This window comes from Carya illinoinensis, chromosome 8, assembly GCF_018687715.1.
Source record: "Carya illinoinensis cultivar Pawnee chromosome 8, C.illinoinensisPawnee_v1, whole genome shotgun sequence".
In the NCBI taxonomy this organism is placed as follows: Eukaryota; Viridiplantae; Streptophyta; class Magnoliopsida; order Fagales; family Juglandaceae; genus Carya; species Carya illinoinensis.
The window spans coordinates 3,852,720-3,976,043 of record NC_056759.1 but is presented as its reverse complement, the minus strand read 5'-3'; the positions used below and the strand labels follow the sequence as shown (position 1 = coordinate 3,976,043).

At 35.2% G+C, this 123,324-nt stretch overlaps 9 protein-coding genes and 1 pseudogene across 13 annotated transcripts; 4 read left to right on the top strand and 6 right to left on the bottom strand.

The window, feature by feature from the left end:
- Nucleotides 1-9,082: 9,082 nt before the first annotated feature.
- Nucleotides 9,083-13,455, bottom strand: LOC122274301 (glutamate receptor 2.1-like). 3 transcript variants are annotated; one of them, XM_043083340.1, is made up of 5 exons: nt 13,010-13,452; nt 11,121-12,430; nt 10,569-10,881; nt 10,052-10,461; nt 9,083-9,811 (listed from the first exon to the last, which is right to left on the bottom strand). In XM_043083340.1, exons 1-5 carry the CDS (start codon nt 13,263-13,265, stop codon nt 9,260-9,262), a joined length of 2,841 nt encoding a protein of 946 aa, XP_042939274.1. In that variant the 5' UTR covers nt 13,266-13,452; the 3' UTR covers nt 9,083-9,259. The 3 variants fall into 3 exon arrangements, with proteins under 3 accessions (XP_042939274.1, XP_042939275.1, XP_042939276.1); XM_043083341.1 differs by having other exon boundaries at nt 9,610-9,833; nt 13,010-13,455; XM_043083342.1 differs by having other exon boundaries at nt 9,690-10,000; nt 10,035-10,461; nt 13,010-13,455.
- A 21,089-nt stretch (nt 13,456-34,544) lies between these two features.
- On the bottom strand, nt 34,545-39,364 carry LOC122318213 (glutamate receptor 2.1-like). The gene is made up of 5 exons (XM_043135411.1): nt 38,924-39,364; nt 36,505-37,814; nt 35,958-36,270; nt 35,441-35,850; nt 34,545-35,229 (listed from the first exon to the last, which is right to left on the bottom strand). Exons 1-5 carry the CDS (start codon nt 39,177-39,179, stop codon nt 34,672-34,674), a joined length of 2,847 nt encoding a protein of 948 aa, XP_042991345.1. The 5' UTR covers nt 39,180-39,364; the 3' UTR covers nt 34,545-34,671.
- Nucleotides 39,365-45,094: 5,730 nt separating this feature from the next.
- Nucleotides 45,095-52,925, top strand: LOC122318820 (small nuclear ribonucleoprotein E-like). 2 transcript variants are annotated; one of them, XM_043136465.1, is made up of 7 exons: nt 45,095-45,318; nt 45,441-45,611; nt 45,744-45,770; nt 45,955-46,017; nt 52,398-52,476; nt 52,569-52,614; nt 52,701-52,925. In XM_043136465.1, the coding sequence occupies exons 2-7, from the start codon at nt 45,570-45,572 to the stop codon at nt 52,708-52,710; spliced, it is 267 nt and encodes an 88-aa protein (XP_042992399.1). In that variant the 5' UTR covers nt 45,095-45,318; nt 45,441-45,569; the 3' UTR covers nt 52,711-52,925. The 2 variants fall into 2 exon arrangements, with proteins under 2 accessions (XP_042992399.1, XP_042992398.1); XM_043136464.1 differs by having other exon boundaries at nt 45,095-45,611.
- Nucleotides 52,926-58,753: 5,828 nt separating this feature from the next.
- Nucleotides 58,754-59,615, top strand: LOC122318043 (protein GLUTAMINE DUMPER 3-like). Its single transcript, XM_043135171.1, has one exon. The coding sequence runs from the start codon at nt 58,864-58,866 to the stop codon at nt 59,365-59,367; it is 504 nt and encodes a 167-aa protein (XP_042991105.1). The 5' UTR covers nt 58,754-58,863; the 3' UTR covers nt 59,368-59,615.
- Nucleotides 59,616-71,036: 11,421 nt separating this feature from the next.
- Nucleotides 71,037-72,496, top strand: LOC122318724 (annotated as a pseudogene).
- Nucleotides 72,497-76,514: 4,018 nt separating this feature from the next.
- On the bottom strand, nt 76,515-79,394 carry LOC122274162. 2 transcript variants are annotated; one of them, XR_006228237.1, is made up of 3 exons: nt 78,889-79,394; nt 77,053-78,716; nt 76,515-76,955 (listed from the first exon to the last, which is right to left on the bottom strand). XR_006228237.1 is itself a non-coding variant. In XM_043083137.1 (2 exons), exons 1-2 carry the CDS (start codon nt 77,221-77,223, stop codon nt 76,614-76,616), a joined length of 513 nt encoding a protein of 170 aa, XP_042939071.1. In that variant the 5' UTR covers nt 77,224-79,394; the 3' UTR covers nt 76,515-76,613. The 2 variants fall into 2 exon arrangements, 1 of the variants encoding a protein (XP_042939071.1); XM_043083137.1 differs by having other exon boundaries at nt 77,053-79,394.
- An 829-nt stretch (nt 79,395-80,223) lies between these two features.
- On the top strand, nt 80,224-84,121 carry LOC122318327 (probable receptor-like serine/threonine-protein kinase At5g57670). Its single transcript, XM_043135576.1, has 10 exons — nt 80,224-81,031; nt 81,216-81,331; nt 81,425-81,543; nt 81,634-81,731; nt 81,840-82,229; nt 82,327-82,581; nt 82,679-82,836; nt 82,941-83,156; nt 83,244-83,393; nt 83,682-84,121. The coding sequence occupies exons 1-10, from the start codon at nt 80,893-80,895 to the stop codon at nt 83,826-83,828; spliced, it is 1,788 nt and encodes a 595-aa protein (XP_042991510.1). The 5' UTR covers nt 80,224-80,892; the 3' UTR covers nt 83,829-84,121.
- A 970-nt stretch (nt 84,122-85,091) lies between these two features.
- On the bottom strand, nt 85,092-92,109 carry LOC122318328 (ADP-ribosylation factor 1). The gene is made up of 8 exons (XM_043135577.1): nt 91,674-92,109; nt 91,529-91,567; nt 91,289-91,351; nt 90,740-90,758; nt 88,629-88,740; nt 87,553-87,600; nt 87,148-87,278; nt 85,092-85,460 (listed from the first exon to the last, which is right to left on the bottom strand). Exons 1-8 carry the CDS (start codon nt 91,774-91,776, stop codon nt 85,427-85,429), a joined length of 549 nt encoding a protein of 182 aa, XP_042991511.1. The 5' UTR covers nt 91,777-92,109; the 3' UTR covers nt 85,092-85,426.
- Nucleotides 92,110-93,257: 1,148 nt separating this feature from the next.
- LOC122318326 (xylose isomerase-like) lies at nt 93,258-98,603 on the bottom strand. The gene is made up of 21 exons (XM_043135575.1): nt 98,465-98,603; nt 98,064-98,150; nt 97,848-97,952; nt 97,502-97,576; nt 97,298-97,427; nt 97,109-97,200; nt 96,909-96,959; nt 96,536-96,612; nt 96,391-96,445; nt 96,166-96,267; nt 95,941-95,992; nt 95,691-95,736; nt 95,556-95,611; nt 95,197-95,248; nt 95,036-95,115; nt 94,830-94,900; nt 94,659-94,699; nt 94,431-94,530; nt 94,269-94,340; nt 94,080-94,157; nt 93,258-93,649 (listed from the first exon to the last, which is right to left on the bottom strand). Exons 2-21 carry the CDS (start codon nt 98,124-98,126, stop codon nt 93,614-93,616), a joined length of 1,434 nt encoding a protein of 477 aa, XP_042991509.1. The 5' UTR covers nt 98,127-98,150; nt 98,465-98,603; the 3' UTR covers nt 93,258-93,613.
- A 7,700-nt stretch (nt 98,604-106,303) lies between these two features.
- On the bottom strand, nt 106,304-109,494 carry LOC122318723 (protein FAR1-RELATED SEQUENCE 5-like). The gene is made up of 6 exons (XM_043136308.1): nt 109,432-109,494; nt 109,212-109,334; nt 106,771-109,092; nt 106,578-106,682; nt 106,424-106,504; nt 106,304-106,342 (listed from the first exon to the last, which is right to left on the bottom strand). Exons 1-6 carry the CDS (start codon nt 109,492-109,494, stop codon nt 106,304-106,306), a joined length of 2,733 nt encoding a protein of 910 aa, XP_042992242.1.
- Nucleotides 109,495-123,324: the final 13,830 nt, after the last annotated feature.

Here is a 123,324-nt window from a genome sequence, read left to right as displayed (position 1 = left end):
TGCTACTGATCTGAAATTAAAGTGCTGAAGAATTATATTACAAAATTAATATGATGATGAGGTGTTGGACCAGACGCGCAAAAGTATCCATGCAATTGGACTTATTTAGTTGGCCCCATTGTAAAAGAAGCCTGATAGAAAACAAAGTGTGCAACCGAAGAACGGAATGCAAAAAAAAAAAAAAAAAGAACCGAGAAGTGAATTAATACGCAAAACAAAAAGAAACGTGAACTAGTCAAAGATAGATTAAAAAAAAAAGGCAAGCATGAAACGTGAAGAGAAAAGATGAATACACGGCATGGGAGAGGGCACTCCGAAGGGTGTGAAATGAGTAATGAAAGAAGACGACTCAGCGCCGCAGCGTCTCGTACGGATTGAAGAAAAATACAGTTATGTTTACATACGAGTTTAATTTTTATTTTTTATTTTTAGCTTCTTTTAAATATTATCTTGATGTTTATTTACGTTAAAAGTTTAGAATTTATTTTCACGAACATATCTAATTAAATATTCAAGTAAGGTTGAGGATGAAACCTCATTGACGATTAGTAAAATTATTTATGAGATTGATTTTTTTTTCAATTATTTATGTGTTCAACAATATATTATTTTTGCTCCATATCAATTGAGAAATATAAAGTTCTTGATATGAATTCAATCATATTTTTCTCATAATTTAGAATAATCTTAATCAATTAGAGCTTGATTTATAATTTTATCAAAAATAATATCATATATCTTTTGTTATTTGTTTTAAGATATACAAGTGATTATTTGATTTTATATTTTCTAGCGAAGAAGAACATACTTCAGATATTTTCATAAAAAAGGGTTTTAACAATACAATTTTCAATGATAAAAAGATTGATTTCTAGATTATCATATAGATGTTCAGGAAGAATCAATTTTCATAAATATATTATTATGAATTAATGAGGTAGATTCCAAAACCTTAATTCATTCTCTATTGATAGGTTATTCGTTGTTTAGATTAGTTTGCATCTTTAGAATTTGTTTTAGTTCTTTTATTGTAATTAGTTTATTAAATTAATTATTTATTGCTTTGGTTAATTGATTGTTTAGTACATAATTTCTTGTTTTATTTTACAATTCATCTTTCTAAACTAGATTAGAATTGATTTGGTATATAATTAATTTGTTTCCTATGTTTTTACAAGTTCCTTTGGGTTCAACCTCGTTCATGTTAAAACTATACCTTGGTACTGTTGGTGCACTTGCGAGTATAATTAAAATTTTACAACAAATTTTTGGCACCGTTGCTTGGGACTTGGTCAGGAAAACATATTGAATCTTGACTAAATTTATTCTTCTCCTAGTTGTAGTTAGTTTCTTTTATGTAAAAAAATGAAAAAAATTCAAAAACTTAGAAAACAAATTGCAATATTGACTAGTTTATGAAAACGTGTGAAATTTCCCAAGTACCCTCGTAAAATCACGAAATTGTCTACCAATTTTCTTGAACAATTTGGTTAGATCTCAATATTATGATTATTAAACGAATCAAATACTTAAAAAAAATAATCAAACTTGCAAGATATAACGATTGGTTACGAAGGGAAACCCTTTAAAGAAATCTTTAAAGGTAAAACCTTACGGGGCAGCCAAACTTAGGAAAGTCAATCTTATTATTTAAAAATCAATTACAAGTAATTCTCAATTACAAAACCTTTGTAACTTGATTCTCTTACTTGTCCAAACAAATGACTCATTTGTCTTTTACCGTAGTAGGAGCAGAACCTCTGGCAATTTTCAAACTATTAACTTCCCTCCTGGAACTTTAGTGGCTGAAATCTAATCAATAATCATTCACACTCGAAACACGATCACACTCAAAAAGAGATCACAAATATGAAAATTTAGTAAGAAATTTTCTCACCAAAATATGCACTAGAAACTGCTTTAGAAAATATGTAGATATGAATCTTTACAGATCCTAACCAATAAGATATCTTAAATAAATAATGTAGAAAGAGTTCTAGTTGAAGTAGGATTATGCTGACGGATAGAATCTGTCGCAAGAACGTCTCCTGACGAATTGCTGATATTTCCCGATAACTCTCTTTTGCAGTGACTAATTTATGTTCAGCTTCTGTTCTGGATAAATGCAGATTCTCATGGACTCGATTTTTACCTCAATGACTTATCTAAACAATCTCTAAGACTTCTACATAAACTCAATATTGTTTAAAGATAAAGTTGATAATTATTTTACATTTATCCAAAAATTACAAATATAATGATAAGATAAACCTTATCATTTAGTTATCTAATTCTAACCAACTTTTGCCTTTACAATCTCCCCCTTTGGCGGATTGGTGACAAAACCAACTTGATGAATGTAATATAAAACCTTTCAAAAGCACAAATAACAAACCGAGTAGAAATTCCAAACAAATAATCAAGAATAAAACTTATGTCTAACAAAAATAAACAAATATAATCCAACTCCCCCTCAACAAATTCATTTCAGCAAATCCATTAAACTTCCACTTACTCATATTCATTTAAGCAAGTTCATTAAACTCCCCTCAACAACACACTTACTGAAACTCCCCATAAATTTCACAACACCAAAATATTTCAACATGTTTCAATTTGCTCTTCCAATACTCCCCCTTTTTTAATCTGACAAAACTTATAAGAAAATAAATACCACTTATATGTGCCGAGATGAAAACACTAAAAAAGACATGATAAAAAAAAAAAAAAAAAAAAGCACATGTGCCTCAACTTTTCATGGATTAAATGCACATGATGTATGAGCATGAATGTATGTAAAATCATGACAAAATAAATGAAGTAGTTTGGTTGAGACATAAAAACAAACACTTGGTGTGCACTTGTAAGAAACCGAATGCAAGAATCTCACAACCCACAAAAAACTTCTCCTAAATACATGCAAACAAGATTCGGAAAGAGCAATCCAGTCACTATCTAGGCAACCCAAACTCAAATCCAAGCCAGCACTTTGCATAATCAAACTTTCCATAAAAAATTGAGCCCTAGTCTTTGAAAAGGAAACAAACAAGTCAAAAACTTACTTGTTGGATTAGTGATTCAAACCGCTCGGAACCAAGGCCTTAACAAGTAATGCGAAAAAAAATAGAATGGCTACGGCTTGCGGTTGAGATTAGCGAGAAGCTTTGTCTTAAGAAGTTTTTGGAGAAGAGAATATGGGTTATTGCATATGACATTCCCGTGGGTGAGTCTTCCTAGAGTACAACTTAAGACTCTTAAGTGGCCCACGTGCTAGGCACGGACGGGCCTTTCTTTCTTATGCTTAAAGACTTACTTCAAGAATCCCACTGGGACTTATGCCACTCATTCTGGAAATAAGTGTCAGACTTAGACTCATACCAAATATTGACCCAAAAAAAAAACTTTATATTTATATTTTTGTATTTATTTTATAAAAGAAGATAGAAATAAAATATCACAAAATATTACAAGGATACAACAAACAAATTCAATTTTTTTTTTAAATAAATAAGAATATTGAATAATGTGACAAGTAACATGCTTCACATTATCTCAATTCAACCATAGTGGATTTCACAAAAAATAAAAAATAAAAAAATAAATCTAATCATAAACACACTCTCAATTGCAACAATCTCTTTGAATGTTCACTCATAAGATCATCAATATCAAAATTCATATGACTATGTGAGTGAGTACACTTATACCATAACATTTATTATTTTTATTCTTCAATATATTTCTGGTACTATTGTTTAGAGCATTTTCTTCTTATGAATGCTCACAAGAGTTTGTTATACATCATAAAAGTCAAACTTTATGTTAGGCCTAGATACATAAGCATCTCCTCCAAACACTATTTTGCACAACTCCTTTTTTTTTTTTTTATGACCATTTTTATTGCTTATCTTTTTCCACAATGATTAGAGTAATGATCTTTCTATAAGGACTTAAGGAGATAAATCCGTGTAGGGTGTTAGTCTTTTTCGCAATGATTTAACACTGACTTTTTCTATATAGATCAACTCTTTGTGTTTGGCAAGGGAAGAACTCTTTATTAATATACTAGGTTCAACTAGTATTAGTTAATTCAAGGCATGGACTCCATCTACGGTGAGCATCTCATTAAACAATGTAAACTTTAATTATAATATGTATACATATAAGTTCCTCACAGTGTTTTGTAAATGAATTTTTTCAAGATGACCTATAGGGTTAGTATGCACAAAGTGAATTGCACAAAGTATAGAGATGCATAGATTTAAGAATTTATTAAGTGAGAACACAAATGTTGAAACTTTGACATATCAAGCATGCACTTTCCTTAAAGAAAAAATTTGAACCAAACCAGAAAAAAAATTTATATAATATTTTTCTTATTTAAAACTGAAAAACAGAAACATAAAAGTAAAACAGAAAAATAAAATGCATATCCTAGACTAATGCTATAATATAAAGAATGCAAGAATATACAAATAATCCTATCAATTAATGTGACATGGCATCTTCTTTGACCATCCACTTTATTTTAAATTTTGGCCTATTCTTTTCATCAACACCACTTTGTATGATCTTTTCTTTATTTTGAAGGTAAAAATCTGTTAGTTCACCAAATTTGAGACTTATGGAGGTTATTTGATGATTCAACTCTTCAACCTTATTTTTTAAATTCTTTTCCTTCTTTGTATATTTTATTTTTCCTTATTTTTTGTGTATTTTTCTCAAGTTAAAACAATGTGGCTTTATATGGCCAAAAATACTACAAAAAATGACAAGTAGGATTAAACTTACATTCGGACTTACCTTGGTTGGGTTTCTTTGTCATTGATCTATCATGTGAGACTCTTGGAACATGAGTTTTAGACACGGCCTTCTTGGGAGCATATCTTTTGATGAAGTGGCAGTGAATGATAAGCCTTTAAGTTTCATACCTTGGAAAGTCACGTACCCAAAACCCGTGCGATTATAACTAGATTTTTGAAAACTCAACATCTCTTCTAATTTCTATATTGCGGTTTTTTTCTTGCACTCATAAAACTTTTCCAATTCTTTTTCTAGTACAGCCTTTTGATCTTTTAATATTGATACTTCAACATCAGAAATTTTTAATGCCTCAGAAATATTTTTTTTTTCTCATTCTCCACAGCAGTAAATCTATTGTACAGCTTCTTGTTGAGTTTCTTTAATTTGATCACTTCTTCATACCCATCATTGTTTGCTTCCTGTAAAATTAATTCTTGGTCAACATTAATAAGTGATACATCTGAATCACTGTAATCACAACTACTTTCAGATTTTATTAGTACAATATCAGAAAAATCATTCACAATAGTAGGAAAAGCTATAAAAGATTTTTCATCATTAGATGATGAGGTTGAACTTTCAAATCTGAACTGTCATTAAGTGTAACATTCAATACTTTTCTTTTATTTTTCTTAAAGTTTGGACATTCAACTCATATGTGACCATATCCTAACCATTCATGGCACTTAACTTTGTCATTTTTCTCAAATTTATCTTTATTCCAATTTTTAGACTCATTTATCTTTGCAGAAAATTCCTTACCTCGCTTTTATTTTCCATTAGCTTTCTTGTAAAACAAGAATTTTTAATTTGAATTTCCTTACAATGAGATTTATATCATCATCGAAATGTGGCGGGACATACAATGACATCGACATGATCTACAAGGGCATGGATCACACTCGAATGAGTGAACCACGCTCTGATGCCAATTGAAATTCTCCAAGTACCCCTGTAAAATCACGAAATTGTCTACCAATTTTCTTAAATAATTTGGTTAGATCTCAATATTATGATTATTAAACGAATCAAATATTTAAAGAAAATAATCAAACTTGCAAAACACAACGATTGGTTACGAAGGGAAACCCTTTAAAGAACTCTTTAAAAGTAAAACCCTACGGGGCAGCCAAATCCAAGAAAGTCAATCTTATTGTTTAAAAATCAATTACAAATACTTTTCAATTACAAAATCTTTGTAACTTTACTCTCTTACTTGTATAAATAAATAATCAATTTGTCTTCTATCGCAGTAGAAGCCAAGATCTCTGACAATTTTCAAACTATTAACTTCCATCTTGGAACTTCAGTAACTAAAATCTAATTAATGATCCTTCATACTTGAAGCACGATCACACTCAAAAAGAGATTACAAATATGAAAATTCATTAAGGAATTTTCTCACCAAATATGCACTAGAAACTGCTCTAGAAAATATGTAGATCTGAATCTCTATAAATCTTAACCAATATGATCTCTTAAATAAACAATCTAGAAAGAGTTCCAGTTGAAGTAGGATTCTACTAACGGATAGAATCTGTCGAGAGAACGTCTCCTGACGAATTGCTGACATTTCGCGATAACTCTCTTCTGCATTGACTGATTTATGTTCAACTTCTGTTCTGGATAAATGCAGATCATCATGGACTCAATTTTTACCTCAATGACTTATCTAAACAACCTCTAAAACTGCTAGATAAACTCAATGTTGTTTAAAGATAAAGTCGATAATTATTTTACATTCATCCAAATATTACAAATATAATGATAAGACCATGATAATGATAATTATTTTACATTCATCCAAAAATTACAAAGGTTTTACATTTATCTTATCATTTAGTCATCCAATCCTAACCAAATTTTGCCTTTACAATCTCTTCCTTCAGTGGATTAGTGACAAAACCAACTTAATGAATATAATATAAGACCTGTCAAAAGCACAAACAACCAACCAAGAAACCAAGTAGAAATTCCAAACAAATAATCAAGAATAAAAACTTATGTCTAGCAAAAATAAACAAATATAATCCAACTCCCCCCGTCAACAAATTCATTTCAGCGATTTTAGTACTTGGAAAAAATGTTAAATGCAACAAAAGAAGTAAGCGCTACTTCTGATATGGGGTATTTGCAGCGCTATTGTGAACTTTTGCAAGGATTAAAATCATTGGAATTGCTCAAAAGCAGTGATCCTAATTCAAATTTCATAACCCATTTCCAACGTGTTGCGATATAATTTGCAACGAAAAGATATCGCTGCAATTGACCCTATTTGCAACCTTTTTTTGATATCACTGCAATTGATCAGAAATGAAAGGTTTATATCATCGAACATGCAAGGAACTAAAAAATACTGCTTTGATCAATTGCAGCGTTTATTTATAGTATTTGCAACGATTTTGTGCACTGCAAAATGTTAGATTCCTTATAGTGATGCATGCATGGGCCTATCTACGGGGGAGGCAACGTACAGAGTTTATTAGCTACAAACTGATACTGTTACTAGTGTGCTTATGTGAATTGATGCAGAAGGCAAAAACATGAGCTCATGATCATGCAAAAGACATAAACCTGATCAACATCATCAGCTTCTGATTTCTAGTTTTGAACTAAAGCAAATGATATTCAGAAACTTGTATATCGGTAGGAGAAGCAAATATCTATTGGTGGCAATATGGCTACTAAAAGTTCATCTTCTTGTGCCCACCACAAACAATGTTCCTGGTGGTCGAAGCTCGTCTTCATTACGGTGGTGGGAACAGAGGAAGGGGACATGGCGCACTTGACATCAGAAACTAGTTTGTCAAGTTTGCTTTTTAAAACTGCCTATCGCTTGCTACCATGGTTGAAACCATGCCTACGGATGACTGATTCAATACAATAAAACAATCCTATGTTCAGGGAGTTGAAGAAGAGAATAAAAGCTTACTGTATGTTCCATTGCGTCGTAATTGGCTAGATTGGTAGCAAGCACATTACTTTCTCTGTAGACATGATTGATAATAAAAGGGAATTAGATCTTGAAATGTAAAACATCACAACAAATATTAAAGTTAATTGGATGATTGTCTTGTTAAAAATAAAATTAAAAAAAACAACAACAACAACAAGAGAATCGATCTCAACAATCAAATCAGAAATAATCAATTTATAGCATAAAGTTAAATAAATTTTCGGAACTAACAATTCAGCAAAACTAGAACTGTAATCGAGCCGAGTCGAGCCTTTTTTGGCTTGCCGAGCTCAGCTTGACTCAAAATACTCGAGCCTGAACTCGATATTTTTTTTAATTCTTTGTTCAATCTCAACTCAATAAGCTAAACTCTCAACTCGAGTTCGAGCTCAAGCTCGTCCCACAAATGAGTTCGAGTCAAGCCGAGCTCAAGCTTCAATTGTTTTTTTTTTTTTTCGAATAAGATTTAATAATTAAACTAATATTGAATATATACAATTAACAAGTAGAACCTCTATTAAATTATAAAATTTATAAATAATTAATATCTAACTAGTTGATATTTATTCAAAATAATAATATATTATATGTCTATATATATTATTAATACATACACTTAATATGATAGCATATATCTATTTCATATATGGTTTCCACGTACTAGTATATGAAATTATTAAATTTTATTGACTAATTATTATATAAATTATAAAATATACCTATGAAGTCTATTCACTATATAGACATAAGTAATTAGAATACATATTATATATTTAATTATAAAAGTGGTATGCCTATATTATTAGTTAATACATATATACATGCATAGGTGTATGTATATATTTATCAATATATGAATGATTTTTAATCGAGTCGAGTATAAACGAGCCTTAGCCAAATCGAGTCGAGTTTTGTTGGGTATGTGTCATTTACAAATCGAGCGGGTATCTACTTTCACAAATGAGCTTTTTTTTTTTCACAAGTCTAGTTCAATTCGAGTTTAACCGAACAGGCTATTGAACAGACTAGTTCATTTACAGCCCTAAGCAAAAGTATTAGTATACTATTTGTACTAAAAAAAAAAAAAGATAAACCTATAATAATATAATAATTATGAGTACATAAAATACACCACAATCAGCATTTTCAAAGTTACATTTGGAAGCATTGTCAATGTCCAACTTGGTATTTCTTAGAAGTATGAAAAACAGTTCTTTTTCTTTCTTATGCAATAAAAGAGGTAGAAAATGGATTAGAAGCTAAAGAGAAGGCCGAAGCGAACACACGAAATCTTAAATGTATCATGTAACAAGTGTGACAGAGTTAACAAAATTGAAAATATATAAAAGAACACATTTTTCAAATTACATGATAAAAATTTTGGGGAACAAAGGAGTGGTAGCTAATAAACAACAAAACAATCTTAGTGGAAAAACTTCGTCTCTTTAAATTTCTTTTTTCACATCTTTACATTAAAAGTTAAAAAACCAAGACCTATTTTTAATTTGGTACATCCTCATGCAAAGATGTAATATCACTGTGCCGAGAAGGAAAACTCGTAGGAGGACTTTCATCCCGGTCGCTTACAACATCGAAATTCCTGGAGTGGTTCTCCATATTATGAGGAAATTCTATTACGTCAGGACTTGATACAGCATGTACCCTAGATGTATGTCTTTCAATATTGGGATGTGAAGAGGGATCTTCTTTACGGTCAAAATACATGGCCATTTCAATCAACTTGGACGAAAAGGAGCTTTCAGGATGTGTGATACTCAAAGCAGGCCAATGTGTGCGAAGGAACTTCAACACATAAACCAATAGTGAGAACAAGGACACAGCTCCGGTGATGATGAAGAGGCCTCCGAAGCTGTCAAGGCCGAGACTAGGGCTATTTGAAGTGATTGAGGCACTTGAATCTTCACAAGACTTAGTACTTCCACTACTTGAAAAGTACTTCTTCTCAATTGCTCCAAATTTGTCTGTGTCTTGAGTCACATTAAGGATTGCCCTTGAAATGTGTGGGACTAAAGAAGATCCTTGAGGGAAGGCCTGAAGAAATACGTGAGCAATCCTACAGCATTTTAGAATGAGAAAAAAACAAGCGAAGATAAATTGAAGAAAGTCAGTAATTCAAGATACCAAATTGTTGGTTTCTGTATTTTGAGGTGGAATTTATACAAAATAAGTAGTAGTTTTGAAATCTATGTTGTAAGTTCAAAAATAAATAAAAGGGGGAGATGGGGAGAGAGAGAGAGAGAGAGAGAGAGAGAGAGAGAGAGAGAGACTCACAAAGCCAAATCCATCGGTTTTGTAGGTCGGTCCAACCATAGTGTACTTGGAGCAGTACTTTGCAAGGAAGAGCTTAATGTAGGGAATTTCATCAAAAATAGCTGCAACCCCACCATTGTTGATTCCTTTTAATAGTGCCTCGTGATACTCCTCAGGGGTGCTGTAAGGCTTCAACTTGGACTCATTGAAATTAAACTGTTTTATCAAAAGCCCTTTCACAAAGGAATTACTTTGATATCCAACAAAATAACCGTTACTTCTTATCTCTTTTACATCAACAAACGTAGGCTGCAATCGTTGTACTGTCAACATTGAGGCCAAACTTGCAGTATAACTTTGTGTGAGGATGAGCACCACAAAAAACCAAATGATCATCACGAATCTTGACCAATTGCTTACCATTCTCTCCCCTGGATTCATTATAATGATGTCAATATAAACAATCAATTATGTTAAACTTTGGCGGGGAGGGGAGGAAGGGAAAGAAAATCTTTTTATGGGGTTAAAGGATATTTACTGTGAGCAAAGACCATTGTTGAGAAGGAGAACCAGAAAATCATGCCAAGTTGTTGATCTGGCGGGCCTCTGAACTCACTGTTTATTCGGTGTTCAAGAACCCAAATCACCAATCCTGTAATGACAAATGCTGCACCTGTTGTTAACCACATATCCAAGCTTAGTGGCTTTAAAAAAATCCAAAAGTTGTTCTTCTCTTCTTCTTTCACCAGAACCACCATTGACACGCCCGATTCTGAGTAAGGCAAAGTGAAATCAACGTATAAGGAGCGATTAGCAACAATTGTTGTGTCTCCCACCACAGCATCGTACTTCTGCATTTAGGGAAAAATATGCATGGTTATTAATCCATGAGATTGTAAAGAAAAACAACAAAAACTTTGTTGAAGTGCTCTACCGAGTTCTTAATCATAACCTTGGGAGAAATATTCTCCCTCTCACATGACAATGATATCCCCACCATTCATGTGGGGAAAGGGAGTATATTGCTTTCAATGTATTGAAAAAAATAAGTTTTTACAAGTTAATACAAATACTTAGGCTCAAAATTCACCTTAAGTTTGATTTGGTAAATAAGTTCATCGTATGTTCCAGCACTCTGCCTATCTTTATTCATGAAGGGAATAAACTCATAATGAAGGGGGAATGGTAATGCCTTGAGTACAGCAAGAAACACATCATGGGAGAGCCCTGATATGATAGGCTTATCAGTATAAGGATCCCATTCCACTTTCAGAAATTCACCAGAACCTTTTCTCACTGGAACCCCAATCCTCAACTTTGCAGGCTGGTTTGTTGTGTCTCCTGGCCAGATTGGTTGCTTGAGTCTGACCTTTGAAATTGAGTATGCTACTTCACCAGTGTCATCCAATTCTTGTGAAAGTCCTGTCTGTCTGGTCCAATATCCAATAATTCTCTTTGTTTCGCCAATCACATTGAGTATTTCAAAGGCTAAAGGTTCCAACTGTCCTTTAATCAAATGAAATTTCCCACTCATGCCTTGAAACTCAGTAGTTAGAATCGTATCAAGAAGTGTTTGACCCGTTTTAGAAATGCCTAAAGCTGCAAGATCTACGTTACTTTTGCTAGCATTTTTCTTTAAGAATCCAGAATGCATTGTGCCAGCCTTCTCTACTGCCATAGCCAAAGCCCAAGCTGTATCATATGCCCATAATCCAAAGAGGTTTAATCCAGTAACCTTAACGTTTGGTTTGCTTAAGGTTAAATTTCTTTTCCATCTTCTTTTGAAGTCTTCCAACTGTTTTGATCTGGGTATGTATGGTCGCAATCCCAGCACACCTTGCATTGACTCCTTCACCTTTGGGCCCAAAGGATCAACCAAAGCTGATAACCCTTCTGTGATAATCCATGCATACCCTTCCCTCATCATTCCTGCATTATTTGCAAGTACAAAGAGCTTCGAGCCAAGTGAAGTAGTCGTGTGCACAAGGAAAATCCTAGCATTAGTTTCCTTCAACCTTTTAATCTCCTTAGCGATTTCAATATTATTGGAAGATGGAGGGATTGCACTTCTGTAAGGCACTCGAGTTTCAATCTCTTCAAAAGCGTCCATCAAGTATGGAATTAAACCATTTCCATAATCTGTGTCTTCATAAATAAGGACAATTTCCCGCCAACCGTAGGCCTTAACAATGGCTGCTATGGCTTTCACCTCAGCGGAATCATCTAGTGCTGTGCGTATGAAAAAGGGGTTTTGAGCAGGCGAAAGAGAGGGGCTTGTGGCTGAAAAGGAAATGATGGGAACCTGAGCTTTTCGTCCAAGTTCAATAACGAACTTAGCTTGTGCTGACCTTTGAGGTCCTATGATGGCGTGCACTTCTTCATTCTTCATTAAATCCAGTGCTGGATTTCAGTAAATGGTGAATGGTGAATGATGAATTAGAAGACAGAAAATTTCACTGAAGATGCTCAATAAGTACAGCAGCAACGAGGATATTAATCTTTATCGTGTTGATCATTAACAATTGTTGGTACAGATGGCACAAAGCTAAGACCAATTCTGAAATTGAACTAAACCAGATGGTATTCTGAAAGTTATGTGTTAGTTCGATGAGGAGTAAATTCTAATGGGGGCGTCCATGAAGTTTGGTGGAATAAAGAAATCAAAGAGACAGAGCCATAGAGGAAGAGGAAGAGAAGGGAGGCGGAGCGGTGAAGAGGCAGAGGAAGAGGGAGAAGCATAAAGATCATGTAGAATGATGCAAGCCGTTAATTTCATGGAAAAAGAGCATGCCTCCCTAGATAATATCCTATTTTTTAGAGCTTTTTATTGATTGAAGTTGATCGCTTTAGGCGTAACTACATAAAGAGTTTATTTTCCTCTCTTTTGGAAAAATTTCTTTTCGTCATTAAGAAAGAGACATTCACAACTTTATCTTGATTTTGTCCACGATAATAATGTGGAACTTTAACTTAACATACCTGCAGATGCTGCGGCAATGACATCATTCCCAGAATCCATAGTCAAAAGAGCGAGCCTGGTGTTATAATCATCATTGACAGCGTAAAAATCGGAGAGTGCCATGGACATGCAACGCTCTGCAACTCCTCCCACCGGGGAGTTCAAATCAAGAACAACGCCCACTGGTACCACCTCCTTTGCCATCGAGTGCTCGCCGTGGAGGTTCAGGAGCAAGAGAAAGCCGACGAAACAGAGGGGGTGTTTCTGGTCCGCCATTGTCGACCCAGCTAAGGCTTGCTACTGATTGCAGAAATAAATAAAAGGTTTGATGCGCGCTGTAGTTATGGACAGAAGGCAATGCTGTCGCTAAAGTCCTCTTTTGCAAGCGATCATGCGAGCCACAGCCTGGCTGAGCGTTGACTGGGCTATACGACTTCCCCATCTAGAACGCAAAATGAACGTCGGTTGGATGAGGTGTACGTATTTTTGTATCTTACTCTGTCAAAATAACGTGTAAAGGACGTTTATCTTATAACTAATAATATATTTTTTTATAAAATTTATAAAAATAATTGATGGCAGATATAGTTTAAAAGATATTGCTTCAACAATAAAACAAATAATATAATAAATAGAATATTATACAAAAAAAGAAAAAACTTTAACAAATAAATTAACTATTACAATGCTAATTTCAAGCTATAGAATGTGATTTTTAAAATTTCGAAACTAATTTCAACAAATCCAACTCTGTGACTCTCTTTAAGAAAATTCAAACTCCAAAAATTTGAAAAAAAAAAAAAAAAAAACTTTTTCTCTTAGAACTCAAAATGCTGATTCTAAACTTGTGGGACAACATGATTTAACAAGTAACGTGTTGCTTAACAAAACCAACCGACTTAATTAATTGATTGAGAGAGAGAGAGAGAGAGAGAGAGAGAGAGAGATATCAGATGTTGAGCAGAACCAAAATGGAGAAATAGCCAGAAAATGACTTCTTATTTGGATATCTGACTTCCGTCTTCTTCCTCTTCTTTTTCTACTTCTTCAACTTAAGCTGTTTCAGAAATAGAAAAGCCCACTTTGATGGCACTGATCCGGAATCCGATGCCATCCAACGTAGAAAATGAAGGTAGACCATTATTATCTCTCTCTAAAATTCACATTCCAAAGCTTTCTTCGATTTTTTTTTCTTGTTTTTTGTACAAAGTGTTCTTGGTTTTAGCAGTCAAGAACACGGCTTTGCCTCTATGAATCTGAAGCTCCATTTTTCAGATCTGAGATTTTTTTTATTATTTTGTTCTCCTTGTTTGGAAATCTCGGCGAAGCACAATTCTTTGATGGAGTCCGAGGAGGCGAACAGTATTCTCTCACCAGTGAAGAGCGTCCTCGTGGATATTCACTGCGTCTAACCAGTTCTTGATTTTAGCTCTTTGTTTGGAATCTCGGTGAAGCAAGATTCTTTGATAAAATCCGAAGAGGAGAACAGTATTCTCTCACCAGTGAAGAGCGTCCTCATGGATATTCACTGCGTCCAACCAGTTCTTAACTTTCAACTTGGCACTTCCCAGTCCATCTCGTTGATATACGTTAACTTTAATGGGAAATAATAAAAACCGTTAAAACAATAATTTTCGTTTGATAGGCACTTTATTAGCTCCTTGTTTGAAAATCTCGGTGAAGCAAGATCTTTTGATGGAATCCGAGGAGGCGAACAGTATTCTCTCACTAGTGAAGTGCGTCCTCATGGATATTCACTGTGTCCAACCAGTTCTTGACTTTCAACTCAGCACTTTCCAGTCCATCTCGTTGATATACGTTAACTTTAATAGGAAACAACAAAAAGCATTAAAACATCTGTTAAAACAACAATTCCATTTGATAGGCACTTTATTAGCTCCTTGTTTGGAAATTTCGGTGAAGCAAGATTCTTTGATGGAATCCGAGGAGGCGAACAGGATTCTCTCACCAGTGAAGAGCGTCCTCATGGATATTCACTACGTCCAATCAGTTCTTGACTTTCAACTCAACACTTCCATGTCCATCTCGTTGATATACGTTAACTTTAACGGGAAACAACAAAAAGCGTTAAAACATCCGTTAAAACAATAATTTCTGTTTGATAGGCACTTTATTAGCTCCTTGTTTGGAAATTTCGATGAAGCAAGATTCTTTGATGGAATCCGAGGAGGCGAACAGGATTCTCTCACCAGTGAAGAGCGTCCTCATGGATATTCACTGCATCCAATCAGTTCTTGACTTTCAACTCAGTACTTTCCAGTCCATCGCGTTGATATACATTAACTTTAACGAGAAACAATAAAAAGATTTAAAACATCTGTTAAAATAACAATTCTTGTTTGATAACCGTTTGATAGGCGCTTTATATATATAAAGATGTAAGATTTGTTTTTTAATTTAAGGGATTGAATTTCAACCGGAAGTAGACCAAACCTCTCCATAATATTAATATTGATTTTGATGGCACGAGATCCTTTGAGACCCACATGGGACCAATTAATATCCTTTGCAATGTTATTATTTCTAATGTTTAAAAGAGGTCCAAAATATATCGGGGTCCTACTTTAAAAATTTTACTAAGCAGTATAATTAGAGTCTAAATTATTATTAAAATTAATAATATTATTTGAAAAATATAAGATATCATATACCACTTACACTTATTATCAATACGACATATCACACGTCTAATTTAATCCTTAGACAAGTTGTATGGAAGTTTAAAGGGTGTACCATAAAGGATCCCTTGGTTTGTAACGGTCGTATATTTTAATTAGGATTCTACTTTTTGGTATGTGTATTCTATTAACTGAATATTAATTAGATCATGATCCGGTTACGTTTTCTGGTACAAAATATGAAAACAAAAAGGAAAGTCACATTGATGAGGCTGTGTTTGTTTCAACAAGCATGTGGCCATTATCACTTTCCTGGTCGTGTTGTCAGCAGCAGAATGGTCCGTAAATTCGGTGAATTGGACTAAGTCGGGTCAGCCTGACTCAGCCACAAAATATAAAATAAGGAAAAAAAATGAATTAGACTATTTTTTATTTTTATAAATGAATTGAGATCAATTAAAATATGTGTAAATAATATTGAGATATATTAAATGTAGATGAAATAAAATAAAGTATGTATTTGTTTAGAGGAATGAGATGTGATTATTTTAATGGAAAAATCTATTTTAATTTTTTTATAGTGGTTAATGTAGTGGGACCCACAAAGAAATTGATTAATTTTTTATACTATATTTTTTGCTAACTACCGTTGAAAGGGCCCACTAACTGTGCGCAGCGGAAAGGAGCCGCTGATGGGATCGAGAGGAGGAGGATGGAGAAAGATTCGCACGGAAAGTTGATCTGTGAAAATGGGGCTTTTTGTCGAACCGCTGATGCATTTTGTCCCTTTTTTTTTCTTTACTTTTTTTTACATGATTTTTTTAATATCTTTAAACATTTTGTAAAATTAAAAAAGAAAATTACAATATCATTAAAAAATATTTACATAATCATAAAATTAAAAATAAAAAACGTAAAATAAAAAATTTCCCAACGGGAGCTCCCAGAGCCCCAGCGGGAAGCAAGCTTTTTCCTTCGTGGAAAAGGCAACACGAGAAAGATGTGAGTGAAAATTCGATCGGTAGGTATCAAAATCTGTGAACAGTATTGAAGTAAAGAAGAGATCTAGTGAGATGAAAACAGTGCTCCAAGTATGTTTGTTTTTAAAGTTTTCTGTTTGAAAAATTTTATTCATAAGTTTCATATGACATATATCACATATCATTTTTTTTTATTTTTTTATTTTTTATTAAATATGTGATATATAAATAATGAATACAAGAATTTAATTATTTTAAAAAAAATAAAATTAAAAAAAAATAAAAATAAAAAAATTAAAGAATATGAGGTGTGTGGTGTATAAGACTTATGAATATCATAATTCTTTGTATTTTATCCTTCAAAGCAAACTTAGGGTCTTGTTTGGTTTCATAGTTAAGATGAGATGAGATATTTTATTAAAAATTAAATAAAATATTATTATAATATAATTTTTTAATATATATTATAATTTAAAATTTAAAAATATTGAATTTTTTATTATATTTTATATAAAAATTTTAAAAAAATTATAATAATTATATAAGAGAAAATCAAACGAGAAGATTTGTCATGAGCTAGGTTTTGTTCCTTCGGCTCTTAGATCGGTACCGTTCGTATGCAATTCCATTTGTGGTCCAATCCCTCAACTTGTATCGCACGGAAAGGACCCCGCTAGCTAGCTAGGTTCAGCCACATTGGAAAGTCTAGCTTCTAGCTGCCTAACCAGTGAGCTTGAAAACAAGGTTGTCAACTTGTCGATCGCCAAATCAAGGAAAGCCGGATGAATGGAGTTTTCCTCAAACACGTGCTGACTCCTGAGAAGTAAGACCACATGAGATCTGAATTCCAAGGTTTTGTCTTGGATTAGAAAATTTGGTAATTCTGGTCCTGTAATTAATTGGATGTGGACATGAAATAAACCAGTTCATGAATGTGAACATGCGTAGACTCTAAATCCCTTACAGGTTCGGTGGACTGACTCGCAGACGTGTACAAATTATTAAGTCAGTCAAGGACCTTGCATGGCCGGTATGGCAAGATTACTATTGTTTTACTTCAATTTTGGACTAGGCTGTGACTTTTATATGCTTCAAAGTCTATAAATAGACGTATACACGGCATGAGAGAGGACACGCCGAACGGTTTGAAATCAGAAAAAGAAAGAACTAATCAGCGCCAGAGCATCTCGTACAGATTGGAGAAAAATACAGTTATGTTTACATAGAAGTTTAATTTTTATTTTTAATTTTTAGTTTCTTTTAAATATTACCTTATGTTTATTTACGTTCAAATTTTTAAATTTATTTTCGTAAACATGTCTAGTTAAGTATTCAATTAAGGTTGAAGATAAAACCACATTGATGATTAGTAAAATTATTTATGAGTTTGATTTTTTTTCCTTAGTTATTTATGTGTTTAACGATATATTATTCTTACTTCATATCAATTATGAAAGATATAGTTCTTTATATGAGTTCAATCATATTTTTCTTATGATCTAAAATAATCTTAATCAATTGAGAGCTTAATTTATAATTTTGTCAAAAATAAAATCTTATATCTTTTGTTATTTGTTTTAACATATACAAGTGATTATTTGATTTTATATTTTTGAGTTAAGAAGAACATATTTTATATATTTTCATAAAAAATGGATTTCAACAATACTATTTTTCATGATAACAAGATTGATTTCTAGATTATCCTATAAATATTTGAAAAGAATCAATTTTCATAAATATATTATTATGAATTAATGAGGGATTCCAAAACCTTAGTTCATTCTTTATTGATAGTTTATTCGTTGTTTAAATTAGTTTGCATCTTTAGAATTTATTTTAGTTTTTTTTATTGTGATTAGTTTATCAAATTAATTATTTATTGCTTTGGTTAATTGATTGTTTAGTGCATAATTCCTTATTTTATTTTACAACTCATCTTTCTGAACTAGATTATGATTTTTTTGGTTTATAATTAATTTGTTTACTACGTTTTCACAAGTCCCTATGGGTTCAACCTCGTTCTTACTAAAACTATACTCTGGTACGGTTCATGCACTTGTGAGTACAATTAAAATTTCATAATAAATTTTTGGCGCCATTACCGAAGACTTGATCGATTAGAAAAACACATTGAATATTGACCAAATGTATTCTTCTATTAGTTGTAGTTAGTTTTTTTATATAAGAAAAATCAAAAAATTAGAAAAATTAGAAAAAAAAAATTACAATATTGTGTAGTGTATGAAAATGTGGATACGTGATCATATACATCGCCTCGTTAGTCTAGATTCTGATTCTATATCTACAATGAGGGAAAACTTTGAGGATAATAAAACTTTTAAAGAGTTGTTTTCACCCATTAGCACCAACCCTCCATCATGTATAGCGTTGCCTATAACTAATGTAGCACACTTTGAGTTGAGACTCCAAATAATTCAACTACTTCCTGCTTTTCATGGTTTTCAGAGAGAAGATCCTTACATGCATGTACAGGGTCTTCTTGAGATTTGTGCTATTTTTAGGTTCCAGAACTTCACTAATGAGTCAATTCGCCTAAACTTATTTCTTTTTTCTTTAAAGTATAAGGCACAAGTTTGACTTAACTCTCTATTTTCTAGATCTATCACTTCTTGGGATTTTTTTGCCAAGAAACTTCTTTATAAATTTTTTCCAATGTCAAAAACCAATGCTTTTAGAAGAGAGATTATTGATTTTTTTCCAAAAGACAATAAAAAAATAAGTGAATTCAGATAAATTAGTCATGCATAGCATAAGCATTGATATTATCAAGAATGATTTTAAGCTTTTAGCATGAAGATTTTTATGAAAAATTTCTACGTATATTATGTTTACATTATGATGAGTTTCTTACCAAATTTTCAACTCATTTTAGTTTTATTTCATGTTTTTAACCAACCAGGTATTTAATGATGATCAGTACGAGCTAACGGGCCAAACTTAGATGAAGCAATTGGATTTAATTCCAAGCCTTAATTATTTATTTAGTTGATTTATTAAATTATGAAATCCCTTACCGGTTTATATTTTATGAAAATTACATGACAATCCTAAACCTTAGAAAGGCGGTGTTACAATTTGGTATCAAAACCAGGTCGAGAGATTCTACAGACTTTAAAAAAAATATAGAGTTTAGAACTATTTGTAGGATAAGGTCACTTAGGATGCTCATAGCCTACTTGAGAGTTACTAAGACATTTCTGTTTATGATAGGATTTTATAGCTCTTATTAGTTAGCACTATTGATGTCAATGGTTAGGAAGCTTACACTGTTAAGACTGATGATACATCTTGTGCGTGAGAAAATAGTCTTATATTTTATGGTAAACATGTGACACTCCTAGCCCTAGGAAAGGGGGTGTTACAACACCTCCAAAATTAGTTAATGGGACTTTGTTCTCGGATACCCGGGGTCAATTAAAAAAAAGATCATTGCATTTCTTAGAATATTATCTTTTATGTATTGTTTATCTATGCAACCTTTTTACTTTGAATTGAATTAACTTCGGTAATCCCATTTCTTCAACAAGTATCAACTAGATTCAATTATTTTCAGTAATGTGCTCAAAAGAAAATTCTTGGTATGTTGAGAGTCGTTATATAATATATAGAGTTTGACTTCCTTTAGTAACATTATTTTTTTTAGTAAGTAAAAGTTCCTTTAGTAACATTAATAACAATCCCTTTCTCTCATTCTTTAGAATCTTCTTACATACGTACTTTTCTGTTTTGCACTCGTCAGTGACTAGCTTGTTCTTGCTTTAGTTCGTAGGATCGATATTCTTTTCGACTGCATTGATTGAGTCCTCATCTGAGTTGACCAATTTGGGTGGTTGAACCAAGTTTATGGTTGGGATCGTGCGATATTGGCCAGTTGGCCATGCGTATCTAGTTGTGCATTTCAAGTTTTAAAGAATGGAGAGATAATGACTGATATGGTGCAACAAAGGGCCATGGAAACGCATGAAACTCATAAATGGAATTAAATGGAAAGGGCCGTCTTGACTTTTGAAATTTGGTTCAAAGGCTGAGATCAACCTAAGTTGTTAGGGGTTCTACTCGGAACACCATTGTGTGGTGGCCCTACTTGTCAGGTGTACACTTTGTGGTTTGCCCTGACAGTTTGCCCTGACAAGAGGCTTGCAAATGAATGTTGAGAAAACTAACCTATAAAAATAAATAAAACAAAGATAGTTGAGAAAACTAAAAGGTTTTCATTGGAAACTGAGGTATAGATATGCTATAAAGCCACCATTAGGGTGCAGCTTGTGATGAGCCGTAGACTCAAATTAACATCCCTGGTTCAATTATGGGGTTTACTCCCCGGGGTATGTTTGAAGAGGTTCTGCGTCATGACAGAAAAAAAGATATGCTTTAAAGCCAATGCCTTGAATTGGCTGTGTCTGTGTAAAGGATTACTATTTTAATCATAGAAATATTGTTGTCTATACGTTCCGATACTGTATGTTTTCCCCCACTAAAGTTTGTTGAGCCAGTATGATCTTAAAGATGTAGCTGATATTACATTCCTGCATCCTGTTGAGATATATTTGTACACAATTGGATATTTTCTGAGTCGTGCCCTTTAATTTATCTCCTTGGCGATTTCACCATCATTGGAAAATGGAGGAATTACACTTCTGTAAGGCACCCGAGTGTCAATCTCTAGAAAAGCGTCCATTAAATATGGAATCAAACCATTTCCATAATCTGTATCTTCATAAATAAGGACAATTTCCCGCCAGCCATACGCCTGAACAATGGCTGCTATGGCTTTCACTTGTGGGTTGTCATCTTGGGCTGTGCGTATGAGAAAGAGGTTTTGGACAGGAGAAAGAGAGGGACTTGTGGCTGAGAAGGGAAGGATGGGAACCTGAGCTTTCCGTTCAATAACAAACCTAGCTTGTGCTGAGCTTTGAGGTCCTATGATGGCCTGCACTTCATCATTCTTCATTAATTCCAGTGCTGTATTTCAGTATTGGAGTTAATATATTAGAGAGTAAAGCGTTTTTATGAAGATGTTTAATAAGCATAAGAACAAAGCGACAGCAATAAACTTTATCACTATCATTAACATTACTCCATTCACGTATTAAAAAAAACGAGTCCATCTATGGGGTTTCTCAGTTACAAACTGACACTATTACAGTATGCTTAGAATTATTCCTTAATGTGAATTGAAGCTGAAGGCTAGGGGTGCTACCCACACTATACATTGTGGGGTAGACCCCTCCCCGCCCCCCACCCGCACATGGAGAGGATGGGAAATTCCCTCCCCGTCCCCCGTCCTACATAACAAGGTGCAGATTGGGGGGGCAATATGTCTGCCCCCTTCACCCCTACTGGGCCTTGGGTCCAAAATCAGTTTCTAGGCAAAAAATAAAGGCTTAGAAACCACTGAAATGGGCCTAAAATGGCCCACAAGCTTTTCTTTTAGGCCCAAAAAAACTTCTAGGCCATTTTCAGCCCATAAAATTATAAGTAAAAAAAATTAAAAATTAAAAACTAGATTAAAAAAAAGTTACATGAATAAAAATTGATTTTATGGCTAATAATTACTAGTCAATCTAGTCTACTAAAAAAAAAGTTACATGAATAAAAGTTACTTGTCTAATACTTAATAAACTAATAATAATAACTAAGCTATTAAAAAATTGAAAGGATAAACAATTACAAAATTACAAACATAAAAGTGTCTAAAGGACATTATATCAACATTACAAATCATTAAATACAAAATATGAACAAATGATTCAAATTTTGAATATCTAAAAAGAGAGCTATGACTTGTCTTTGACTATGACTCTTGGGACAGCCCGAGTTTAAGCACATATTCATATTGCTGCGGAGCTAGACGTCGTCTCATGTGTTGCTACAAGAATTAATACTAAAGTTAATACCGATGAAATCGAAATGACTATAAATAAATCAAAATAATAAAATAAATACAATTACCAAGTGGTCCAAATCCAGACTGATCACCACCCTCCTCCTCATCGCTCTCCTTAAAATCTAAAACATCCGGAATATGAATATATTTTCCTATCATCTAACTCTGTGTGCATATCAATGTCTCCACAGTTATAGAAGACAATGAACTATGCAAGGATCCAATATGCAACCTCCGATACTAAAGGCTGATTCTGAATCAACGGTGTTAATAGGAATGGCCAAAATACAACCGGCAATCTCAGAAAGGATGAGATATTTCTTTGCGAATAAATCTGGGCATCAGCCACTATTTGGCTGAAGCCGGAGTACACGTGACGTGGCTTGGGAGTGTATTTACAATTTTATCCTCGTTCTCGTTCCCCCTCCCGTTCCCCCCTCTCATTCTCACTTAATTTCAAATCTAAGTATCCTCTCTCTCTCCTCTCTCCCCCCTCCCCGGTCGATTTCATTCCTCTCCCGAACCCTATCTTGAACTCCCCTCTCCCCCCTCCCCGTGCCCCTCCCCAACTGGCGGACAGACTCAGGTTCATTCTTCGGCTCTGGCGAGATTCAGGTTGGGTGGCGCTGTGGGTGCTGAGCGCCGACTACGTGGGCTGACGAGGATTCGTGGGTGTTGGGCGAGGATGATCCTGTTGGGCAACGCGGGATGCTTCCAGTGAAAATGCCGTCATGGCTGCAAACAGAGGACGTCGCCGGATGCTTTCAACCGGTGACAATGGCTGGACGGCTTTAAACAGACGGCGTCGCCGGTGGGGGTGGGGAGATCAGGTTCGACGCGGGCGGGGACTACATTTGACGCGGGCTCGATTTCTACACTGGGGGGGGGGGTTTCAATTCGAAATGAATTTCACATCTCACTACACTACCGAACGGTGCGTTTCGGATAATTAAAAAAAAAAACATTTGCCACATTTTGCACACCGCTACAGTGGCTGATGCCAATCAAAACTCTTTCTTTGCCGCATTCTTCCACCATCTTAATATATCAAAATTATCATCATCATCTTGGATCATATCCGCTAACAAATAGTTGTCTAACTCCGAAACCACCTCTGTAGATTAATGGACTAGTGTGGGATTCTGTGCAAGGGTCTTAGTCCACAGCATTTTATGCTTCTTTGTAGGAGGCCTGGTCATGGTGTCTGTAAAAGGCGTTGGGGTAAGTGTATATGTCTTGGATGTAGTATCACCCTTAATTGCATTAAACTCATCATACAATTTAGCCAGGGTATCTCGGGACATTTCACCAATAAGATCAGCCCATACCTGATCGTGAGCAAGTCTCAAACCATATAACATGCTTGAAACTTTCAGACATGGATCAAGAATAACAGCCACATATAACAAAATATCTATTCTACTCAAATCTCCCCAATACTTGTCATATTTTAGTACCATGGTCACTGTCATCCCTCTCATCTTTTCATTGGAACCCCTACGCATATATTCTAATTCTTCTTTCACCCTACATATTTGTTGACAAAATCCATGGGATGAATGGTACAAAGAACCAAATATATTCAATGTGACATCGTAAAAAAGTCTGAGAAAATTAACAAAAGTAGAAACTACCACCCAATCATCATCATTAGACTTTCCTAATCCCCCGTGCTCATCAAAGTATTTGACATATTGGATGTCTTCATCACCCAATAATTGAAAGGTTGCCTTATATTCTTGGGCATCCTCCAACATCAAGAAGGTCGAGTTCTATCTGGTAGGAACATCAGTATAAAGACCCTTCTTTGATGTTATGCCTGCAGCCTTTGCAGCAACTTTGAATTTCTCCAATCTAGAAGGAGAAGACCTCAAATTTCACAGCCATTCTAACTCATGCAACCGATTCATCAACATTTTTCAATCCCTTAGTCACAATTAAATTCAAAATATGTGCAGCACATCTAACATGCAAATATTCACTACCCAAGAATGTCTTATTTGCCTCTTTAAGATAATTTTTTAGATATCTCAAGGCAACATCATTAGATGATACATTATCAACCGAAACAGTCAAAACATGTGTCAACCCCCACTCCTTTATTACGGCCTCCAAGGTCTTGCCAATCGTGTCACCCTTATGATCAGTTATTTGACAAAATTTAATAATCTTTTTGTGAATAACCCAATCAGAATCAACAAAATGCACAGTCAACGATATGTAATTCATATTTTGGATAGAAGTCCAAGTATCAGTAGTGAGGCAAACTACCAAACCCGACAATTGGCCCCTCAAAACATCTTTATCTTTTTTGTACATCTTTTTAATATCTTTTGCCACAGTATGGCGAGAAGGAAGTGTAAATCTCGGTTCCAACTCTTGGACAAATTCCTGGAACCCTTTACCCTCCACAAATTGAAAATGCAGCTCGTCCATGACAATCATACGAGCTAACTTCCTTCTATACTCATCGGGATTATACTTCGTAAACCCCTTCAATGTTGGACCCCCAGCCCCACTACTCCCATCCGTCATTTGTCTTAATCCAATATCTAGTCTAGACTTATCCTTCTCTACTAAGGATTTTAATATTTGACTCTTCTTGTATTGTTCCTTTAAATGGACATTCAGCTGAGTTGTACCATGTTTCCTATAGTGACATCCATTTATTTTTCCATAGTGATTACATTTAACTTGTGGGTTGTTAGGATCACCACCCTCTAGTTTGGTAAAATGAGACCAAACTATGGACACAGGTTTCTTGTCCTGTGTGGGCTTGGGGACAAGGTAAGGTGTACTCCCTGTAAGGGTAGAAGTAGGGTTAGGTTCTGGTGTAGGGGTATTGGCTAGGGCAAGAGAGCTATCACTCAAATCCGAATCCATTTGAGAAGACATTCATGATTCCCCAACACAATAAAAAAATTTCAAAGTGCAATCAAACACAACACATAAAAAAATAAAAAATAAAATGGCATAGTGCAATCAAACACAACACATAAAAAAAATGTAATAGTACACCAAACAATAAACAAGACAAAGTGCAATGATTGAAACCAATTTAAAAAAGTTCACAATATTATTAAGCAACATTTTCTTAATCACTAAATAAAACAAAAACAAAAAAAATAATTGTAACTGTTAGTATTATGAATTAAAAGAGTAAAATTAAAAATGCATAAATATTTGTTTATTTAAATCGTGCAGTTTTTTTATTTATTTAAATATTAGAATCATTGATTTAAGCACATGACACTCAGCATAATTGTGCTAATATAAACTTTCAATAAAAGGGCTAACGCATTAAACTGTAGGATGACAAAAAAAAAAAAAAAAGGTAGTGTCATGAGACTTGGACATTTAAAATGCAATTTAGGGTTTCCACTCCAAAAAAAAAATTAGGGTTTCGGATTGGAACCCCTAAATAAATAAATAAAATAAAATAAAATAAAAAACAATGGAGAAACTAAAACTAGGTTGCGGAGTGGCTTACCTCTGTGACGGCGAGAGTGGAACTACGGAAGTTGGATATCGTGCATCCGGCGTCGTGCGAGTCTGAGAGAGAGAGAGAGAGAGAGAGAGAGAGAGAGAGAGAGAGAGAGAGGAGAGTGTTCGAGAAGAAACTAGAAAGGGGAAGGGGGCGCAGGGGGAACTAGAAGGGAATTAAAAACTTGATGAAATGACATCATTTTGTCATGTACAAAACGATGTTGTTTCATCTAAAAAATAATATATATTATATTATTATATAATATGTATTATATATACCGAGGCAGGGCAGGGGAAATGCGGAGCGGGAGCTAAGCCCCTCCGTCCCCCGCCTCTGCTAGGGAACTCCTATATGGGCAGGGGCCCCCGTCCCCCACCCTTGCGATGCAGATACCCCACCTTGCATATGCGGGGGCAGGGCGAACAGTGCGATGCAACGGGGTGCGGGGCCCCGCTACCCACCCATAATTGTCAAGCCAAGACTGGTTACTAGATTATTACATGAATGGTTTGATGCCGTCGTCTTGGACAATGCAGCAAAGTTGTAGAGATGATTAATTAACTAGGACCCAATAATCACCTTCTTTTATTAATTATCTCTATCTGTAGATTGTCATGGTTTTTCCGAGCAATTATAATGCATACTTTTTCAGGAGGAATGCTCTTATTTGCACCGAATAATGTCAAGTATATTTAAAAAAAAAAAAAAAAAAAAACAGAGAGAGAATAATATCGAGTAATATTTTTTTTTTCTTTTTTTTCCTAATCAAGCATGAGATGGGGAGGAATCCAGGTCCAGGTCTATCATAGATGGAAGTAGTTTTGGCAATCCAGGTCTAGCAGGAGGGGGAGGAATCCTACGAGATGAGATGAGGAAAATGGTATTCAGGTTTTCAAAATTCTTTGGGTCATGCTCTAACTACGAAGTTGAACTAAGGGTGTTGCTTGAAGGAATTAAATTATGCAAGCAGATGGGTTTTTCAAATGTTGAAGTAGAATGTGATTCGGAGGTGGTCGTTAATTTGGTTTTGAAGAATAAATGTACAGTGTGGTCTTTGTGGGATTTCTGGGATCAGTTAAAAATCTTGATTGTGGGATGGGTCTTTTCAATTCATCATTTTTATAGAGAAGGAAATAAGGTAGCGGATTCGTTAGCTCAAAGAGGATCTTTGGGTGAGAATAAGTTTTGTGAGGAAAGTTCTCAATTGCCTCTTCTTACAAAGGGTTGGTACAGATTAGACAAAATGGGTATTGCCTATATTCGAAGCTTATGAGGTTGATTAGTTTGATTGGTTTTTTTGGTATTGTTATAGGCCCGTTTAGAATGGTCGGTTTTTTTTTTTTTTTTTTGTTCTGATTTGTAATCCTCCCAAATGCTTGGCTTCTTTTACGGTTTTCTCTGCTATAAGTAAGGGTTATTTTCAATAAATTTGGGACGGAGTCTTTATGTGTGAGGCTTCCAGCTCTTTAAAAAATAAAAAACCATGATATATATACATATATATAGCATGATATATATAATAATAGAGGTACAACTAGATAAATATTCAATGGGTATGCTTCTAAAAAGAAAATTGGTAACTGCCCATTGCACTGCTGAATACATAGATTGATTTGCAGATTGATGAATCTTGGCTAATTTCCAATGCCGATAGAGATGAAAAAGATGTTAGATGTCACCAATGATGGAAGTTATGAGTGAGTTAGGGGAAGAATCTAAGTCTTCGATGGCTGAGATAACTAATTGTGAGTCTCCTTCAAAGATAACCCGAGATAGCTTACTAGAATTGGCCATTTTAGTTGCAATAAGAGTTGCCGATGCTTCCACCACCAGAGGATTTTGAGAGAGAATTTTTTCAGTTTGAATTTCAAGGATGACTCCAAAGTGATTTCTACATATGATCAAAATAGTTGAAAATATATCTCTTGTTGCAGTATCAAAAGGGTAACTTAAATAGTTTGATGGGGGGACACCATTATTCAATTTTTTTTTTCTTCCTTTCCCTTTCAAGCTTCTTTGTAATTTTGGTAGATACAACCGAGTTGAAGTTTTGCCTCTTCAATGGAAAGAGAAGAATAGTTATAGACTATTTTGTTTCTCTGCTTCCAGATGTAATCAATGATTATAACTGCAAAGAGCTAAAATAGGTATTTTTCATGATCTTCCATACCCAAATCCTTCTATGGAAGCTTATTAGCATTACTCTTTTTCTTTTCAAAACAAAGATTCAAATTAAAAATTGAATTTGAATGAGTGGAAAAATTAAGGATCTATTTGGAAACATAATTGTTCTTATATATTCTCAAACTACGTCACTATTATTTATACATTATTTTACTACTATTTATAAATTATTTTATTATTATTTATAAATACTCTGAAATAGTTTTAGTCTACGTTTGGATATTGAGATGAGCTGAGCTGAGCTAAGTTAGCTAAGTTTTTTATAAATAGTAGTTAGTTGAGTGGGTAGAGTGAGTAATGGGAGGGCACATCTAAAATGAGTTTAAATATGTTTGGATGTTAAGATATGTTTAGTACTATTTATGAGACATTGAAAAAAGTTGTGAGTCTCACGTATAAAGATGTGTTGACTTAAAAAAAATTATAAATCCCATATATAAGATAGTTTTGAGTTAAGATGAGTTTAGTAATTTGAAATTTTGGTATTTTGATATTACATTCAGCTTAAAATTATATTAAACTGAATTGATCTACCAATTGAGTTACGATACCAAACCAACCTTAAAACAATCTCGTGTAACTGTAGCGTGTCTTTGAAACCCATTGAATTATTTTGACATTGACCTATCAATAAATTCAAGCTTATAATGATTTTTAAATTTGGAGTTAAATGCATTATTTATTATATCTTAAATAGTTTTATATATCAATCTAAAATAAATGTCACTTAAAATGCATTATTACAAATATGACTGAGATAAAAAAAAAAAAATCTAAAATAATAAACTACAACCAGTCTCATAGAAATAACTACATCCAAACGGGGTCTAAACCCCTCTTCTAAGCAAGTAAGTATTTTATAGATAAATTAAACAGTTACAAGATACAAGATTCAATAAGATGAGAATCCCCAACAATTATGCCAAAACCAACAAATACAACACAAGAGAAGTAAAACATAGGGATTTGGAGCCAAAGATTTTGCTCCCACCCATTTTCCACAAAGAGGAAGCTACTTGAAGCGGGTTTTATATAGTTTGATAAACAAAGTATAAAACTACAATTAGAAATTACAGTGGATTGTTGTGTGCTGCATTTTGCTGGTTTAGACTAGCTGAATGAGACTTTCATAACCACTTTATCTTAATTCTTGGTTAAGAAAAGTGAGAACATAGGAAAGTAGCAATCGGAGATGAGTCGATTCGCTGACAAATGACCTACACTGGTTGTTGAGGTGTGTGTAGGTCACGTGCCACTCTTGAAAAAAAGGTGAAAGTCAGATTTAAGAGATCCGAAGCCGCTGATCTGGATGATGCCACACGTGGCGGTGGCAAACTTGTTAGACCATTTAGAAAAATTGCCTTGGGACAAGTCTCGACACACTCATTGACATGCCTAGTCGGCCTTCATGGTGAGCCATCAGCATGCCATGGCCCATGCCATGGCAAGCCCATGGACCAGCCAGCCAACAGCTCGGCCAACATGTTTCAGCACGCTGGTGAGGCTGTTGGCCTCCCCTTGGTGCCGCACAGCATGCACCAGCATGCTGGCGAGGTTAGTGGGCTGGTCTACCAGCTCGGCCCGGCCAGCACACCCAGTAGGCAGGCCAGCACGCCAGCCAGCCAGCCCAGCGTGCATGGCCAGGCAGGTCGCCCAGCCAACCAGCCAGGCCACTAGCCTGGCCAGCACACCCAGCAGACCAGCTAGCCAGCAGCATGACTAGCATGCAGGCCATGTATGCTGGCTATCAGCACCAGCCATGCAGCAGGACTAGACCAGCCGGCCAGCAACCATGGCACCAGCCATGCGGCTAGACCATGGCTAACCAGCCAGCACCCATGGCCCATGCCATGGGCCATTTTCAGCACCGGCCAGCACCGGTCAGGACACATGGGCCCCACGGCCAAAATTTTATCAACATTTTATTATTTTAATAAAATCATCTAATATTTATATATTTCATTATTTCCTTGTTTAATTACAATTAGGAATTAATTCCTTAGGCTGGTGTTACTAGGAATTAATTTCTTTATAGGATTTGTTTCCTTGTTCAAGTACCATTAGGACTCTCCCCTTGTAAGCCTATATAAAGGCCACCCTAGTCCCATTTTTCATTATCTTTTGACAAATTTCCTTTGTGGTTGGCTTATTTGTTCTTGAGATCTCCTTCGGTGCTTGGCACTTGGGCTATTTGGGTGCAACCCGTGTGAATCCCAAATAGAGATTCAACACCTTGACGTTTGTGGACGGGTGTTGTTTCATCTATCAATCTATGAGCAAGTTTGTTTCTCTTTTCCATTATTGAGTTTCAATCTTGTTATTTACTTGTTATTTGCATTACTCTTTTTGCACTTAACATTATATATCACGCCCCATATCATCCCAATACACTAGATCTGCTTTGCCAAGTAGATCTAGTCATATTGGATTATTCCCTTCATATTTCTTTCACTTCCATATCATTCCATCACCATATTATCATCCATATACCTTATATAATCGTAGATCTAAACCCCTTTCATCATAAAGCCCTAGATCTACACTAGATCTAGTGCCTCCATATTTCCTACCATAAAGTCTCGCCTCCATAAGGATTTCCTATATTTTAGGAAACCTTAAAACCCTAGCCTCACTTCCATATTTACTGTAACAGCCCGCTAGAAATTCAATTATGAAATTTCTATTGGCTTTAGGAATCTCGTGAAGATCCCATAAGTTTTCACGAATCCATTAATCGTATAGGTTTTAGTCTAACTATATAGTTAGTGTTATTACTCACTATGGTATCAGAAGTATGTTTTTTATTATTGGAGATAGTTAGAAGTGTCAAAATGTATTATGGTTTGTGCCATTAGACTCGATGGGTTATTTAAGGTCTTATGGCGCAATAACTCTTTTTCATATTTTCGGACGAAACGTTTGTTCAAAACTGTGGATATTATTGGATAAAAATATCTTGAACTAATTTTTGTGGATATTATTGGATAAAAATATCTTAAACTGATTTTTGTGTATATTATTGGGTAAAATTATCTTGAGTTGATTTTTGTAGATATTATTGGGTAAGAAAGACCTACACTCAACTCTCACTCTGGGTAAGAGAGACCTACACTCAACTCTAACTCCGGGTAGAAAAGACCTACACTTAACTCTCACTCCGGATAAGAGAGACCTACACTCAACTCTCACTCCAGCCTCATCTTCTTTCATATTTTATCCATAAATACATCCAACCACTCCCCACGAAATTTTCCTTTACACCTTTCATTGAAAGAACACCAAATACTCTTTCGGACAGCTTTTAAGTATTCTTTTGCGTGCCCATTTCGAAACTTTTGTAAGTATTTTATCATAAAGTCTCATTCATACAAGTTGTTCATTTTTTAGTCTAATTTACGTGGATATCTTATTTGTTCCATTTGAAGATTATTTGGTCAGTCAAATATTGTTTAACCTTAAAAAATGTCATTCTGGGAGATAAACTGGAGAATATGTTGTATTTTAGAGTTTTTGACCAAGCTAATGGATAGATCTTGGTCCGAAATTTTTTATGGAGTATTGTTAACATGTGTATATGATTAGTGGTTTAGGATTTGTTACATGATTAAAGGTTTTGATGAAATATTTTCTTAGATCTAGAAACTTAGAAACTGGAAGATGAAAAATAGTTTCTGTTTTGAGAAAATTTAAATCTTTGGTAGTTTAAACCTATTCCAATGGCTTTGATAATTTTATTAGAAGATCTTAAGCCTCTTATATACATATTATAATATTATTTTGAAGATATTTTATGTTAGTTTCAAAGATATGAAATATTATGCAAAAAGATGTTTGGATAGGCCAAAGTGTGGATGTTCTTAGCTCAATTTATGTTTTGGTTAATGTTTAACCATGTGATCTTGAATTAGAAGCTTATATATGTTTTAGGACATCTTTTTAAATCATTTGATGGTTTGGTTTGAAGATCACATATTTATAAGTCATAGATCAAAAGGTTAATCAAAACAAATTAGAAACAAAAAATCAATGGAAATAGCATATGGGAATTTCGGCCCTATGGAGTTTTAATAGTTGTGATTAGTTTTAAATTTTTCTAAATTGATATTTGAGTTTAGGATAAAATTTATATGAGGCATGTAAATTTTGGTGACTTTTGGAATTAGCATGCAAAATCCTTAAGTTAGGGGTAAAACGGCCATTTTCCTACATGTAGAAGGTAAAATGAAAATTTTACTCTTTAAGCTAGTATTTTCCATATTTTAAATTATTAGTGATTTAGTTCTAACTTTTAGAAGCACTAATTACAGTTCCCCATGATCCCGCTTGAAGTTTTATAAGAAACGCAGAGATAGAGGTAAGTTAGCTTTTAACTTACTAGCAGTTTACTTTGTATGTGTGCTAAGTAAAGGAACTACAATGCATGTATGTATGTATGTTATCATATATGTCATGTCATGTTCACTGTTGGAAGTATGTCATGTTAAGTATGTTTCCGTTACATGTGATATCATATATGAAATATTGTGTGTTACGTGTTTAAGTCATGTCACGATATAACCTTATCTCAAGTTGGTCATATCTTTCAAGTTATGTTCAAGTTACGTTATGTTACGTCTGGACTTCTATCATTTCGTATTCCAGTCACGTTTCATCTTGAGTTACATTCAGTTTCATAGGGTCCACAACAACTGTGGCACACGAAGTATGTGGTCACAGTAATTGTGACGCATACACTACGTGAGACACAGCAATTGTGACACGTAGAATACATGGGGCTACAATAACTGTGGAGTATGTATTTAACTGCATTGTGACACATAAAATACATGGGGCCACAACAACTGTGGAGTATGTATTTAAGCAGTTAAAGTCAAGTTTCAGATCAGGTTCATGTTAAGTCAAGTGTCAGATCAAGTTTATGTTATGTCATGTTATGTTCATGTACATATTATGTTCATGTCAAGTCAAGTTCAGTTCATGTTGCAATTTAATTTATGTCAATTTTGCTATGTCGTACGTCAAGTTATGCTTTGATTACTTATGTATGAGGTCACAGCAATTGTGACGCATACACTACGTGAGACACAGCAATTGTGACACGTAGAATACATGGAGCCACAACAACTGTGGAGTATGTATTTAAGCAGTTAAAGAATAAGTTTCAGATCACATTCATGTTAAGTCAAGTTTCAGAGCAAGTTCATGTTAAGTCAAGTTTTAGAACAAATTCATGTCAAGTCAAGTTCAGTTCACGTTTCAATTTAAGTTATGTCAGTTATGCTATGTTGTACGTCAAGTTATACTTTAATTACTTATGAATTTGATTATGCATTCATGTTTTTACTGTCATCCATGCATCATTAGCCTGTATGGAAGTTTTTTTGTTAACTTACTGAGATTTGTAATCAAATCTCACTTTGATAGTCCCAACTACCATTCCCCCCGAATGGTAGATCTTGTTATAGGACCTGAAGGAGAATCAGGAGCTGACCAACTAGACACAGTTGACTGAGCGACAATGCGACGTCAATGTTAATATAGTAGTTAACGTAAATTACTACTTGTACGATGGAGTTGCATCTCTAGTACTTTTTGGATCATAACCATTTTGGACTAGTGTTGTAATCTTAGTTGTTCAATGGGTCTTTATGTATGAAGTATGTTTTAAGCATTTTGGATATTTTCAATTTGGTAGATAGTATTGCTAAAGAAAAAAAGTATTCGTTGCTAATATTGCATAATGTTAGATGCAGGTTACGAATATTGTATCTTATATGTCATGAATGGGGGCAGGTAACCTTGTGTTGCATGTCTCGATACTTCAAATGTCCGTCTGATCCCAAACGGAATTTGGGGGCGTCACATTTACTATAATACCACCCAAGGGGCACCTACCATAGCCTAATCACACCATTTGGCCATCATCATACCATACCATACCATCATCATCTCATACACCATACCATCATCATCTCATACACCATACCATCCCACCAAGATCCAATTCACAAACCAATTCACCAATCATCCATATTCACCAAATCTCATCACTCAAGTCTAAGACTCAAGTAAAAGGGCAAGCAAGAAGGATAGGCTCATTGGTCATAGTTGGGTGAAGCGGATCTAGAGAACCATAGTGTTTAGGGACTAGACCGAGGTCCCTAACAAAACTTCACATGACGCGGTAGCGCGTGAAACTCACGCATAGTGTGAGCCACGCGTGAGACATACGTGTCGCTCTTTTGGTCAATTTTATTCTACCATTTGATAGATCAGAGGTTAGAGAATCTAGTGGAGGGACACATCATGGTTATAGGAGGCCGATAGGCAGTAGATCAACGTCTGTCGGTGCTATGAACGGAAAATAAAATATACTTTTCATTACTTTTTATTACTATTTAATATTTTATCATTATTTTTATTGTTTTACAGAATATATGAGATCACCTAATAAATCTAAAACAACACAAACAGTTGGTGTTTAATTTGGTACGTCCTGCAAAGATGCAGTATCACTGCGCCGAGAAGGAGAACCCGTTGAAGAAAGACTTTCATCCCTATCGCCTCTAGAGTCGAAATTCCTGGAGTGGTTCTCCATATTATAAGGAAATTCAATATCGCCAGGACTTGATACAACATTTGTCCTACATGTGTATCTTTCATGAATACTGGGATGTGAGGAGGGATCTTCTCTCTGGTCAAAACGATTGGCCATTTCAATCAACATGGACAAAAAGGAGCTCTCAGGCCGATTGATGGTGCTTAAAGCAGGCCAATGTGTGCGAAGGAAATTCAACACATAAACGAACAGGGAGAACAAGGACACAACTCCGGTGATGATGAACAGGCCTCCAAAGCTGTATAGGCCGAGACTAGGGCTATTTGACGAGATTGAGGAACTTGAATCTTCACAAATACTAGTACTTCCGCTACGTGAGAAGTACTTTTGCTCAATTGCTCCGAATTTGTCTGTGTCTTGAGTCACATTAAGGATTGCCCTTGAAATGTGTGGGACTAAAGAAGATCCTTGTGGGAAGGCCTGAAGAAACACATAAGCAATCCTATAGCATTTTAGAATGAGAAAAAAAAAAGTGAAGATAAATTGAAGAAAATCAGTAGTTTGAGATACCAAATTGTGGGTTTTTGAAGTTTGAGGTGGAATTTATACAAAATAAGTAAGAGTTTTCAAATCTATGTTGTAAGTTCAAAAACAAAAAGGGGGAGAGGTGGAGAGAGAGAAAGAGATTCACAAAGCCAAATCCATCAGTTTTGTAGGTCGGTCCAACCATAGTGTACTTGGAGCAGTACTTTGCAAGGAAGAGCTTGATGTAGGGAATTTCATCAAAAATAGCTGCAACCCCACCATTGTTGATTCCTTTTAACAGTGCCTCGTGATACTCCTCAGGGGTGCTGTAAGGCTTCAACTTGGACTCATTGAAATTCAACTGTTTTATTAGAAGCCCTTTCACAAAGGAATGATTTTGATATCCAACAAAATAACCGTTCCTTTTTATTTCTTTTACATCAACAAACATAGGCTGCAATCTCTGTACTGTCAATATCGAGGCCAAACTTGCAGTATAACTTTGTGTGAGGACGAGTACCGCGAAAAACCAAATGATCATCACGAATCTTGACCAGTTGCTTACCATTCTCTCCCCTGGATCCATTATAATGATGTCAATATACACAATCAATTATGTTAAACTTTGGGGGACCGGGGGGGATGGGAAAGGAAATCTTTTTATGGGGTTGAAGGATATTTACTGTGAGCAAAGACCAGTGTTGAGAAGGAGAACCAGAAAATCATGCCAAGTTGTTGATCTGGCGTGCCTCTGAACTCACTGTTTATTCGGTGTTCAAGAACCCAAATCACCAAACCTGTAAAGACAAATGCTGCACATGTTGTGAACCACAGTTCCAAGCTTAGTGGCTTTAAGAAAATCCAAAAGTTGTTCTTCTCATCATCTTTCACTAGAACCAGCATTGACACGCCCGATTCTGAATAAGGCAAAGTGAAATCAACATATAAGGAGCGATTAGCAACAATTGTTGTATCTGCCACCACAGCATCATACTTCTGCATTTAGAGAAAAATATGCATGGTTATTAATCCAAGAGATTGAAAGTAAAACAGCAAAAACTTTGTTGAAGTACTTTACCGAGTTCTTAATCTTTAAGTTGGGAGAAATATTCTCCCTCTCACATGACAATGATATCCCACCATTCATGCGAGTAAATGGAGCATATTGCTTTCAATGTATTAAAAAAAAATGTTTTACAAGTTAACACCAATGCTTAGGGCCAAAATCACCTTAAGTTTGATTTGGTAAGTAAGGTCATCGTATGTTCCAGCACTCTGCCTATCTTTATTCATGAAGGGAATAAACTCATAAGAAAGGGGGAATGGTAATGCCTGGAGTACAGCAAGGAACACATCATGGGAGAACCCTGATATGATAGGCTTATCAGTACGAGGATCCCATTCCACTTTTAGAAATGCATCAAAACCTTCTGTCACCGGAACACCAATCCTCAATTTTGCAGGCTGGTTTGTTGTGTCTCCTGGCCAGATTGGTTGCTTGAGCCTGTCCTTTGAAATTGAGTATGCTACTTCACCAATGTCATTGAATTCTTGTGAAAGTCCTGTCTGTCTGGTCCAATATCCAATAATTCTCTTTGTTTTTCCAATCACATTGAGTATTTCAAAGGCTGAAGGTTCCAACTGTCCTTTACTCAAATGAAATTTCCCGCTCAGGCCTTGAAACTCAGTAGTTAGAATCGTATCAAGAAGTGTTTGACCCGTTTCAGAAATGCCTAGAGTTGCAAGATCCACGTTACTTTTGCTAGCATTTTTCTTTAAGAATCCAGAATGCATTATGCCAGCCTTCTCTACTGCCATAGCCAAAGCCCAAGCTGTATCATATGCCCATAATCCAAAGAGGTTTAATCCAGTAATCTTAATGTTTGGTTTGCTTGAGGTTAAATTTCTTTTCCATCTTCTTTTGAAGTCTTCCAATTGTTTTGATCTGGGTATGTATGGTCGCAATCCCAGCACCCCTTGCATTGACTCCTTCACCTTTGGGCCCAAAGGATTAACCAAAGCTGATAGCCCTTCTGTGATAATCCATGCATACCCTTCCCTCATCATTCCTGCATTATTTGCAAGTACAAAGAGCTTCGAGCCGAGTGAAGCAGTCGTGTGCACAAGGAATACCCTAGCATTAGTTTCGTTCAACTTTTTAATCTCCTTAGCGATTTCATTATTATTGGAAGCTGGAGGGATTACACTTCTGTGAGGCACTCGAGTTTCAATCTCTTCAAAAGCATCCATCAAGTATGGAATTAAACCATTTCCATAATCTGTGTCTTCATAAATAAGGACAATTTCCCGCCAACCGTAGGCCTCAACAATGGCTGATATGGCTTTCACCTCAGCGGAATCATCTAGCGCCGTGCGTATGAAATAGGGGTTTTGAGCAGGGGAAAGAGAGGGGCTTGTGCCTGAGAAGGAAATGATGGGAACCTGAGCTTTTCGTCCAAGTTCAATAACGAATTTAGCTTGTGCTGAGCTTTGAGGTCCTATGATGGCGTGCACTTCTTCATTCTTCATTAAATCCAGTGCTGGATTTCAGTAAAAAATGAATGATTAATTAGAAGATAGAAAATTTCACTGAAGATTTCAGTGTCGTGTTGATCAATAAGAATTGTTAGTACAGATAGCACAGAGCTAAGACCAATTCTGAAATTGAACTAAACCAGATGGTATTCTGAAAATTATGTGTTAGTTCGATGAGGAGTAAATTCTAATGGGGGAGTCCATGAAGTTTGGTGGAATAAAGAAATCAGAGAGAGAGAGAGAGAGAGAGAGAGAGAGAAGAGAAAAGAAGAGAGGGGGGGGGGGGGGGGGGGGGGGGGGGGGGGGGCGAAGAGTGAAAAGCATATAGAATGATGCAAGCCGTGAATATCGTGGAAAAAGTGCATGCCTGCCTAGACAACATCCTATTTTAGAGAGCTTTTTATCGATTGAAGTTGAACGCTTTGGGCGTAACTACATAAAGAGTTCATTTTCCTTGCTTCTGGGAAAAGTTATTTTCGTCATCTAGAAAGAGACATTCACACTTTATCGTGATTTGTTCCACGATGTTAATTGTGGGGAAAAATCTTCTCATCAGCGGCTGTTCGGATCACCAAACACACACCATACGTTGCGTGGGCAAAATTATCAATTTCTCCCCACTCGCAAGTCCCTCTCTCAGACCGATTATTTCACCCATTTGATTTTGAAAGACCTCGAGCTCCTCTACCCAACTGATGAGACAGAGAGAGAGCTTGATGAGGCAGAGAGACTTGGGAGATAGAGAGCTGATGAGTGAGAGCTTGATGAGAGAGAGGGACCCGAAGAAGGAGAGAGATGATGAGTGAGAGAGCTTGATGAGAGAGAGAGACCCAAGGAGGGAGAGAGAGAGAGCTGATGAGTGAGAGAGAGATCCGAGGAGGGAGAGAGGGAGCTGATGAGACATCATGAGAGAGAAATTGATGAGAGAGAGTCGCAGACGAGACGAGAGATAGAGCTGATGAGAGAGAGAGGGGAGTAGATGAGGCCTTTGAGAGAGGAAATGGGTGGGGGAGGAGAAAACGGGATTTATAAAAAATAAAAAATAAAAACCGTAACGTGCGCTACAGATCAACCGTGAACAAAACTCAAATTGTGAAACTTTAATTTAACGTACCTGCAGATGCTGCGGCGATGACATCATTTCCAGAATCCATAGTTAAAAGAGCGAGCCTGGTATTATAATCAGCATTGACAGCGTAAAAATCAGAGAGTGCCATGGACATGCAACGCTCTGCAACTCCTCCCACCGGGGAGTTCAAATCAAGAACAACGCCCACTGGTATGACCTCCTTTGCCATCGAGTGCTCGCCATGGAGGTTCACGAGCAAGAGAAAGGCGACGAAAGAGAGAGGGTGTTTCTGGTCCACCATTGTCGACCGAGCTAAGGTTTGCTACTGATTGCAAAAATAAATGGTTTGCTGCGCGCCGTAGTTATGGACAGATGACAATGCTGTCGCTAGAAGTCCTCTTATGCAAGAAATCATGCGAGCCATAGCCTAGCTGAGCGTTGACTGGCGATTCGACTTTCGCCGCTAGAATGCAAAATAAACGTCGGTTGGAGAAGGTGCACGTATTTAAAAGGGTGTACCATTAAGGATCCCATGGTTTGTAACGGTCGTATATTTTAATTAGATTTCTACTTTTTGAACGTAAAAGACTCTTATGTATATGTGTATTCTATTAATTAGATCATGTTCCAGTTACGTTTTCTGGTACAAAATATGAAAATAGAAAGGAAAAGTCAGATTTATGAGGCTGTGTTTGGTTTCAACAAGTATCTGTCCATTACCACTTTCTTGTCAAGATGTCATCCAGGTTGAATGGTCCGTCAATTCGGTGACTTGGACTAAGTCTTGTCAGCCAAAAAAAAAATGAAAAAAGAAAAAAATGAATTAGACTAAATCCATTCTAAATCTTGATCAACGGCACGGTCAAGTTCATTTAATTTTATTGATTCACTTATAGAAGTAATAAATTGTGCATAATTTTATTATTTTAAATAAAATATTATCATAATTATTCTGTGTTAATAATTATATTTTTATTATTTTAATTTTTTTACTTAACTTTAAATTTCTTCTCGATCTGAATTTAAAGTAGTGAAGAATTATATTTCAAAATTAATATGATGTTGAGGTATTGCATATTAAAGACTATACGTGTAAAAGAATTCATGCAATTGGACTTATATAATGGGCCCCATTGTAAAAGAAGCCCAATAGGGAACAAGTGTGCAACCGAAGAAGGGAATGCGGAAACAAAGAAAAGAACCGAGAAGTAAAGACGCAAAACAAAAAGAAACGTTCAAACGTGAACTAGTCAAAGATTAAAAAAAGAGGCAAGCATGAAACGTAAAAGGATAAGAAAACAAACCTAGCTTCAAAGTCTATAAATAAATAAAAAAAATAAAAAAGTCTATAAATAGATGTATACACGAGAGAGGACACGCCGAACGGTGTGATATCAGAAAAGGAAAGAAGACTACTGCCGCAGCATCTCGTACGGATTGAAGAAAAATACAGTTACGTTTACATAGGAGTTTAATTTTTATTCTTCTTTAGTTTTTTTTTTTTAAAATATTACCTTAATGTTTATTTAGTTCAAATTTTAATGAACATGTCTATTTAGCTAAATATTCAGTCCAGGTTGAGAATAAAACCTCATTGATGATTAGTAATATTATTTATGAGATTAATTTTTTTTTTCAATTATTTATGTATTTAACGATATATTATCCTTACTTCATATCAATTGAAAGATATAAAGTTCTTTATATCAATGATATGAGTTCAATCATATTTTTTTCATGATTTAGAATAATCTTAATCAAATAAGATCCTGATTTATAATTTTATTAAAATAAAATATTATATCTTTTGTGATTTCTTTTAGAAAAATATTCTAACTAACAATTGATTACATAAAAGTAATTTCACAAACAGACATGATTTAATGTGGTTCATCATATTGTAAATTTATTTTTATTATAAAACAAATCTAACAGATCAGATGAAACTACATCAGTTTGTATGATTATTTTTATGTTATTCTTTTGTAAATATAACAATACTCTTTGTTTTAACAGATATAAGTATTGATTTGATTTTATACTTTTGCATGAAGAAGAACATACTTTAAATATTTTCATAAAAAATGGTTTCAAACGATACTATTTTCCATGATAATAAAATTGATTTCTATATTACCATGTAAATGTTTACGAAAAATCAATTTTCATAAATATATTATTATGAATTAATGAGGTGGATTCCAAAACTCTAGTTCATTCTCTATTGATAGTTAATTCATTGTTTAGATTAGTTTGCATCTTTAGGATTTATTTTAGTTCTTTTTGTAGTGATTAATTTATTAAATTAATTATTTATTGCTTTGGTTAATTGATTGTTTAGTGCATAATTTATTGTTTTATTTTACAAGTCATATTTCTAAACTAGATTAGAATTTATTTGATTTATATTTAATTAGTTTTCTCCTTTTTTATAAGTCATTGTGGGTTTGACCTTGTTCTTGTTAAAACTTACTTCGGTATGGTTCATACACTTCTAAGTAGAATTAAAACTTTACAACACCCAATGAGCTAAGCCTAACAGGAAATAAGAAACTCCCCAAGCATCTATTTGGCACAGAGCCTCATAGAAAACAAGAGGCTCATCTCATGGCCCAAGGATCAAGCCAGCTCGGCCTAAGGACCCTCGAAGTGATAAAAACAAAGATCGAGTAAAAATCATGAAGTTTTGACAAAGAGTTGACAAAGGTGAGCGCTGTCTACGTAGGCTAAGAAGTTGCTGGCAAAATTGTTAGAGGCTCATGCCACATTATTTACCTTTCTTTGGTATGCAACGTCAAAGTGATTGCCTCCAACACGCCCTAAGCACTTATGGGTTGTGGCAGTTGAAGGATATGCAAGAGAAGTAACCATCACTCATGCCCGGAGAGTGGAAAAAGTAGGCACCGTCGACACAGGCTGACAGGGCATCAACGTATTTGTCAGATACCCACATCGCATTAATTACCTTTCTCCAATATGCTACATCACATTAAACGCCCTAGGTGGTCGAAGCACGAATGTGATAAGACCGTTCCCTGACAACAAATGAAAGATGTTCCCCTATACCTAGTATAAAAGTAAATCACCAGGCACATACAAATTCAAGCGAAAAAACTACTATCAAAATTTCAATAGAGAAAACTAATTTAGGTATTGGAGGATCCTTTGACCACCTCCGAACTTTCCTTTGAATTTGTATGGGCACAAATCAAGTAATTCATTTCCTAATTATTCGAGGAGACTTCGTAATACGTACAAAACACATCCAAAATAACCTAAATTATCAAGATTAAGAATTTAGCATCTTGCTGATTCAACTTATATAATCATGGGTTAGAGAAAAAAAATGGAACTAATTTAGTGAATTTTAGTAATACTGTCTATTTGTTTTTTAAATAGTACGTGTTCAATAAAATTTTAAACAGAAAATCAAGTAGTTAGTTTTAACTAATTAATATGTTATTAAAAAAACTAATTAATATGTTAATTACTTAATTATTAATTGACGCAAATTTTAATCAAATTTAAGGTGAATTTTTATTTTTGAAAGTAAATTTAAGGTGAATTGAATACAAAGAAATATGCTTGGAAATTACATAATTAAAAAATTTAAACTTGCAAAGTATTTTTTACTTTTTGGATTATAATATATATCTTCTATAAATAAAAAGTGTGTATGAAACAGAATTTCTTGTTTTAATAGAAAATGTTGTTTTACCGTTAGTTTTGTCCTTCCCGTTAAGCAGTAGTTAAGCCACCGTTTTGTGGCTATTTGTGTAATTTCATTATCTAATTATAACTTAAAACAAGATATAATAGAAATTGAAAGAGGAAGAAGAAGCAGCAACAACGAAACAAATGCGATTCCATCCCCCTAATAAAAAAAGCACATCCTCAGAAAATCTCCAGCCGCAAGATTCATCTCTACTTTGCAAAACCACAAGCCCCGAATCCAAACGTTCAAGAACGAAATGAAGTGCTTGGTGGTGTTGTTGCGCTCCTCCTCGAATACAATGCAGTTAATCAAGAAACTGACCATCCATGAAATCGTCGATACTTATGCCGGGCATCTCAATCACTTCGCGTTTGAATCTCACCGATAAGAAGCTGCTCTCTTTGACTAGATTGACCTTAATTCCCGAGCGGAGGAGCTTTGAGATGCAAGGAATAATTCGGAGGTCTCGTCCGCTACCCTTATCCTGTTGCTGCTCTTGTTCGCGTGGGAGATAACTTAACCGAACCAAGTCCAGTAAATGCAAGCAGCTCTCTTTATAATTGCAATATCCATCTATAACTTCCTGAGGCCAACACATTACATTGTTGAAGAATCGCATAGCGAGAAAGGGCAACGGCTCGCGGTACTTGCTATAAACAGAAGTGTTGTACAACTTCTCTAGAACGAAGAAGGGGATCTGATTGTGGAGCAGAAGAAGATCCCTGTAGAGATCTGGAGATGTCCATAACATCCTGGAAAGAGGGCCATCGGCTTTGAATTGTTTCAAAGAATTAACCCTGAGAAACAATTCTATTATAAAACATCAGATTAGAAAAATGGGGTCGCAAAAGGACACATATTTGTAAGGATAGGGAGAGAATAAAAGAAAACAGAGGAAGAAGAAGAAGAAGAAAGAGGAAGCAGTGGCGCCAGCACAAGGAAAGAAAGAAAAAACAAAGCCCTAAGGGTTGGAGAGCAAATGGCGTTGTTTTGGGGGAGAAAGGGGCTGGGCTTAAGCACACGGGTTGGGCCCGAAAACTGAAGGAATTTAGCCCAAAAACAAAGAAAAATCCACTAGAACAAAGCTTATCTGCAATTAGAAATCCAATAAGGTAAAAATGCACAATAAAAATCAAGAAAAATAAAATAAAAATATTATAATTAAATATTAATAAAATAAAATAATCAAAACCTTCTAACAATAAAATAATTTAAACTAGAGTATAATTCAAATGTAAAAATAATTATTAATATCAAGAAAATATATTATTTAAATTTTATAATTTAAAAATTATAAAATAATATTGTAAAAATCATATTTAATTTACCTAAATAAACGTATTTTGTACGTTACTTTGACTTAGTATATATGTATGTATATATATTGCAAAGTATTTGATCGGTCGGGTTCTATACACTCGTCGATTAACCGGAGTGCTAAACTCAATCCATCCTCAGCGACGCAAAACGGCGCGTCGGTCTTTCAATTAGGAAAAATACTTGTTGCAGTCGGATGGGGAAAGCGTCGTGCAGTCGGTGTCCACGTGTAAAATTGAAACAGTTCATTTCATTTGTTTTTGGGTTTCCCGTCCCCTTCGTTTGCCCTTTCCCAAATCATTCCCTTATTTCATTCTTCTGCATCATCCCCTTCATTTTCTCCTCTCTGAATCCTTTCTTTCCTTCATTTTTTTCTTTTCCGAATCTTCTCCATCTGGCTCCCGATTGTGCCCCTTCATGTTTCCATCTTCTTTTTCCCTTTTCCAAACCATTCCCTTAGTTCCTGCTTCTCCATCCTTCCCTTCGTTTTCTCCTTCTCTGAATCCTCTTCTTCCCTTCATTTTTTTTTCTTTTTCGAATCTTCTTCGTCTCACTCCCGATTGTGCCCCTTCGTGTTTCCATATTCCCAAATTTCACTACATATCTAAAAACAATTACAAATAAAGACCGCAGGCACCAACCCGGAGGCTTTGGAATGAGCATGGACCTTCTTGCCCTCTTCAAGAGCACGGTGCTGGAGACAAAGCTGAATAAGGTTTGAGTATACCGAAATAGGGGGCCGATCAATCTGGTCAAGCAACTGCACTGCTTCCCTTAAGCGCTTTTATTCGCAGAGAATGTCAATGGCTTCTTTGAAATTCTTGTTTTTGCATAATCGGGACATGCGAGTCTTTGTTCTTGGACTTAAAGAAAGTATTTTGAGAAATAGTTTGTTGATTCAGCTGGGTTTTTAGAAAAGAAGAAATAATTCTCTTGAAATATAACCGAGAGAAAGAATACGAAATTTTAAGATTCAGAAAAAATCACAAATTGAGATCAGAAGGTAGCCGCCGTAACCCCTAGCCAATTACAGACAAAGTAAGGTCACATATGGTCAGGAAGCATGAAAGCTTTTGAGGGCGAAAATTCAATCGGCGTTTATTGTTTCGAATAAATAGGTTAACAAGTACCATGCCATGAGTTATGAACCCAAACAGAGGGGGGGGGGGGGGGGGGGGGGGGACAAAAATGAAGGGGGAGGATTGAAAGTGAAGGTTGTGAACTCAGATGCAAGAACTTTTCGTCGATCTGTAGAAGAACCCACGGTAAATAGATCGATTTTTGCGAACCCATGAAGAGAAGCTCGGTTTCGCAGGAAGAGAAGCTTGGTTTCACACAAAGAGAAGCTCGGCACGAAGAGAAGCTCCGTTATGCATGAAGAGGAGCTCTGCGAAGACGAAGAGAAGTTGTCTGTATTGTTTTTATCTTTCCGTATTTTCTCCTTTCAATATCTGTTTAAAAAAATAAAGAAATCGGCTAACGTGGCATGCGGATTGCGCCGCGACTACATATGCCGACTGTCCGTAGCAGAATTGTTCAATTAGAGAGACACTCAGGAGCCAGGGTAGAGGGAAGGGGAAAAAAAGCTCTCTGCTTAGGGTTTTGCACGTCTTCGACTCCATTTCTCTGTGACCCGAGCAACCATCAAATTCAGCAGCCATGGCAAGCACCAAAGTTCAGAGGATCATGACCCAACCCATTGTACATTCTTTCGCTCATATTCTCTTCTTAACATGTTTATAGGGTTGCTTACACTTCATATGTTCTCAGACTCTTCTTCTTCTTCGTTTTAACTAATTCTTGGCTGGTTTCCGGCGATTCGTGCTGCTTCAGAACCTGATTTTCAGGTTTCTTCAGAGTGTAAGCCCTAATTTGTGTTCATTTCTCTTTTATTACTTATCCAAAAAAAAAAAAATTTGTGTTCATTTTTCGAACGATTTTGTCTTCTGCGTTTTTTTTTTTTTTTTTTCTTGATGGCATTTCGAATTTTGGCTGATTTTTTTTTTTTTTTTTTCCCTCCCTCTCTGGGTTGGAATTTGTACAGAAAGCTCGTATTCAAATATGGCTTTTTGAGCAGCGGGACCTGAGGATTGAGGGCAGAATTATTGTAAGTGTTATATATAAGCTCATATGTTTGTCTTGAAAGCTTAGTGCTGGGTATTACGTTGTTTTTGTATTTTTCTTCGATTAGATTTTGTACCCTTTTCTTTTGGTGGAAAGATACTGCGAGTGAAGATGAGCAGAAGTTTAATTTTTACCTTGAATTTTAACGATAGGAAAAACAGATTAACGGAAATTTAATTGATTGTTCATTTGTCATTAATGCCCACTTAAGTTATAATCACTATAATATGTGTACTATCTCCTTTTTATGCATGTGCAAGTTTTTTTAAAATTTTCAAGCATCACTTGTCTAGGATGGCATTTCTTAGAAACCCCTTTGGGTTGCCTCAAGTGATGAAGGCCTTGGTCTCGGTGGTATGCACCTGTGTGTGTGTGCGCGCTATCTCCTTTTCATGCATGTGTGAGTTTTTTTAAAAATTTCAAGCATCACTCATCTAAGATCGCATTTCTTAGAAACCCCTAGGGGTTGTCTCAAGTGGTAAAGGCCTTGGTTTTGGTGGTATATACCTGAAGTTTGAGTCCTCTTGGGTGCAAAAAATTTCTAGAAGCCATCGGATTGAGGAACTTTCCATTGAATTACTTGAGGTGCACTGGGGGAAAACTTATTGCCAAGAACCTGTGCACCTGTAACTCTCCATTCCCAAGGGTTAGGAGTATCACTTAATTTTCATAAAATATAACTCGGCCAAAGATTTCATAATTTAATAAATCAACTGAATAAATAATTAAGGCCTAAAATTAAATCGAACTGCTCCATCTAAGCCTGGCCCGTTAGCTCGTATTGATCATCATTAAATACTTGGGTGGTTAAAAATATGAAATAAAACTAAAATGAGTCGAAAGATCCAGTAAGAAACTTATCACAATATAAACATAATAAATGTAGGAATTTTCCATAAAAATTTTCATTTCATGCTGAGAGTTTAAAATTATGCTTGATCATACTGATGCTTATGCTATGCATGACTGCTTTATCTTAATTAACTGACTGATTTGATTAACTGATTAATCTGACTGGCCAACACACTTAACACTGTGTGCAAGATTGTGCACTAGCCCCACGTCCTATGGCCGCAAGGGGAGCCGCTGATAGTATTCTGGCATACAATGGTGGACCACGCTTGAGTCCATGGCTTACACATCCACCCTGAAACTACATTGGTACCATGCATTTGAATGGCCATTTGATTTACTGATAATTGATCTGATCTTATCTTGCACTTGAACTTAAGATAGCTTATGTGTCTTATGCAAGGTGAGATGCATAATATACATACTAATATAAATAACTATAAATTTTTGAATCTGAACATGATGTGGAAGAACATGATCGTGTGATGTGCTGGGTGACATACTTGCATATGACATGAGCGGTATATAAAAAAATGGCTATTAAAGAACTAGCTCTAATAACAATTTCTTAATTTGTGATCAAATTACTTACCTCGCAATATTGGGTTAAGTGTGTCAGCCAATTAGTTAATTAGATCAATCAGTTAATTCAGATAAATCAGTTATGCGTAGCATAAACATCAGTATAATGAAGCATGATTTTAAGCTCTCAGCATGAAGATTTTTATGGAAAATTCTTACGTTGATTATGTTTACATTGTTATGAGTTTCTTACTGAGTCTTCAACTCATTTTAGTTTTATTTCATGTTTTTAACCACCTAGGTATTTAATGATGATTAGTACAAGCTAACGGGCTAGGCTTAGATGGAGCAATTGGATTTACTTCTAGGCCTTAATTAATTTATTTAGTTGATTTATTAAATAATGAAATCTCTTGCCGCATTATATTTTATGAAAATTACGTGACACTCCTAACCCTTGGGAAGGGGGTGTTACAATTTGGTATCAAAACCAGGTCGAGAGATTCTGCAGACTTCAAAAAAAATATAGTTTAGAAATATTTATAGGATAAGGTCACCTAGGATGCTCCTAGCCTGCTTGAGAGTTACTAAGACGTTTCTGTTTATGATAGGATTTTATAGCTCTTATTGGTTAGTGCTATTGATGTTAATGGTTAGGAAGCTTATACTGTTAAGATTGATGATACATCTTGTGTGTTGGAAAATAGTCATATATTTTTTGGTAAGCATGTGACACCCTTAGCCCTAGGTAAGGGAGCGTGTGTTACAACACCCCTAGTATTAGTTGAGACTTTGTTCTCAGACACCCGGTGCCAATAAAAAAAAAGATCATCGCATTTCTTCAAATATTATCTATTATGTATTGTTTATCGAGACCCTTAGTTCTCATTTGAGACCAATCTTGGTGGTTGAACCAAGTTTATGGTTGGGATTGTGCGATATTGGCCATGCGTAAAGAGTTGTGCATTTCAAGTTTTAAAGAATGGAGAGATATATGACTGATGTGGTGCAACAAAGGGGCATGGAAACGTATGAAACTCTTGAATGGAAATGGAAAGGGACGCATTGACTTTTGAAATTTGGTTCAAATGCTGAGATCAACCTAGGTTGTTGGGGGTTCTACTAGGAACACCATTGTGTGGTGGCCCTACTTGTCAGGTGTACACTTTGTGGTTTGCCTTGACAAGAGGCTTGCAAATGAATGTTGAGAAAACTAAAAGGTTTTCATTGAAAACTGAGGTATAGATATGCTATACAGTCACCATTAGGGTGCAGCTAGTGGTCAGCAGGCTTGGGATGAGCGGTAGAATCAAACATCCCTGGTTCAATTATGGGGTTCACTTCCAGGGGTAGGTTTAAAGAGGTTCTGCATCATGACAGAAAAAAAGATATGCTTTAAAGCCAATGCCTTGAATTGGCTTTGTGTCTGTGTAAAGGATTACTATTTTAATCATAGAAATATTGTTGTCTATATGTTCTAATAATATATGTTTTCCCCAACTAAAGTTTGTTGAGCGAGTATGATCTTAAAGATGTAACTGATATTACATTTCTGCTTTCTGTTGAGATATATTTGTTTTGGCACACAATTGGATATGTGCTAGAGCTATTTGCCTGTGGCTTTATTTCATATAGCCTGGTGGATTTGGAAATTTCCTACAACTTCCCACCCACACCCACGCCAACCTCCCCTCCCACCCTGCTCTCATCTTAAATAATTGGGATAGGGCCTTTGCTGAGTCATGCCCTTTAGAGTAGAAAAGCTTTATTTATTTATTTATTTTTATTTCAAGGAGCTTAAGTTTGTTATGCAAAGGACCTTATTTATACAGGAATCTTGATCCCTTTGTAACCTTTCTAAACTCACCTGTTGGCCATTATCATATACAGAATGTCTGATATAGACTATATAACATCATCTACCTGATTACTAATCAGTGCATATGGTTAGATATGCATGCAGCCATCTGTTTACAACTATTGAAATGGCTACAAGACCTAAGTATTTTCACTTTTGCCACCATTTTTCTTCTTTATGTTGAATTGTTGACATCTTAGTCAAGTAGCTGCCTTTAGTTATTGCCATGACAGTCTCGTATAGGGTAACTCACGTGATGTCGTGCAATCCACCTTTAAATGCTGCTTGCTAATGCAATTAAGAAATTTGGATTTGGTAGAAGATCTGGTAACCTCCACCAATTTCCTTGTGCCATTGGGCTAATTGTAACGCCTCATTCCTGGAGGTCCGAAGAGTTGGTTCCTGTTACCTAATAATCAACTTTAACAATGCTAATATATTCTCCAAATAAAAACAAATATTTCCGAAGGCTCCAATTCAAACATAAAATCCCTCTAATTTGATTAACTCACATACTAATCTATAAGATCCTCAATACAATAAACCAAATAAAATAGATCAACTATTCCACATATCTCAAGTAACATAATAAAATGAATAAGAGTTTACATAACTCTCCATAAAGCATCAAAACCTATTGAAATACAATTACTGAATAAAATCAATCCCCCAGTATCAATAGTACCTTGAGGTACTCAACTCATATCCTTAGCTAATCTTTCCCATGCACTCTAATTATTGATTCTCGACTAAACCATCAAAGGCATCTGAAATATTGTGAATATAAAGGGGTGAGTTATCAACAAATCAGTAAGCAGAGAACATATACTAGCATGTAAATATGAGCATTTACAGAGTTTATAATACAAAGCAAAACATTTACTTTCAGAATGCTGATCAAAACATGTGATCGAAATATCAGAGCGAAACTTTCAGAGATATCTTTGTTTAAAAAGTCCTTTGGCATATTATAATATGAGACATCATCTTCATATCATATCAGAGCATCACATCAGAACAATGGCTATGTTTAACCCCCGTGGTAGGGTTGTATACCACCATTATACCCGTGGCAAGGCCATATACCATTATACCCATAGCATGGCCTTAACAGAACAAATCAGAAACAGAATAAAAACCAGAACAGAATCAGAAAGTCATGCCAAAGGTTTCTAGATGTTACATCATATCAAAACAGAGTGTTGAATAGATTCAGATTATTTCCCATATTCAAATCATTTTCACTTGGGCTCCATTTGGGTAGTTCAGAACAATCTACTACAAGTCATTATTTTATCATTATTTTTCACCTACTTTTCATTACTTTTTATTACTATTCACTACTATTCAATATTTTATCATTAATTTTTTACTACAAATTACAGAATATCCGAGATCACCTCACTTCCCAAACATAACCTTAACCAATGCAAAAACTTTTGAGATCTCATATTTGCTCTTTTTGCATAGTTTGGAAATAGAATGCTATAATAAGCTCATGTTTACACAAGTCATGATAGAAAATACTTTTTTCTTATACAAAGTTTCATGAGTAATGCAGAACACATGATTGAGATTGTTTTCACATCTCTTTTCAAAACATATAATGCACATTATTCAAAAAATCAACCTCAATTATTTCTTTTATGCAAAGTCTAGCATAGGAATCTTGCCTACCTGACTCTTGGACTTTTTTGAAAATTCTCACAATTGTGATAGGCGAAATTGATCATCACCTAAACATAATTAATACAAACTATTAACCCAAATAAACTGAGACCTATAAAATAAATTTTTTTTTGATATCCTTGGGTGTCCGGGCCAGCTTACGCGCACCTCGACTAATCCCACGGGGCCCTGAAGTTAACGACCAGGTAAACCTCCAGTGGCGCTGAGAGGACTCGAACTAGTGACCATTGGGGAGCAAACCCAAGGCTTGACCAATTGAGCTATAAAATAAATGACACATTTAAATGACTCCATGACCACAACCTCATGTTTCTTGATCTCTTAACTATAAATCAACATACTCAATCTATAATTCATGCCTTTGTTACTGACCATGGCATAAACTCAACCTTTCCAATTTTCAGCACACCAATACTTTAACCCAAATTCTGAAATTCCACTTTACCAAACACTAACATATGTCAACAAAAGAGCCTACACTTACTCCCGCCACGACAAGCAGATATACAACCACGCACATCAACCCACTATATATTCTCAATTTCCACAATTTCAAACACACCAACAGAGATAGTAAAACCTTCAGTTTCCAACATTTCATTCAAAAGGACCTCCACACACTAACCCACTATGTGTTCATAATCTTCACAATATCAAACACCCAAACAGTCCCACAACTCCCAACCTATACAACACAATCAGCCCACCATCACAATTTCATTCAAAAGTACTTTATTCACCTAAAACAGCTGAAAGTCTACTTTTTTAAAAAACACCAAATTGAAGCTCTTATCGAAAAGCCCCTACAGATAACTAGATATTTTTAAAAAAATTAATGTAACTAATTTTAAAAGTGCTTTAGATACATGTTTATCAAACAATAAACAGCTTTTGAAGTATAGAGCTTATTATTTAAGTTATAAGCTATAAGCTCTAAAGCTATAAACTATATTTCCCACCGCAACCCAAACATGCACTTAATCTAAAATTATGTTCTCCTTGGTCTATCAAGTTCCATTAGTTTGATATTTTGTATGAAACTTCTCTCTGTGTATCAGGGATCTTGCTTCCTTATTCACTTGTCTGTCAATTTTTCCTTATCGAAAGACCTTTCTGTACCAGATGTTCTAAGCCCTTCCATTGAAGAGATTGTGAGATAATATATATATATTTTTATCCTAGCAAACTGCCCCTCAAGTTACATGCTTGATGCTGCTAGTGTAAAATGTGCACCTTGGCAACCCGTGGAACATGGAAGAATGCAATAGCATCCTATGAATGATATCATCTTTTTTGTGTTTGATAAATCCCATTCTGTTAATATGCTATTCATGTGAGGTGATGATTGCACTTTCCTTGCCATCTAGGGATGGTATATGTCATATGTAACATAGCAAGCGTTTCTATCACCTTGTTCGGGTGTTAATTTCTGTTTTTCACAGGGTTTTGATGAGTACATGAATTTGGTTCTGGATGATGCTGAGGAAGTCAATGTCAAGAAGAAGAGTAGAAAATCTCTAGGCAAGTTCTCTTTCTCACCTTTTTTTTTTAATTGATCTTTCATCACCTAAATGTGCATTTTCCAAAGCAGTTCATATATACCTTTTGTTCAGGGCGCATTCTTCTTAAGGGAGACAACATAACTCTGATGATGAACACGTAAGTTAGGCTGAAACAGACTCTGCCTCTTGGTTCTCTCTCTATCTGCTTTATTAATCTTGCGCCTTTTCTTTTTCAAAATACAGGGGAAAATGATGATTCCAGCATCCTTTTCAATTACATGGAAGGTTAGCTGCTTTCAGTTTACTGCTATTTTAGATCCCGGTTGATGATCATGTATGATTATGATTAATCAGCTTACTAATGAACTTTTCCGTCGGAGATCATGTATGATCAATCCACTTATTAATGATTCTCGAGATCCTTATGCTAGACTCATGAAACTATTTGTTGCTCTTTTACATGGTTTATCCTGCTCGACTATGCTTGTATTCGCATTTTGAGAGACTGGTCCGTGGAATGCCCAAGCATGAAAGCTTAGAAGTCTCATATATATATATATATATATATATATATATTTTCCGTTTTTATTTTTTGTCTACGAATCCTATTTAAATGTGTATCACGGGAACCAAAACAGCGGATAAACGGGTTTCAAATTCTCCTGCGCATTTATTTTGAAGAACCCCGAGTGAATGATTAAAAGAGGGGAAAAAAAGGCGGTAGAAAAGGACAGATACACGGGCGGGACTAGATGGTTGGATAGCTTTTTATGGTGATTGAAACTAGTCTGATGGCCAGGGTGTAGGAAGACTGGTGGGAGAAATGTAAGGGCCCAGTTCGGATGAGGATTGGAGTGGTGGCGGGGCCAAGAATCTCGGCGCGGAGCACCCTTGGTCCAATGCTAAGATTTTTGTATACCACCTGTCCGCTCATGGGGAAGCAAAGGGCTCTGACTCCTTTTTGTTCTCTTTTTCAGTCACTACCCCCTACACTCCTGATTACTGACTCATCCTCCACACATATCATATCTGCGTTCCATCACCCAGACTTAATACAACATAGCAAGGCTGGTATTTTTTGTCCATCTGTTTGTGCTTTTTGCCTTATTTCATAACTTTTGACCGCTTTTTTATTTTTTCTCCTTTTGTTGGGTTGGAGGGGAATGAACCATCTTGTCTATTGTCGTGTGTGTGTGTGTGTGAGAGAGAGAGAGAGAGAGAGAGAGAGAGAGAGAGAGAGAGAGAGAGAGAGAGAGGTAAACTTGGTTGGTGGAATGAGTAATTGGGTGCACCGATATTCACAAGTCACAGAATTTTAATGTAGTGGGATTTACATGCTAAAAGGACACAGATCCGGTAATCAAAGACACATACTAAAAGGACACAGACAGATACTAATCGGTGGAATCCTTGTAGGAGTCGTTCGAGATTCTGTGTTCCAATAAAGTGAAGAACTCGCAATTGGAAAATCCAAAATTTTTAGCAGAACCCATCACCCATTTGGGCCATTTCCTTGTAGGCCGGTTGCCCCCGCCGACAAGCAGTTTTAAGCTTTATGTTTTTATTTTTGTTTTTTAAAAGAACGTGGTGTCTTGTCTTGGTGCCTTTTCCGCTCCGCTCCATTCGATCTACTTGGTCACGCTCGCCGATCGAAGTTTACTACCGAATTCCTGTATAGGATTCAGTTTTAAGCCACTATTTCATATTTGAACAGAGACAACTTGCAATTATTTGCACGGGGACCCTACACTTAGATACACTTGCGATATTATACTCAAAACTTTATATTTCGATAATGTGTCATAGATCATGACGTCTAAACATGGAATCGTGACGAATACCAACTAGCTCACCGCCTAGGTGCTAATTAACTGTCGACGAGCTGTTTATAAGTACTCACAAGCTAGGTTAAAAGATTGGGAATAACATAGAAGATCAGGGCTTACGTGCATACACAAAAACTGGTTTGGCAACCTTATCGTATACATCCTGGATAGGCTGGACCCTTCCTACTTATTATTGGTTCAGTCAGTTTTATTCGTGTGCGCATTTTTAAGCCGAAATGCCTTTTAGGTTGTTGCTTCTTTTCAGGGCAAAGCACATGAAATTTGTGATCATTAATTTGGACCACATCACAATTTCACCTTACCATGCAATTTGGGGATCAGATGAGGATTGAGAGGTGAAATCGTATATATAAGTCCTCGATCTCTTTCATGATTAATTGGTCTTATTAATTTATTCAACTTTGGTTCCAGCTTGAGATCAAGCAGACAAGCACATGATCAGTAAAAGAGAGAGAGAGCTTTTCACAAAACAAAAAATGAGTTACTGTCCTCTTTTTTTTTTTTTTTTTTTTAAATGTAGTACTTCTCGTACAAAAATCTCCTATCTTTACGATATGTCAAACTTTAACTCATTGTCACGAATTCAATGAACTCATTATGAATTTAAAGATTAGAACAAGGTATATATAATGTATGTATAATGTTTTCATGCTTTCCATTCAGTATCAGCATATATACGTCAATCTCAGTTTCTTCACATGATCTTAAGCAGTTCCAATTAATATTGACTTTTTTGGTTGGTTTGTCTAGTACTATATATAGCCTTTGAGTAATTAATTACAGCGAAAAAATGGGTTAAATTCATAAACATTACTCAAGTACGTACCTCATTTACTTATCTTCTGGCTAGTATATATATTATGTCAAACTTTTTTGATTTATTAGATCATGATCAGTACTAGCTGTTCTATTTAGACTATCATGATCGTCAGATTAATTAATTAATTTTTTTAGTCTTTGAAAACATTCAACGTCGTCTGTGATTATGATCAATAGCAAATTAAAGAGATCGAAGAAGTGATTGGCAAATTATAAGAGCAGTCAAAAAGCATTCGCGGTGGTAGTGGTGGTAACCCCACTTCTAAATATTACTGAATGATAGATCCTAAATCAAACAAAAAACAAAGCCTGAGAAAAAAAATAAAATAAAATGTTAAGGGTGGTGGCAATCCCACTTCAATAAAGTAATAAATATATTAATTATCATCATGCATACTGCATCTAGCAGCTTCCATCCATATATCGATACATAGTTTGAATTTTTCTGCTTACTTTCTTAGATAATTATTCTTCTGGCAATATTTTTTTAACATTGTTTGGACACCTTCCAAATGGGATTAATTCCCGGTGCATGCATTAATTATCTTATCAATACCAGCTAGCTAGCCTGGCAAATTACGGGATATTGGGGATAAGACGACGTTGCTATATATTATTTATATATATATATATATTATATATATCATTTGGTTGCCTAGTCATTTCGCCTGCAAATTGCACATTCTTTCAACTTTTGATCCTCAAGTTGCAAGCATATACATATGGCCATGATCATGTCAGGGTTGCCGGTATAAACTAACATACATGTTGGGTTTAGCCTCTCGTACGTACGTGTTGCATCTTAATTCGCAACTGATCCATGATCAAGGCCTAATTTTCTATATTTACTTAATTAAGCATCATGCATGTTCTAGATCGCGATGATCTATGAAATGAAAGAAATTGTACGTATTATATATATATCGTATATACAGACCCGAAGCTTGATGGGTTCGTTCGTTGGATCTATGATCACCTTGTCACCAAAAGCCTAAAGAAAGATCATAAGATAAGAGGAAATTAGTGGCGTAGTTTTTGGTTTCTATAGGCCACTCATGAAGACTAATACTTCACATATTATGATTACTTACAGAGACCAACATCATCAATCATGCCAAATGTGCCATAAAAGTAACACAGAATTACAATAATTGGGCAAAGTAAAAGAAGTTGTAACCTATGAAGAGGAAGGTAGATACGTTTAACTAACTAATTGGATAAAACTAAACACACTAGTACTGCATCTTCCCCCTCTGCTACTACTGTTGGTGTAGTACTTGAGCTAGATAGAGTGGGTGGAGGTTTGGAAGTGTCGTATGGGAAGGGATCTCCAAAATGTACGTCGGGCCAGCTTGACGTGTACGTACTGGGGCCGGGTACACTGGTGGAAACTGACGAGGAATGCGCCTTCCTAGTTGAATGGGACCCCTTCAGCACTACTACTCAATTTGGGACGAAGCAGAGAGGGGTTGAGAATGATGAAGCTAGCTAGCTTTTTTGCATGGGACCCTCTCCCCACCTCCAGGCTCCATTGCCTGGACTGGACGTTAATACTTCACAAGGAATTTGCACGAGAGAAATGATTTGTGCAGTCGGGAAATGCAATCGGCGTGCAGTCGGCTGTAAAAAAAAAATTAATACAGGACCTACGTGAAAAAAAAAAATTATTTTTATAGCTTTTTATAATTCATGCAGGTCCCCCTGAATATAAAATAATTTTTTTATAATTTTTTTTTATTCATTCCGTACAGCCGACTGCACGCCGACTGCGTTTCCCGACTGCGTGTAGCAAAGCCCTGATTTCCTCGTCACCTTTGCAACATTAATATTGTGGGCCGGGGATCAATTTGCATGCCCCAGTTGCCAATGCACACATGAAGTGAAGTACTACTTGGATGCAGCATGTAAAGGGTGGCAGGCAAATTAAAGCATATTATACACAAGTGGTGGGTCCATTTTTATAATATGTCCTGCTAATACAGTACTGGGTCCCACAGTCCACCATTTTTTGTTTACAAGTGACTTACAGTACTTTTAATTCCAATTAATCTTACTCTTTCATGTTTGAACACCATCATGATCTAATTCCTAGCTAGCTAGCTAGGGTAATTTATAGAAATTAGTCTCGATCGGTAATTTAGTGATTTATGTTTTTTCTATTGGTCTCTAAATATTGTAATATTGATTAGTTATAAATTAAGACATGATCCCATGAGTAACGTCCCAGTCCCTTTAAAAAAAAAAAAAAAACGTCCCAGTGCATGTTGTGAGTCCTGACGTGCCCCCACCATCTTGCCCAAGAAAAAAGAGCAGACTACCAGTATATATATATAGGTTGTTATATATATATATATATATATATATATATCTATCTAAAATTAATATTTTTTATCCAATTAACTTACATGTCTCTTGTTCTAAATATTAAAATTTAAACAAAAATTATAGATAATATTTACGGTCCTAATAAGGTGTGCAAGCTCTACACATTCTTTTTAAAAAATTGAATAAATTTAAAACACACATAAAATAAATAAATGATAAACCCTAGTTTTTATTTTAATAAAAAAAAGTACATAAAGATTACACACTCTAAGATTATATTTAATGTTACCATATGAGACATTATAAACACAATTTTGATTTGGTTACACAAAATCAAACTATCTCATCTTATACAATCATTATAATTTTTTTTAAATTATTCCATAAAATATAATAAACAATTCAAAATTTTTAAATTCTAAAATAAAAATCATATTAAAAAAATTATATTATAATAATATTTATTTAATTTTTAACAAAACATCTCATCTCATTTCATCTAAACAGTGTAACCAAACAATGCAAATTGCTGGTGTTTGAATGCAATATTGGAGCTAGTTGGTTTATCCAAACACAAAAATTTATAGGGAACTACCTTCCTTATCATTATTATTGATGAAATCATGTTGATGGAACATTCATAATTACACATATAGTCGTCATATAGCATAGCCCAATTAATTTAGATCATATCACGAAGTAATGATGGAATGAGAGAAAGCATGCATTATAGTAACCTTGTGGCTGAGATTTCTTTTATTCTACTCTCAACAGCTCTATCATACTTTATCGATCTAAGTTGAGTCTTGTAGGTACATATAACTTGAAGTCAAAACATATTCCATTAACCATGCTACGTACCCCACAACGACCCAAACACACACATTCTTATGATCTCCTTAATTAGGCTTCGTTTAAGACTAAAATCTAAAATTACAGAAACCTAAATGACCGACTTCCTGTAGGAGTCGGACCCCAGGTTTGAAGGAGTGATGATTTCTATCACATTTCTATTTGTATGGTAGGAAAATGTCAGATGTCCTAGCACTGGCAATCAGATGTTCCTAAAACGTAGTTCTTTTTCTTCTTTTTAATCTTTTTTTCTCCTATTCTTTTTCTATATGCCATTACTAACCTGCTCCTGAGTGCCTTTTGCTGTTCATTTAGATGTCCCATTTAGCTAGCGGGTCCCCAATCCGGCCCGGCCACTTCATGCAAAATGACGACATTAATCACCAAAAACAAATCCACCCCTCAAACGAAACAAAAACCATTCTATTCCATCTCTTTCCTTTCCCTTCTTCATCTCTATAAATACCTTTCCCCCCGATCTCCCAGTTCTTACCCCATCACCGTTTCCTCCTCCTCCTCCCCTCCACCGCGCATTTGCCAACCCACTCATCCGTCAATCTTCAATGGCATCCAACCAGATTTTTAACATAACCGCCAAGTCTCCCTCCGCTGCGCAGCCGCACTCGCCGTGGCATTCCCCGGTTCCCTACTTGTTTGGTGGGTTGGCAGCCATGTTGGGTCTCATTGCTTTTGCTCTACTAATCCTTGCATGCTCTTATTGGAGACTTTCCGGGTACCTCGAGGGAGACGCCGCCGCGGAGAGAGACCTCGAGGCGGGCGAGGGGAAGAGTGATGACACCCAGAAGCCCCCACCTGTGTTTGAAGAGAAAATATTGGTGATTATGGCGGGTGAAGTGAAGCCAACGTTCTTGGCTACGCCCATGTCCAGTCGGTCGTCTTCTTTCGGGGATAGTAGTTGCAGCAGTTGTGGTAGCGAAAAGAGCGAGAAGGCGGTGGAAATGTCCGAGAAGGCGAAACAGCTAGATGGTGGCGGTCAGGATGTTCAAGAACCACAGAGTGAGAACAGCGAGGTCCATCATGAGACTTCAGCTGTCCAGACCCATTGATTTCTTTCTTTTTGCATCCTGTACTGGGTTTGGATAATAGATGGGTTTAGTCCTTGTGGGAGCTCATGATCGATGTTGCAAGTTTTTGTTCGGGCTCATTGTCGGAGTAATGTCTGTGTAAGAGCTTGCACGTTAGATCGGTGTGGGTTATTCTTGGACATGTACTTCCTTTTTCTACCCCTTCTTTTCTCTTCGGGAAATGTAAATTTATTTGAGATAGAATGGAAGCAGCACCTCTTCTTCACAAATTTAATATCAGTAGTTTCTGCTCTGAATTTTGTAGTTGAGGGTTTTATTCCTCTGAAGCTGGTTTTGAGAAAAACCTAGAAAACAGGCCATAAAGAAATCATCAAGGTGACTGAAATTTGACCCTAACCGGAGTCTGGTGGCCGGGAAAGCTCAGAAGGAACAACTAAGGCACGTGGGGGGATGGGATTGTGTATCGAAGAAGGGAGAAGCACTTGTGTAACGGTGCAGCAAAGACAGTGTAGCTGAGCCTGATGCGGCGAGGCGAAGCGACAAGTCCTTGAATAGAAATACTTTTTGCAGTCGATAAAGTTGGCGTGTAGTCGGCTGTAAAAAAAAAAATTAATATGGGACCTACATAAAAAAAAAATTATTTTTATAACTTTTTATAATTCATGTAGTCCCCTTAATATAAAAAAAATTTTTTATAATTTTTTTTATTCATTCTGTACAGCCGACTACACATCGACTGTATCTAATGATCGTACTTAGCAAAACCCTTAATAATTTGCTGATAAAGTTTTCATGTTATCGGTGACTACCTATTCATTTAATTAATGTTTCGGATTGTTCTGTCGCGACTATTGTGAGTTAATGCCATTCTCTGTTTCTACAGTAGTATTTGTGGCTTTGTGTAGAAGAATAATCAAATTACAACGTCATGACTGTTTGCTTTGTTTCTCCTAGCTAGTTTGTTGCCATGTCAAAGGAATCATTCACTTTGGTTTTTGCCTATTTTTGTTGCCACATCTTTTGTAAAACGTGTGGTAATTGTTAATGAATTATACAGAATAATCAAAAAGAGAATAATAAAAATCGACACAGAAATTTAATGTAATTTGACGATGTGCTTACATTCACAAAAAGTGAGTGGCATGAAATTTACTTTTAGTTAATTAGGGTTACATAATGTGTATTTATACTAACTCTAGACATACGGACGTATTTATATATAATCTGCCTACTTTCAGTGTATGAGCCATATACTTCAACTTTCTCTCTCTTTGGTTTTTTTTTTTTTTAAATAGAAAGTAAATGCTTCTTCTATCTGTTTTGGGATGGGATGAGTGGTACACCGCAATGCGCATTTCTATATATTTTCAGTTGCATATATAGCTGATGGCACACACATCGTGATGATATCTACAGCCACCACAAAACGTCTTTGCATGCTTGGATAGGAAATATAATATATATAAGGAAAATTTTATACACCATACTATCATCCTATTTGCATCCCACTAAATAAGATGTGACACATTTATCACCAAGTAACCATTTATTACATGTTTTTTTATCATTAAATAGCGATAAATGTGCCAAATGGACCTCAAATATATTCATTCATGTTGAAAATGATGTTATTCAAGTATAATGATTGGAAACAGCGTCGACTAGACGTTATTATTGCTTCAAATAGGGAGCCACCCGGCCAAGAAGTTAGTGATTTGATGAATTAGTCTCCAATATTTATGGCTCTATATAAATGTGAATATATATATACTAGGTTGAAACAACGTGCAAAGCATGTTTGCCTAATTAGGTGACTAAGTTTTTAATAAAAAAAAATATGATTTTTGACAAAAGCAATCCATCTATGCCAACATTATATCGAATTCAAAGCATAACACATATTTTTGTGTTGAAGTAGGGTCAAAGCATTACACATGAAAACATGTGGCACTATACGATAAATGATTTTTAATATCAAAAGTCTAGAATATTTATTTTCTAGGTCTTGAATAGGTAGTTTCTATTTTCTTCATTAAAAAAATTACAAAATTATGCTTTTCTGCACTTTAAGATCACTCAAAATTGTGTTTTAAGTAAATATTTGTAAATTCGCTTTGCTTTGTCCTTGGGGTTTTGCACTTTTACCAACACTAAAATAACCCAACACATATGAGGCAAACAATATTTGATACGAGTGCAATTAAAAATTAGACAAATAAAAGGAAAGAAGGAAACATGATAGTTAATTTCTACTTCAAAAATTCTAATATCTACTTTTCACTAGATGAAACGCACAAAACTATCTAACGTATATACAACCTAGGTTAAAACCTACTCAAATGCACACCAGAATGAAAAATAGTTCAAATTTCAGTGCCATTTTTTGGGTAAGTATCTAAATAGGCATTTCAATGAGAAATATTGAAGTGTGTGAAATGGAAGTACAGTCTTTCCAACCTTCATTCAATAAAGTTCAGACTATAACTCCTCAAAATGAATATCACCTAATTTTAATTAACTAAACTTAACCGAACTAAGCCACATTCATAACTAAGAACTTTAATGGGCATTGAGAATCGATACACATTGGTGTATAGCCAAGAATATAACATGAGTGCGTACTAAACACAGGCAATTCCTGGAAATTCTTCCGACTCATTGCTCTTCTCTTGACTCATACTCCAGTTATTTCAATTGATTCAAATGGGCTTGCATCCATGAGATCTCCAACCAAAAATGATGAAACTGAAATAAAGCACATTTGTCTAGTTAGTTGATTCATGGAACCAAAAATGACTCACAGATCAAAATCAAATAAAAAGATAACTCAACCAATAAATATATTAAGCCCATCTGAAACTATTTTGTAAACATTGAAGAATTTGCAATCCACCGTGTGAAACTTATCATCCAAAACACCTTCTACTAACACTTTTAAATAAAAGGGTATAATTGTAATTTAATACAACTAAAATGTAAACCTAAAAGCAAACCTAAGCAACTCAAAATGCAAAATTGTCTACAGAATGTTTGAACGGTAACAGCCATACCCAAAGCAAAACCACGCAGAGGTCTCAAGAAGAAGATGAGACGCGATTGCCATTCCAGTTGTTCAAAACAAAGCCAACGACTGCAACCTCCGTGAGTGGTGATGAAGCTGAGATAGATAAGAGTGAGAGAGAAATTGTGCCATTAAGAGAGAGAGAGAGAGAGAGAGAGAGAGAGAGAGAGAGAGAGAGAGAGAGAGAGAGAGAGAGAGAGAGAGAGAACAGAGAGGGAGTTGTCCAAGAAAGGAAGAGCTGACGAGTTTACTCAAGGAGGAGAGAACATTTGACGATGAAACACGGGTGGTGTGAGACTGACGTGAAGCGTCCCACGATACCTTCTATGTTGTCTAGAGGTCTCAAACAAGGAAGTTTATGGTTGTCTTGCATTCGAGCAGGTGGGTTCTCATTTGGTGGTCATTCAGCATGATGGATGGAAGAGCATCATGCGGTGGAGAAAGATGAGTGACGGTTGTTGGTGAGACGTGAACAGAGGCAAGGTGTTACGACTGAGTTGTTGGTCAGTGAGAGTCTTGCTAGTATGTTTTTTGAGTGACAAAATAGAGTTTTTCCTCTTCTTGCAGGTGGTCTTTCCGTGGATGGTGGTTCTAGGCTGGGGTGATGGTGATGATGTCATGAAACAGTCGACATCTCTAGGCTGCCAGTGTAAATCCGTGGTGCTTCTCGTGATGGCTTTGGGACTATGGTGGCTCAAAGCGATTCCGTCCTAATTTTGGCCTAAGGGCACAACTGTGTGACTAAGCTAATGGTTGCCATGTGTGGAGCTGAAAAGTGGCTTTGGTGGTAACATTGTGAAAGGGCTCAGGGTGAGCTTGCACTGCACCTCCTTGTTATGTTTTCACTTCTTAAAACAGAGGACATGATGGTATTTTGAACAGTGGGCTGTTGGTGTGGATGATGCCAAGGCTGATGTGAATGTCTTGATGGTTCTCAGTTGTTGAATGTGGACGAGCATGGACGCAAATGAGGTAGTTGAGCTTGCAGATGTGATGGTTCATCGTTGCTATGGGAAAAACGTGGGTTGCTTGGTGCGAAGCCATGTCTCTTAATGAAAAAATAAAAGTTAACGAAAAAAACAAAGAAAATAATGTAAAAACCAATAATAATAATAATAATAATAATAATGTACAATTAGATAGCCACTTATATAATAGAATAGAAATATATATATGAATAATGCTAGTCCCACAGTTGGGAGACACCGATGAATTTTATTTTTATTTTTTGTGATTAAGTAAATATTAATGATTTTATGATTTTTTAAAAATATTTTAAAAAATACATATAAAAAAAAAAACACACATCAAAATAACTAGTGCAGCAGCTACCAGCTCTGGTAGTAGTGCCACCCTATATATATTAATATACTGACCTTCAACAGTTAATGCTAGCTAGCTTAAGGAGATATCAGGGCAGAAATTATTGTGACAGATGGAGCACGATTACCAATAGTATATTTACACGTAGGATGATTTGTAGTACTACTTCAAGTTAAATCGCATAAAAATAAAAAGCAAGAATAAATTAATTAATGTTTATTAATCTCGACATTTTGGAAGAATCATGCATGAAGACGTAAGGCCCTCCTCGATCGATCTGAGATCAAAAGAAATAAATATGAGATGTTTTTGCATCAGTAGTGAACATATAATATAATTATTATATGGTGATCAAGTAATATTATTAATGCATGAGCCTTACAAAATCAAATAGAACAAATCAGAACGGAGGTCGAAGAACTACTTACATTAATATGAACGAACAGCCACTGCATACATATTCATGTCCCAACAAAAGAGAAGAAAAAAAATAAAATAAAAACCAGAATGCAATCATGAGATCATGTATGCTCTATCTATATATCATTCAAGCGTTTAGGAGCAGTACTAGCGCTATAGAGAATCTGATGATCTTGAAAATAAGAATCAATCCCTTAAAAGAATAACAACAAATAGGTAAAGGCTAAAGAGAGACGCGGCAGACAGATAAGATCGCTTTTCTTTATATTATCTCCAGATAAATTATTTAAATTTGTACGACTTTTTAGGATTAGTATGCATATAAAGATTTTTTTTTTGTTAAAAAAAGTTACTTATTTAATTATTAAAAATAAATAAAAAGAAATAATATTTTATTAATAATCACTTTTTTGATTATTAAATAAAAATAAAAATATTAAAATATGAGCATAATATTGGGGAAATCTCTTAACATTTTCCATTAATATATGCCAAGACATAAAGAATCAACCTTGTACTTTCTCGGGATCTACGAGCCCATGCATTTGTTTCTTCTTGACTTCTTCTCCTTTTTATGACCAATCATGGAATGCCAAGCGTACTGATCTGTGATTTCCTTCCTTGCATACGCGGCCTCAAATCCATCCGCTTCTCGACATTCGAGGTTTTCGTCCCAAAGGAAGAAGATAAAGAGATGCTCTTCCTTACTGTCTTTCACTCTTTCTTTATTATTTTTATTGTTTTTTTTTTAAATAACGCTTTCTTTAATTGCTTTATGTTTATGTTTACTTTTTTGTCGATTCGTCCCTCCAAGTTCCTTTGTTTTAATTAGGACTCACAAACCCATATACACGGCTATGTACATTGGTTCACAACTCTCTCTCTCTCTCTCTCTCTCTCTCTCTCTCTCTCCCCATATAACTATTTATTATATTGCATAAATTGAGAGGGATTTATTTACTTATATTATTATCAAATGAGTTCTTCTACTCACTATTCTTATATTATATACTTATTAAGAAAAAAGATAAAATAAATATAAAAATAAATATATAATATAAAAATAATAAATAAAATCTAGACTTGTCTATTAGAATTTGTACAAATCACTTATATATATATATGGTTTTTTATTTTTTGATTAGTAATGTATATGGCCTGAAATGGACCGCGTGTATCAATAAGATTAATTTACTATTAGTTCGGTTTGCCAAAAGAAAGTTGTACTTCATCCACTCAGATCAGCACCGACATTATTTTACTCTCAACCGATGCATGCTTAGTTTCGAGATCATCCGCGCCAAAGATTGGGCTCTGTGGATAAAGCAAACTCAGTGGGCCGATAACCTCGCATCTTGGACCTTGATCTATCAGGAGGATTGGGCTGTAGACTTTTTGTTGATTGGTTCATTGGATCCGTGGCTTTCTGGGCGTCTAACGTATATTTTCCTTGTGGGCTACGAGCCCGCATCCATCACGCCGTTAGTGTTTCACAATTTCCTGGCTAGGAACACGACGGTTGAATCTGGTGGCGTTCTTATTATTTTTCTTTAATTGAAACCATGTCGACAAAATCCTTCACAAGTTGTACGTTATTCAAATTTGAAGATTTAAGTGTGAGAGAGAGAGAGAGATAAATTAAGTGGACCCTAAACTATTTAATACTTATTTAATGCTACTTGAAATATTTAAATTGGCATAAATAAATATCGTAGGATTAACTTGATATATTCTTTTTAGAAATTCTATTACAACATTAATGCCTGATCAATTGGAAATATTAATATTAATTAGGAGACAGAAGGCTCCCACATGTAGGCATATACGTACGTGCGACAAATGGTGATCAAAGACCATAGCATTTTAATATTGTTTTGTATTTGTCTCCCCAATTTTCTTTTATTTGCTATTCGATCGAATCAATTAGAGGCAGAGGCAGAGGCAGTTTGTTCTAATTAATTAATTAACCCATGTATATATGCAAGCAATTAGTCCAACTGGAGCTAATCCGTCGATTTCGTATGTAGTTTTTCAGAGAATTGAACGAGTCATGAGTGATAATGACTGAATTAATTAAGATGATTTTGGGCTACCAAAAACGAAGTGCCTAGATGCATGAGATTACCACTTGGATTAATAAGAAAAAAAAAAATTAATCTTTTATATATATAATTATTAGGTGCTTAATTCTTATATTCAAGTCAAATGAAAAAAAAAAATTCAAATGAAAGGAAGACCAGGTGGCGGAGTTTAGACGTACTATAGTTATAAGGAAAATTTAATATTTCGTATCGGGTAATAAAAATGCTTAAGGTCAATAAAAATGATAATTAATAATAATGGGGTGTGCATCCGGATCCAAATCCGGAGATCCGGCCATAACTGGTTTCCGGATCCGGATTTCAAAATCCGAGTAGTTATCCGCCCGGATTGAACCCGGACTCAATCCGGGCGGATAACCGGATTCAATCCGGATATCCGGATTTTTTTTTTTTTTTTGGCTTTTAATCTCGGATATCCGGGTTATACCCGGGTTCAATCCGGGTTTTGGAAGAAGAAGAAAAAAAAAAGTCTAAAAAAATATTTATAACTTAAAAAGAAATTATATCACTTTAAAAAAAAAAATCTGATCTCATATTTAAATTGCCCAGATTTTTTTTTTTAAAAATAATCAAAACACTTTAAAAGAATTTTCTAAAAAAATTAATCAAAGAAAAAAATAAATAAAAATACAAACTAGATAATATTGTTGTTACATCACAATGCAAAATATAAATTTACAAAGAATAAAATAAATAATAATACATCATAGCAACTTATTAAACTAATACAATATCATAACTTTTCACATCTTGAATCTTGAATTTGGAGAAAAATTTGATTTCTTTCACCTTGATCTGATAAATGGATGGCCTGTAATCAACAAATTAATCAGACCCAAATTAGCACAGTCCTTTCCTTTTCTTGTTTAACAGTTTAACAAAGCAAATGACTTATCTAGGATTTTGTCTGACCTTATCATAAGTCATGGCATCATTCAATGCCAAAGTTAATAGCGGTGAGATGAGGTCTGGATTTCCTTGAAACAATATATGGAAATGTGACAAGATCTATTAGGGTTATCATTGTTTTTGGCAATTCTCTAAATTTCTAAAAAGTCCTAGAAACAGCTATACTGGCTTCCTTTAGCAAAGTGAGTAATTGTTAGAGCTTAATAAGTAGATGTGAAGGTAAAGTGGTCTCAGACCCAGATTTATGGAATAATGGTCAGTATAACAATTCTGGCCAGTTAGCATGCATAGTGCACAAATCATGCAATTCATAATCCACAAAAATATGTCATAAATAATTCTCATTCTTTCCAAGATCTCATTCGAATATACTGCTAAGTTCAAAACAGGAAACATTTGTAAGTGGAAAAAAGGCAAATTTGAAGTCTCTATTTGAAATAGGTAAACATTTGAAATAGGAAAAAAGGCAAATAGGTAATGAAGTATTGGCAAGTTTGAAGTCTCTATTTCCAGCAAACATTTGTAAGTGGAAAAAAGGCAAATTAAAAATAGGAAAGAGGCATCAAGTGTACCAAAAAGTTTAAATGATTACATAAGAGAGTCTAATACCTCCAATCCAGTTTTCAAGCCAATGCCCAGGACAGTAACTCCAAGTCCAATTAGTAAAACATCCTTCCTCGTGTAACCAAATGGTGTCTGCTCTAGAAACAAGAAGTTATGAAAGAAGTTACTGAAATGCCTTCTATTTACTTTTTCTCTTATTGGACTGCTATGAGTCTAACAGTAGTATCCAAATTAATGAATTCTGAAATGAACCTTACTTTCACCTAAATTAATAATGCCCTCTTGCTGTTTCTTTATTTTCTAAGTGGAAGCACAATAAACACTGCATATGTAGGAAAATGCATTATATGTCATTATAAATATAGAGATAGTACACTATTAAAAACAATAAATATGAAGTTGATTGAGTTTATACGAGTGAAGCTAAGCTTTATACGAGTTGAGCTGAACTTTTTGGATCATCTCCTGTACTTTTGTTAGATTTCTTTGTTTGAGAGAATTGTGATTTTCCAACCATTTTTTTAACTGATAATAGAGCATTGTATATATGCATATTTGATATATGCATATGCATACAAGTGTCTGTCAAATATTATTTTTCATTTGAAGTTTAAAATATAATGTGTGGTGTGTAGACTTATATTTAGAATTTTCCTTCAAGAATAGTAGAATTTCAAGACAAGCTGGTCCAAGCCATAGCCCAGGCTCTGCACTCAACAGGCTCATTCTTGAAGATCAAGGAATTGGGATAAAACCAAACTGAAGCCCAAAAGCATGAAAATTCGGCCTCTAACTTATATAAATCAGTTTCAGCCGCAGAACTTGATCCAATACTTTGTTGTCATCTTAAATTTTTGTTATTCGTAGTATCTCATATTAGGTGACATATTTTGTGTAACTATTATTTAATATTTGATATGTAAAACTATTTGAAATATTGGCATCAATAAATGTGGTTAGAGATGATAAGATTTAGAATAAACGTTAACATTACTCCTCGAATAATGCAATAAAGATGCCATTGCCAATTGCCAAATCATCTACTGACAATTTTTGTGCTAAATTAATAATCTACATCTCACCAAAAGACTAACTATTAAATTGTTTAAACATGATAAGGCTATATATGATGCATCTTAAGTACTATATATATATATATATGATGCATATTAGAATGAATAGTACTTCCGAGCTTAGGAACTCATGAAGTACTGCTGGAGCCATGAATATTGTATTCACTCAAAATCGACCAAATAATAAAAAGTCATCAATATTGTTCAACAAATACATGATTATAAGAGCACAAGTAAAGAATAAAAGTTAAGTAAACAAAAATAAACTTCTTTATTGAATGTAAGATTGAATATAGATAGGAATAGCCATGTGGTCAGAGTTATTGGCTTCACTCCTAATTGTTAATTCAATGATAGCATATATGATCCTAATAAAAAACCAATCCAAATAAGCTATGGGACATAGATTATTTCAACAGAACACTGTCAAAAAACAGAGCAAACCCAGCAGAGGAAAAAAGAAATTACAAGGATTTCCAAAACAATTGTCCACATCCATTGCTAAATTTGCTATGCTATTTTTAACCACCAAACCCAAATGCCAGTCACTAGCAAAAACAAAACAAGCGAAAAAGATATAAACATATAAATCTGTAAATGATTATAAACCCAAACCCAGAAAATCAAACCCAAACTAGACCAAGCGAAAATCAAACACAAACCTAGAAAAATCCAACCAAACCGAGAGAAAACCGAGAAAAAGACAGAGACAAAGAGACCAAAATCATGAAAAAGCGAAAGAGATATAAACATCAGTTTCACAAAATAATAAACCCAGAAAATCAAACACAAACCCAACAGACCAAGCGAAAATCAAACACAAACCGAGAGAAAGAAAGAGAGATTAGCATACCGTCAGTTTCGAGACAGAGATAGATTCGCAATCGGCACGGCTAGGGTTTTGGATGAGAAGTGAGAACTTGAGAGACGAGAGACTCAGACGGATAGCTGAAGAGAGGAATATCCGGATGGTGTCGTTTGGCAAGAGAACTTGAGAGACGGACACCATTTGTAAGAAATAAACGGTGTTGTTTGGCAAGAGGAAAAAAAAAATCCGGATGTAATATCTGGTTACGGATTACCGGATTAAAAAATCGGATCCGGTTTTCTCTCAACCGCCCGGGTGTAATCCGGGCGGATAACCGCCCGGATTCACCCGGATCCGGATTTCCAGACCAGATCCGAAAAAAATTCGGTCTGGATGCACACCTCTAATAATTATGAATGGATAAATATTGCATAATCATTTTAAAATAATTGAATAAGTATAGGATCCAGATTTACATGAAAAAAAATAATTTTTTAATAATAGATCTTATTCTTTTTCAAAACGATTACATGGTGCTTACGCATTTTACGACTATATGTAATATTACTCATTCACGATAAGCATGCAATTAATGTGACCAAGTAGTAATATTGTTCATGGAACTTAATTGTGAAAGGAGTAATAAAAAATTACTTCCATGCAACAGTACTACTACAACTAGTCCCAAGGTAGAGGAACCATTAATTAGGGAAGGAAAATTTTATACACCATATTATCATCCTACTTGCATCCCACCAAGTAAGATATGACATATTTATCACTATTAAATGATCATTTATTACATACTTCTTTATCATCCACTGATGATAAATGTGCCACATCATTTATAATAGGATGTAAGTGAGATAGTGGTATGGTGTATAACATTACTCATCAAGGAATTATCGGCCATCTTTGTCATGATACAATAATAAATCTACACGAATTATATAATATATATTTGGCCGGATTAATTACTTCAACCCAACTGATCATCGATGGTACCGGAAAAAGAGCCATTTTCTGCACTTCTAATGACGGACCATCCCACAAGTACCACTACTGATCACTCACAAACTATATATATATATATATATATATATAATTTCATATATAATTGGTAGAGTTTTAATTAACAAATTCTAAAATCTAACACATCCAAATGCATGCAATATATATATTATATGGTTTATTATGATTCCTCATCAATTTCGTAAATTACTGTTTTTCCTACTACTTTCTTTTAGTACTACTTGACATCCTCCCATTTATAATATATATTGATTATTAGACCCGTCCAAGTTTTATTAGATAAAAGCCGGCCATGGACGGCCAGCGTTACGACTGCAATGACCAGAATAACAACTACTTTGGTTTAAAAGGGCATGCAACTCCATTAATGAAGAAGCTCGACTGAGTTTCAGAAAACTATGGGATTGTCTCCGAGTTGCTGTTTTCAAGAGAACACCGATGAAGGGTATGTGCTAAAATCAACTTCTTTTTTCCCATATTTCAGATTAGCTTTAAACACCTGATGTTATGGTTTTCTTTTCCCCCCTTTTTTGCTGTGGGAATTAATGAAACTTTTATAGGGTAACCGCAGTTTCTGGAGGCAACAATTCATGGGGAATATTCACTTACAAGGAGTTGCATGCAGCAACTAACGGATTCTGCGAGGACAACAAGCTTGGAGAAGGAGGGTTTGGAAGCGTGTATTGGGGAAAAACCTCCGATGGTCTTCAGGTAGTTATCACCTTATAAGCTCATCACGTGTCTGCCAAAGTTCTGTTTGTGGTACTGATCAATCATGTTCGATCAACGATATCATGTACAGATAGCTGTGAAAAAACCTAAGGCAATGACTTCGAAAGCCGAGATGGAATTTGCAGTGGAAGTTGAAGTTCTTGGGAGGGTTCGGCACAAGAATTTGTTGGGTCTCAGGGGCTACTGCGCAGGAACAGATCAAAGGCTCATTGTCTATGACTACATGCCAAACCTCAGCCTGCTCTCTCACTTGCACGGCCAACATGCTGGCGAAGTGCAACTGGATTGGAAGAAGAGAATGAAGATTGCAATTGGATCTGCAGAAGGCGTCATGTAAGTTGAACATTCCTTCTTGACACGCATAAATAACTTCTTTTTGTTACAAAGTTACAAAATTTGATCGATTGTAACATAGCTTCATCTTGTTGTAATGTTTGTAAGGTAGTTGCACCATGAAGTAACACCCCACATTATTCATAGAGACATAAAGGCCAGTAATGTGCTTTTGGACTCCGATTTCGAGCCATTAGTTGCTGATTTTGGGTTTGCGAAGCTTATTCCAGGGGGTGTAAGTCACCTGACTACCCGTGTAAAGGGCACTTTAGGATACCTAGCACCCGAATATGCCATGTGGGGAAAGGTTTCCGAGAGCTGTGACGTTTACAGTTTTGGAATTCTTCTGCTAGAGATTGTTACAGGAAGAAAACCAATAGAAAAGCATCCGGGAGGAATTAAGAAGACAATAACCGAATGGGCCGAGCCATTTATAACCAATGGGAAATTCAAGGATCTTGTTGATTCAAAACTTCGAGGGAATTTTGATGAATACCAGCTGAAACAAGCCATCAGTGTTGCTGCCATCTGTGTACAGAGTGAGCCTGAAAAGCGACCTAATATGAAGGAAGTGGTTAGCATTTTAAAAGGGTTTGAGCCAAAAGGCAAGGTTGTGCCAATGAGAATTACAAGTGTCAAATACAAGGAAGAATTTATGGCACTCGACCAAACTAGTGATGATGAAGGTGGTGCTACTTCTGATGATTATGGGGTTTTTAGTGCTTTGGAGGTGCAGAAAATGGAAGATCCTTTTAAGCACCGTGGAGATCGGAGACTGATCAGAAACGTGTGAACGAATTGTATTTGATCTCTTGATTTGCTAATTTAAAGATGCATATTTCTTTTTCCATGGCAGGCGAAATAGGGTGGGAAAAAATTACGAGTGATTGAATGTGAAAGAAAACAGGTTTGTGCGACTGAACGTTTTGATTCATGTTTTTGAAGTTGGGATATTTTTAGTACTAAAGGACATCAACGAAAAATGAGTACTTCTGTATGCAAGCACACGGCGCACCAATATGCGAACGAAAGATGACATGGCAACTCAAAATAAAGAAAAAAAAAAGGGACGAAAAACAAGAAAAAGAGGGAAATGCAAAAGTAGCTTCCTTCATAAGCTTTCATCGTTTCATTCATCCAGTACATAGTTCCTGCGAGAGCTTCCCCGACCAAGCACGTACATTTTCCGGTGAATCTTCTTCACTATTTTCAGTGTGGTGACCAACCCTCTCATCAGTTAACTTTATTTTCATATATCTGTCACTTTCTCTATTTTAATCCTCAAGTGGTCTCTATTTTTTTGACAGGTTTCTCAAGTGGTCTCTGTTCCAATCCATTTTATACGAAAATCTCACGTAGCATTCGAGTTTCAGATGTAAAAATGTGCTTCCCGAAAAGGTATTTTTAGTTTTCTTGTTTATTTGAAAATAAACATGTAACTTTTCACCATTTTTTTACTCTTATATAACGAGGTGGTGTTTTCCTTTATCTCACAAAGTGTTATTTATTTTGGTTTACAACCAAACATAGTGTACATAGTTGCTGATCGAGGAAACTAGTAGAAGAAGGGGGGGTTGAGGCTGCGTTGGTTGGTTTCCTGAAAACAGGGGAGATTGAGGCCAGAGTGAGGGTCGGAAGTTTGTTGGAATAGAAGGTAATTTTTCCTGACTTGGAATTTCATAGGAATTATACAGTTTATAATAGTTGATTAGTCAAGTAGAAAGTAGTGAAATAATCAGCCCTCATATCTCAAAAACATTACAGAAGTGTTATACATGTTCTTAGGGGCATTATTAGCAACCAACATGCTGCATTTCGGATAATGTTGTTAGAACTTATTCTCATGTGCAGGCAAAAATTCATTTGTTTTGGTGGTTCAGAACATGAAAAGAGGAAAATCACGTTGAGTTTATGCATAAACTAGCGAATAAATTCACGTTGGTCGTAAAGTAGTGATTTTTCCTCTCATTTTGGTTGTACTGTTTTTTCTTTATTTCTGTTTTATTTGTGCTTGATCTCTGTCTCCGTCCGAATCCATGCGGTATGTTCCAGTGTGTGATCACGTGGAGGAAGATAGTCTTCAGGAGTAGTTTCTAGTTTTGGTGTTTGCAAGCTTTGAAATTCCTAGGTAAATGTTTGGTTTGAATCAGAGTTCATGTGTCTCTAATCCGTGCTACGGTCCTTGGAAGTCTCTGTGATTATATTGGCTACTATGCTTGTGGTTGTTGTTTCTTTCATGCTTTTAATTATTGCTAATTTTTCTTTTTTATTTTTTCGAAATATTTCTCCTGTTTTATCCATCCCGGTTCTTCATCTTAGTTTGGCAAAATGAAAGTGAATGTATTGTTAGAACCAATATTTGTGAAGTAACCAATATAACACTGGCTAGCTTAGCACCTATGTTAAGCTCTGTGTTAATGAGAAAACACGACCAGATTAGCTAGTTGGTTGTTATACTAACATAGACTGGTGACTGCATTAAGGCACCCATCCCATCTCATGCTTATACAACCAGCTGGATATCACGGGACCATCAATCCTATACTAACGTGAGACTGGTGAAGACAATTGCTTAATACACAAGAATGTGTGAAACCATGGTAATTCATGGAAAGTTCTCATTCCAAAAAGGCTAGAGTTGAACTCCAATTTGATACATAGCCGAAAGGAGGAAAAAATAGGTTACAATTTGATAAATGAGATGTCCGTGCTTGCTCTTCTTCTTCTTTGCCCTTTTTGTTTTTATTTAATTTTTTTTTTATTTAATTTTTTTTTTTTTGCTTAGGGAAAAAATATAGTGTGCATCTATTCATACATACAAGCATTGAAATAGAGTTTGCACATTAATCAAACTATGAAAAACTGAACGTGGTCAACAGTAACGTAGAAGACATAATTTTCATATTTAGTCTTGTACTACTATCTATTTTAGCTAGAACTAGCATGCACATAAACTCTACATATGCAATCATGCATGGTTGTATGTATTAAGTCCTCTTGATAAAAAGTTGCGGCCATATCAATTTAGTTTCTAAATGATACATTATTCTGAGCATATATAATATCTATTACTGTATACTGCTACCAATGGGTTTAGGTAATATAAAGCTTATCTCCAAATTATTTATTGCATTTTATATAATTTATATAAGCTGATTTTTAATGTATAAATCTATTCTCTAGATGGAGAAAGGGAAGGAGCATGCATCTTCCTCTACACCTCCTACCGCACATCCAGCAATAAATCCTCTGTCCCAGGTAGGAATTTATCGCCTTTGTAATATTCGGCTTTTATAGCATTATCATTACTAGTTTTGTTCCGTAGTTGGCATGAGTATATCTTTGTTTCATAATCATTTTTATTTTATATGTTAGGCGATACCAATACCATTTTATCCGGATTTGTCAAACTATATGCATGGTTTCCATCCACCAATGCCACATGCGTGGTTACCACTATTTGTGGAGCATCCTGATGCAAACCCATCTACATGGACTAGTCAGGTGAGGATATTTCATTTCTTAAGTACAACGGTTATTTTTATCAATGTTTGTAATCAATTTCGTGGGTGTAATTGCAGGGAAATCCACTACCCCCATTTCACTCATCAGCTTTCGTGGTTATCACTATTTTTTGTTGGGTAACATCTTGCAATTGTAATTATTTTGTGATAATTTTACTCAAGTTATGGATGAGTGGTTGTTATTATTTTTTGATGAAAAACAACCAGCTCAAATGCAAAGTATTGCTCAAATACTACAGCTATATGTGTAAATATTCCACGTTAATATTTGATGGGTACCTTGAGTGGTTGTTATTATTTTTTGATGAAAATAGACCACTTGTTGATGGGTAACTTGAGTGAATGGTTTGTTGTCTCCTAATACAGGGTTATTATTTGCAAGATATTGAACTGGTATTACACTACCCAAGTTAGCAGATTTCAGGATGTTGATGGCCACATTAACAACCACCATATGTTGTATTTTTTTTTTTTTTTTATATATGTTAACTTCTATAGTGTAGCTTTTATTTAATACATATTTATATATATATATATATATAGAGCATTTGTTATGGTATGTCTCTTTATTTATTTATTTATTTAGATCAGTTAGATATGTAAAGTTTGTCTACGAAGTCCAGATTTTTTATAATGCTTTGGTCTTTCCAAACATTCACCTTAATTGGTTTGTTGATGCCAACTTAAAGTTTCTTACTAAGGTGTCGTGTGCATGAGTTGTTAACTTGCCCAGATAAGTAGTACCTGCCATTTTAAATTCATACTACTAATTCGGTGTACATGTTCCCTGGGAGTTATTAGATCAACTTTACCTAAAGATATGACCAATTCCAACTTTACATAGCAATTTAATCTTTGAAGAGTTAATCACAGTTCAGCAAAATAACTGAGCAATACAGATTCAACAATAAAGATAAATGCAAAATCTGGGCATCTGATCAGTACCACAAAATGTTTCAACAATACAGATTCAGCAAACTAAGCACATTTTGGCATATGCATGGTTCAATTTATTTCAAGATATGTGCACCTGAACAGTACCACAGACTTTTCAGCAATACAAATTCAGCAAAATAAGCACATTTCGGCTTCACATGGTTCAAATTATTTCAAGATCTAGGTACCTGAACAGTACCACATAGCACTTACAACACCTGAATTTTCCCACTACACTATCTTCACAACACTATCATACTTTCCAGATAGACAAACTAAATGAGCTGCAAATCACATTTTGCTCAAAAACACAATCAACAGTTTCATCAGAATGATCTGTCAGTTGCCTACTTGTTCTAATAATTTCTTACACATTTCCATAACTACTAGTCTAAAGCACAAATTCACAAGTTCAAGCTTTATACAAAATGTTTGACAATCAGTGAGTATTCACTGTGATCGTGAGAAGTACAAATAAAGTAATATACAAATTATAAGATAGAGCTTTATATTTCTGCATTGACAGCCAACTCCCAAGTCCCTCTTAACAATTTCGCCATCTCTTTTTCGAACCTCTTCCATCCAATTTCGAATCTCTTCCTCTCTTTTTCGAACCTCTTCCTCTCTTCTTCGCAACTCTTTAGCTATTTGTTGAAACTGAAACTCTGCCTTAGTTTTATGAAGTTCTTCCTCATTCCTTAAGGAGTTAATTTCTATTTTAACTAGCTCTTTTTCTCTTTCATGGCCGCTATCACTATCTGCCCATTTGAAATAGTTGTAGTGTGGTAACCCCTGTATAAACAAACCAACGAAAGGCATAGTAAATTAACTTGTAATTTTGACTCAAACCCAAACAGAGCAAGTGCTTCTGACTCCAATTTTTTTTTACCTGAGAATTGTACTTTGAACACCCAAAGAATGATCGACCTGGATTTCTTGGCGTATTCGATATTCTAAGCGAGGCGGGTGACCCACAAGTGCACATTGGATTGTTTCTCAAAGTATGAGTAACAAGTGAAGAAGAAGAATCTTCACTCGATACCTTTTCTCCAGACGACATTTTGCCAAAATAGGCAATGGAGTATACTGTTGCTATGAAAAAGAAGTTTTTCTCATTTTTAGTTTATGCTCGGGTTAAGAAGTATTTTTTTTTAAGAAGAGAGGTGGAGTAACTTAGTTACCATTAGGGGAGTGTTTGGGGAAAACAGATAAATCATATTAGTGTCAGGTGTTAGGGCAATAAGAGCCTTAATGTCATGAACACAGCCAGAAACACAAGGATTAATTTCTTATTCATAAATGATAGACCCAGCTCAATCAATGAACAAAACTGCACAAGTTGAAACTACACAAGCTGAAACTGCACAAGCACAAATTTGAGCCAAATGTTTATGTAGTGTAAAACAAAATATAAAATCAGTTTCAACATATTTTATAAAGAAAAATGGGGCACATCAGCTAACTGTTCCATGAAAGCATGCATATATGCAGATCCATTGTAATGCAGTCAGGTTTGCAATTGCCTTTATTGTTGCAGATAAAAGGGGCTAGCTAGCAATTACCTAGCTACTTTTCAATAAAAAATGTACGATATCACTTACATTGGATATTAAAATGTAAGTGATATCACGATACTACTTGCAGATTTAAATTAGCTATTAGCTATTTCAAAAAAATATACTTTAATTACTTAAAAAGATCACTTTCTGAGTTTTCTAGCTGTACAAATGATATTATAATATGAGTACTGGAAGTTTAAGGTTGGATTTTGAATGATCAACTTGATAGTTCCTCTAGAACTTGGTGTTTGAATGAGGAATCGATCTCTTGTTAGTTAACATATTCTACTTTATTACATTCTAGTCTCCTGTGTAACTATTGCTTTCCTAAGTCTCTTTCATATGTCATTTTAACCATACTACTATCTATTGTTTCTGTCTCTCATGTATTTCTTTCCTTCTAACTTTTTCACACATCATTTTTTGTAGATGTTCCATCTAATACCAACACCACAGGGGAGCTTTTACGTGTTGAATGACATTTTTGCTTGAATTATTCATGAGGAGTGTTAAGACAATTCAATAATTTGACAGATAACTCTGTGTTAATTTTTTTAAAATGTTTGAATTGAACATCAAAAGTTAAAACCAAATTTTGTTTTTAAGGTTTGATTTATATTATAATATGATCAACTTGATAAATGGCTTGTTAGATTTTGATGGTTTCAGTTTAGGAGACCTTCAGTTCAAACCTCTTCAACAAATTAATCTAAACACACAAATCAACTCTATTTTTACAAATAAAATAAGTTCAAATTTTCGAACCTATTCCTTCCACTTTCTCGGCAGCCAAACAGGACATCAAAACGTAATGCTTTGTTCGGTGTGAAACCAAAACTATACATTTTCGAACAGAAACCCTAAAAAAAATTTTGAATATAGATTATTTGCTTCTACTTTATTCATCTTATTAAAATATAGACCAAATAACCAAAAGCACCATTGAGAGAGAGACAGACCTGTTAGGCTCGATTTAGGGTTTCCAAACTCGAATCTACGTCGTAGAGTCCAGGAACAACATCGATGATATTGAAAACAAAAAACCGCAATATATCAATAGATAAAATAACTAAAAGCAGAGGAGAGAGAGAGAGAGAGAGAGAGAGAGAGAGAGAGAGAGAGAGAGAGAGAGAGAGAGAGAGAGAGAGAGAGAGAGAAGGGAAGACCTTTCAATCTCGATTTAGGGTTTTCGCAATCTCTACAAATCTACGCCAACCAGTAGAAGAAATACAACTGGTTTTCAGTCAAGATTAAGCTGCGAAGTTACAGCATCATACGGGGGAGAGATTGATAGATGAGAAGAGTTTCATACAGGGGGAGGGAAAAGCTAAACGAAGGGGAAGGAAATCTGAACGGGGGGAGGGCAAAAGATTTCACTTTAATTACGAAATCTGTCAGATTTCAATCCCCAAAGATATTTGCTTTTGCTTTTCCCGCTTAACATAAAACGCCCCGTTTCATTTATTAATCCACGTCAGCAGTTTGGTGCGCAATTCGTCCCCCCGTGCCTGCATTCAGACTTTTCCATGAAGAATTGAAAATGAAACACGTGAAAAGAACAACGTATAATACTTATATTATCATGTCCCAAACAACATTAAATTAATAATACATATTAGTTATTCATATACTGTGTCTAGGATCTCCCTTTCATTTTCGAGAAAAGCTAGCCCCAAACCTCTTCCTCATGTAGTACTCTGAGGCCATAAGTCTTGTGTCTAGACTTACCTTAAAAGCAGATGGGTCCACTATCGGTTACCCGAAAGGTTGGGTCCTACAATCTTTCTTGGTTGTAATTAATTAAGGCAAAACCAAGCTCAAGCTATGTTCCATCCGTTGAAAGTTATCATATCGCATAATAGAAGAAACCGCTAAAAGTTATCATATCATATCGCATTAGTTTTGAAAGCTAACGTTGTGTATATAACACAATTGTATGGCATGCATGTTTCTTGGATTTCATGTTCTGTTACAAACTTGGGAAAGTATAATGTTCTTAGAGGGCCCTAAATGTTACTTCCGGCTGAATGCTAATAATGTATATCAAGGTTTTTTTTGCAACAATGCAATTGTGGAAAATCATGTATATGAATTCTGTGTATTTCAAGTAAAATGGATAATATTTATTTAGCATAAAATTACATGAGCTATTTTGGTCATTTCATTTGTCTAGCATGATGTAAATTAATGATTAAAATATCTCATATATGAGAAATATTTTAGCCACAAAGAGATTATAAAAAAGTAAACTTATAAACTAATGTGGTTTGATGTAGTACGTATGTTAGATTATAAATCTATTTTTATTATAAAATATATCTAACGTATCAAATCAAGTCATATCAGTTTATAGGTTTATTTTATGGGATTTTTTTGTAGCTGTAATACTTCTCCCCATATTAAACTAAATATCATGTGAAATAGAGAGACCTTATTCAGAGTGGGGTCTTTGCATCTCTGGAATTTCTTACATCAATAATGGATGTAGTGTATAGTTGAAGAGAAACCTATGAACTATATGTGTCCCATTGTTTGTCCGAATGATAAACATGATGGGCAGGCAATTATATGGAACCCTCTCTCTCCCTCTCTTTATCCATGAAGAAATGTGAGAAACGGTAGTGTCCTCTCAAAGTTTCATTCACGATAAAGTAAGGAGCTCTGCTTGAGTGGCAATTATCCCCTCCAACCAAATGGAACAAAGTAGGACTTGAAAAAAATAAAAAGAATCACTTTTTAATTACTATGAGGGAAGGGAAGCCCTTCTGTTGGCTTATAGAGCAAGACAAATCAAATATATGGCCACCATCCTTGCTTATACGCCAAAGCACCCAACCATAACAATTAATTGTAAAGAGGCAGAGAGAGAGAGAGACTGATGAATTCTGCTGCCACCACTGTGAATGGATTTGTCATGCTTCTTAAACAAGAATAAGTCACTAAAACCAGAGCTGAGGTGGCCTCACTTTCCAGCAGACCTTAATCATGTTGTTTTCAACATCTACATATTCGTGAGCTGATTGTCCGTGTTTCCTCTGTGACAAGAATCATAAAAGCAAAATAACTGAAACTCCCTCTGTCGACTAGAATCATAAAAGCAAAATAACTGAAACTCCCTGCACGAATTCAGCTGCATTCAAAACCCCCTGTCGGCCAATTTGCAATAGACAATGATCCCTCCAAGTACAGCCCCTGCTAAAATACTGATAGGCCTTTCATTTGATGCTGAGGAAAGCAAAGAGGCTCTCTCATGGGCAATCGGCGTTGTAGCCCGTCCAGATGACAGCATTGTTGCCGTACACGTTCTTGGTTAGTTTGTTTAGCTTTACTTAAACTTTGAATTAAGTACTCATGGCCCCCATTGGTGTTTATTATGGTGGGCATCCTGTTCCTTGTTTTTCTCATCAAAAGACAAGTGCGGGGTCGAGCTAATTTGTTTCTGTGTTTGCCATGATTTGGCATTCTAACCTGTTAAAATTAATTTGAATGACAGTTGGGAAGGAGAAGAAGAATGAGGTGGTGAAGAAAAACCAATCAAAATTCCGCCAGGCAAAAGCCTATGTCATATCTGTGCTTGGAGAATTTGCCGAGACCTGCCAATCTAAGCAGGTACGCACTGTATATATCTCCATGTTCAAAAATATGTTGAATCCTTCTCCTTCTAAAGGTAAAGTTGAGATTTTTTCCATTTGCCATTTTCAGATAAACTTGGAAGCTAGAGTGGTGTTCAGCTCTAATGTCGGAAGAGGTTTGATTGAGGAAGTGAAATCCATTTCAGCTGACCTTCTCCTGCTTCGTGGCTCAAGAAAACGAACAAATAGGTTTCCTGAGAACCTTAACTCTCCTCAGATATGATTTGGGCATTGATAAAATTTCTTTTCCTTACTTTCTTTTACCTTTTTCCCACTTAGATTTTCGCATAAAACTACAGGGTATTGCTTTGAGCATGCCCCTGAAAGTTGTACAGTGATTTCAGTTGGAAAGTGGGGCAGAGCACAACAACATTCAGGTTCGGATTCTCTCATTTCTAAAGGCATTTTTCTTTTCTCCAAAATAAAAATAAAAAATCTCGAAAGTGAACTTCTTTATTCTAACGAGTCCACTTAAGTAGAAACAGATCAATCGAGATCAAGGTGGTCAAATGGGAGTATTGACAGTGATAGGGATGCCTCCCCTGTTCAAACGCCTACCGTCTCGGACACAAAGAAAGAGAAAAATTCACCAAAATCTGTACTTTATGAACTTGAGGAGGAATCTAACAGCGCAGCAGATGATAGCTTTAGTTCTGGAGGGACAAGAATTTCTCAATCCCCTCCTCTGGCTTCAAATTTCAAAAGCCAATCCAAGACAAGGAAGCAGCCGTCTCCATACAGACTTTTTTCCGCAATCTTTGGCTCTCCATTAAGGAAAAGAAAAGGCAGTTTGTCCGACAAAGAAAGTCAGCAACCTATGCTGAAGTGCTTCAGCTATGAGGAAATCTCCAATGCCACATGCAACTTCCATCCAGGTAAAATGGCAGGCAAACTTTTTTTGCTCTAGAACTGAAAGGCCTTGAAAGCTTCGAATGATTTTGATATGCCTTTTGTGTTGCTCCAAAACATCAGACAATATTGTCGGCCGAGGGGGCTACTCAGAGGTATACAGAGGTGATCTTTCTGGCGGAAAAACAATTGCGGTGAAGAGATTGGCCAAGGACAACAAAGATGCTAACAAGGAAAAAGAGTTTCTGATGGAATTGGGTATAATTGGACACGTCTCCCATCCTAATACTGCAAGCTTAGTTGGCTGCTGCTTCGAAAATGGATTCTACCTGATATTCAGCTTCTCCCAGAATGGAAATTTATCGTCCGCATTGCATGGTGAAGAAGATCTCCACCTCTCTCTTGAATATCACAAAAGCAACATTGTTTTATTTGAGATTTTTTAGAATGTTCTAATTTTTTGGACAATGATCAGGCAAAACATGCAGATCACTTGAGTGGCCAATCAGATACAAGATTGCCATTGGTGTAGCAAGGGGTCTGCATTATCTCCATAAATGTTGTAAGCACAGAATAATACATCGTGACATAAAGGCCTCAAACGTCCTTCTTGGGCCAGATTATGAACCACAGGTGAAGGAAAAAAAGATTGCCACTCCTTGCAATCTTCTTTTCGAATGATCGTTGGTTTTTCTGACAGTTTTTTGTTCAAACCACGGTTTTTTTCTCTTCTGCAGATCACAGATTTTGGGCTTGCAAAGTGGCTTCCAAACAAATGGACACACCGAGCTGTCACTCCAATAGAGGGGACATTTGGATACCTAGCACCAGAGTATTTCATGCATGGAATCGTGGATGAAAAGATCGATGTTTTTGCGTTTGGGGTTCTTCTTCTGGAAATCGTAACTGGCCGGAGGCCCGTGGATTCATCAAAGCAAAACCTTGTGCTATGGGTATTAAAACTTCCATGCATCCATGTCCGAAAACATATTTTTTCAGAAAGTTTTATGTGTTAAAACGATGTTCATATATATATGCAGGCCAAGCCTCTTATGGAATCGGGAAACCTTGGCCAACTAGCTGATCCGAAACTGGAAGGCAAATACGATTTGGAAGAGTTGTATAGAATAGTACTGACGGCTTCTCTCTGTGTGAGACAATCCTCAATATGGCGTCCATCAATGAGCGAGGTTTATAAATATCAATTAAGATTAACTCTGTTTTTCTAACCGAATTAGATGGTTAAATGCAGAGAGAAACACAACATTAAACGTTTAAATGCAATCCATTCTTCCTGAAAAGTATATATGGCCGGCACCACTAAACATTTGCATTCACTTCAGTAAAAGAATTGGAGAATATATCTACTCCATAAATACACAATGACTTCTTCTGAATACGTTCAAGTGATCATTTGATACACACAGAATCAAGAAAGCACTTTTCCATCTGATTAAAGCTATTGTTTAATCTCCTAGGTATTGGAGCTTCTAAGCAGCGGCCAAGACTCCGAGTTTGCAAAGAGTCGGAGGATTCCCAAGTTCACCTCAGACGAGTTGGACGATTATTCTATGGTTTTTGGATATGAGGTTCCAACAGAAATTTCCCTGGAGGATTATTTGTGAGCATGGATGCAGGCCCCATTTTCATTTCCCTTGTCGCAGTCTCATGGGTTTTGAGTTTCTTGTGACAGAAAGAACTGTAGTTGACTTATTAGTAGATCTAAACTTGCTTTTTTATTTTATTTTTCCTGACTTCGTATTTTCAAGTCCTGGATTAATCCCACATCCTCGCTTTAAAGGTATGTCTTGTGGAACAGCAGCAAGCAAGAAGTTATATATTTAGAATCTGCATGTAGAAATCAGAGCTGTATTGTCAAGAGTTTTATAAGAAAAAATTGAAGTTTGCAGCTTTTTTACAAGGCAAATGTACCATGATATTGGGATCTAGAAAAAGATAACACTCGGGCTATAAACTTGAATTCAGAATACTCAGCTCGTCTCATATGAAAGATCATGCTCAAAGATCAATTGAATCTGGATATTCACTTGCACATGATGTACTCGCACAACCCTAATAATTTCCAACACCGAAATTCAATGGATGAAACTTAAGATTCCTGCATTTTTAGAGTACTAAAAATGCATGATAGGTACCAATATAAGACGTATAGATATGATTGATCATATACTTTCCAAATGGTCAAAATTTTGTTTTGCTGATAAATACCTTTCCTCCACTCGACGTGATAAGTTCGTCAGTTTTGATCACAACATAATGGGTGGATTCACTGCCGATTTAGAAAACTCCTACCCTAGAGTACTGAGTTTGAAAATTAAGCCTGGGACTAGTCAAAATCTCAAAAAGTCTTGAAAAGGCATGATGTGAAAGATATGTTTTCTCACCTTGCCTTCGACTGAATTCATGTTGATGAAGCATATATTGTCTATATCGTTCATATCTTAAAATAGGATGAAAACAAAAGTTCATGATGTTAAAACTACAATATTGTTTAGGCTTGAGAGGTTTTTTCAAAAAGCTTTGCTATTCATAAACTTCATACATCACACACCTCATTTTTTTATTTTTTAAAATTTTTTTTAGATTTCTTCTTTTTAAACTAATTCAATTTTCCTATTCTTTATTTACCAAACATTTGGTAAAAAGAAAAAATTAAAAAAATGAATGATGTGTGGTGTATAGGATTATATTTAGAATTTTTCTTTTTCGAATTACAGATAAGAAGAAGACGCTCTAATTGTTATGATCACCAGTATCAATCCTACAGTTCATTTTTTTTTTTTTTAAATAAGACCTAATCTTTTTAAATTTCATACTTTCATAAATAAATTACCGCATGGAAGTTTAAAATACAATAGAAAACAAAATAACAAGAACTGAAGTGCCGAAAATAGAATGGAACCATTCGGACAACAAAAGGTCTGCAATTTTTAAAGAAATTTGAAACAAAAAAAATTAAAAAAAAAAAAATAGCGAGAGGGGCAAAGCAAATAAAAGATCCAAATGGTCATGTCTATGGTGACAAATTTTACATGTATACGAGTGGTTTACTTCCAGATCAATTAGAGATCAAGTCCAAACGACAAAACCGCACCCAAGAATTAAATCTCTATCACGAGTCCCTTACGAGCTCAATGCCATCCCTCAGTTCTGCTCTGGCCATGCGGCAGCAAGCTTCTATTCTCTACTGGAACTGAAAGAGCTAGCCACTTCCAGATTTGAGTGTGTTACTCAACCTACATGAACAAAACATTTATTTGACTAGGTTCACTTAAAAGACAACAGAAAAACCAGGAAAAAAGGAACAGTTTTTAGATAGTGGAAGAGCTGATCAAACAGTACTGAACTTCCAAAAATATAAGCATCATAAAAACATACAAACAAATGTTAAAACAAAAATATAAGTGCAGGACCAAGTACAAGGAGTAATCACTTTGGTTGGGTTTGGGTGTTGAAAAAGTAGGTGAAAGAGAACTATCGAAGGAGAGAAATGGAACAATAAGCGACTCTCAGTAATAAACAGGTTCTCAAGAACTTATTGGATAAAACGGAGACTGTAAAGTGCCGAAATCATCTTAATTTCTCTCCATCAAAACCGCCCACATCACATGTGATAGTGCACTTGTCGAACGCAAAAGTCTCCACAAAGGTCCCAAATCCACCTCCAATTAGATTCAAGATTGATTTCGGCAACGCGCAACCTCTCCCGATTGGAAGAAACAGAAGGCACGAAAGCTATCTACTACACAATTAAGGCCAAATGACAGGTGGTGCCCCCACCATTATAGATGATGTCATGGGCATTTCCATATTCTGTTCCAAGAAGTATTTCCTAATCTTTGTTGTCCCAACCCAGGCCTGTAATACGGTAAAGAAAGAGGAAAGAGCTTTGGATGAGGAGGCTAAATATTATTCACTTTACATGATTATGTTAGAAATCAAGGCGGATAGATTCAAGTCTTTCTGACACCAGATCACTGTGAGAAGTCCCTATCACGCTCTTTCTTGTCATTCTACCAGATCACAGCCACCATTCTATTGCATACATGTCAGCATTCAATCTAGATCTTCAGTCCAAACCCCTACCCTCATAATAAATCCATCCCAACCTTTTTCACTGATTATCTCCATCACCATAACAACATACCACAATTTAAAGTCATGTTCGCCACCACTTACCGCTGGTCACCTACCACTATCACTGCCAACATTGTCCTAAAGACCATGGATGGCTTGATAAACCAATAGAAATTGCAAACAATCACCACAAGTTTAACAAACCAAACACAGAATGTTAAAATAAAGGAAAATGCAAGCTTTCTAAAAAATATTATTCATTAACATTGAATTGAGCCCCCACCCACGGCAATTTGGTCTGACCTTTTACTTGTTATGGCTGGAGATGGTCTGTAGCCATTGAAAACTAGCACTGTACTTAAGGTTTATGCAATCCTCTAACTTCCTCCATGGTCCAATCACTACATCCAAGAACAGATTTCAACCAACTACTCACTGCATAAACTAATTCCCTCATCTACAAATCTTCATCCCTAAAAGTAAAAAGATCCATCATTTGAACAAATGGAACACTGATACAGTGATCAATATCATAAGTCATGTACACGGGGATTACTCCCCAGTGGTGAGTCCAAAGGGCCCAGGCTTGGTGAGGCTCCACGTCATAAAAAAATGCAACCAAAGCCATTCAAAAGACAAGTTCACTGAACATGAGTTGAAGCATAATAAAATTTGAAGTTCTTGTTAATTCATTCCATGTAATTAGAGCCGTGGAGAAGTGTAGGCCTGGTATGATGAAATGTGTAAATTTGAAGTCTGGAAAATTTAGAAAGCAAAAACTAGAGGTAACCTCTAAAGTCTAAGCAGATTCAAGAGAGTAAAGCATTTAGCTGCAACTAAACTTACCAGTCCAAGCCCTCAAAGAGACCTTCTCCCTTTACTGCAGAAGCTTTGAAAATAGCCCATTGGCGATTTTTTATCTTGTGCAACTCTAAAGCCTCAGTAACAGCCGCATCATCAAGTGCACCAGGAAGATCCTGCAGAGACCAAAAGAATATATCAAAACAAAACATACGTGAAAGAGTGGGGAAAAAAAAAAAAAAACTATGATTTTGTAAGGCATTTTGTACTACAAAAACATATGGCCTTAACTCCTTGCACAACAGATTGAAAAAGGCTTCCTCAATTCACTTCAACACATGTAATAAGGAATTATCACATATTGTCACCTTTATTCACAACCTTAAATAAATGAATCTTCTTTTGTACAGAAAGGTATTGAGGAATGAATAATACAGCAGTAGTCCTAACCTGCTTGTTTGCAAAAATGAGAACAACAGCGCCTCTCAATTCTTCTTCCTGACAAACATATAAAGCATGAATTGAATTCATAAGATGTTCAATAAATGCAAGAAAAATGTATCACTCACTAAGAAAACCAAAAATACTTGACCATTTTTCAAAAAAGAATGCAGAAGAAGATTTTATACGCATATGCATGCATCAGTATCTTAAAGAATACAATCAAAGGGAGGGGAAAAGTCCAGGCACAGCACAACCATCCACTGATTTCAAATGTCACTATCTTAGGCTCCATTTGGATGCTAACTGCTAAGAGTATCTCAGATAATCTGAGTTTATCTATGAATAGTGGTGAGTTAAGATGTTTGAGTGGGTTTTGCAGGTCCCATTAAGATGTGTTTGGATGTATGAAGTTGGTTGAGATATGTTTAACTTTTTATGAGAAGTTGAAAAAGTAGCAGGTCCCATCAATGATTGGTTTGTTGTTGTAGTGAGAGAATGGTAATAATAAGACCCATCAATGAACAGTGCTGAGTTAAGATGAAAAAAGAGAGGTTATTTCAAATGAAATAAGTTGTGCGTTTGGATGGAGAGTATATCCATCCGTACAAAACTCTCTTAGTTGATCTGAGATCACCTTAGAATCCAAACAAACCCAATTGAAACTTTAAAGCTGCCAAGTACACAAGTGGTATATAAGAGAATGCACCTAATTAGGAACTAGAGATAGATACAAGGAATTCATGAACATATTTCTAAGTTAAGGAAAGTCTATTGGTGGTAAGGAAAGAGTAAGGAAATGACCATTGTAATAAACGTTAGGTCAACTTCGTATTCTTTTTTTTTTTTTTTTTGTTTACTATTATTATAATTATTTATTTTTTATTGACTAGGGGAAAGGATCATCTTCTTCTTATCTTTTCTTGTGCAAGCCCTATTCATAACATCATATAAGTAGCCTATTCAATATTTATCCATTTTAATATTAAAAAAAAAAAAAAACAAAGGGTGGCCATAGAGTACTAATATTATCCACCTTGTCAAATTAATCCTATAGTCTTGTAAGCATTGACAAAAAGGTGTACCTCGAGAATTGCATGAAATTCATCTTTCGCTATGACCAACCTATCAGTGTCACTTGAATCGATGACATAAATTATGGCTTGTGTATTTGGAAAATAGCATCTCCAATATGGCCTGTGTTAAAAAACCAAATAGGAAGTTGAGTGAGCATGTAGCGTTAATGAAAAGAGAAAATATTGGGAGCAGCCACTATTCATCACTGCACACCACACACCCTATAAAAAACATCCATATATCCTATGAAAAGCTTCCCTACACCCTATAAAAAGCTATAAGTGTGTGGTGTGTAAAATGAATAGTGGATGATGCATAGTAAATCCCCACTATAAAGCCAATGATTTTCAAAAAATACATATTTCTGCATATTCTAAAATATGTTTGAAAATAGTGAAAGCAGAGCCGCCTAACGGAAATATGTTTAGAAAGAAAGATAATCTGAGGGTTTTTTTTTCTTGGAGTCTGTGAAAGCTATGAGGTTCACTAAACATATTTTTCAAAAAAAAAAAAAAAAAAGGTATGCAATAGTTTTTTTATTTTTTATACATCCGTAATTTTTACTAAATGAGCAAAGGGGCACTTCCCAAGCACAAGGTGTCTAAAAGAGGAGCATTTGCTAAGGAGATGAAGAAAAATAAAAGGACCTAAGATCTAAATAATAAGAAAATATAAAGCTATCACAAGCCAACATCCAAACATAAATTGTTTTTAGTACTGAGGAATTGAGCCTATCCACCATCATCTTAAAATCTTGAATGTTCCGCAAATTGCATTCCTTCCACATGCACAAATGCCTACCACATTACACACAAAGAAACCATCCACCAAACTACCACACTGTAATGGTCTATGGGAGGGATATTTCCCACCCAGCACGTGATAGTTGGGCTTCGGCAAAACAATGAGGCCCAGGGCAGCCTAGGCCTTACCCTCCAGCGGCCCCAAAATCGCCAAAGGGGTCCAGCCCTCAAGGTCAGAGGAAGACATAGTGCAGGAAGCCAGATTTTTTTTTTTTTTTTGTGGGGTGGGGGGGGACACACCGGCTCTTGACATCCCCTGCTGCCCCTAGCATTAAAGGAATTACATCAACATTTAAACAAAGGACGCGGACGACCCTCCCTTCTTTGACGAAGGGGACCAGAAGTGACCGTGCCGTTCACCCACATACGGGACACACCCTAGAAGCCACGCTGCATTAAATGCGTCATCTCAGGAGCCACGCCACATTAAATACTAGACTAAGATAGACGCGGACGGGATGGCACAATGCTGACACGGAAACAGCTCCCTTTGAACTTCATAGAAAAGTTACTTTCCAAGTACAAGGAACTCTCTCTAAACTGAATTATTCTAAGCTAACACTAAGAAATAAGAAGGCATGAGACTAACTTAGGCATTGGAGGCTTCTCGGACCAACCTGAGCCAACCTTCTTCTTTGTGTTCACAGGTGAAGACCCCGGCCCGAGTTGCTAGAACCTTGTCTAGGCATACGAAATACAACATTAACAGTCTACATCCCGACTTCTCCAACAAGCCAATAAGCTTACTACCCTTTGGGGAATCACCCACTCCACGTTAAAAAAATAGAAGACAAAAGTCCCATACTACTCAAGCTGCATCACAATGCAACAAGAGGTGATATGTCGTTTCCCTGCTCTTCTTGCACATATATGACCAATGAATCGCTAAGATTATCCTCCTCAGATTATCCTTCATTAGGATCTTCCTAGGCGCAGTTGTCCAGGAAAGAGCACCCTAGGAATAGAGCTTTGTTCCACCAAATCCCCTTCCAATGAAAAGTGATCGCGAAAAGCCCCAAGATCCTATATCCTAAAAGAAAAAATGAGAATAAATTCTGCTTGTTTTGTGTTTCTTTCATCACAAATTCTTATGCTAGTGATTAGGTAAAAAGTTTTTACGAGAGCTGAAAAACTATTTACATAGCCTTGGGTTTCCAGGTATCCCCACACACAAATCACATTGCACTACATCGGAATACTGTTTATATTAGAGCTCTCACCAATTAAAAGCAGCTAACTTACAAGTCGAAATTTATTAAGAACTAAAAATATAAAAATAAAAATAAAAAAAGAGACCAAAATATAGAGTGAAATACCTGATACTTGTCTGTCCACCTGTACACACAAAAAACAGAAAATCCATCAGAACAAGAAATGGACATGACTTATAATTCCTAAATTTTCAAAAACATAGATCATGTCCTGCTTTTTTACACATGCGTGTGGATATATATGATTTTTTTAAAATACAGTTGCCAACTGCCAAACAACACAACTTTATTCATTGACTTAAGCACAAAACTCTTTAAGTAGGCATTGAAATGATGACCTCTGCGAATCTCAAATGAGCTGCTCCTTTACATATTTCAATAACCAGATTCATGAACCAAGGATAGAGTCCATTGCCATGTCCACCAAAAATGAAAAATCTATATAAATAAAGAAAGACTCATACAACTATATAAGCCAATATCCATTCAATGTCGGTCACAGAATGAGTGGTTTTTCAAACTCATACCGCTTTTAAAGTAAGCAATTAAAATTTAACTAATCCAGCATATTCTTTAATTTTACTTTGGGGTTCCAGTAGACAAATGTGAGGATCGTAAATTGAAGATACAGATCAAGGGAAAAGATTGCCATACCCAGATCCCATACTTGGAATTTGATGTTATTATACTGCACCGTTTCGACATTAAATCCAATTGCTGCACCCAAAAATATATGAACAGATTTAACCGTAGCAACACGCTAGGCCCAGGGAACTTGAAAACAGAGTGAAAAAGCATAATACACTGAAACCACAATTTCCCACACAATAAAATAATGGATAAAATGGGAAAGAAACATAACAATAAATGTTAGAAATGAGAAAGAATACCAACTTGGAATCGTGGAAACAACCTCCCCCATCTGAAGCCGATCTGAACAAAACCCAAATCCAAACTGAATTACCCCAATTGATCACAAACCGAAACTTAAGAAGCAAGAATGTAAGAACTGGGTATAAAATCAATTAGAAAAACTTACAGAGGATTGTGGTCTTTCCGGCATTGTCGAGGCCAAGAACGAGAATCCGAGCTTCTTTGTTGCCGAAAAGGGACGAGAACATTTTCGTAAACAGTATACCCATCTCGAGAGATTTAGAAAAACTCTCTCAGTGCATGAAATTTAGAACAGATCAGACGGGTTTTAATTTGATTTAGGTTTAGGTCTTTGAGATCTCAAAGCAGAACCTTCTGGCCCTAAAAGGAGAGGGTCTGCATTAAATTTGGGGCCTAAATGAGATTTAAATTAGGGACTGTATAAGCAGAGTTGTTCCCAGAAACTGAATAGCAATAGGCGCTAAACCGAGGCAGAGCATAGAAGAGGAACCTGAGCCCGAGGTTTTGATGCTTCTCTCCTGTGTTTGTTTTGTTTTCAATCGTCTCGGTTTCCCAATGAGTCCAATCTCCCGTTTCAATTTTCTTTTTTGATTTCATTTAAATAATATTTATAATCGTAGATGCGTAAATAGTGCACAATCTTTTACAAAAGTAATAAGTAAATAACGAATTCACATAAAAAAAATAATTCTTTAATAATAAATTCTATTTTTTTAAATGATTATACGACGTTTACTTAGTCTATAACTGTATAAAATATTACTCTTTAAAAAATATAATTTAGATAATAAAATGAGATGATAATTCTATAAATAGTTGTGAAATGATTTGAGTTAAGATAGTGTATTTAATTTTAAAAAGTGAGAAAAAAATTAAATAAAATATTATAAAATTAAAATTTTATTTTCATATTATTTTTATTTTAAAATTTGTAAAAGCTGTATTATTCGTTTTTTGTTATTTAGAAATTTGGAAAATTTCTAATAGTTAGTTACTGACAAAGTTAAAGATATAAAATTTAAAATTTTTTTGTATTTAAATGACATTTGGTATGAAAATTTTTTAAATGAGACATAATTTTTCATCTCATCTTTCACATTCCAAACAACCGTTTAAGAGCTCGTTTGGATCAAAAGTATTTTATCCTATCACATTTTATCGTTACAATTTTTTTAAATTCTTATCTAAAATATAATAAATAATTTAATTTTTTTAAATTTTAATTCAATTTTTTCAAATCTCAAAATAATAATAATATTTAAAAATAATATTCTAACAATATTTTATTCAAATTTCAACTAAAACCAAATTCTTTTAACAGTAAAAGTTTTTTGCGTTATTGAGGATGGCTCAAGTTTACGGAGGAACGTCCAGTTCCAATGTTATCGTTATGGATGTAGCAAAGATTCAGTATACAACACCACGTCGATGTACATAAAAAAGGATCAAGCAGGGCCTAATCTTTTGTCGAATCCTTTTGTCATCTGCTACACTTAAGAATAACATTAGAACTGGACGATGAATTCGAACGTTTCCCATGTAAAATAGTTCGAGTCCGCCGTTCCTGTCTTTCATGGCCCGCCCGTGCGGCTCAGCTCTCTCCTACAAACGAGAGGCTGGGAAGAAGTCCATAGTGCAAAAAGCATAGTCGTTCTATTTTTCATTTTTCAAGGCATTCTAAATGTACTCAATAAAAATTATGAATTTACTCCAAATGTAACGTTGATCATTCTACCAAAGATAATTTGATAATTGCATATGAAACTCGTGTTCGCTAATTCAAGGAATTTAAATAAAATAGAAGGTCTTTTGCATTACTCAAACTACTAAGGCCTTTTGCGATTTACCACAACCACCTGAAAACAAGAGGTATCCCCAATCTCAATACATACAATGCTGCTTTCTGAAATGGTCCAGTCCAGAATAGCATATGATATGTCAACGTCATCCTAGAATAAGGACAGCTCATTTTTGGCTCTGCATATCCTTTCCATCATGAAGAACTATGTATTATTGGTAGATCACCTTGTATTATTCACTAACATAAGAGAGAATAACTACTAATCCAGTGTCGAATAATTTTCCCTATAGTACAGATTGGAAAATCATCTCCGCAAGTTCCTGCAACGTTGCGCAAAAGGCCCTTTGTTAGATTCAGATTGAGGCCAAATAAGATGGTCAATTGGTAAAAACATACTAGAAGATTCCAAACCCCTGTAGTCTGAGAAAGAAATGAAATGATATAACCACCAGAAAATAAAAAGATCAATTTAAACAATAGTAAGAGAAGTCGAGATGGTTTCTGGCTCCTTTATGCTAAATGGTAGGGTTAATTTTCGAGAGGGTAGTAGATACACTGACTACACTTGTGTTATGAAGTGGGTGGGGATTTTCATTTGGTAATTCTTTTTTCATGAATGTCTCATTTTCACTGGCTAAGCTATATTGGTAATTAGTCTATATTATGTTTAATTATACACGTGCTGGTTGTGAGAAGGATGCTCTGAAATCTTTGAAGGAATTAAAGAAATGAAATTTATCCTTCCAATACCTGCTTGCCCGAAGCAACTTCAGGTTCTCCCCATTCCAAGGCTTTCTTCTCAAGCATTTCAAAATCCGCTTTACCAGCCTGAATAGAAATGCAACCCGGCATTAACCACATGTATTCGACAGGAGATTTTTTTTTTTTGGAGGGGGGGGGGGGGGGGGGGGGAGGTAGAGAGCATGGGAATCGCATTACCTCTATTTGAGCCCCAAGTTCTGTGTCAAAACTCTTATAGCGTTTGCGAACAAGCTCAGACAATGAACCATCCTTTATGACAAAAAAGAAAATATTTAGTCTCGACATTATGCGAAAGCAAAGAAACTACTTTAAAGTTAAATACAAGCAGCCAGCCATCACCTCAATCAGCTTGGCAACATTTCGAAGTCCACGAGCTAGGGTATCCATTCCGGTGATATGAGCAATAAACAAGTCTTCAACATCCGTACTCTCTCTTCGCCTAAATGCCAGTGAGAAAAAGAATTAAAACAAAGTAAAATCCAATGCAACTATCCATCATGGAAAAACAACGCCTGTGACCATAAAGCTCAGATGGAAGTAAAGTCAAAAGGACAAAAAAGGACTAACAATTTTGCATCAAAGTTGAATCCTCCTGGTGCTAGTCCACCCTGCGATAGGAACAAGAACAGAAGAAAAAATTGCATTACCCATCAAAAGAATTTTGCTCTTCTATTACCTACAAGCAAAAAAAGGTTTTAACTCCTCTGTTGACAAATTAAAGACAAATATATTGCATACATTTCTAACCACACTGAGCATAACCAGAGTTGCCTCCCCAATATCTGTGAGAAACTGATCTGTATCCCAACCTGTGGAATATGGCAACGGCTTCAGATTAAAACTTGCGGCATTCAAAACATTTTTATGTGTAGTCAATGTATATAAAAATAAAAAATAAAACAAAAAAACTCTAAGAAAAGCTGTAGTTTATAAATATTCGATACCAATCTGAGGGTCACCCGTGTTTGCATCAATATTTCCCAGCAGACCATTGAGCCTTGCAGTTTCAAGCTCATGATGACAGCTGCAAGTACAGAAACAGCACAAGTTTATAGAAATTCACACTTGATCAACTCAATTGTTTAACATACAATATGGTACATGCCTGTGACCAGATAGGGTAGCATGATTACACTCAATGTTCAGTTTAAATTCTCCTACAAAAAAAAAACAGCAGAATAAGGTCATGAATTTGTTAAGAGTTGATAAATCAATGTCGTATGTGAGTCACTTAAGCCTTCCATCTCAAAACTCTAATGTCGGTCAAGGACTGCAAATTATAAAATCTCAACAACGTTTAAAACCATGAAAAAACTGATTAAGAAGGAAATGCAATCTCAATAGCACTTAAAACCATGAAAACTCTGATTAATATGATAACAAAATGGATATAACATATCAGACGATAAAAATTATTAGGGAAAGGAAGAATCCATGATGACTTAAAAACTGAACTTCAATTACCTATAAGACCATATTTTCGAAGGAAATTAGCAGCCGTTGCAGCATCCCAGTCATACCTGATGAGATTTACCATGTGTAAACATAAAGGAAAGTGCACTCCATATAATTGATAAAACAGAAAAGCTAACTACATACTGATGTTTGGTAGGTTCCTGAGGCTTGGGTTCAATGAGCAATGTCCCTGAAAAGTGCAACAAAGAAGAAAAACAAGTTCCTTATAGAATTGTCACACAGCATCAAACACAAATATTAAAGAAAACCTCAAAAATGCTTAGTTAAGAATCAGAGTAGTCATGTTATCTGCCCCAATAAATGATAAAAAAATCATATTATCAGACAACTAGTCCAATATGAGGAATTTGTAATAAATCAAACAAAAGGGTACCCTTGAATCCAATCTTCTTCTTGTAAGCGACAGCAGCCTCAAAAAACCTTCCCTGTGAGTTGATAAATAATAAACAATAAGAGGACAAGCATCCATGAGTCAGATATGTAACATACAATTGCAAAAAAACAAATGTAAAGACCCTTGGTAGCACACTAGTATAAAAAGAAAGTAAGTCAATTGTATCATTGGACATAATTGCAAAGTAGATCCCAATAAACGAACCATATGATCAAGCTCTCGTCCCATATCTGTGTTCAAGAGAGTCTGATAACCCTCACGGCCGCCCCAAAACACATAATTCTCTCCACCTAAATAATGTGTTACCTGTAGAATCCATCAACCAGCCAGCTTAAAATATCATATAAAAAACAAAATATTACGCATAGGTGATGGGTGCACAGCCAAATTTCTGCAATAAGCAACGCATGCATGGGCACACAAACCCACCTCCATGGCTTTCTTGACTTGAGCAGCAGCATATGCATATACCCCCAATTCAGAGCTGTAAACCAAGCATATCTGAAGTATAAGTCCATGAATGACAGAGCATGACTAATATAGGAAATATAACACCTGCACAAACACAAATTACCTTGTTGCAGCACCATGCATGTAACGGGGGTGCATGAACAACTGAGCTGTACCCCACAAAGGACGGATCTTGGTTCCCTGGACAGTCGCATAATAAAGGCATTCCATGAGACGTATTTAAGCAAAATAACAATAAAAAGGGATCATGCTTTAGCTATTGGAAGGTCAAGTATTTAAGAACATGCTTTAGCTATTGAGGATTTTATTCGGTCGATGAGTACATAAAAATGGAGAAAAAGGTGATCTGCATAGAGATTAAGCTTTAGAAAGTCAGGAGGTTCATGATCCTCACAGCACTATACCCAGTAAACCATGTTGTGACTCATATCGCATTTATTGGCATGACCATTTGCCTTTTCATACATACAAATTACCTGAAGTTCCTTAGCAAGGGCCACTACTTCATCCAAGTTTGCATTACTTTCCTGGGACAAAGGAAACAATGCAAAATTACTGTTTGTCAGAGAATGGTAAGAACATTTTAACTTCATCAAGAAAGTAGAAACGTCACAAAACTCCAAAATCTTCAAAGCAACTGCTTATGATGCCATGCCTCATTGGGTAAATGGCTCACCTCCAAGGTTTTGCCATCAGGGGCTATATCCCTGTCATGGAAGCACCACCGATCAACTCCAAGCTTGTTTATGAACTCAAAATTGGCTCTCACTGTTTTATGCATCAAGTAAACAGAACCATGTTACTTCCACTTGCACACTTATCAATGCCAAGTACAGAAAAATAGACTCATAGAGATCAATCTTACTTCTTCTCTTGGCCATGGCCAATGAATTTGTACCATCTTCCCATGGCCAATACTTTGTAGGCGCGCCAAATGGATCACCACCAGTACCACGGAATGTGTGCCAAAATGCAACACTAAATCTCAGCCAATCCTAACCATAAAACCTTCTGTAAGAAAACATCAGCTGCTTAATAAACCTAAATGATATTAGGAATAAAAACAAACCTTCATTTTCTTCCCGAGGATTTCCTCCTCCGCATTGTACCATTTATATGCAAGTCGAGTCTTGCTAGAAGGGCCCTGAAAAAACAAAATAAAATGTACATACAGATATCAGGTATCACAGTAATGAAGATTCCATTTTCCTAAAACAATTGTATGCTAACTCCATAACAAATTGACTTGAGGCACACTTGATAGCATATTAACAAAGAGAGACAGTAGACCTCACGAGGATTTAGAGTGCGACAGTCAGTAAAATATGAAAAGTTTACTAAACCTATATTCCAATAGACAGAGATATAGGGACAGGAACATGATCCGGAAAGAATTAAGTCATAACCCTCCCTACCTCGTACTTAATGTTTGGAATCCCAGGAAAGAACTCCCCGTCCCATTCACCTGAATCACTGCATTCCTTACCAAGATCAGCTGGGCATGTTGGTGGATTAGCAATCTGCATGTGTTATAAACCCAACCCAAAGTAAGAAAATTTAGTGGGATATCTTTCATAAAATTATATACACAAAAATTTATGGATTGTAAAACACAAAGAACGCTACTTTACCACTACTACAAAGGAAATCACATTCAAAGAGAGAAGTAGAAACAAAATCTTCCCAGCCTTCATTTTTACAGTCTCATGCAATCTCCTCTGCAATATAAGCAACGCATAAACAATAATCGTTAGCCAGTAAACGCAGACACAGACACCCATTACACTAGCATTCTGGAAATCCCCATAATCAAATTAATACAGAAGCTGACACAAGCATATTCAGACACGCACAACAGACCAGTTCTGGAGAATACCCATGCCCAAACAAGCAGATACAATCATTCGTTCTCATTAAATGTCGACCATCAAGCACAGACTAAACATCAAGTAAATAAAATAATACTCCCCACTACAAATTTCACAAAAGAATCATTATAATCAAACAAGAGACCAAGGGAAAGAAACCGTACAGATTGAATCTGTCTCTGCTGCAATCGCGAACGAACCAGTCTTTCGCAGCTTCAACCATCGGCAATTGTGCGTATTTCCGCATATATATATCGAGCACACGTGTGGGGCCAGGTTTCGATTAGTTCCATGATAAAGTAATGTTACCAATTCACCCTCCATCCATCAGTATGACCTTTTCTTTTTTCCAAGGATTTGGCTTGTTAGTGGCAGGGGTGTTTGGGTCATGAGGTCTTAGATTTAATTGCCTATAATCTCGAAGAAAAATCGGTGAAAGAAAACGTGAAGATTTCAATTTTCAATCCCCGGGATGAGGATAATAGCAGTCCTTGATGACGTGGAAAGATAATTCCGTACTTAACGAATTTTTTGGATAATATTTAATATTGTAAGATTATCTCTTTCCTTTTTTAAACTATAAGAGATATTTAGATTTAAACAAACGTAAAACTTCTTCATCTTATAACATTATTAATAGATTATGTATATCTAAATAATATTTTTGATAAATATAAGATAAAATTTGAATTTGATTATTTTATTCACATAAATCTTCATACTAAAAGAACTATTTTTTTATTATATAATAATAAAATAATATAAGATGAATTTGACTTTAATTATTTATATCAAATCTCTATATTGGATTATTAATTTATTTATTATATAGTAATGACTAATTAATAATTTAAAAAATATTTAGTTTTTTTAATTATTAATTTATTTTATTTTATCATATTTTACTATTCTACATATTATATGTTAACTAATAATCATATTCCAATTAAATTATGTGTTAAAAAGTTATATTTTTTCAATTATCATTTAATGCTAATAATCATAAATGTCTAATTAAATACATTTAAAATTCTATATAAATGTCTTAATTATAAATTAAATTTTTATATTTTCCATCTAATCAGATTTTTAGATTTTATTGTACCCAAAATCTATCCCCAATCGAAATCAAGAGAAGAGAGGGAGAGTTACGGATAATAAAATAAAGATTTGCTCTATAAATAGAAAAAATCAAATTCGACTTTTTCTTTATAAATACTATAAGTAAAAATTAGATATTTTGCAATTACCTAATCTATTGCAACGATTTTTATCTCTAGTGATTGAAAAAGTGATTTTATTTCTGCACATGCATAAGCTGTTGAGATGCTCTACTTGCTAAGAGCAGTAGCATTAGTTTTATCTTTAAAATCATAATTTTTAAAAATTAATTTTACATATAAAGAAAAACCTCCACATTGGATTATACATTTTTGAACAAAATAACAATAAAGTATTATTATTATTTTATTTATTTTTTAAATTATTATTTTTATATATTTTACAATTAACATAATGTGCTCAAAAATACAAATTCTATATATCTAAATATTACCAATTTTATATATCAAAATGATTACTTTTATCAATAAATATTAATATATATTAAAAAACATTTTATATCATTAACTTAATATGAACTTAATATATCAAAATCATATTAATACAAATTTCACAAAATTGATTTTAATATGTAGGAAAAGAAAAAATAGTAAAATAATATTTAAATAGTGAATTATAGTTCTTCAAACTTGAATAAATACTATTCATAATTCTTTAAAATTTTGAAAATATATAATTTAATGTAAACTAATTTAAAAAGATATTATTTAAATATAAAGATATTATTATTTAGATTACTTCTTGGCAGGGCAGACTTCAGTGACGTGGATGTTTGTTTTTGACCAAGCACGTCGGGGCACTTTGAGATTTTAAAGTTGGACAAATCCTGCTTTTGTACTCTTGACTCTTAAACAAGATTTGATCCATCTAAATACGACTTTAAATAAATTAATCTATTGAATATTTAGACTATTTCGTAATTTTATGAATAATTATGAAATGATTTGATTCAAAATGTTTTATTAAATATTAAAAAATAATAGAAAAAAAGTTGAATAAAACTATTATAAATTTAAATTTTTATTTAAATATAATTTTTTTAATATAACCTTATTTTGAAATTTATAAAAATTGTATTGATTTGTGTGTTTGAATAATCATTAGGTGATAATTAAATAAAAATTTTAAAAAATTGAAATGAAAAAATATTTTTTATTTGAGTAATATTTAAAAATAAAATTATAATAAATTTTAAAAAATCTGAAAATTCTCATAGCATCCAAACATACCCTAAGATTATATAATAGCTTTCTATAAATGTAAATCTAAGAGTTGGGAGACGAGATTCGGGAATATGTCACGTAGACGAAGCATTTCGCTTGTTCCAATCCCTTTATAGTCTCAATCTATGTACATCCTACATGCATGTGTGCCATACTGCCATGATTTGTATTTTTATAAGGCAAATATATATATATATAAATATATATATATATATATCAGACCGACTTATTGAATTGTCGTGTGTTTTTTCTTATGTAAGAGACGTGTGCTTTAATAATAGAATTAATAATGTTAATCTAACACACTCAACAAAAATTAAAAAAAAAAAGGTTAATCTAACATTATTAAATCACAACTCGTGTGCCCAAAAGATAAATATTACAATTCAATAAACTGACTCAAGAAAACTTCCTTCAAACTCGAATAATATTAAATAAATAAAAGAATCATAGTCCTCTGTTCAATAAACAATCATTTTTGTTCGGCAAATTGGCATTTTATCAAGAGAAATATTTCTTATTATTTATACATTATACATTAATATGTAATTTATTATTTTTATCTTTATATTTAAACATTCATATTCACACATCAATACATGTGTTTAAAGATAATGATAAAAATGACAAATTATATAGAGTATAGATAGGGCATCGTCCAGTAGCGATTGCTGGGCATGCCAAAATTTACTTTTTTAATTTTTGTTTTATTTTGTTTTGTTTTTTTTATGCATATTTTTTTTACATCTTTAGACATTTTTAAAAAATATAAAAAATACAAGTACACTAAAAGTCTTCTTTTAACAAATAGGTAAAAAATAAATTAAATACATAAACGATCAAATAAAATAATAAATTAACATTATTTAATTATATATTAACGTGTGGCGTAGAGAATAATAGGTAGAACTTTTGCTTTATTAATGACTCACGGACTTGGAGCTAATAATGTCCCTTCATACCCCTTATAACCTTAAGATATCCTATAATCTTAAAGATAATTTTTCTTTTTTTTTTTTTCTTTTTTTTCTTTTTTTTATGGCAAAAAGAACAAAGACAACCACAAGAGAAACAAGTAAAAAAAAAAAAAAAGGACTTAATAAACAAATATGAAACAACGAATAGAATAAATCCATTTTAATTAACTATTTTTGTGTCTAGAAATTAATTACTGATTTAATTAATTATTTATATGAATTTCCATGAGTTATGCATTTTTATCACTAGCTATAAAAAAAATTCACTATAATCTAAACTTTTATAAAGTTTTAAGATTCAAAAAAAGAAGGGCAATGCTTGGGATCCCGCTGGGGGATCCCATTCAAGCATTTCTCTTAATTTTTTCTTTATTTTTTAAAAATCTTTTTTATAGAAAGATTAAGAAAGTTATATTTAATTATATTGTAAATTTTATTTATTTTTTAAAAATATTTAAAAATGTTAAAAGAATAATATAAAAAAAACTAAAAAAAACATTTTTAAATATTTTAAAAAAATAAATAAAATTCACAATATAAAAGATTAAAAAAAATTGAGGAAGACAAATGAACAGAATCTCTCTATAAAATCCCTATCAATTTTCACAAAAAAAAATAGCAAAAGTCTTGGACAAAAAGGCACGAGCTGGCATGACAATGCCACATCAGCACAACGTTAATTGTGACAACATAACATGTGTCAAAGCAAATCATCACATATACTTGGTATTTTTATTTTATTTTAAATATGGTCCATGAATTTGGCATTTCTATTGGAAAAGTCTGTGTGCCCCCGGGGAGTAACCCCGCCGCGGCCTCGTTGCCTACGTGTCATAATAATCAAAACGACACCGTTTTGATTTTGGCTAAATCCCCATCTTCCCTCATCTCTCTCTTCTATCATCTGCCTCCCTCGAGCCCCGTAACCCTAACCGGCCACACTTCTCCCTCTCTTCTCCCCATCTCTTCTCCCTCGAGCCCCGTAACCCTAATCGGCCACACTTCTCCCCATCTCTTCTCTCGTAACACTAATCGGCCACCTCTCCCCCTCTTCTCACCATCTCTTCTCCCGTAACCCTAATCGGCCACATCTCCCCCTCTTCTCCCCATCTCTTCTCCCGTAACCCTAATCGGCCACATCTCCCCCCTCTTCTCCCCATCTCTACTCCCGTAACCCTAATCGGCCACCTCTCCCCCTCTTCTCCTCTTCTCTTCTCCCGTAACCCTAATCGGCCACTTCTCCCCATCTCTTATCAACCCTGTCAGCCGTAACCTATCTTCTCCACATTTCTCAAACTCTAACCCTAACATTTCTCAAACCCTAACCCTAATATATCCGGTGTCGTTTTCGAGCTGTCGAAGACTAAGAAGGTAGTGAATCTCTCTTATCTCCCTCAGTTAAATAGGTTTTCTTCGATTCATTACAATTGTAGGGTTACAATTTTAAGCCTGTGCGTGGGTTTCTGTTGGGTTATATGCCGTGGGCTGCTGTTGGGTTATATGCAGTGGGTATCGATTTCATGATTCTGGTTGGGTTATTGATTGTTGGTTTCTGTTGGGTTATATAAGTGGGTTTTGATTTCATGATTCTGGTTGGGTTATTGATTGTTGGTTTCTGTTGGGTTATATGCAGTGGGTATCGATTTCATGATTCTGGTTGGGATATTGATTGTTGGTTTCTGTTGGGTTATATGCAGTGGGTATCGATTTCATGATTCTGTTGGGTTATATAAGTGGGTTTTGATTTCATGATTCTGGTTGGGTTATTGATTGTTGGTTTCTGTTGGGTTATATAAGTGGGTTTTGATTTCATGATTCTGGTTGGGTTATTGATTGTTGGTTTCTGCTGGGTTATATAAGTGGGTTTTGATTTCATGATTCTGGTTGGGTTATTGATTGTTGGTTTCTGTTGGGTTATATGCAGTGGGTATCGATTTCATGATTCTGGTTAGGGTATTGATTGTTGGTTTCTGTTGGGTTATATGCAGTGGGTATCGATTTCATGATTCTGGTTGGGTTATTGATTGTTGGTTTCTGTTGGGTTATATAAGTGGGTTTTGATTTCATGATTCTGGTTGGGTTATTGATTGTTGGTTTCTGTTGGGTTATATGCAGTGGGTATCGATTTCATGATTCTGGTTGGGATATTGATTGTTGGTTTCTGTTGGGTTATATGCAGTGGGTATCGATTTCATGATTCTGTTGGGTTATATAAGTGGGTTTTGATTTCATGATTCTGGTTGGGTTATTGATTGTTGGTTTCTGTTGGGTTATATAAGTGGGTTTTGATTTCATGATTCTGGTTGGGTTATTGATTGTTGGTTTCTGCTGGGTTATATAAGTGGGTTTTGATTTCATGATTCTGGTTGGGTTATTGATTGTTGGTTTCTGTTGGGTTATATGCAGTGGGTATCGATTTCATGATTCTGGTTAGGTTATTGTTTGCTTGTTGTGTGTTTATGATTGGTTGGGGGGTTGTATTATCCATGCTGGGTTTTGTTTAAGGGTGGTTTGGCATTTTCCTAATGAACTGTGTTTACTTTGATTAATGGTTTTGGTTGCTGGGATTGACTTTTCCTTATTTTATATCATATTGGATTGTTGAATTGATCTTGGTTTTTTTATTAAAATTGAATATCGGTACAACATAAATATATGGGAATAAAGAGGATTATTGTTGAAAGTGTGATTGTTTGCTATTAATAGAAGACCTTCAACATTCTGCAGTATCATCTTCAAGAATTGGTGTTCTGTTTTCTGAAGTTATGAAGTTGCTGATTTTAGTTGTTAATAGGCTAGGTAATGAAGTGGCAGATACACTAGCTAGACATGCTTAGATTGTTGAAACAATTGAGATGTGGTGGGATTGTTTTCATATTTAGATTGTTTTATGCATCTCTACACTTTCTCCCGAGATGGTTCTGTTTCGAGTTTTATTCTTATTTGAGCTATATAATTATGTTGGGTTATTGTTTGTGGGTTTATGTTGTCCTAGAATGTTATTATCATATTGGATTGGTTGGGTTTTGTTTGAGGGTGGTTTGGCATTGTTATTATCCAAGAAGTCATTACATTGTTTTCTGGGGGTTCATCTTAGAATGTCATCATCATCCTCATCAATATCTTCTTCATCTTTTCCCAAACGTATTTTGGGTCAAACATTGTGCTTCTGCGAGCTTGAAGCCACTTTGAAATGGTCTACAACTACAAAAAATCCCAGACGACCGTTTTTGGAGTGTTCAAAATACAATATCCAGGTAACCACACTAATTAGATGCCACGACCATCTTTTAATATATAATTTTTAATTTCCAGAAAATATTCAATTATTTCTAATGATTTTTCTGAAATCATTAGGGCTTACCATATTGTAAGTTTTTCAAGTGGTTGGATGGTAATGAAGTGACTGAGCTACAAGTTCGAGAAAGGGCCAACGAACTGTTAAAGAAAGAGAAAGAGGTTGAGAAAATACTCGAGCATCTCGAGAAGAGAGAGATGGAGTTGCGTAAGATAGTGGATCGCCTCGAGAGAGTGGAGATCGTACTAACTAAGAAAATCGACGAGGATATGCAAAAGGAGTTGGTGCATGCAGCACAAGAAGCTAAAATAAGGCGTTTAGCTTACCTTCTTCGGATTTATTGCATGTTTGCCTTTGTACATGCATGTTACCTAGTGTTATATTAGTAATTTGGGATTTGTAGTTCTTGGTTCATTGTTAGCTCAAATAGTGTTGTACATGTGTATTATTTTCTGGTATTGGTTCAATTTGGGATTTTAGTTACTAGTGCTATGTTTGTAGTTATTTGGTGGAATTGGAAGCACCAATTCCAGGATCTAAGAGACTGATGTCTATGCATTTTGGAACTTGTTGGCTCAAATAGTAATAGATGGTTTGATTTTAATCCTTCATTCTTTCTGGTATTATTTTATGACAATCACTAGGCAAAATGACATTTAACAGGATGCACTACATGGAAGCGTTCAATTATTTGCCTTACATACCTGCGTGCAATTCTTTGCACAATTACATACCCATAATGCTAGGAATCGACACTTCTAATGCACCAAATGAACCAAATATTCCCCTTACACCTGATTTTAGTTTCTAACCTCACAACTGAATCACATAACGTAATGAATTATTAAGACACCTGCACCACCTTTTGATCATTCCAACGTAATGTAATGAATTGCTCAAACACCTGCAGCACTAATACATTCATTCCAACGTGTCTCTGATTTTTGCTCAAAAACCTGCATACTTTCCAACAAATTGGTCACAAACCGAAATGTACCAACTAATTACGACACTATAACAATATCCCAGAAAATGCATTATGGGCATGAATACTGCAAAATTCATCAAATTAACACAAGGCTCAAACACACCAACAGAATTTCCAATTTCACAATATCCCAAAGGCTCAAATACACCAATTCATTCCAAGTTCATCTTCAACTCTAATAATTTCTCAGCTTTAACACTTCATCCCAAAATAAATGGAAGTACCATACAAAATATTTTCCAACAATATCTTTTAATACTAATTAACTTGCTCAAATATTTGCTCACATACATGCTTTCTTCCAACAATACTTCACAAAATGAATTGCTCAAATACACTTAAATTCGCTCGAATCTGTGATATAGGTTTCCAAATGCAATTTAATTGGGAACCCATTATTGCAAAGATTGTGATCCATCCAACCCAACTTGCATCTGTAAATATTAAACAGAAAACATATTATTTTTGTAATAGAGAATACTTCACAAACTCAAAAATGAGGTAGGATGACTTACGCTTTCTTGACTCTGCAGCACTATTTCTTGTGGCTGGGTTCCAAAAAGAGCTGAAGCCGTGCTTTCTCTCTCTGCCATTGGCTGTTGACACACAAACTCATCAAATTAAACTAAAAAATTGGTATCATCGATATACTTATACTAATTATCATACCTGCATGTTTGGCACATCAAGCTCAGAAGGGCCAAATAAATTCCTGCATACTTCCACAACAGGCGTATCTTCTCTTTCTGTGACTCGGGTGTGTACTCCTTCTCGCTAATAGATTTCGAAACAAATAAAAATACATTACATGATGGGACTCTATTATAAAATAAATTCTAAACTCAATAATATATATATGTACCTCTTTACGCTTTCCCTTTGCTTGTGTTTTCTTCGTCTTTGCTTTCGCTTTCCGCATGTCTATCTCCATCCTGGATGCTCTCCTCAGAGATGGAGGTCTGCCTTTTCCTTTAACCACACGTGGGCTGTGTACTTCCCCAGTCCCACCGACCGTGGTGACATTTGCCGTACTATCAACATTAGAACCAATCCGAGTCATCGATGGTGGTTCTTCATTGGCACGATAAAGCTCAATCATTGCCTCTAATTTAATCCTCGCATCCTCAGTATGCTTAATCGAACCCGCTGCATGGGTAATCATCTGATAACATATACTTAAGAGACTTGAATATCTATTAGAATCTGGCCGTTGTTCCCCTTCATCGTAGCTACTTTTAATTAAAGTGTATCGCCGTTTAATATCCTTCCTCCATCGATCTAAAATGTACACTTCCGGCAAATATTTGATATCGTTACACCTGAATACGGCCAAAATGTGCCGACACAATATTCCCCTCATCTCAAATAATCCACATGAGCACTTTGCAACTGCATCAATCTTACTAAACTCCACAAAGTATCTAACCAACTTAGTAAACTCTTCCAAACAAACTTCATCATCAACCATATATGTCTTTACGGCCCCATCCTCAGTATGTAACTTTGGATTCAAATCAATGATACCGTTCACTTGCTGCTGAACTTCCTTGAACTTAGCAATCGTGTACAACTCTTGGAACCTCTTTTCAATCGGAGATCTAGATATACAGGGGATTGTGACATTAAATGAATGGAAGTCAGCGAGATTTTCATTCTCAATCTTTTTTTTCAACGCATTATCAAATTGGTCTACAAACTCCTTTAAATTTGTCCTAGAATGTACATAACCGTCAAAAAATGCATTCATGCTCTCGCTTCGCTGCGTAGTACTCATTCCAGCCCAAAAACAATCCTTCAAAAATGCCGGCACCCAATGTTCACGCTCAACGTATAGGCTATGCAACCATGCATTCTCCTGCAAGTTGTAAGTGGTAAGCAACTCATCCCAACATTTCTCAAACTCATCCACATGCTGGCTGTCATATACACATTTCATCAATGCATTCTTCATCCCAGTTTTGTAGGAACCATATGAGCCAAGCTTCTCTGGAACTTTCTTCAGTATATGCCAAAGACAAAATCTGTGCCAGGTATTTGGAAAGACAATGGCGATTGCATTTTTCATCGCCCTATCTTGGTCAGTGATAATAGATTTCGGAGCGTTACCATCCATGCATTGCAACCATGTCTCGAATAACCACACAAACGTCTCAGTATCCTTGCTAGAAATCAACCCTGCTCCCAACAAAATTGACTGTCCATGGTGGTTTACACCAACAAATGGTGCAAAGGGCATCCCATATCGATTCGTTAGGTATGTAGTGTCAAATGTGACCACATCACCAAAATATTGGTACGCTGCTCTACTACGGGGGTCTGCCCAAAAGACGTTCTTTAACCTCCCGTCATCATCTATATCCATCATATAAAAGAAGCCAGGATTTTTGTATTGCATCCTTAAAAAATACTGTCGAAGTGCTCCAGCACCACCTGCGCCAAGTCGTAGATGTCTTGATTTGTCAATATAATTACGACAGTCCTTTTCCAAAAATGGAAGATTCTCAAACCCACCCGCACCAACAACGAGAGATCCGTAACTCTTATTCGCTCGAATGCCAGCCATATCATTTGTCTCTAGAACCCTTTTTACGGCATCACTAACTTTTCTATTACATCGAAAAAACCGGGATTTCTTCGGACTGAGGCCGTGGTTATGGATATTATGTACTGTCGTCAACCGAAGCACTCCATCTTGCCTTAAGGCATTAACCTTTGCCTTACATTCCGTCTTTCCTGTCGGACGTGGGTTGGCAACATTCAACGTGCGATTCCGGGCTTTCCCACCACGGGCACAACAAAGAGTGACGTATCTAACAGAGTCATCTTCATCCCTATCAGTCCGTTTCATCATCACCCCAAATCCGCATTTTTTACCATACTCCTTATAATAACTTAATAGCTCTTCAAGGGATTTAAACTCCATTCCCGACTTTGGCTCCTCAATCGCCTCATCATCAACCACTTCGACATTCTGAGATGTTTCGCCACTAGCATTATTACATTCCGTAAGATTTGGTCTATCTTCAGTACACTCATCCACTATAGGAGATGCACATGGCGTTTCAGATTCCCCACCATCAGTTTTATCTTGCAGCTCTGAACCAACTACTTTGCTCGTGGCTGAGCTTGTATTGCTGAAAGGAGTCGGCTGTTCCATGAACTGTTGAAATGAGTAACCAGTATTCTGCAACAAATAATAAAAGGATATAATGTAAAAATGTTGCAATCCATATCTTATTCTTTTGATAGTTGCAAAGAAGCCAACTTATTATGAATAAATCCTGATCAATCAGTTATCACTACCTGTATGTTGATTGGATATTGGTTACCAGCCAGATATGGTAGAAAGGTTGGTGACCACGTAGGCATTGCTCCAAAGTAACCGGACATATAATTCTCAATGTTTTGACTACTTGATGGTACGGCCTAACATGTTATTAGATAAATGTTATTGATGTATTTTGGGAAAAAAATACCAAGAGTACCAATGTAATTGATTTTTTCAATTATATAACATACATACCTCGGATGGGGGATTTGAGGTAGATAATGTCTGCGGAGTTGGCTGATTTTTCTCGTTTTCCATGCTGGGAAAATATAATAGAACTGGCACCAATTAAGTAATTCAACATAAGTACTAACAACTGACAATCTCATCAATCTCATCTCTGAATCCAAACTTAGTAACACTTTTTTCCTTTTATTTCCAATTTTTCCTTTTTCTATTATGACATTATTTTCATTTTCTAGTGAGTTGAAGATATTCATTTGAGTGCACCAATAATAAGAACAAGAGAAATGATTGGGATCCTGATAATGGTCCCGAGCATTTCTATTGACATATGCTTTTACATATACCCCTAGTGATTAAGTATTTTTAATTAATATTGTGAATTAAAAAAAAAATTATTTACGAGTATTTTAAAAATACATGAAACACAAAGAAAAACAAAAACTTTCTTACACATTGGCCCGAGTTGGTGGCTATAGCCTGTAGATCCACTCTTAAAATATTAACAAAAACCAGAACTGACAAATTAAATTCTAATACATATTGAAACTTGGGAGACAATGAAATTAAACTCTAAAAAAAACATCCAACACAACATGCATCGGTACTAGATTCTCTCTAATTTTATTTGTTATTTTCTTTATTCCCTAGTTTACAAAACAGGTGAGTTTTCCAATAAATAAAAAAATGAATTTCTACAAGGTGAAGGCATACTTTCAGAGCTGTGTTTCCCTTGGATTCAGCCAAGAATAAAAAATAAAAGTTTGCCTTGCATGTGACGCTGGAATTTGATAAAACCATTCGGGTTTAGCCGATGAACAAATGTGGTCTGTCCAAAAATAACATTACAGAAAGCACAACATGATAACTTCACAATCAGTTGGATTCTCTCTAAAGATCAGATTGTGCATGCTAATGAACTAGCCGATGTTCTGCCAAAATCTCAAAATTTCACGCTGTCTTGCCTTATCAATAGGAGTACTAAGCAATAGGAAATACAAACAAAAACAACCACAAAATATTTAACGAAAATAAAGACAGCAAACGACATTCACAAAGCAACAACACAAATCAAATGTTCATACACAAACTCCGTGCCAAAATCGTTCTCCTACCCACAAATGCAGATGAATGTGTAAAAAAAAACCCAGCTAAAGCCTCGGCGAGATTGTCTGCGCAGTTAAACCCAGTTAAACCCAGTTTCCTCCTTGCGCAGTTGTCGTCCTTTTTCATCCCAAAATCACACGCATCTCGTACCCACAGATGCAGATGATGCAGATGATAGAAGCTGGTAAAAGCTCACCTGTTACAGCTCGTCGGCGACGTTGGGAGGTTCCGGTTTATGGCTCCTGCGTCTCCTCCTTGTTCACCAGAATCGACCCGTCTCTTACCCACAGATGCAGAGGAAACAAGCTGGTAAATGGTAAATGGTCACCTGTTACAGCTCGCCGGCGAGATGGGAGGTTCCGGTTTTGGGCTCCTTCGAGTTTTCTCTTCAAAATCAGCTGAAAATGGCGTCCCCCCCACCCTCCCGCGTTGCCTTTCAGCTTTCTTTCGTTTTTTTTTTTTTTTTTTTTTTTTTTTTAATTTCCGGCTGACGTGAGGCCGCGCCGGGGTTACACCCCGGGGGTATGTAGCAGTATTGATTTTTTTTTTCTCCAAATTTTGGTAGAACAACTAATTACTGCACGAAATTCGGCATTTAGTCAGTAAAAAAAATATTATTTATATTTATAATTTTGCTAAGTATAAGTAATGATATTAACTATTGAAAATGGTGAAAGATTTAAAATTCAAAATTTGAAATTCAAATTAAATAATAAAATACTGATAAAATAGAAGTTAGAATTGTCATTTAAGACGTATAATGTGTATGTATATCATTATTTATATACATATCTTTGGTGCCTCGTCTTTATCAACATAACGAACAAAATGTGATTAGTTGGTGCTCATCCTCATCTGTATATCATATCAGCCTATCAATCAGCACATGACCTTTCGCATCTCACAAATTAAGGAGGAGCGAGGGGGCCCTGGTGCCCCACTGCCCGCCCAAGCATGTGGAAAAAATTAAGCTAATTCTATATATTTGAAGTTATCGTGCATTCATTTCTTTTTTAAAAAAGTAAGGATTATTATTAAAAAAATAATATATTTTTTTAATGTAAATCTCAGTCTCAAATTTATCTATTTTTTAAAAAAATATGCAAAAACTTTACATTTAAAATTACAAATATCATTTTTTTAAAATTAATAATAATACCTTTGGGTGCATGTTTATATGAAACCTCCTAATTAAAAATAAATACGAAATAAGATTCCTTTATCATTATATGGGGACAGCAAAACATTTGCATCTTCAGCGACATTGAATTGGTCCCTTTAAATTCCGAGAAGAACATGTATAATTAAGTTGGTATGCTTTTTGCACGTGTTTGAACCCAATTGTAGGTATTATCGACTGCATGCCCTCCGTAATCAAAGAGAACAAAAACAAATTATTTTCAACTATTCATGAACTCATTGTCTGGCATATGTATTTATGAAAAATATTTTAGATATAAAAAATTATATAAAAATAAATTTATAAATTTATATAATTTGATATGATACGTCAAATTATAAAATTATTTTTATTATAAAGTAAATCTAATAGACCTTATAAAACCACAACAATTTATAAGTTTTTTATAATATTTTTATGTATATAACAGTTTTCTATATTTATATATCAAGTTATTCAATTGATGATACTGAATTATTATTATTTTTTATTTGTTTCAGCTTGTTCATTATTTCTTATTAATCATTTTAACCATTTTCCTTTATTATGTTTTTAATTCAATTTATTTAATAATTATTATAGTGTTTGGATTTCGTACCTATAATAGACTAAAAGGAAAAAATATATGTTGGCCCACCGACCATCGCCATCCACCTAACCAACTTGGTGCAATTAAATTCAATACGTACATAATTACAAAGTTGGTGGCATGACATTCATGACTAATTTCCAGGAATGTGTTCTTATTTATATTAAAAAAAAAAAAAAAGAACGTGTTCTTATTTAATTATGTCGATTCAGATACACCTGGACAGTAACGAACTGTTCTGAAAAGGGGTGGCTATTAGGGGTGGCAAATCGTGTCAACGGGTCGTGTCGAAGTATGCACATTACAGTTAATGGGTCAACACGAACACGACCCGTTAAGGATTTCGTGTCAAAATCTCCAACACGAACACGACACGTTAAGATAACGGGTTAACACGACACGACACGATATGACCCGTTAGCGAATATAAATTAAATTGACACGATACGACACGACCCGACTCGTTAACAAAAATAAATTAAATTAACACGACACGACACGATCCGATCCATTTCAACCCGTTTACATTAATGAGGAGATTGATAAACTAACAATAAGTTTAAAATTACAATCTAAATAATAAAAATACCAACAATATACTGCTAATAATTATCCAGTACCAAATTATCAATTACCAAATACAATACACAAACATGATCCACATTCCACACACATTGTAATAATATTAAAATTACATCCCAAATATAATAAACAAAACACACATTATAAACATATTAAATGTATCATTTCTCAAACATGATGAAAACACGGATCTAAACAAATCATTTAATTTGAAGCATCCTCGTTGCCCTTGTTGATCTCCAACTCCATGATATCTTCAGTTAAGTCGTCCAATTTAACTTCTTGTGATTCTATTAAAAAAAAAAGCATCAGTAAAGTTTTATATTATTGTATTGAAAAATTAAAATCATTTATTCAATAAAATTAAAACACACATTACCTTGCTCATCGCCATATAACCAATCTCTTGTGCAGACTAATGCTTTAACAATATCTGATTTTAGTGCACTCCTAAACTGATCAATGATACGTCCACCAACACTAAAAGTAGATTCAGAAGCAACTGTAGAAACTGGAACAGTCAAAATGTCACGAGCCATACAAGCAAGATCAGGATAACGAAATTCATTTCCTTTCCAAAAGGAAAGAATGTCAATCTTTGCATTTCTATCTACCCTAGGTTCATCCAAGTAAAGATCCAATTGACTTTTGTGCAAATGAGCACTAAGATCATCATGTCTAAATGAATCAAATTCCTGTACACAAAAAATAAATAAAAATATTTCTTAATGATATGTGATATAAAACAACAATATAATATAAATTATTAAACAAAAAAGCTTATTTGATATTACCTGAAATACTTGTTTATTAACTGAAGACTCACTTTCCGATCCACTAATATTGCTTTCAGAAGTCATGGTAGAACATGTGAGAACACTAGAAGAAGCATATTCCATGAAAAGAGATGCCATCTTGGTTCGAACATTCATAAACTCAATAGAACAATCTCCATAAAGCTTTGTATAAGAAAAATCAACAAAATGAATCTTGTATCGAGGATCCAATATAACTGCTATAGCCAACAACACATTAAACTCAGACCAATATTTCTCAAACTTAGTAAGCATTTGGCAAGACATTCTCTTCAAATAGTCATCTTCACCCTCAGAGTGCCGCTTTAATCTAAAATAAATCAAAAACACAGCTGGAAAGTAGAGATTGGCTGTAGGGTATTTCGTCCCAGAAAAGTCACAAGTGGCTTCATAAAAAACACTCAATAAACCTTTAATCTTCTCCACTTTTTCCCACTCAGAATTTGATGGACAATGCTTAAAATTGGAATCAGTCAACTCCAAATGGCTAAAGGCACGACGATAGAAAATAGCACTCTCAAGCATAAGATAAGTAGAATTCCATCTAGTGGGGACATCCTGTCTCAACCCTTTCTTGCTATCCAAAGACATTTGATTTGTTGAATCCAAAAATTTTACTTTCCTTGTTTGTGATCCTTTAACATACTTGATACTTTCACGAACTTTTTGAATAGCATGATCAATCTCTTTCAACCCATCTTGTACTACCAAATTAAGAATATGTGCACAACAACGAAGATGAAAGAACTCACCATCACAAACAAGAGCTTTCTTAATGTTCAACTGAGTTCTTAACAATTCTACTGAAACATCATTAGAAGATGCATTGTCCAAAGTTAATACAAAAATCTTGTGTTGAATTCCCCACTCACATAGCAAGTTATAAATTTTTTCAGACAAAGAGATGCCATTATGTGGTGGTGGCATAAAAGAAAAGTTCAAAACCCTTTTTTGTAAAACCCATTTCTTATCCAAAAAATGTGCTGTAATGCACATATAACCATCAGTGGTTATAGAAGTCCACAAGTCAGATGTCAAACTAATTCTACCAGGAGAATCATTTAAGAAACATCTAATTCTTTTTTTTTCTCGATGATACATCTTAACCAAATCAGCCTTGGCAGTATTCCTAGAAATAATTGGCACATCTGGTCGCAAATATTGTAATAAAGATCTCACCCCCGAATATTCAACAAATCGAAAAGGCAGTTCATGCTTCACAATAGCTGCTATCAACAATTCTCTATATTCATTAGTATCAAATTTAAGATTACCTACTGAGACAGATCCGGATCCACTATTTTGTGATAACAAACACTGACCAATATCTCGTGAACTTCTCCTGGGGCATGTGTCAATGTGACGCTTCATATTTCCGGTTCCATATTTGCTCGCAGCCATATAAGTGACTCCACACAACTTGCACCTAGCTCGTGGCTTGCCATCCTTTTTCTCAGAATCAGGAACCATTTCGAAAAAACTCCACACGTTTGACCGTCTCCTTCGTTTTCCTTTAGTCTCCTCATTTTGAAAACTTTCTGAGTCAAACGGGTCTAAATCAACAAAAAGTTCATTTTGTTCTTCTACCTCACTCATCTGACAACAACAAACAACAAACCCAATTAAGAATAGAGATGATAATGATAACCCATAACCATAACAAATATTCCTCAAAAACATGCAATGTTCTAACAATATTGATAAAAGAAGGCCAGAGATGCTTATGAGCGAAGTTGAGCCCAAAAAAATCCACCAAAGATTAACCAAAGCAGCTGAAATCACCTAAGATTCCCAGTCAGGAAGCAAACCACGAAAAGTAAACCATCGGTCAAATAAATCCACGAAGGAAGCAAACCACGAAAAGATAACAGTCGGTCAAATAAAAACCATCGGTCAAACCTATCTTCAAGTACACAACTGTCACAAAGGATTTCGGGAGAAAACAAAAAAACAAAAAAAAAACATGTGTGTTTAAGGGTTAGCTGTTAGCTGATGGGCGTATTCACTTACAGTGGTTAGCTGTTAGCTGATGGGCGACGCCGACTCGAGACAGGGGTTAGCTGTTAGCTGATGGGCGACGCCGAGACAGGGGTTAGCAGCAGCAGGGGACTTGGGAGGCAGCAGGGGACTCGGGAAGCAACTGACGACATGCGATGGCACCGTGGAGCTGGCTGGAGCGGCGGCCTGGAGGGGGGGCGTCGATGACTCAGAGAAGGAATATTGAAAATAAGACTCAAAACTCAAACTGGAAGGGGGGGGGCGACGGATGGGTATTAGATTTAGGGTTAACTACTTAACTTTTTATTTTTTTATTTTCAATTTTAGCCATTAGGTCTTGAGGGTATAAAAGTAAATTTTTTTTTCTTAACGGGTCATAACGGGTTGACCCGTTAGTGACCCGTTAAGTAATCGTGTCTTAACGGGTCAACCCGTTTTGACCCGAACCCGTTAAGGCTAAACCCTAACCCGCTTTTATCGTATCGTGTTCGTGTTGGGTTAACGAGTCGTGTCACATATTGCCACCCCTAGTGGCTACAGCCTACACTACACATTTTTTCATCATTATCAGGATATATAAAATAAAAAATTTTATTTATCATATCAACACTATATACATTTTTTTATTTTTTATTTTTTTAATAAATATGTGGTGTAGATTGAGATAATGAGTAGAATAATTTAATTAATTAAATAAAAATAAAAAAATTAAAATAAAAGTGATATGCAGTATAAGCAACTGGGTAGCAAAGTCCATATAAAATTAATAAAATAATACAATTTTTTACCTGCATACTTTATTTTTACAAAATAATAAATATGATTATTCCCAAACTAAGCCAACCTACCCTTGACTTTCTATTTTATTTGAAAAATTTATTCAATTATTTTGACTTTCTATTTTGGATAATAACTCACTTATTTACCATCAATGGTGCTGCTACATCTCTTGATACATGTAGTCTGAATATCTATTAAAGGAGGTAATTTTTTATTATTATTATTTTCATTAATTATTTTTTATATTTTTAAATATATTTTTTAAAAATTTACAATATTATTAAAAAAATATTTTCTTAATTATTAATTAAAAATAATAATAATCTTTCATAACTCAATTTGGATCTTGAATTCGAATTCGGACCAAAGCATTTCTCTTAGCACCAAAATCTGGTCATTTTTTCTACGCTTGTGCACTGTCAGAGTGACCTAAGAAACCTTGAGAGCCTTGTCTTGAGACGGATCGGATTAAGGATAACGCTCTATCCACGTATGAATGCTACCGATTCCTTTGTTTTTTATTTTTTAATTAGTAATGTTACATTCCGTCTTCAATTTTATAATTATAAAAATGGAAACTATAGTGTAGGTCTAAGTAATTTTATTTTTAAAACTTTTTAAAATTACAAAAATATTCATTATAAAATAATATCTTTTTTCTATTTAATAAAGAGTCTGTATATGTAGTCCCTACTTGAAGACTGCAAATAGAATTTTTTTAATTTAGTAATTAAGAAAATGCTTTTAAATAATGTTGTATTTTTAAACAAAAAATATCTAAAGATCTAAAATAAATGTCTGAAAAAATGGGTTAATTACACGTTATCCCCTCTAACTATCACTCAATTTACAATGTGCCACCAAAACTATTAATTGCATCAAAATGGACCCTCTTACTTTCAAAACATACTAATTCCCTCCTTCCATTTACAATGAGCATTAGATCGAACGTAAATGTCATCCACGTTCTTCTCACATGCATCTCCTTCAATGCAAAGATAAAACTACCCCTCACTTCATCGGTTTTGCATCCCCCAAACTAAAGTTCTTATCCAAAAAGAGAAAATCTTAAATAAGGAAACTAGCTAGAGGTCTGCACGCGCACCCCTTACATGGCCAAAACGACTCGTTTTATTAATGCCTAAAAAGGGTTTCATTTCAAAGTAAAGAACGGCTGGCTTGAAGCATTGGGTGCGATGGAGAAATAAGCTGGGGGCATAGAAGGTGGGCGACCACGATGTGAGCTTCAGGAGCTCTCGACCATGACGTTGGCGTCCCCTTCAAGTTATTGGCAACTCCATTGCATAGGAGCTTGGTAGAGCTCTCATTCAAATTGCTTTCTCCATCGCAAGTACCTCAGTGATTTTTCCATCACAATAAATTCATTACTCGTATTGACAACAAATCTTGCCTTGATATAGCTAAAAAATGCTATAAATGATTGTACATTGTTAGGTGAAAAAATGATACTTCGTTACTCGTATGGGTATTTCTTTGAATACAGAAGAGAGTTTAAAGTTCAAGAATGATATTGTCTTAATCTTAATGTTATCATGCTTAGACAATGTTCCAGTTTATTTGCCATGATATATTGCCTGGATCCAATTTTGCCATGACTTGGACTCCATATATATACTAACACGTATATTTCAACAGGTTGTGAAATATGTCCACTGGTTCATCTATCACAAGCTGGGATAGTAAAGCACCACTGGATGGCCCATTTTGCCATTGCAATCTGTGGGCATATCTAAGAGTGTTAACTACGGATGATAACTACAAAAAGAAATTTTGTAGATGCTCATATTGACTCCTAGTTGTCAACATGGGCGTGGAGACAAGTGTTGTACATTTTTTGATTGGACAGATGATGATTTTTGCTCCACATTCAGAGATGTGGTTGGCCAAATACGAGATAGACTCTAGATACGAAGTCGTGAGTTGAAAATTGAGAAGTCGGAATTGGAGGCTAACTTAGTGATGGAGAGGGAGCGTAGGGAGCATATCCAAGAGTAATGCAATAAGGAGAATGAAAAATCTATGGAATTATAGGCTAACTTAGTGTTGGAGAGAGAGCACATCAAGCATATGTAAGAGTTATTGTATAAGGAGAATGAAAAATCTAAAAACTTGCGCAAAAAATACAATAATTGCATATGGTGTGGTGTCACTATAATTGTTCTAGTTGTTATTGTTATATGCATGAAAATGTCCCGTGATGTTGATGAAGGTCGCAAGAACTTGATGATAGCGTAGGATTGGTTAATGTAATTTTTTTGATGTGTATTGACTGTGGTTGTTATTTTGAATTTGATTATTGTATTGGACATCACTTGTTGTGTTGACTGAGGTTGTTGTATGTAATTTGGTTATGGAGTGAATTTTGTGGTAACAACTTACCGTGTTAATAATGATTAATAATAATATCACCATACATATCAAAATCTCTCAATTAGAATGTCACCAGAATACCATAAAACTCTAACTACACCATTACAACAGTAGTCAATATTGCCAATTCGGTCTAATCTATTTTCCATTTTTATTTTGGTTCATCCTCTCCACAAGTGAAGATGACTCTACACCCTCCCCCTTCTGCATTGATGCATTGGCCTTGGTAGGAGGCACTTTGGTGTTGGGTGGCAGTTGACCAACTCTGAATTGCATAACTCTCATTCTAGGATTGCCGCAAAAACACAGTCTTCCTTGTACTGGATTGCTTGTATGGACGTCTAAGTCCACAAACACAAGTGATCATGTACTAGTTTGTGATTGGTGGCCCTCAAGTCTTGCAAACCGCCTCTTGGGTGCTCGTTTGGCAAACAACTTTACACAACCCACATTTACTTGCAGTTGATTAGTTTGACCTGCTGGACTTGTTTGCCATGCTGCCTGCAAAGTCTGTGATAGGGGAGTTTGGCCTGTTGGATTTCTTTGCCATGCTGCTAGCGAAGGCGACGATGGTGGAGCGTGTTCAGTTTGCATAGATTGGATTGTTGGCTGTGAAGGCTTTGACAATTGTCTGTATCTCAATCCATGATAGTTGATCCTCATCATATGGTTCATGATACACATCAGTCTTACCATTAACATATTCCCCATTCTGCCACCTATCAATTACCCTATCATGATGGACTTGAAATATCAAATTTCTTATAGCCATCTTACAAAATATTGTTAATTAAATTAGTCATAGACCGTAATCAATTATTAGACCAACCATAAAATAAACAAAATTAAATTATTGGACCAAACAGATAAATTTGTGCCTTTTCTTATGCAAGGGACCACCTTTGTCACAACCCGACAACAACAAAACTATTAGGGGCCCCGGTCTTGTCCCTAATGCTAAGGACCACGAGCTCGCATTGGTGATGTTGGTGACCGAGTAATCTTGCCAACTTGCTTGGTCTTCAACAAAGGGTAGGTGTTTGGGTGGAGGAATGATAGCGGTGATGGTAGAATTGGGTAGGCTTAGTGTTGATTCGGTGCGTTTGATGCAATGTGGAACAACTTGATGGTTACCCTAGATGTTGGCGCCACTTGGATGATGCTTAGGGTGGGTATGGTGAAGTGTAGCTAGGGTTTTAAGTGGTGATTAAAGGGGATTGTGAAATTGGAAAGTAATAGATTAGGGTTGGAGTGTAGGATAGATTCCTCCTTGACTTTAGGGATTGGCTAAGGTAAAATGAGGAATGTAAGATTTGGATAAGATAAAAGGATAAGGATCTTTGGGAGGATTTGAAAAGATGGAGATGATTGAGAGAGAATTCCTAAGTTGTAGGAACCTATCAAGGAAAGAAAGAGTTTTGGTTTTGGCAAGTGGAGAGGGTTTTGCTTAACTTGAGGAATTCTAGGAATGGAGTGATTTTAGGGATCGGGTGGTTTGAGGGATTGAGTGATTTGAGTGGATGAAGAATAGGGTTTTGGGAGGATTCCTAAGTGGTAGGAATCCTTGAGGATTTGGTAGGGCTAGTTTGGTAAGTCAAAGTGGACCTGAGAAATTTTAGGGATGAGAGATTTAGAGAATTGAAGATGATTGTCAATTCTTTAAATTAAGGGATGAGGGATTTAAGGGATTGAAGATGATTATCAATTCCTTAAATTAAGGAATTAGAATTGGAGGAAGTCAAGGCTCCTATAAGGAATGAGTTTCCTTATAGAGCATTGGGGGTGGACTAGGGTAAATACTATAGTGGACAGCACTAAGTGCTTGAATGGATCAAATGAGGCAAATGAAGAATGAACACCAAGAACAAAATGATGAACACTCAAGAACAAAGTAAAATGGTTAAAAACTTGAATAAACAAAAGGTAACAAATCAACTAATGATTCACGGATTGCACAATAGTTGAAATAAATCTCATAAATTGGTAACTTGATAAGAACAAGGATAATAATAACTTGGATTCACGAATTGCACCAAGTTGCAAGAATAAGATAAATGAATCATACCTATTTACGAAGTGCAAGGTGTGATCATCTCTTTAGGATTCACGAATTGCACCCAAAAAGTTTAAGTGCCTAGCACCGATTGTTGATCTCCTAAATAAAATAATCTTCCTCTAAGAAATTTGTCAAAAGATGTAAATACAAAGACTAAGGGTTCTATTTATAAGGATTACAACTTAGAAACGCCCGATATATCTCTTGGAAAATAAATAATTAAATTAAAATAAACAATAAGCAATAACATAATTGACATGAGTTAAGTTGACCCATAACATGTATGAGCCTATAGGTGGGGTAGGTTGACACTTCTCTTCATGGGGTCTTACCATTATCCCTATGTTATTGCATTCTCAAACTGGGACAACTAACGCCACTCAGCAATACACTAGCATCATATTAGGAAGCATACAGCATTGAACCCACCCACTTGCAACAATGGACATAGACATCTTCAAAACTGAAACACTTTTCATTTCAAATTACTCAGTTTCACACGAAAAACATACAAATATGATTAAGACAACATATATTTTGAGATGGGATTACTTCTGCGACACCTACTACGCGAAAAAAGACAGATAGCAACTCGATGAAGACAAACAAAATGGATTGAAGCCACTCAAATTGGTATGAAAACGAATAAAACGCCAATGAGAATAGCAATCGATTGATGGCCTAGTTTAGAGGAAATCAGTGGTTTCTGAATTACGGTTTTCAAATTTTGCATTTGGAGATTTTTGAGTATGAGCTTCAGTTTGGGCACAACAAAGTCGATGAAGTGCATGGATCGTTTTGTCTTTACATTGAAGGAGATGCATGTAAGCAGTACCTAGATGACATTTTTGTTCGATTTAATGCTCATTATAGATGAAATTGGGAGATTGGTATGTTTTGAAAGTAAGAAAATCCACTTGATGCAATCAATATTTTTAAAGATACATTGTGAATTGAATGATAAATAAAAAATATAAAGTGTAATTAACTCAAAAAATAAAATAAAAAACACTGCTCGGTGGCCACTTGGTGAAATTCGTCTGTGTACCTAGCAGCCGTACTATTTTTAATCCAAAGTCTTGTATAGAGTCAACTTGAGATCAAGGCTAGGCTGGCTAGCAAGCTTGGCCCCATGTGTCTAGTCTCATGTCGCTGAAAGGAGAAAGTTAAAAAATCCGAGTCACTAGACCCTACTTAATTAATGAGCCTCGTTAACTCTTTTCCTTCTGTATTAATTATTAAAAAAAATAATCAATTAAACACCCTACACTACGTTCATTTGGCTTTCGTCTTCGTTTTTCTTTCCTGTTGCTACCTTACATGCATTCATTGAATACTATAAAGATATGGGTCTGGATGAGCTCGATCGACCTCTATAACAATATTGCCATTATTTGATATTGTTGCTGGCAGTTAGGGTAGGAGATTGGTGCCTTAGGGTGGCCCCCCTTTAAACTTTAACTTCCCCAGATTTACAAATTAAGGTACAGGACGAATTCATATTCTTTCTGATGATCTTCTTCAATTTTTTAGAAAGATATGCATCAAAAGGGACTCGTATATTTACAATTTTAATTTGGTTGTATGCGCTCGAAGGATTGGACATATCACCAAAGTTGGTTGTGCATAATCCTTTAACATCTCGTCACTCTTGCACATGGAGCAACATCGATCTCTGGTATATAGCCAGACAAAAATGTTATGTGTAGTTATTTTTGTGGACTCCTTTATGCACTCCAGTGCTATGATTGGTTGTGTATTAAAAAAAAATTAATCCAGCCAATCATATCAGTGGAGTGCGCAGAGAGTACGCAAAAATGACTGTATGTAGCATTACTCATAGCCAGATGCGTGTACGTCCGACGGCTCCATTAACGGCCATAATTTCCAGCTTCCACGGGGCTAATTGGGAGTTGCATGCATGATGTATTTTTAGAGTAGTGTTGCGTGTATTTACAGTTTTATTTATATTTTTATTTATAAAATTCATTTTATTATTTTTTTTTTAATTTAAATTTTAAATTTTAAATTTTAAAATTTATAATTTTCATCATATTAATAACTAATGTGGAAAAATAAATTTTTTGTAAATTTTTCTTAAATATATTTAGTATTTTCCATATTTTTACAATCCATTTTTCTCTCGTGTATTAATTTAAGAACAAAAAAGAAACTAATGAATGGGCATGAAATCGACAACATTCTTTATAATTTCTGTCTCTATATATATATATATATATATATATAATTAAACACAAAATGATGCATACTACGCGCTTCATGCGTCCTATCTCTCTCCTATTTTAAATTTTAAGATGGGGACAACTATGAAACTATCCCTTCAAATATTCATATAATACGAGGACAACAGACAATGTTTAGCTTATAATTATGTGTATCAGAAACG

Bases quoted from the DNA above. Each gene is read 5' to 3' on its own strand.
- LOC122274162 (XM_043083137.1), bottom strand. From the start codon at position 77,223: ATGTCGTCTGGAGAAAAGGTATCGAGTGAAGATTCTTCTTCTTCACTT. The intron at 76,956-77,052 runs GTAAAAAAAAAT...TTGTTTATACAG, and splicing joins GTTCAAAGTACAATTCTCAG to GGGTTACCACACTACAACTA.
- LOC122318327 (XM_043135576.1), top strand. From the start codon at position 80,893: ATGATCCCTCCAAGTACAGCCCCTGCTAAAATACTGATAGGCCTTTCA. The intron at 81,032-81,215 runs GTTAGTTTGTTT...TTTGAATGACAG, and splicing joins TGTTGCCGTACACGTTCTTG to TTGGGAAGGAGAAGAAGAAT. The intron at 83,394-83,681 runs GTTTATAAATAT...TTAATCTCCTAG, and splicing joins GGCGTCCATCAATGAGCGAG to GTATTGGAGCTTCTAAGCAG.
- LOC122274301 (XM_043083340.1), bottom strand. From the start codon at position 13,265: ATGGCGGACCAGAAACACCCCCTCTGTTTCGTCGGCTTTCTCTTGCTC. The intron at 12,431-13,009 runs GTATGTTAAGTT...ACTGAAATCCAG, and splicing joins CATTGCCGCAGCATCTGCAG to CACTGGATTTAATGAAGAAT. The intron at 10,882-11,120 runs GTGAATTTTGAG...CCCTAAATGCAG, and splicing joins TTTACCAAATCAAACTTAAG to AAGTACGATGCTGTGGTGGG.
- LOC122318328 (XM_043135577.1), bottom strand. From the start codon at position 91,776: ATGGGTATACTGTTTACGAAAATGTTCTCGTCCCTTTTCGGCAACAAA. The intron at 87,279-87,552 runs GTTAGGACTACT...TGGTCTCTGCAG, and splicing joins TCATTTTTGCAAACAAGCAG to GATCTTCCTGGTGCACTTGA. The intron at 85,461-87,147 runs GTAAGTTTAGTT...TTGTTCATGTAG, and splicing joins CTCTTTGAGGGCTTGGACTG to GTTGAGTAACACACTCAAAT.
- LOC122318213 (XM_043135411.1), bottom strand. From the start codon at position 39,179: ATGGTGGACCAGAAACACCCTCTCTCTTTCGTCGCCTTTCTCTTGCTC. The intron at 36,271-36,504 runs GTGATTTTGGCC...CTCTAAATGCAG, and splicing joins CTTACCAAATCAAACTTAAG to AAGTATGATGCTGTGGTGGC. The intron at 35,230-35,440 runs GTGAATCTCTTT...GTGTTTCTTCAG, and splicing joins AAACTGATGGATTTGGCTTT to GCCTTCCCACAAGGATCTTC.
- LOC122318820 (XM_043136465.1), top strand. From the start codon at position 45,570: ATGGCAAGCACCAAAGTTCAGAGGATCATGACCCAACCCATT. The intron at 46,018-52,397 runs GTAAGTGTTATA...TGTTTTTCACAG, and splicing joins GGATTGAGGGCAGAATTATT to GGTTTTGATGAGTACATGAA. The intron at 52,477-52,568 runs GCAAGTTCTCTT...CCTTTTGTTCAG, and splicing joins GAAGAGTAGAAAATCTCTAG to GGCGCATTCTTCTTAAGGGA.
- LOC122318723 (XM_043136308.1), bottom strand. From the start codon at position 109,494: ATGGAAAACGAGAAAAATCAGCCAACTCCGCAGACATTATCTACCTCA. The intron at 109,093-109,211 runs GTAGTGATAACT...TATTTGTTGCAG, and splicing joins AATATCCAATCAACATACAG to AATACTGGTTACTCATTTCA. The intron at 106,343-106,423 runs GTAAGTCATCCT...TAATATTTACAG, and splicing joins TGCTGCAGAGTCAAGAAAGC to ATGCAAGTTGGGTTGGATGG.
- LOC122318043 (XM_043135171.1), top strand. From the start codon at position 58,864: ATGGCATCCAACCAGATTTTTAACATAACCGCCAAGTCTCCCTCCGCT.
- LOC122318326 (XM_043135575.1), bottom strand. From the start codon at position 98,126: ATGAAGGCTGGGAAGATTTTGTTTCTACTTCTCTCTTTGAATGTGATT. The intron at 97,201-97,297 runs GTAAGATTGATC...TGCATAAAACAG, and splicing joins GGCCATGGCCAAGAGAAGAA to TGAGAGCCAATTTTGAGTTC. The intron at 96,446-96,535 runs GTAATTTGTGTT...CTTGGTTTACAG, and splicing joins ATGCATGGTGCTGCAACAAG to CTCTGAATTGGGGGTATATG.